The sequence below is a fragment of the Vitis riparia genome, chromosome 15, assembly GCF_004353265.1.
Source record: "Vitis riparia cultivar Riparia Gloire de Montpellier isolate 1030 chromosome 15, EGFV_Vit.rip_1.0, whole genome shotgun sequence".
In the NCBI taxonomy this organism is placed as follows: domain Eukaryota; kingdom Viridiplantae; phylum Streptophyta; class Magnoliopsida; order Vitales; family Vitaceae; genus Vitis; species Vitis riparia.
In genome coordinates, this window is record NC_048445.1 from 5,795,621 (window position 1) to 5,939,799 (window position 144,179).

A 144,179-nucleotide genomic window follows, 5' to 3' on the forward strand; every position below is an offset into this window, starting at 1 on the left:
AACCCCAAGGAAAACAAAAAAAATTGCTTTTTTTCCGCCCCCATTCGTTTTCCGTTTGATTTCCGAGAAAATCCATGCAAAACCCCAAGGAAAACAAAAAAAATTGCTTTTTTTTCCACCCCATTCATTTTCCGTTTGATTTCCGAGAAAATCCATACAAAACCCCAAGGAAAACAAAAAAAAATTGCTTTTTTTCTGACCCCCCATTTCGTTTTCCTGGAAAATTCGCCCTCGTTTGATTTCCGAGAAAATCCATGCAAAACCCCCAACTCAGAAATCAAACGAGGATGGAAACGGGGAGAGGGGGTTGAGCGGCAGAGGAGGGGGAGACACAGGAGAGAGGCCAAAAAAGAAAAGAGGGTAATTTCGGAAATAAGAATATAAACAGTAAATAGTGCATGTAACCAATAATATTTTTGTTATTAACATGTAAAACCCATATTTCATTATATGGGTTTCCAAATCTATATATTTTTTATATAAGGGCCTATAAACACAACTTTCCCAAGAAATTTGGATATAAAATTTCTCTACAAATTAGAAAAATTACGGAAAAAGTAAAAAGATGCTTATTAAATAATAATTGTTTAAGGTATAATAAAATTAAAATATTTGAAAATTGTGATTTTTTTAGCTTTTTAAAAGTAAAAATATTTTATAAGAAATATATAAATATTTTATAAAATCACTTTCAAACGTAATCTTAAAATGTGTTTGACAATCATTTTATAAAGTGTTTCTATCATTTTTCATACTTTAAAATTTTTATTTTTCAAGTATCAAAATATATTAGAGTGTGTTTAATAATAATTTTAGAAAATGTTTATTGTGTTTATAGTATTTCTAGTACTTGAAAAATAAAAATCTTAAAATATTATAAATATTAAAAGTATTTCATAAAATCAATAATAAACACAATCTTAGAAAGACTAGCTTGTCTTTGATACACTTAGAGTCATTAAATTTTTTCATACACTTAAACTTTTATAAAAATCATCATTTCTTAACCTTAATTTGATCATGTCTTTGTAAATTTGGACAATTTCTTATTTTTGATCCAACTAACTTCAACTATTTCAATGTATGTCTTAAATAATTTATATGACGTTAATGACGCTTTCTTGAAGATTCTCAACCTTGATCTAGATTGGTTTTTAGTAATTACAATGTAATTGATTGAGCTAACTATACTTTATTTGTCGAGGTGCATTTTGTGTATTTTAGACTTCAAATAACATTTTTTAATCAATTGACATATAGATTCCCAGTGATCACCTACATATGCATTTGATGTACAACAACTAATGAATCAATCAAACTATTTGCTTTGTTAGTCAAATCCAAATTGTCAATCCTTATATTTATTTGTCGTTTGCCTATATATTGACTTATTGCAGTTTTTAAGAACATTTATGATCGAGAGACAAAAATTTCAATTACTTACATACTCATTTTTCCCATTCAAAGTTCTTTCAAGTTTACTAAATTCTTAATTTGCAATGCACCTTCAAGTCAATCATAGTTTCTATTGTGAGCTTACCTTGCTTCATAAGGTTAAGTAGAGGGGGACAAAGGGGGCCATCGCCCCTCAACTTATGTATTTTTTTTATAGGTAATATTAAAATATATATATATACTTGGGCCCCCCAAAGTCTCATGTATATTATTATTTTTTCTTGTATATTCCATTTTCAATTACTAGGACTATCAGTAACCTATACATAAAAAAAGTGAAAAATATTGCCATTTCGTCTCTTTCTAATTGTAGACCCCTTTCTTTATTCTAAAAGAAAATAAGGTGATGTCAAGTAGGTTTTTTTTTTTTTTTTCTTTTTTTTTTTAAAAAAAAAACTCCTAAAAACTTATCCTACAAAGCTTCTAAAAATCCCTTTCCCAACCCCTTTCTCGACTTGCTCCTACCCACTACCCCCTTGTTGTTCCGATTGTCATCCATTGCCAATGAATTGTCAGATAACCTAATTAACATGTATCAAAGTTTAGATGTATAATCATAGTGAACAAAATAAGTATGACAAAAATAACATGCACTTACCAATTGCTCCCCAAACTTTAAATCATATGTTCACCACTAAGGTTGAGACTATTTATTTTATATATGTATAGATTACTTAAGGTGTTTGGTAAAAGTCCATTAGAACTTCGGAATCTAAACGTACTTATTGAAAGTTTGAAGTTAATAAAACCACCAATTTGATAGGAGTTTGAAGATAATGAATGCACCTAGATGGATTGTTGATACATTTATCCTTTATCATTTTTTTTTATATTTAATGAAATGACTATTTATAATATAATTATATTTAAATTAATAATTTTAATTATAAGAACAGTTAAAATATCACATAATTGAATAATAAGATTTTAAAAATACTCTAACAAATTTATAAAAATTTATAAAAAACAATTTAATTATTGATATTATTAATAAATATGAATATATATATTCCCACTTGTCATTTGGAAGTAGGCATTGGCTTATCATACTACCACAATTTTAGACCTTTTCTTCCTTCTATCACATCGACTGCTAAAACAGTTGATTAAAAATTTAAAACAACATATTTTCAAACAAATTCATCGGGGGACACCTAATGCTGCTATTGCTGCATGATAACCGTCATCGATGAACCGGGGACGTAACCGAAAGCAGAGACGACGTCGTCGGCATATAAACGACGTCGTTTAATAGCTGTGGGGGCATTATAAAAAAATGGAACTCTAAATACCTGAAATAGCACTATCATTTACAATTTCTTACTATTCTGCCATCTACCTTTAAAGTCATTGTCACTGTCAGTAGGCAGCATGGAACAGCCCTGAAATCAACATAACTCTAGACTTTGCCATTGCGCCAATGGATGAGGGCCTTTTGGTCATTTCACTATACAGAGTAAACTTGGACTTTTACAAGATCTAAATCTACAGCCCATTTTGTCGTCTCCACTCTGTTCTCTGAGTTTCTCCACTACAGCTCCGCGGGTTGGGAACACTGCAACGACGTCGTTTCGCTGGTTAGATACGGCATTGACGAGGCAGGTGAGCTCAGGAAATCAAATTCTCATTAATTTCGATTTCGGATCTGAAACCCTAGCTAGTTAATCTCGGGAATGGCTTCTTCGGAAGCCGATTCCCGCTTAGGACAAGTCATTTCTCCAGCCCTAGAGAAGATCATCAAGAACGGCTCCTGGCGCAAGCACTCGAAGCTCGTCAATGAGTGTAAATTCGTTCTCGAACGAATCACTACTCATGAGAAGTCCCTCACCGCCGACGGTGACTCCGATGATGCCGAAGCCTCCGTTCCCGGACCGCTTCATAGCGGCCCGTTTCAGTACTCACTCGCCGAGTCCGAATCCATTCTCAATCCGCTCATTGCCGCTGCCTCCTCTGGTGTCCTCAAGATCGCCGATCCGGCCCTCGACTGCTTTCAGAAGTTGATCGTGCACGGCTACGTACGTGGCGAGGCCGACCCTTCCGGCGGCCCCGAATCAAATCTCCTTGCGAAATTGATTGAATCAGTGTGTAAATGTCACGATTTGGGCGACGATGGAGTTGAGCTTTCGGTGTTGAAGACTCTGTTATCGGCGGTTACGTCCATGTCGCTGAGAATTCATGGAGATTGCTTGTTGCAGATTGTGAGGACTTGTTATGATATTTACTTGGGGAGCAAGAACGTTGTCAATCAAACTACGGCCAAGGCATCGTTGATTCAAATGCTGGTGATTGTGTTCAGGAGAATGGAGGCGGATTCGTCCACTGTTCCGATTCAACCAATCGTAGTGGCGGAGCTGATGGAACCAATAGAAAAATCGGATGCGGACAGCTCCATGACTCAGTTTGTACAGGGATTTATCACCAAGATTATGCAGGACATTGACGTGGTTTTGAATCCAGCGACACCAGGGAAGGGGGCAATGGGCGCCCATGATGGGGCGTTCGAGACTACGACAGTAGAGACGACGAATCCCGCTGATTTGTTGGATTCAACAGATAAGGATATGTTGGATGCTAAGTACTGGGAGATCAGTATGTATAAGACAGCATTGGAAGGGAGGAAAGGTGAGTTGGCAGACATTCAGGGGGAGAGAGATGATGAATTGGAAGTTCAGATTGGAAATAAGTTGCGGAGGGATGCTTTTTTGGTGTTTAGGGCGCTATGTAAGCTTTCCATGAAGACGCCTCCCAAGGAGGCCTTGGCAGATCCTCAATTGATGCGAGGGAAGATAGTGGCTTTGGAGTTATTAAAGATTTTGTTGGAGAATGCTGGTGCTATCTTTAGGACCAGTGAAAGGTTTGTTGGTCTTAACTATGGCTCTATCCTTTGAAAATTTCCGTGGCTTTTGCCCTTTATGCTTATAGATTGCATTTTAGGGTTTTTATTTAGCCTTCAATTCTCTAGTTGTGCGTGAATTTCCTCTGTTTGACAATACTCAATAGTTTATTGTTAAATTTGTGATGAGTGTGGTCCTTTAAACCATTGAGAAGCAGCAGCCTATGCTTCAATACTTTTTCTAGGAGTACATAATTGTATATGTATTCTCGCTCAACTTATAGCCTGCACATCAATATTTTTTATGAGTATGTAATTATATATGTATTATTGTTGATCTAATTCATCCTCTGGATGAAATAAATGTAGAGATTACATATGGGAAAATCTTGGCATAATCAAAAGTCCTCAATGTTTTGTTTGCGTTATTTAACATCAGCCATTTTAGGAATTAAATGGGAATCTTAAGATTTGAAGATTTGACCTGTTGTTTGTCAACCTTATTTGATTAGTATCCTTTGCATACTTCCTATGTACTTTGGTGTGCTTTCATTGTGTCTCTTTTTGTAAATCCTTTTTGTTTGTTTATATATATATCACGTGCTTATCAAAAAAAAAGAAAGAAAGAAAGAAAGAAAGAAAGAAAAAGATAATCCCGTCGTCTGTCAATGTACTAGCATACTCTCATTTCTGGGTTCTTGGGCATATATCAGTTTGTTCTGAAGTTATTTCTTTTGGTTAGCATGTTATCATGGGAGTGGGGAGATTGGGTTCAAGGGGAGCAAAAAGTTGCTGAGAGCAATCAACAATTTGGCTCTGAGGAGGTAAAGGTAAATGGTGGGCAGGTAGTGAAATGTAAGGATAAATTTATTGACCTTGTTCATGTAAAAAGTAGCCAAAGTTGCTAGGTGGAGTTAGATGCAATGGTGACAGATAACAGTGTGCTGTTTTGATCTAGAAATATCCTTGGTGCATTATGGCTCCATTTAGCAGTTAGCTTGTTTCTCTTTAGAGTAGATATGCACTAATGAATCCAACTTTATGATTATTGAATTATCTCACTGTGAATGAGAGGCTGCATGAACAGAGCTGCCTTTTGGTCAACTAAGAATAGTTAACATTTGTCTTTGACTTCTCAGTTAGATCTTTATCCTAGAGATTAGTTAATATTTGTCTTTGCACTTAGCATAAATCCTTATGCTACAAAGTTTGAAGGTTCTGTGTGCAGTCTTGAATTTCTCTTTCTCTGTGTTGTTCTGATTCTTTGGGAAACTTGCTATTTTGTAATCAAAGTTCCTGGCATGAACTTTCTTTTTCCCTTGAATTTGTTTATGAAATCCAAGGTTCATATACAGGGATAACATTTGGTTTAATCAGAGTTTCCATAGGAAGTGAACTTTTAATGAAATGCTCTAGAGAAATGAGAATTTACTAATGCCTTTCCCTCTGAATTTTGTGCTAGAAGTGCCTTTCCCTTTGCACTTTGTGCTAGAAGTCAAGTGAGCCAGGTTACAACCTCCTGAAATCTTTGATAATTGCCTTTTAGCCTATGCTATTTGGAAGAGTGCATTTTTTTAGCAGAAATTAAGTAGATAGTTCCCTTCCTTAAACTGATGTTCTACACTCCACCCAAAGAAAATAAGATGGTATTCTATTTTTCAGGAGGTGCTGGTAATTATGCATTTGGGTTGATAGAAGTAGAATTTTCACAAAGAAACTTGCAACAAGGTTTTGTATGGAAAAGATTTGTTTGTCTTTGAGGAATATTAAGGGAGACTGATGCCTGTTGGTTTACTGGAATGATCGGTAGTTTGTTAGTTAGAAATGAGGTCTTTTGGCGGATCTTGGTTATGTTAGGTTTATTGCTGTTTTTAGATGTCATATGTGGAAAATGTTCATTGATTTGTTTTAATCTTCATGTTGTAGAGAAGCTATTAAGGTGGAAAAATGAATCCTTTAGATATGTTCACAGACATGGAGAAGTCTTGGTTTGTTGAATCTTATCTTAAAGTCTTGCAAATCTACTATTGTAATCAACCTCTTTTATTGTTTGATTCAGTTGTAAGGAGTTGTTTTTTTGTGTATCCTTCTTCTTTTTTGGCCTTAGGCGCCTTGTATACACCGTGTATACTTTTGCGCACCCTTTGGTAGGCGCTTTTGATATGATTGCTTTTAGCTATAAAAATGCCTATTCTATAGGGCATGTAAATACATGATATATATATTTTTTTTGATAGGCAAAAGCACAAAGATATATTAGAGAAAGGGAGCTTGAAAGGCAACCCAGAGCATACAGGGAGTATACAAGAGACACCTAAAACAAGCAACAAAAACACAAGCACTCATCGGCCCTCAACAAGAACCCAACCAATCCACAAAGTTAAACAAAGATAAAGGGCCTACAACTATAAAAGAATTAGCCTAGGATAAGAGATTACAAACAAATGAGTTTTTCAATCTTTGAGTCGACAAAGCCTCGTTATGGAAGACTATCCTATTTCTTTCCTTCAAAATTGTCCAAAATAAACAGAGAGGAGCTGCCCGCCAAACCTTTCTATGATTCTTGTCCTTAAAAGAAACATACCAACTTAATAGAGTGTCTCTCACCGAAAACGGCAACACCCAATTGACCCCAAAAAGAGAAAACATAAGATCCCACAAAATCTTCGTCTTAGAACAATGAACAAGGATATGATTTATCGTTTCCTCTTCAACGCAACACAAGCAACATCTATTGGCTAGAATCCAGCCCCTCCTCTTAAGCTGATCTTGAGTAAGGACCTTCTCCCAAGAAGCTTCTCAAGCAAAAAAACTCACTTTTGAAGGAACATACGGACTCCAAATAATATTACCCGGAAACGAGACTGCACAGCTATGATCAAGAGACTTGTAGAGAGATTTTATAGTGAAAATCTCATTTTTCGTCCCTCTCCACAGCATCCTATCCTCCCCATCAGCATCCAACCTCTTCCCTCGAATGGACGATAGGAGTCTCTCCACCTCCTCCACCTCCCAATCGTTGAAAGGTCTAAGGAAAAGTGGAGTCTACCCTCCCACTTCCCCCATTGGGTCCCAATAGTCTGCAACCCACGCATCTTTAGAACCCGCTAAATCAAACAAGGAGGGAAAAGCCTCACAAAGGGGGGTGTTCCTGCACCAAATGTCTTTCCAAAACCTTACCCTTTTACCATCTCCCATCGAAAAAGATACAGTATTGAGCAGTAGCAAACCTTCCTTGTTGATTTCCTTCCAAAGCCCAACCCCATGGCCCTCCCTAGCCCCGCAAGTGCTCCACCCTCCTCTTTCAACCCCATACTTCGTACTAATAATAAGCTTCCAATATGAGTCTCTTTCAACCGCATAACGCCAACTCCATTTGCACAAGAGGGCTCTATTAAGAATGGAGAGATTTCTAATCCCCAATCCACCCATCTTTTTGTGAGTACAGACAACAGCCCACTTAACAAGATGGGGCCTCTTCTCCAATGCTCCCCCTCCCCAAAGAAAGTCCCTTTGAATTTTCTTAAGTCTTAATTTAACCACTCTTGGCATGCGCAATAATGACATAAGATAAGTTGGCATGCTCGCCAAAGTACTCCGGATGAGAGTGATTCTTCCTCCCTTAGAAATGAATTGCCTCTTCCACAAGGCAAGTTTCTTCCTCATCCGCTCTTCCACTCCGTCCCAAACCTTCACAGACTTATGTGAAGCTCCCAAAGGGAGCCCCAAATAGGTGGAAGGGAGAGATCCCACTTTGCAGCCAAGCTCAGCTGCCAGTAACTCAACATTCTCCACTCTACCAACGGCAAAATCTCACTTTTGTTCAAATTAATGCGCAATCCGGAAGTGGCTTCAAACCACATTAATAACCAACTTAGAAAAACCAATTGCTCTTGAGAGTCATCACAGAAGACCAAAGTATCATCAACAAACAACAGGTGCGTAACTTGGATCCCGACACCTTCCCTCCCCCCTATCCTGCAGCCTGAAAGAAAGCCCCCTCTCACTGCTCTGTTAATGAGACTACTTAAGGCCTCCATTCCTAAGACGAAAAGGTAAGGAGAGAGTGGGTCTCCTTGCCTTAACCCCCTGGAGCTACGGAAAAAACCGGTAGGAGAACCATTGACCAAAACCGAAAACGAGGCAGTGGATATGCACCATCTAATCCACCCAATTCATTTCTCCCCAAAACCCATTCTTTGCATCACTGATAGCAGAAAATCCCAATTAATCCGATCATAGGCCTTCTCTAAGTCCAATTTACACAAGGCCCCACTTTCCTTTCTTTTCAGCACGGAGTCTATGACCTCATTAGCAACTAATGCAGCATCAAGAATTTGCCTACCTTCAACAAAGGCATTTTGGGTTGAGGACACCACTTTTCCCACTACCTTTTTCAAGGCTAAGACCTTAGCAAGCAGCTTGTAGAGACCCCCCACCAAACTGATGGGTCTGAAATCACTCAAGTCTTCAGCCCCACACTTCTTTGGGATTAAAACTAAGAAGGTGGTGTTCAGGCTTCTTACGAATTTTCCCCTCTCATAAAAATCCTTGAAGAAACCCAAGACCTCATCTTTGACAAAATCCCAACAGAATTGCCAAAATGCAAGGGAGAACACGTCCGGACCAGGGGCCTTGTCCCCATTTAGATCTGATAGGGCCAAGAACACCTCATCCCCAGAAAAACTCTCCTCCAACCTGGCTGCCTCTTCATCCCCAATGCTGTCAAACTCAATATTGTTGCAGCAAGGACGCCATCCTCCAGGATCTGATAAAAGGTCCTTAAAGGCCCTCACCACTCCCCTTTGAATGTCATGATCATCTGAAAGCCAGGTGCCATTGACTTTAATTTTTTTCAAACAGTTCCTCCTTCAGTTCGAATTTGCCATCTTGTGGAAAAATCCCGTGTTCTTATCGCCTTCCTTCAGCCAAATTTCTCTCGATTTTTGTCTCCATGAAGTCTCCTCCATTAGAGCCCATTTCTTAAATTCCTCCCTAGCCTCCTTTCTTGCCTCTAGCTCCTGCTCATTTAAAGCTCTAATTTGCTCCTGATTATCCCAGTAGGATACTTTATCCAGAGCCAACCCTTTATTCACCCCCACTTTGCCAAAGACTTCCGAGTTCCATTCCTTCAGCTTAATTTTCAGGGCCTTTAATTTTTCTGTCAAGATGAAACTATAGGACCCACTATAATTAAATCCTTGCCACCAGCCCTTTAACAGCTCCTTAAACCCCTCCTCCTTCAATCACATATTCTTGAACTGAAATGGGATTGGACCTCTCCTCGTCCCACCCCCATCTAACAGGATTGGGAAGTGATCGGAAACCGGTCTTGGGAGAGAACACTGAATCGCTCCACTGAAATGATTCTCCCAATCCTCCGAAATCAGAAAACGGTCTAGTCTGGACCTTGAAAGACCATTCAGCCCTCCACTCCACGTGAATAGCCCCCTATGGAGAGGCAAATCTTTTAAAGCCAACTCCTCAATCACCTCCGAAAATCTTCTCATAGAACCAGTCAGTCTTCCTTCTCTACTGCGCTTACTAGGAAATCTGACCACGTTAAAGTCCTTGCCAATACACCAAGGGTCAGACCACATCCCTCGAATGGCTCCTAGCTCTTCCCAAAACAACTCTCTATGCCGTTTCATAGTGGGTCCATATACTCCCGTGAAGGTCCATAAGAAGCCATCTTCACAATTTTTAAAGCGACAGGAAACTGAGAAAAGACCCACCTCCATGCCCATCAACTCCAGAACCCTGTTATCCCAAAACACTACTACCCCACCGGCTGCCCCCTTTGCACTCATAGCACCCCAACCTAAGAATCTTCCCACTCTAAGACTGTGAACAATCCCTCTGGATATATCTTGAATTTTGGTCTCCTGTAGACACACTAAATCCGCTCTTTGCGACCTGATCAAAGCCTTAATAACTTTCCTTTTATCCCTATCATTGGCCCCTCTTATATTCCAAGATATGATCTTTATCTTCATCTAAGGTTCGAGATTCTGTCCCCTCCATCTCTAACCAGAGATTTCTCCTTCCTCGCCCCTTTGTAATTGATGGACCACTCTAATTTCTTCAATTCACGATCAAACTTAGTGGACCCCAAAATGTCTTTCTTAATATTCTGCTCCCTTCTTCTCTTGTTCCTTAGAAGCAAGTTCAGAATTTCTCCTTCAAATCCTTCCGTCGAAAAGCCCAGGAACTTGCTAAATCTCGCCAGGCAACTATCATCCCATCGACATCCTCTTCCTTCCAAGTCTTGTAATAATATCTCGAACTCATCCCCCCTTCCTTCACCACCCGAGGATCTCTCCCCCTCAGGGCTCATCCCCCCATTGTTGCCATCTGCCAGAATAATGCTGAGAGGGAGTTGCTCCTCTCCCTCAATCTCAGAAATCAAGCCCGACGAGACCCCCTCATGCGTCCCGGCCGATCGATCCCAGAAAAAAGAGAAGAAGGAGAAATTTCCCGACCCCCCACAGAAGGCGAAGTTAATCCGACATACCTAGAAGCTTCATCACGTAGCGCTTCATTAGTCAACGACCCATTTTTCGGCACCGCAAAGGCTTCCGACGGCGACGCAGCTCTCAAATTGTCGACGATAGGGTCCTCCACTATAAAAGCTTGACTCTCCGAGCTAAATATCTGAGCTGAAGGACGAGAGGCCGAAGGTGCTTCCCCACGGACAAGAAAGTCAGCATCTCCTGAGCCTTTCTCCACGCCTGGCGATTGTGCCCTAGCTCGAGGACTCGAGATTCCTTCCCCATTTAAATCTCCTCCTTCCGCTGCAATAGGCCCTATAGGCCCAAAACCCTTTCCTTTCTCCCCGTAAGTGACATTGGGCCTTAAGACACAACCCAATTCCTCCTGGGTTTCTTTAAAAGGCCCCTCTGCCTTATCCCACTTAAATGAGAAAGGCCCAGAGACACCTCATGGGCTGGCCCTTTTGGCCCGATACTTGGCCCAAGAGCTGGACTTTCCAGCTTATTCAAAAAGATCCCGTCTCCCTCTCTAACCCGTCCATCAGCTGACCCTACTCTACCCTCCACTGCATCCCCTGCCTCATAGAACACAACGGGACAGGGGGTAGAAACGCCTCCACAGGCTGACACGACACTCTCTCCCTGCTGCAACCTCAACTGCTCCACCTTCTCCCTTTGACTTCCACGACTGAGATCACGAACAGTTCCACCAGCCTCTTCTCCTTCCCTTGAGCTACCTTCCCCGCTGAAACATCCCGCCGGCACCACCTGCGTGAACCAGGGGGAAGACTCCCACCAAAGTTGAAGGGAATAACAACTCGACCCCACAACAATATGGGCAGTGCTGGGCATCTCCCTGTCCACTCACCTCACCAGTAACCGAGCCCATTGCATCTCATGCAAAGATGATTTATCCGCAGCTATGAAACAACCTCCACATTCATCTCCAATTCTTTTAAACACCTCCGAGCTTCTTAAATGAATGGGGAGTCCAATCACCCTTACCCAAACTTCTTTTGCCATGGGCTCCTTGCGAAGACACCCCACCTCAGGGTTCCATCTCTCCAAGACTAAAACATTCTCCTTGAAGATTCTCAGTCCTCTGGCTAAAACACGCTCAGCCTCGTCTGGTAACTCGAAGTCAAATAGCAATAATCCTCTACCTAACGTGGCCACCCTCAGATTCCCCTTCAAAGCCCAATGCTTCGGAGCCCAACTTCTAACGTACTCCATCTCAGGGCAAGGAGCTGAACTAGGTCCCCACTAGCCTACCAGACACTGACTCATTTGTTCTATTCTTCCACGCACTTCTCCTTCCCCCACCTCTATCCAAACTGATTGGCCTACCCTTCCCGGGCTTTTCCTTACAGCATCAGCATAGGTTTTCAGCTCCACCCCTTTCTCCCTCCACTGGACCTTCGAGCCCCCTTTCGTCCTCAACAAGTCCTCTGACCCTTTAGGACCCTGCAAGCCACCTAAGGGGATCACACCAAGATCTCTCAGCCTCTCAGCCAAGGAATTCCAACCAAAAGACTGACCCTTTCCCTCTGGGACAATAATGCTATACTTTTTTGAGTCAATGTCGCGAACTAAGCAGATGATGAACCTACCTGCCCCATTCGAACGACGCTCCAACCTATACTTTCTATTCCCCTCCTCCCAGCCAGTAGCCCAAGCACTATTGTTAACCTCTTTACAGCAAACTTCCACTCCATCTAGTAAACATCTTAAGCTAGCCTCCCCGAATCTAATCCATGAGGAGACCCCTTTGGTTCTCTCCCAAATGCAACCTCTCAGCTTGCCTCCCAACTCTTCAATCAAGATTTCGAAAGATTTGGCCTCCACCACGAAGCAACTTCTTCCCCCCCTTGAACCACCAGCTTCACCCCTTGCTCTCATGTTGAAGCAAACTGTTCAAGTTTACCCATAAAAGTGTAGGAGGCAAGGATTATTCTACCTAGGGGTTTTCTAAATGTGTCACTTATGTAAATACATGATATATTATGAAAGGTATTGAATCTATAAGCTTTTGATGGGTAGGTTTTTGTGGATCATCTTCAATACATTGATGGTAATATGAAGGTTGTGCATTGGCAAAAATGGGACCCTTTAGGTCTCTAAGGAGTTTTTTCCTTTATTTTTGTTTTGATTTTGATAGAAAATGAAAGCTCTTGAGAGCAATAAAAGAAACATAGCAGGTGAAAGATCAGGTTGTTGAAAGGGAAACAAACAAAATATACCACATTTCTGGATAAGACAGTGTAGGATCTTAAATTTGCATTAGAGAGAGTATGGAGAGCATGATGGTGATCATTACCAATTCTAAGTCCTTTGAGCTTCGTTCCAGATGGGTAAAGGGGCAAGTAGGGGTGCTGATGGTGGAAAGAGGTGAAGGCTATCAGAGATGGATGAAGATGAATAGAGGGGTATTAGGATGGCTTTGGGAGACCCTTGTTCTCTAGTGTAAGTGGAGGGGGAAAAGCTGATTAAGGGAGAAATGAAGGACTATGACAGATGGTTCAAGATTGAAATGCATCAAAAGGAAGCTGGTCGTTACTTGTTCTTAGTTATATTAGAGAATGATAGAAGATACTGTGGCCTGATTGGGAATGTTTTCAAAAACAGTTCTTTGATGTTTTCTAGATCAGAAATTTGTTTGGGAACTTTGAATGTTCTCAACCTGTTTTTTGTATTTCCAAATATTCTTAAAAATAACTTTTATTCGTGGTATTTTATTTTCAATCATTTTCCATATTTGTACAATCATATTTTAAAACAGTCCACTAGAAAACAAACGAAAACAAGTGAAAACAATTGAAAACAATTTATAAAAAAAAGAAAAGCAAAACAATTGAAAACAATTAAAATATGTTCTAAAAACGACTGCTTGTTTCAAAATAAGTTCTCAAAAATATGTTTCCTATCAAGAAATTACTAAATGTGTTTTTGAATCTAGATAAAATTTTTATGTTTTTAAGAGTAGAAAACTATTTTTAAAAACAATTTGCTTATTTTGGTATATTTGGAAATAATGTAATTGAAGGACTTCCAATGAGGAAGAGCTCGTAGATCAAAGAATGAAGAAGTTCTTAATTAAATTATTATTAGAGTGGCCTCATGCTCCATTAGAAATAAAGAACCCCTCTATTTGGATTTCTCAGATGCTCTTCCTTGTGGATAACTTGGCTTGTTTTTATAGGCTAACCTTGTATTTGTTTGGTGCATGTGTTGTGATGTTTTGTGTTTATAGCCTTTATACACCTCTTTTTGGTGCTTCTTAATACATGCTGTTATTGTTTATCAGGAAAAAAAAATCAATTTGTGAAGGTACAAGAAGTAGGGATTTTTTTTTTTTTTTTATAGGTAAATGATAGAATATATTAAAAAATGTTGACAAAATGGTGCAACAAAGTACACATGAAGTATACAAAAAAGGCCAAAAGGCTAGCTAGGGAGAAAAGGGAAGCAAGGGAAAAACGAAAACAAACCACCCTACCAACCTTTGATGAAAATATCGGTAATCACGGATATATTGATACTTTGATTTTACGGATATATCGGAGATATATCAATAGATATTTTGGAAAAAAATTTTGGTAAACCAAAAATTGATCAAAACTCATGAAAATGTAAGAAAAATATCATAACAATGTAATTGGAAGTATAATAGACATTTTAAAGTTGTTTTGTTAAAAAATTTGATATATGTATGATATACTTTATCATATTTGATAATAATATCGTATGCGTCGATAAAAAATATGAATTTTATAAAAGTACAGTTATTATTAAATTACATCAAATATTATTCCATAATAATATTGTGATATTTAATTATAATATGTCTAATTTTAAAATATATTTAATATTAAAATTATGATCTATTTAATTCAATTTTGTATTAAATGATATAAAATAAATGATAATATATGTATAATTTTTTTTGATATTTATATATCTTATATTTAATTAATATATAAGTGACATAAAAAAACAAGTTAAGACAATTATCACCATAATTTTTATATTTTTAGTGTTCAATTGAATTAAATTTAAAAATAAAATAATTAAAATTAATTTGTTTATTAAAATATTTTGTTTTTATCACGGTATTTGCATATGTTAATTCTAGTGCACATCGTGTCATAAATGGCAAGGTAGTCCAATGGTGAGTGGGGGTCTCTAAAGTCTTGTTTGGGCAGCTGGGTGAGGGTTTGAGTCATGTGCCCTGCAATTCAAAATTTGAATTTTGATTGCTTGAATTTTGACGGTCGATTTTTTCGAAAAAATCGGCGAAAATTTGGTGATTTTTTTGTAGTCGTTGGCGATTTTTTGAGAATTTCGCCGATTAATTGGACACAGCTGATATTTCAGTGATTTTTGCCGATTTTTTCCTATATTTCTTCATGCTGATTTTTTGTATCATTGGTCGCCAAAACACGAAATTTTACGAAATTTTGTCGATTTTTTCTGAAATTTTCATCCATGCTACCAACAACCAAACCACCCTACCAACAACTAAACCACTACACTCTAGAAAACTGAATTATCCCTGGCAGGAAAGACCGTAGAACAACCAAAACCAATACCAAAAGAAACATCTAAAGCCTAGGTAGGAATAGAAAACACCCTTGAGCCCTTTTGCAATGAAAACCCCTCAACCAAGCTAGGAGCAGAGAAGTGACCTCATATTGAAAGAGCTGGAAACCCACTGCTCCTCCCCCTTCCCTTGATTGAGAGAGGAGAGCACTTGTAATTAACCGAGCATTCTAGTTTTCGGATTTCCCAGTCCAAATGAGTAGACGAGAATATTTTCCTCTTTCCCCCTGTGACCTTAACCCTACAATCTTTTCTTGACTCCATCTTTCTTAGAAGGGTACTAATTTCCTTTTCAAAACTTGCCACTGGCAACTCCAAAAAGCTGTTGAGATTGGCAAACTTATTGGGAAGGCTAACAAAGCTAAGCTCCTTCCCCACCGAAATGCAACAAGCCTCCATGGCTTTAGAGGCCTCCATTGCCTCAGCCTTGACCACCAATTCCTTACCCAAAGGACCCCTTTGCAACAGTGCTCGTAAGATCCAACATCCTTCCATCTTGGAGTATCATTCTTCACGACCAAAAACCAAAAGCCAAAGGCCTTAGCTTTAACTAACATGCTAGTACGATGTTGAGATTGTGCGACCCAGTAGGAGAAAAAGGAGGAGAAAAGGGGGGCTGGTGTTGAAAACCAACCTTTGAAACCTAATTCTTCTGCCACGAGTGCTTCATCAACTCCCGAAACCCACTTTGTTCGACCTAAACATGTCACCTTTAGGAAGGGATTGACGAAAAGTACACCAAAGAGTTATTAGAAGCCCCACTAGCAGGAGATCTCAGAAACCTTTCTAGGGATTTCTTAACCATGGTCCCAAAAACATTGGGCCGACCCTCTAAAAGACTCAAGAGACACAACCTAGACTTGGAAAGCCCACCTTGGCTCCCAAGAAAGAGCCGATACAAGAAGCAGGGATGGACAACATACAGTGGAAAAAAAGATAAGAATGGATGATTGCAAGTGAAAAATCGTATTACAATTCCTACATGCTGAGAATAATGACCTCTTCCTTGCCAAAGAAATGCGGGGTTCTCATGGCCATATGAGGACTTGCTTGAAGCAATATAGGGGAAGATTCGAACTATAGATACTCTCATAAGGAGAGGATGAATGATGGTTAATAGATATAGCCTTTGTATGGTAAGTGAAGAATCAGCCAATCACATATATTTATCAAAAAAAAAAAAAAAAAGAAAAAGAATCACCTAATGACATTTTAATCCATTGTAATAAAACCAGAAAGTTGGGGAATTTATCATAAGCAATTTCTAAGATGTAGTGGACTTTTCCATTTTCTGTGGAAGATCTATTGGGCAGAAGCTTGGGGTTTTGGACAAGAGTTGAGAGGAGGTTTGGTGCATGGCCACCTTATGATTCTATTGATGATCGTGGAGATAATGTAATTGATGGATTTTCAATGCGGAAGAGCTGCATGATTTGAGATTGAAGTAGATCTGCATTAAATTCCTATTGGAATGATCTCATGCCTCAGTAGAAATGGAGAATTGTACATTGTTGGACATTTTTACAGGGCCTTAATTGTTGATCAGTGGGTTTTAATGGTGGCTGGCTTGTTTAGTTTAGTTTTCTTTTCTATTCATTTGCCTGTCGTATACCACCTGTGTACGTAGAGTGTGCTCCCTTTTTGTTAGGTGCTTCCTAGTATATTTCATTTTCCTGTCCAAAAAAAAAAACGAAAATAGAAGAAAAAAATTATTGTTGATTCAAGTGAGATTTATTTTGGAAAAAGTAGATTTGCCTTTTGATTTTTGGTATTCTATTAAAAAAAAATTAAAATATCTCTTTTTAAAGTTTTAATTGAGACTAAAAAGTAAATTTGGAGTTTTTTTTTTTCTGCTGAAAAAAGGGTTGAATTTTTGTTGTGTAATATTGAGAGAATGGTTTTGTTTTTTTATAACTCTGATAGATGTTAATATCCTCAGTCATGCGGAGTTGCATGCTGTTATAATCTTATTATTCTTTGCTATTCCTTTAACTTGCCATGCCTGGTTTTGCTTTATTTTTTGTGAAGATGTAGGTTCCCTGTCTTTCCCTAGTTGATTGATGCCTGGTAGAATCTATTTTTCATAGATTGGTTGGGTCATTGTTGAGGGAGGGAGCATTTTTTGTTTCCCCTCTTTTCTGTTTAGCATTTTGGTGCTCATTGTATACAACCTATGTACTTTTGTATGCTATTAACGCTAATTAATACACTCTCTTATTTATCAAAAAAAAAAAAAAGAAAAAAAAAAGAAAATTGATAGCTCAACTCAAAATAAGTTTTCAATCACCAGTAGTACCAGGGACCGAAAATTGTACAAATTTGTTTTTACTAAAATTTGTTTTAGTTGGTCAGCAATAGATTGGTTCGTGACGTTTCTTTTTTGAGTATGTCCATCTTATCATTTCATGTGCCTATAGTGAACAATAGCATGCATTTCGATATGACTTCTATATTTTATTTAATGCTATATTTCTTGAAAGTTCTTGCTCTTTAAATGTGCTCCTTATTGTTAGTTTAGCATTATTTTTCTATTAATGGAGTCCTCAAATTTTAATCATGGTCTCCTGGATATGCTGGTGGTGACACAGATTCTTAGGTGCCATTAAGCAGTATTTGTGTCTATCATTGTTGAAGAACAGCGCTTCGACTCTTATGATTGTTTTCCAGCTTTCTTGCTCCATTTTCATTAGTCTGGTGTCAAGATTTAGAGCTGGATTGAAGGCAGAAATTGGAGTATTTTTTCCTATGATTGTTCTAAGAGTTCTGGAAAATGTTGCTCAACCAAACTTTCAGCAGAAGATGATAGTGCTTCGGTTTCTAGAGAAACTCTGTGTTGATTCACAGATTTTAGTAGACATATTCATCAATTATGATTGTGATGTCAATTCATCAAACATATTCGAGAGGTATGTCCTGTTTGGTTTTTTTTTGTTGATATAAATATTCAATTAATCAAAAGCACTTCTGGTTGTAAAAAATTTCAGTTGGTGGCAAAGCTCTTTGTTACAATGTTTTTCTTCCATCCTAATAGTTTTGAGTATGGTTGAGTTGGCTAAGGTTTAAATTTTTATATGGGTTGGTGTCCTTCACTTCATTATTGTTACTTCCAGAATGGTCAATGGACTTCTTAAAACTGCTCAAGGTGTCCCTCCAGGCGTTGCCACTACACTGTTACCACCTCAAGAAGTGACCATGAAACTTGAAGCTATGAGATGCCTAGTTGCTATCTTGAAATCAATGGGAGACTGGATGAACAAACAGTTGCGCATTCCTGATCCTCATTCTACAAAGAAAATTGAAGCAGTTGAGAACAGCCCAGAACCTGGAAGTCTTCCTGTGGCAAATGGGAATGGGGATGAGCCTGCTGAAGGATCTGATTCTCATTCTGAAGCTTCAGGTGAAGTTTCTGATGTTTCAACAATTGAGCAACGACGGGCTTACAAGCTTGAACTTCAGGTAAATGCAAGGCAACCTTTTGGGTGCAAGCAGTACTATCTTCTGTTCTTTCAATTACCTAGTTCTCATGGAATCTAATGTAAAATTCCTGGCAGGAAGGTATAGCTCTTTTCAATCGGAAGCCTAAAAAAGGAATTGAGTTCCTTATTAATGCAAATAAGGTGGGAAACACACCAGAGGAGATAGCAGCTTTCCTTAAAAATGCATCTGATTTGAATAAGACTTTGATTGGTGATTATCTTGGGGAAAGGGAAGAGTTATCCTTGAAAGTGATGCATGCATATGTGGATTCCTTTGATTTTCAAAATATGGAGTTTGATGAGGCAATCAGAACCTTTCTACAGGGCTTTAGGTTGCCTGGTGAGGCACAGAAGATTGATAGAATTATGGAAAAATTTGCTGAACGCTATTGCAAATGTAATCCAAAGGTTTTCACTAGTGCAGACACAGCCTATGTCCTTGCTTATTCTGTTATTATGCTGAATACCGATGCTCATAACCCAATGGTTAAGAATAAGGTATACTCAAAAATTTAATTTGAAGTTATGAGATGTTTAATATCATAACTTGCTGAATTTCTGTTTATTATTAATTTTTTTTGGTCATTAAAATATGCAGATGTCACCTGATGATTTTATAAGAAACAATCGTGGCATAGATGACGGAAAAGATTTACCTGAGGACTATATGAGATCATTGTATGAACGGATATCAAGAAATGAGATTAAAATGAAAGAAGATGACTTGGCTCCTCAACAGAAGCAGTCTATGAATGCAAACAGAATTTTAGGCCTGGACAGTATTCTAAATATTGTGATCCGTAAGCGAGGGGAAGACAATCATATGGAGACCAGTGATGATCTTATTAGGCACATGCAAGAACAGTTCAAAGAGAAAGCTCGCAAATCTGAGTAAGATCAATAATGCATTATTGTGCTTCAGTTATAAATGCTTTGCCTGCTTATAAAAAAAAAAAAAAAAAACAAAATACAAATGCTTTTCGTGCCCTAGGATACCAGTGGAAAATTCTATTTTTAGCAGAGCTTAGAACTGAACTCAGCTTATTCTAGTTTATGAGGGACTGGCTATAGAAATTTTTTTTTTTTTGCTTTTCTGCTCCATGTATGATGGTAATACTGAGGCCATGAGTCCTTCCCTCTCTACTGCAAAAGAATACTTTTTGGTCACCTCTTATCTTTGCAGCATGGTGTAATTAAGCCAGGTCACTTAATCTTTTGTTTTACATGCCCTAAGTTGAGTTGTGTATGCTGGCTGTGTGAGCAACCTTTTGGATTTTCTTCTTGATGTTTACTTGCTTTGGAAAATTTGTAGGTCAGTTTATTATGCTGCAACAGATGTAGTGATCCTTAGATTCATGATTGAAGTATGCTGGGCTCCCATGTTGGCTGCCTTCAGTGTTCCGCTTGACCAAAGTGATGACGAAATAGTGATAGCCCAATGTCTTGAAGGCATTCGTTGTGCAATCCATGTTACTGCAGTAATGTCCATGAAGACTCATAGAGATGCTTTTGTGACTTCACTAGCAAAGTTTACCTCCCTCCACTCACCTGCTGATATCAAACAAAAAAACATAGATGCCATCAAGGTTAGTTTCTTGTTACATTCTATCTTAAATGCTGTAGAGGATGGGAATAAACTAAAATGGAATTAGTTAGCGGTCCTACTTGAGTTTTTCTGTTAAGAGGTTTGATTTATCATTGATTTCTTTTCATAGTAAATGAAAATTGCTTGTGTTGCATGGAAATAGAAGGTTATATTAATCTGAGCAAATTAAAAAAAAGAGGTAGAAAGTTATACATTCGCTACCATCTTCTCTCATACCAAAGTGTAGAATGTTAATATTGTTGTTGTAGTTTTTGTTAATTTTCATCTACCAGTTTGACCTAGAAGCTTAAGCTTTTAGGTAATGTTCTAATAATGTATATTAAGAACTTGTCATAAAGCCCTAACACCCTTACGGGCAGCCTGCCTTTGGCAAACAAGGTTGAGGTTTGAACTCATCAGCCCTTGAGGCTCAATGCTCTGATACTATGTTGAGCTACTAATTTGACCCAAAAGCCTAAGCTATTAGGTAATAGGATAACAATGTTTATTGAGCCAACTAGGCTTAAACCATCAATAGTCATTATTTTATTTGAGATATATTTGGTACAGAAGATCAGACATCAAGGTCTCCCCATTACTACTACTGCTATCGGAATTATTAATATTGGTTTTTTTTTTTGTGAGCCAGTTTTTTATATAATATATCATTTCTCTCTTAGTTTTCATCTGTTAATCTTATGATCCAGCCATAAAATTCCAAAAGCTTACATGGCCAAACTGAACCTTATGACAAGCTTACCGACTGCAACCTCCCCGCTCCCTCCTCAATCCCCTGTCATCTGAGCATGCCTTAGAAGAGTGGATTAGAGCCAATTTCTGTATATTCAGTAACATTGCTTCTGTTTTAACTTCACAATGCTTGAAAAGCTTACATGACTAAACTCCGCAGTCTGAAACCTATTTCATGCTCCCAACCCCTTACCACCTGTGCAGTTTTCAGTAAACTACTACTAAACATACAGTGAGTGCTGCTACTACTTAACATACTGCTGCTGTTTTTACTAAATATACTGCTGGTGCTACTTCTATTTCTTAACATACTGCTGCAACCACTGACCATACTTCTACTACCACTTAACATACTGCTATGAATACTAAACATACTACTATCATATCAACCTATAAGAATCTTGGCATCCTTTTTTCTTTTCCTATTCTGAAGTCGAGGCACACTTTAATGAATATTACTCTGTTCAGAATTGAGACCTGCTACAAAAAATCTGGACATCCTTTGTTCCATATTCTGAAGTTAATAAACACTACTTTGTTTGGATAGAGATGGATACAAAGGTGATAATAAACATTGGATTAATAGGATAAAAACTCTATAATTATGCTACATGTTATGGTTAATAACCATCTTGTTGATTCATCTTCACGATTAGGTCAGCTATCGACATCTAACAGGCTCCCTTTTGCTTTCTAGCAACATCTTTTGGAAAAGGCATTATTATGGGGTAGTGGCAAATCAATTTATTGGACTTCTGGAAATTGAATCATATTTGAATTTGTTCCCTCATAGAAAAGATTTGTTATCTTAAGGAAAAGAGTGTGCACTACTTCAGCTGAAATAGCATGCTATATTGTGCTGGAAGCAACTGATATAGTGAGAGACCAGGCTAAAAAGAAGAAAAAGGGAAAACCAACTGATACTTTAAGAACTTGAGAAAAGGGAGGGAATAGGATAGATTTGTATGATAGATGACAAATTGTGGAAGGAAATGAATTAATGTCCACGAATGAATGGGAACTGAACATGGCTAACACAAATCCTGGCCAGGTAATTGTTTTCTTCAATTGGCGTGCTTGAAAGTGCCAGTAGAGAGAGTTACTTATGTAGATAATAAATGTATTAAGACCCATGCCCTCAACATTTATAATGGAGAAAGAATTATTTCTTTATGATTTGTGTGAAGAGATCTTTAACAAGTGATGACATATATGCTATTTATAATTTGGTTTTACTATGGTGTGAGCGATAAATTCTTGAATTTTAAGCAAATGACCATTTTCTTTTAAATCTGAAGTTGTGATTGTGATTTGGCATTCTACTTTGTTTCTACAGGCAATAGTTACTATTGCAGATGAAGATGGGAACTACTTACAGGAGGCCTGGGAACATATTTTGACATGTGTGTCTCGGTTTGAGCATTTGCATCTCTTGGGAGAGGGTGCTCCCCCAGATGCTACTTTCTTTGCAATCCCTCAGAATGATTTAGAGAAATCAAAACAGGCCAAGTCAACCATCCTTCCAGTTCTAAAAAAGAAGGGACCTGGAAAGATTCAATATGCTGCCGCAGCTGTGAGAAGGGGTTCATACGATAGTGCTGGTATTGGTGGCAATGCTTCTGGGGTGGTTACATCTGAACAGATGAATAATTTGGTCTCCAACTTAAATATGTTGGAACAAGTTGGAAGCTCTGAAATGAATCGGATATTCACACGAAGTCAAAAATTAAATAGTGAGGCAATAATTGACTTTGTTAAGGCTCTCTGCAAGGTCTCTATAGAAGAATTGCGATCTGCATCTGATCCAAGAGTTTTTAGCCTTACAAAGATTGTTGAGATTGCGTATGAATCATTCTCAATTTGTCTTGTTCATGTTTTAGCACACCATATTAGTGCTTCATTTATTATTTATATTTGTCAGCTGCTATTAAAAATTTTGCTAAAATTCTAAGTGATTTGTTTTCTTTTACACAGGCACTATAACATGAACCGTATCAGGCTTGTGTGGTCAAGCATCTGGCATGTACTCTCAGATTTCTTTGTAACCATTGGCTGTTCAGAGAACCTTTCAATTGCCATTTTTGCAATGGACTCTTTACGCCAGTTATCAATGAAATTCCTAGAGAGGGAAGAGTTGGCAAATTATAATTTTCAGAATGAGTTTATGAAGCCTTTTGTCATTGTTATGCGTAAGAGTAGTGCTGTTGAAATCCGAGAATTAATCATCAGATGTGTCTCTCAAATGGTTTTATCCCGTGTCAATAACGTTAAATCAGGATGGAAGAGCATGTTCATGGTATTGAAATCTGTCCAATCTGTAGTTTTCTATTAAAGAATATGCAAGTGAGGGAGTGATTTTAGTTCTTCAATTTGATTTCATCATTGATTTTATTTGGTGAATGGCTATATTAACAGATTATTAATGTGTAAATATTTTTTTCAGGTCTTCACAACAGCAGCTTATGATGATCATAAAAACATCGTACTCCTGGCCTTTGAAATAATTGAGAAGATTGTGCGAGACTACTTCCCCTACATTACTGAAACTGAGACCACGACATTCACTGATTGTGTAAATTGCCTAATTGCATTCACTAATAGTAGATTCAACAAAGAGATTAGTCTGAATGCTATTGCTTTTCTTCGGTTCTGTGCGGCAAAACTTGCAGAAGGTGATCTTGGCTCCTCATCAAGGAACAGAGACAAGGAAGCTCCTGGGAAAATTACTCCATCTTCACCTCAAGCAGGAAAAGATCGGAAACATGACAATGGAGAGTTGACAGACAAGGATGATCATCTCTATTTTTGGTTCCCCCTGTTGGCTGGTAAAGAAAATGCATAAATTGGCATTTGCATGGTAGAAAGCATTTTTCTGTATAGCTCAAGTTTTCAAACTGGATTACTTGCTTAATACCTTTTAATGCACCCGTTCTTTGGACTTGAGTACACATGCTGTATGAAATCTTCAGTCATTTGCCTTTTTCTTTTTGTTCTTTATAATCAGATGCTTTCTGTCTTTTCTCTGTGCAGGGCTGTCAGAACTGAGCTTTGACCCAAGGCCTGAAATCAGAAAGAGTGCCCTACAAGTGCTGTTTGACACTTTACGCAACCATGGTCATCATTTCTCTCTTCCTCTGTGGGAAAGAGTGTTTGAATCAGTCCTTTTTCCAATATTTGACTATGTTCGGCATGCTATTGATCCTTCTGGGGGGAACATGTCTGGGCAGCTTGACGGTGACAGTGGTGAGCTTGATCAAGATGCATGGCTTTATGAGACATGCACATTGGCCCTCCAATTAGTTGTAGATCTTTTTGTTAAATTTTATGATACTGTCAATCCACTTTTGAGGAAAGTGATGATGCTGTTGGTTAGTTTCATCAAGCGTCCTCACCAAAGCCTTGCTGGTATTGGAATTGCTGCATTTGTCCGTTTGATGAGTAGTGCTGGGGATCTCTTTTCTGATGAAAAATGGCTAGAAGTGGTTTTGTCATTAAAAGAAGCAGCCAATGCAACACTTCCGGATTTCTCCTATATTGTTAATGGAGATGGCATGGTCCAGAATCTTGAAGAATCTTCAAGTAGGCAAAGTAATGGGGAGTCTGCTGGGTCTGGTACTACTGATGATGATTCAGAGGGTCTGAGGTCACACCGTCTTTATGCTGCTGTTTCTGATGCCAAGTGCCGAGCTGCTGTTCAGCTTTTACTGATTCAGGTAGGTTTCTTTTTTTGGATGTTATGTCCTTTTTCCTATGATGAATTTATAGCAAATATGTACGACATGTTTAGGGGTGGAAAAGTTTGATATGATTCACCAACATGACTTGAAGCCAACACATTTTTTGTGGGTTTGGGTTAAGTATAATCGTGTTTGGGTCAAATTCTTGTTGACCTATGTAACCTATATTATAAATAGGTTGTTTTTTGGATCAACCTATGTAGCATGAATTTGACCCGAATTTTTACCTATTTAATAATCACGTTGATTAGCTCATTATAATTCTAATCTATTTAATTCATATGTTACTCATTTAAAATTTGATTTTGAATAAATAGATCAATTGAGTAATAAACATGTCAAGTTGAGAGGTTAATCATATAAACTCATGAAAGACTTGACTTAATTATTAAATATGACTTGATTATTAAATGAGTTAAATGAGTTATATGACATGTTTCCTGTTAAATAATTAAACAGTACTTGAGTTTCTGTTTCTAACCTAATTATTATTCGTGTTGTGTTTGGGTTAATCTATTTAGTTAATTACTTGAACTTTAACACAACCCACCAACATGAATTGCCACCCCTAGGCATGTTCTGTTAGCTTGCCAATTATGTCTGAGCTTGCTAATTTTATGCTTTATTACCTAGTTAGAAGGTATACATATTGGCTTATTGAGGTAAGCCAAATGGTGTCAAGTTCATTGTAAGATATTTTTTATTCTGGAGTTAGATCCTTACAAACAAAGACAAGAATAATATCGATAGAACTCCTGGGCAAGATGCTTTTGATGAAATGAGTGAAGTGATAAGAAGCCTCCTGAATGAGAATGACAGGAATAAAGGTCTGACATTCATAATAAGTTGGTCTTTTTTAGCCTTATAAATATTTATTTGAATTTTGGAGAAACTTGTAATGATCCAAGGAGAGAATATCTTACTAGCTATACTATATATTTCAAATTTTACCACATTACGATTTATGTTACTGTTTCAATTTTCTCAACATGAATATAAACTCTCTAATTAAATTTGGCAGGCGGTTATGGAGATCTACAACATGTATAGGCCTCGACTTTCAGCAAAAAATACCATAGTCCTCTTCAATGCGATGCATGATGTGGCATCCCATGCTCACAAGATAAACAGCAATACCGTACTAAGATCAAAGCTACAGGAGCTAGGGTCCATGACACAGATGCAAGATCCCCCATTATTACGCCTTGAGAATGAGTCCTACCAGATTTGCCTCACACTCTTACAGAATCTTATACTGGACAGACCTCCGAGTTATGAAGAGGCTGAAGTGGAGTCCTACCTGGTTGACCTTTGCCATGAGGTCCTACAATTCTATGTTGAAACTGCACGCTCAGGACAGATACCCGAATCATCTCTAGGTGTGCAGCCCGGATGGCTGATCCCTTTGGGTTCTGGGAAACGAAGGGAATTGGCTACCCGTGCACCTCTTGTTGTGGCAACTCTCCAGGCTGTTTGTGGTTTGGGAGACACGTCATTTGAGAGGAACTTGGTTCAGTTCTTCCCACTACTTTCCAGTTTAATAGGCTGTGAACATGGGTCAAATGAGGTTCAGGTAGCCCTTAGTGAAATGCTGCGCTCGTCAGTGGGTCCTGTTTTGCTAAGGTCATGTTGATATTGGTTAGCAAGACCTGGCCCCCATTTTGATATGTATGATATTTCTATCCAAGTCTTGCAGTTTCTATTTTCTTCTCTCTCTCTCTCCTGCCTTATAATAATATTGTTATTGGAAATTTAGTTTGATAGCGTATGAAGAGTTACCATTGGTTTTGATTTGCCTAGTGCTTCTGAACCTTATGTAGTTATTCCGGGGGCATAGCTCATTCAGAATCCCAAGATTTTATCAGGCGTTTTGATGTTGTATTGCTAGTTGAGTGTTACAAAATGAGTTTCTAACAAAAATTTCATGTAAAAATTGCCTATTGAGCATAGAAGCAGAGATTTTCTCTGGTTATGCTGTGGTTTTCTTTTGCAGGCAAATGTTTTCTTTTTCTGACTTGGAAATGCACTTGGAGATGGAGGACAGTTCTTCATCTGGCAGACGCTGATAATGACTTCCAACATTTGTGTCCTGACTTATTCTCGAATGAGGTAGCTTGAGTAGGTGAAGTGTTTAAATTTCATCACCCAATTCTTGGTTTTTGAAATACTGATTGGTCATTAGCTTTGGGTGTCTTATTTTCCTTAACCATTTTTTAGCTTTGTATGAGTCAGATGCCTACATATTCATGGAATTTCTAGTTTACTAGACATCTGGAATTCTTGGGAAAGCCTTGCCCTGTTGCTCAATAAAATTCACCTAGGTGAAAATATGATATACTATTTAATAAGTTATTGAAATATTGAAATACGTATAAAGTATTGTTTTTGCTTATTTAAAAAGAGATCTCTCCACAACAAATACTAGTATTATTTCTAGGTCCAGCAATGTTAGGCATGTTTATCTTCTCAACTTGTATCATTCTTCTCATTCAGGTTTTACGGATCATGGGAATCCGGAGGGTAGTGGGATTTGGATATATGTTCCTGGGATTGTGGACGAGTTGGTAGAATTTGAATTTTAGTGCTTTAATATTATTATTTGGAATCTTCAAAGAAGCGGGCACGGTGTTTGAAACGAGAAAAAGGAAAGATCTTAGGTTGATGGGATTCAGGAGAATTTCTTTTTCCTTGTAAAAATTAGTTAATCGCCAGACCGTTATTGAGGAATTAAGGATTGAACATGGGGGTAGCTTATTTGAAATTGAAAGATACAATGACGTCTTTTTGGATAAGTGAGTAGACTGGACTGGACCATTCATTGGGAGAATAATCAAACACATCATAATGTTAGTAGTATAGAACAAAAGAAAGGTTTAGGCCATGATTAAACAAGCCAAAGGCGGCCTCAGTTGCGGAGTCTACATAGGTCGGAAAGAAAAATAAAGGGTACGTGAAAACAAAGTGCCGGCGCTTGTAATTTACAATTCGGCTGGCCTCCGCCCCACAAGGCTCCATCAGCACCAAGTTAAAGTCTTGACTACACGCCAAATCCCGCTTGTGCGTGGAGGGAGGAGAGAGAGAGAGAGAGTGGATTATTTCATTTGACTTCTAAGCTTCAAATGAAGATTATCGCAAAAGGTTTCTACCTTTTGTGCCCGTGAAAAAACCGGGCTGAGATTGATTGAATATGGTTGAAGGGGGAATGTCGTGTATTTGTGTGTAGGGCACCAATGGTCCTTGCAATTATTGCAAGGTGACAAAAGGCTTCCAAAGAGCTGTAACAAATGTAAACCCCACAATTTCTCTTCTCATTCAAGTGTCCAATTATTTGTTCTATTCTTCCAATCTTGTTAATAATCGTTTCTTACCCCCATCCATTTTTTCAGTCTGCCCACTGTTTCCACCATCATTTCCTCTCTTTCACACCATGTTGACTTGCTTCAAATGGCCTGTTGCTGCTGCTAGAACCGTTCTTCAGCAAGTCAGGGTCTTGGACAAGTTCCATCGATGCAAGCGAAGACAGCATAAGAGATTGTTTTCGGGTTTTGATTTGTTAGCCTCGTCTTTCACTGCTATGGAAGTGTCCAACCAGCTGAAACAAGTATTCAGGCTCCTTGACACGAATGGGGATGGCAAAATATCCTCCTTCGAGCTCAGTGAAGTACTCCTGTGGCTAGGACAGGAGAAGTCCACAGCCGTCGAGGAAGCTGAAGGCATGGTCAGAGAAGTGGACTGCAACGGGGATGGGTTCATCGACTTGGACGAGTTCATGCGCGTCATGAATACTGACTTCACAGTTGGTAGCAGCAGCACCTGTGATGATGGTCTGATGGATGCTTTTTTGATTTTCGATTCTGACAAGAATGGAGTGATATCCGCGGAAGAGTTGCAGCGTGTTCTAATCAGCCTTGGATGCGTTAAGTGCAGCCTCCAAGAGTGTAAACGTATGATTAAGGGAGTCGACAAAGATGGCGATGGGTTTGTTGATTTTGAAGAATTTAGATCAATGATGACAGGATGTGCTAGTACTAAAGCTATATGAGGCTGACCCTGGATTTCGATCATTCAACAAGCTTTGTAGGGAAGAAGAAGAAGAAGAAGAAGAAGAAGCATTTAAGTACCAGAAGTTCTTCTTTGCCTCTTGTAGATAAGTTTTCACCAAGGTAGGCAAGGAAGCTATGTGGGATTCATGCAGGAAGACTAGAATGACTGATTGTAGACATTGTTTCCCCTTTCAATTAGGTTTAGTTGAATTGTTTTTTCAATAAACTCAGTGCCTGCAATGCTTCTGATTTTGAAATATGTCACTAAATCCCTTGAGAAGCAATTAAGAAAAATTTGTAATGTTTTAAGAAGGATGCTACTCTCTACTCACAAGGCTAGCCCTCTCTTGTCTTCTTGCTTTCTCATGAATTCAGAGGCCAATATATCCAGAGATTGAGTTGATTTAAAAAGTAAACGATTTTTATTTTAAGTAAATGTCTTCGTATCTTTAGCTAAAAAACAGACACATGTTTAGCATGGAGCCCAGGATTGACAGAGATGTGTTATCAATGGTTTGTCCTGTTGTTTATGTGGATGAGTGGCTGTGAAAGGGCTAAACGATAAGATGTTCCTTATACAGCCAAAGGGATACTATGAACAAGCCATTGGAGATGCAAACAAGCATGACTTCATCATTTTCACCTCTCTATCATCTTCTCATTCATTTCTTTTTAGTGACTTAATTGTCAACTGAAAAGTCTCCTACACTCAACATCCGGATCCATCCTCTCTGATGAGACCTAAACCTTCCATTCCAACCCTGAATTGTAATTAAAAGCTTTGGATATGATTCAAGTTACCATTTTGCCCATCTTCTTGTACCTCAAGCCCCATCTGATAAAGCTTTAGGCTTTGTTTGAAAACAATTTTCTATTTTTTAGAAAAAAAAAAAGAACAAAGAAAAATATGTTTTACAATTAGAAAATTATAGGAAAGCCACACACTACCTAAAGTTCTAAGAAAGCTAAACACTCTCTTAAGGCACAAGTGCCCTAACCCCATCAGAAGGGAATAGGAAAAGACCGATCAGAAAAGACCGAGCAGAGAGGAGTTCAACAGGGACTGCCTTTACAGCTGCTACATAAGAGGTTTATTCTTGAAATTAATCATTTCAAAACAAAAAAGCGAATTTCCTTGCTCAGATTTGATGTGACTTTTGTAAAAAGTCGTTCCAACCAACTCTTCATAGTTTTATTCTAAAAATAAGCTAATTCAAGCATGAACAGACCTAACACCTAACTAACATAATTTACAATATAATATTAATGCTAAAATGTCAAGCTTGATGTGAATCGATAACTTTTCCGATTCAATGATCAATCTGATTATGAAAACATTGATATATATAACACTACCACATGAATATAGAGAAATTCTATAGAAGCAACACATTTGAGACAAAAACTATGTCATATAAAACTACAAAGCTCTATTAAAGTTTGAAATTTGCGTACAAGGGTTGTGGAAAAATTCATGTAAATGAAATTATAATAATCACAAACCTTTTTCCTCATTTCCCATTTCAAATTCAAATCATCTAACTACAACCATAGAGAAAACATAAGAGATTTATGAAAACCCCCAAAATATCTAAAGCTCTTTCAAAAACTTGTATTTCACTTCTCATATTTTACATGGATAAGAGGGGGAAATGGCTTGAGTGGAAAAACCTCATCTTTCACCTTTCATTTTTTGCAATGATTTAAAAATCGAATCAGATTGGCCGGTTCAACCAGTCAAACCGTCGATTAGATCCTGGTTCAGTTCGATTGAGCTTTTGAGTCGGAAAGGGCTTCGAACTGGCATTAAACTGGACTAACTGGTGGTTGAATTGCCAAATAGGATGGAACTGAGACAATTCGGTTCAATTAAGAATCTGGGTTTTTGGGTCAAAGTAGGCTTTAATTTACCAATGGTAAACACTCATTCATGACCCAACCCACCATAGCCAAGGTCACACACCCATACACACCCATGCACAACCCAATCCACCATAGCTAGCAGTCAATCAGGATACAAGCACCTGAATGAGGTTTTTAAAGGTATTTTTATGCTCTTGCTTTTCTGATGTGGGATAGGACAAGTCTAACAGAAAACAATTAACATTTATATATGCACTATGCACAATTTACGTGCCCTGGGTTTTGAACCTTGGACCAGGGGTTCAAGGTGAGCATGGTTGCACCAACTAATTGGTTTGTGCCCAGGGCTGTAAAAAACATATAATAAAATCATCTCAAATATCTAATATTTTTTTAAACACTTCCATTTTCCATATGTAATATTATATATGTTTTATTTAATAAACTTTAAAATATTAATATATTTATATAAAAGATGAAAAATTAAATATTATTGATTTTTAATTTAATATATATATATATATATATATATAATTATTTTTAATTTTAATAAAATATAAATTATATATTTATGACATCATCGGTTTGACTGCGGTTCAACCATCGGTTCGACTATTAAACCGTGAATCGGTAACTTTTTCAGTTCGCTGATCGATCCAGTTATGAAAACATCGCTTTTTTGCTTATACCTTAATCTTACATCTTCAAACCTTAGTTCCATATATCTGTACCTAAATCTCATTCTCATGCACCTTGGTCACAATAGTTTGTATTTAAGTCTCATTCCTTCATACCTTGGTCTCATTAACTTCTATGAAGTAATACTTAATGAACGTACAATGTAAACAATGTTTATAATCATGCAATGCATCTCATGGAGAGAGGACCTCCTAAGCATAATAATATCATCATGCAAACATGACAAATGAAGGTCGAGGGCATCTAGATGGTTATTTATAGCATCATAGGGGCAACATACATCTATTTGCGATAGATTGATCAATGTACAAAACAATTACATTGAATCTATATATAAGACACGTTCAATATCTATAATTGTGAAATACACCTACAAGCCTCTCAACCATGACCTAACCACCTCCCAAAAAGATGCAATAGAGGGGGAGAGAGGACAATCATTGGGAATGCCATTAAGACATGTACAATCCGCTTGCACATGCATACGATATAGTTGCACTGAATGTACAAGAAAATATATTCACATTTTGCAAGCATCATTTGGAGGGAATCTCCCAAAAGCATGGTCTGGCCACCTCCCAGACATATTCAGTACAAGAGAACAAGTACAATATTGTCATTTACGACACGATCAAGTTATGTACAAGCCAATTACTCTAAAGCTAGCCCATGTGCTATAACATGGAGAATTTTACCTTTGAAGGCAATTTTCAGTGGGTCGTCGAGGCAGACAAAAATTGATAAGGCCCTTCAAACCACTCATTCTCATTTTGTATTCCAAAAGCCCAATTCCCCCTAAATCATTTAGGCCCAAGACTTCCATATCCGTTCGTGGAAATTGGGCCATTGAGCATGGCCGGGCTCAGTTCACCCACCAAAAAACCCAAACCAAAGCCTGGAGAGGTGGGCTTACAGATACAACCCACCTTAAGCACAGAAATTTCTGTTTGTTGTAGAGGAGAAAAAATTGTAGTTTGCACACCAGGGAAAGGGTCTTAACTGCATGGGCCTCTCATGGAAAATAGCTCATCTATTGGGCCATTAGCCCACCAAGAATCCCAGGCACAACCAGTATACTAAGGTCAATTATTTAGTAATTTGAAACTAGGGTTTGTAGCCTTGTTGGCATCAAAGAACCAGCTCATTTTCATATGCTGCAACTGCTGATCATGAGTATGATTAAGAAAAAGCTTTCAAAATTAAAGTTGCTCAACTTTTTCGAAGCATCGTCGATATAATTATTCGAATAAAGAAACTAATTAACACATGATATATAAAAACAAAATGCCAGTTCACTAGCTTCAGTTTACCAAACAACACTCTTCTTCATGGTTGTTACATATCATACAAGCTTCAATCCAGTCACACAATTTTATTTATGCAAGTTGGCTAATGATATCATATAAAGAAGGAAAGCTTTAGCAATCTTGCTTGGTAATCTTAACCGATCGCCTTCTTAATATTATGTCTACAACAAAACATAATCCATTGGCATAGTTTTTTATTTCCCAAGTTGCTTGATCCATTGTTTAATGAGTTAACCTACAGTGAATGCACAAACCTAAGATTACTACACTTTCTGTAGAACATATTTTAGCAATAAAATTGTTGATTGCAATCATTTTGTTCTCTTTGCTGTTATTAAAGAAATGGTTTTCCTTAGTCATATCATATATCATGCCTGTCAATGGCAATTTTAGAGAAGGAAAAGAAAACAATTCTTTGAGTTCAAAGCTTTTGAGATGTTAAAGAAACCATATATTATTCCTCAAAGTTATCATTATATTTAGCACTTAGTCATAGGATGCAATTTATTTATCGATCGAGGCATCACACTGATGTCTGTTAGCAATCTTTCTTAGATTAATTAAACTTGTTAAAAATTACTTTTTGTTGGACAAATTAATTAGTTGTTACCATCGAAATCTTAAAATGGAAGCTTCCTACAAATAATCAACACTTCCAAATTGGTAGGAACATAATTTTTTATATGAATGCCATAGTACTAACAATTATTAGCTTATCTGTTGCATTAAAAACCTAATATAAAAAAAACCCCATTTGTTGATATGGATAATGTTCATGTCTCCATTTTGTTGGTTAAAGAGGATCCCAAGGAAGTTAAAAATATCATGCCCTGGATCATGTCATGAATATATTTTCTGGTACTATCTCATTGCAGGAAAATAAGAACCCTAGAGTTCCTAGAACTAGGGTTTGGATATCTTGTTCAATCAATCTGCTTTAAATGAAACTGTTTCAAAGTGGGTTGTGGTTTGTTTCTTCCCACATGATGTTTGCTTTAAGAAAAGTCCTCTTAGAAAGATGAGAAGATTGATCAAGGGCATAAACCAATGAAAGCATGCAATTAGGGTTAAAGGTGGGCAGTACAATTTAGGGTTAGACACAATGAAACCCTAGCAATGTGAAAAGAACTCGTTGACATAATGGTAGCTGGCCAATTGAGCTATTGTTTCATTTGAAAGAGGAGAACAAGCAGGTGAAGGGATGACTATAATGATTCCAAATAGATCGCTATCGATCACGTGGCGGCCTCAACTTGGTCGGCTGTTTAGTCCGTAAAATATTCGCAATGCTCGATGCAAATTTGATTAATTAATCCAAATTGAAAGCTTCCAATTGGTCTTCTTCAGAGGATAAGAAATGGTGTGCAAACAGTCTCAAGCCACTTTGAGAAAAAATGGCTTCTGAGAAAGTGAGAACATGCAACATTATGCTAGATTCGAAGCTATTGGTGCTCTTCACATGGAAGTAATAGTGTTTTCTTTAGTGGTCCACACCCTCCCTGTGGATTAGCTTTACTCAAATAATTGTTTATTTCAACAAGGTAATGGACTTGATTTGTTTACTAAAAAGGAGTTGATTAAGATAAGGATATCAAAATATTATTAATGTTGCCCTAGGACCACAGCTGCTTAAGATTTTTCTAAGCTTGCATCCCTTTCTTCTTCTCTCTATAGGGAAGACTATGTCCTCCTTGAAGACCCAACCTCTAATGTACTCACCAGACCAAACACATCAACATTTTTTAAGGGACGATGGTTATTTTGACCGACAGTGAGCCTTAATGTTGCTTGCAATTGGGTGCACAGGACTTGTGAGCCTGCAGAGATCAGTCTTGGTAATGGAACCAACTTGTGAATAACTCAAGGCATTGAAACAGCATTGATGAAGCCTAGCAAGACAATGGTGAAGTTGGAAAGGCAAATTCAATGAACTAGAAAAGACTTTTGTCATTAAGATAACATACTGTAAGATAGAGAAATAAATTAGGATACAAAATAGAAACTAAATTCTTCTTTCTCAAAGTCCCTTTCATCTAGGGCTTCCTGCAAATTAAAAAATTGCTTGCCAATTAGAAGAAGTAGTCCCTCCATGAAGTGGTAGTTTCTAGGAAAAACCCTACCTAACTCATTGAAGAAGGGGTCCAAATTTGGAGTTGTTCATGCATTTGCATGGAATTAATGAGGAAGGATCTCCGTACTAATGGATGCCAGTAGGTCCATATCGATCAAAGTTCAGCATGTGGATGTCATTAACCAATTGTGTTCAATTTGAATGGTGAACATTCCTAGCTGGTAGGCTACTAGTTATAATTCCAGACCATTCACTGGGCACCATGCAAAATAACCATTTAGAACCATAACAAAAATATATGATAAAAACAATCAAATTATTGGGTCACTTTCCTTTGTTTTTTTTTTTACCCATTTTAGGGCAAGGAAAAAGGATAAATAAACAATAAATAAATAAATAAACAGCAAGGTAGAAATGGGCCAAAAATGAAGAAATTGAATAGTGAGACTAAAAATGGAAAAAACAAAGAAGGAGATCTTAGAAGAGGCAATGGTGATGAAGAAGAAGAAGACTTGGATTTGGGGTACCTAGGAGGAGAGGGTAAAGGTGGGGGGAGCGTTGACCACCCTGGAAAACGATGGTTTTGTTGCATTACAACAATGCACTTGCATATTTTATGTATCTTGTTTGGTTGGTTGTTGAAAGCGACATGGTTTCTTTCTTTTTTATTTGGGGGGTGACCAAGACAGCCGGCTATATCCGATGAGACTTTGAGAGGGATGAAAGGAACGTGAAGTCCAGAAGAAGGCGGAGCGGTCTTCTCGGCGACAGCCCCAACTATTTGAATTTTAATTTTAGATTCTTCTTCTTCTCCATCCCCCTACACATACACCAACCCCCATTCTATCGTTTACTTTGATAGATGGTGAACATGCTTGATTCCTTATGGGGGATAATATAAACTTAAAGCAGATGCTAGCATCACGGCCGTGGCCATGGCCATGGTACAAGTAAGAAAATACGATTTGCAGGTCCATTAATACCATCTTGTATTAAGAATGGTGCAGTTCTTGGATTCTGTTCAACAGTACTTATATCTCTGAAAAATGCTTTTTTAGAATAATTGTAACTAGCTACTTAATCGATGTGTTAATTTGAATCATTGGGATAAACTTCTTTTAATTAAGCATTGTTGTCTAATTTTTATTTTTTTTATAAAAAAAAATGGTTTTTTAAATCTCAAATCTTTATGGAAAGTGGGCATTTAATAATTTTTTTTTAAAAAAATTCCATTTACTTTTAAAACTCTAAAACCATGTTTGGTTCCCAAAAAGGATCAAGAAAAAAAAAAAAAATTTCTCATATTTAGTTTTACTATAAAAAATAAAAAAATACATATATAATTAAAATTATTAAAAATTTTGTATATTTTAAAATTATTTAATTTATATATAAAAGAGTTAAATTTCTAAAAAAAAGTTTGTAGTGATATATAAAAACGATTTATTAACTTTAAATTTATTTTTTATTTTTTTTTATTTTAATTTTTCTCTTTATTTTTTTTTCTCTTACATTTTTTTTCAAACTTTCCGGAACCACACATAATCTAAGGAATCGTTTAAAACAATTATTAAAAAAATCAAGTTTATATATATTTTATTCATATCAAATGAAAACGTTACTAATCAAAGCATTACCGATCCAAAAGCTACAATTAAAAGCACTTTCATTGCAATCACTTTTAAACATATTTTTATAATGCACTCGATACTATTTATATATATAATCAAAATACTCTTAGTAAAAGTGTTTTTGTGAAAATTGCCAATCAATTATTTTTCCTAGAAAGCACTCCCATTTTCCTACTTAAAAGCATTTGTTAAATTTCACTAGATTTATTTTGTTTTCTAAAAAGAAAAAGCACTTTTTATGTTAAAAGTGCTCTCTAAAAGCATTAGCCGTGGGACTCTTAATATTCCATCATTTAGGCAAATTAATGTACTAATTAAACCCTACTTTATAGCCTATAATTACTTAAATTAATTAAAGACCCTTCCCATTGCCTAGCTTTAGGTAGTGGCCATCACTCATCAGTAGGCAACTTATAAATTAGTTGTAAAGTTGAAGTTCTCTCTCTTATCAGCTGATTGAATGGAGTCTGGTGAAAACCTAACGCGCACACACGCAAACCACTTATAAAAAAAAAAGAAAAAAAAAGAAAGGAAAACATAGGGAAGACCATCGTTTTTAATCTTAAAAATAGCCACACGTGCATGTAAGCAAGTATATGGGCACTTAGCAGATGCTCCACACAGTCCACAGTTACCTAAAATTGTTTTTGGAAGTAGTGTTTCTGCAGTCTCATCATCTTCCCTCTCTCTTCTCTTTGGTGCTGCCATCATGCTGAATTTGGTTTCCCACTTACACCCCCTCCCTTTTTCTTTTTTCTTTATATATATTTTATAATATTATGCTACTGTTCTGTTCTTTTGGCAAGATTTGAAGTTGGATTCTATGAATTTTTAGATTTAATCAAATAATTTTGTGCAATGTATGTGTTAAGTGTTAACCAAACAATACACGACTAGAAAATAAAGGAAATTAATATGATCCTTACCTTCATATAATATATCAATATTTAACAATCCACTAATCAAAATAAAAGAAAAAAAATTATAATGGTGAAACTCTTAAAAAATATCTTTTAATTACGATCGCATTCTATAAAAAACAAAACACTAAATATAAAAATATTAAATATATAATATGAGTAAACTCGTTAATTAACAAAAAAAATAAAAATCTCCAAGGGACGCTACCCCCTTCAACCCCCGTAAGTTGATTAAATAGCTCGATCCTTCCGAATTTACAAAAAGTTTGATCTCACACTGATATTTTGTTCAAAACACAATAAAACTGATTCAGACTTCACAATCCAACTGTATATCTAATTTAAATTTTTTAATTAAATTATTAATTTAATATAATATCATTAAATAGAGTTTGGATGAACATTCAAGTCTTTTAAAACACTCTAACATACATTAATTATTCAAATTAATAGTTTAACAAGGAATTTTATTTGTCATTATTATCCTCTTTGTGTCCTTCTTTTTAATTTTATATTGAGAAAAATATTGTATAAATAATTAAATATTTTAAATTCAGTGCTTAATACTGTCAATTAGCAGCCTTATGAATATAAACATAGGTGAATTTATGGAAAATAATGAGTAAATGAAGGGTGACAATGGCAGAAGTGTAAATAGTGGAGATATGATGGAGTGATTGAGTGGCGAGTGTGGGCTTGGTGAAAGTTGAATGAACACCACGGCGCATAGAAGCGTGGAGAGAAGAGGGTGATGCTAAACTGAGCCACGCTGTCACTGTCACTGTCAGCGCCACCCACGCTTCTCTTTCACGCTCCCAAATTACACTCTGGACGATGCAGTCAAACCATGTCGGTGTTTTATATTATCTTTCCCCATTTTACCCCTCTGCTTCAATTTCTATCCTTTATTTCCTTTTTCTTTTTTTTTTTTAACAAGAAATATTAACATAAAACCTATGAAATAATAATCTTGAGAGACTCCTAAAAGAAGAAATGAGATGTTAAAAGTTAATACTAAATATAATATTATGAAGTTTTATTCCCTTTTCTTTTTATATAGATTTAATCAATTATTAATTTATATTTTTTTAAGTCTTTGATGACTTAAAAAAATTATTATTTTATACCCGGATTTAACCGGAGTTAGAATAATATTATTTAATCAAGATTATTATTTTATTAGAGATTTATCATAAAGGTTTTATTGTCTTTATCTTTGTAATTTAAGAATTTTCCATCTTATTATTTAGCAGTTATATCAATCAATAAAAAGAATTTGATATTGAAAATCGACAAAATTTGGCATATATATATATATATATATATATATATATATATATATATATATATATATATATATTTTTTTTTTTTAAGAAGTTATACTTAAATCATATAATTTCCATGTGTAAGACTATTATAATTAGAAAAAAATTTATTTGAAAAAATTCATGCATTGAATCTTTTTATTTTAATTAATTTTTTGGATGTCAAAGGTTAAATATTAAATTTAATAAAAACATTCACATATTAATATGTGTTTGGATAGATTTAAGAAAGATTTTGATATTTAAAAATTATTTATAAGTTTATTTCATCATTCTTGTTTAATTTCACTTGCGTGTTTTATAAAGAAATTTAATGACTTAGAACATGTTTAATAAATCAATTTAATGAGTTAATGTGACTTAATAATTTAATTTAAGTCAATTAATAAATTAAGCATGTTATATAAAATAACTTAATATTATAACTTAAAGTTATTTTAACTTTAAATATTAAGTCAAAATAATTAACTAATTCTTAATATCAAATATCTTTTGCATTATTTATCCATACTAATGAGAATATATTTTAAAACTATGACTCATTTTTTATAATAAATATTTTATAATGATCACATGTATATACAATACTTTAAATATAGGTATTTTACAAATAAATTTATTATTTAAAATTAATAAAAATGAATATGAGTGAGAATAAATTTAAGTTAAGTTTACTAAATAACCTTAATATATATATATATATATAAGTAATAAGCTTTTAAGTCAATAATTTAATAATAATTTAACTTAAAATTAAGTTAAATCATTAAATAATAAATATTAAGTTTTATCACATACCTTTTAATATTAGTTAAATAACTTAATTTAATTTTTTAAACATATTAAATATATTTGATAAAATGACTTAATATTGTAATTTAAAATTTAAAAAGATGTTGATAAATTAATTTAATAACTTAATAATTAAGTCATTGAATATTAAGTTTGATTAAACACTTAAAATATTAAAAAAAAAATATATAACTATAAATACTAACCAAAGTCATGATGATTTAGTATTATTTTTAGTTTCTTTTTAAAAGAAACTGCAAGCCTATAATGATATTTGAATTAAAATCACTTTAAAATAAAATCTCAAAATTCTTTAAAAAAAAAAAAAAACCATCCACAATCTAACTAGAAAAAGTAGACATTTTTAAATATATATATATATATATATATATATATATATATATATATATATATATATATATATTATAACATGTGAAAATTAATGAAAGAGGAAATTGAAAGGGAAATGAAAAGGACGAATGAAATGACAAGAGAATATGCATGGGAGGGGAGTCACTTCAATTATGAGCTACGCCCCCCAACCCCCACCCCCGGCCCTTACAAACCGGAGGGGGGGAATCCGTACTTGAATGTAAAGCCAGACAGAGAGAGAGAGAGAGAGAGAGAGAGAGAGAGAGAGAGAGTGGGGGAGAGGGACGTATCATCACCCATAAGGGGAATATTCTGTCCTTCCTTTTGCATGGATGTGCGTGCTTCTCCTGCATGCACGTGCCCTCACTGCCCCCCTTCCCTCATCCTCATCTTCCTATTTGAGACCTTGTTCTTCATTTTTCATAATTTTTTTTTAATGAGAAATTGTATGAATATTGAGGGTTAAATATGCTTCCTCAACTTGATTATCATTATTTTTCATAATTTATTTTTTCATATTCAAAACCCAATAATTAATCCTCAAAGTTTGTTTGTCACATACCATATATTTTTTTAGAGGACAATTATTTTTCATAATAGAAAAACTTGTGTCTTAACTTGACTCAAGATTATATTTGAGTTTAAAAATTTTGAAAAAAAAATAAAAAGAAAGTAAGGACTTAATTTTCAGGAACATGTTCTCCAAAATTTTTTTTTTAAAAAATGTGCTTGGCAGTTAGAGATTTATTTTCTATTTTCTATCTTTAAAAAAAAATTAAAGTGTTTTTAAATAATAATTTTTAATTATTTTCACTTATTTGTTAAAAAAAAGTAATTATACAAATATTAAAAATAAATAAAAATAAAATATTAGATATAAAAATTAATTTTAAAACATATTTAAAAATATTAAAAATAAATTAAAATAATTTTCAAATTTTTAAATAGACTTTTGTTTTATAAAGCATCGAAATAACACTTTTCAAAATTGTTTTTGAAAACATTTATTAAATATGACTCCTATTTTTTCATATTATTTCAAAGTAAATTATCAAAAACCAAACATGATTAAAAATATAATAATCAATCAAAATATTAAATTTAGAGTAAGTATAGTCGATCCTACCAATAAAGTATTAAATTTTGAATGTAAAATATGATGATGCATGTAGATAGGACAAAGAGCGCACTTAATCAAATTTAAGATTCTGATCTTTTAAGCGTAAATTTAAGAGGTTAATAAATGAAGTGATTTTATTATATGATAAAAATATTGATGTCATTTTCCTTTAACCAAAGGTTACATGGATCAAACTCTAATCATCTTTTGCCAAAATCAATGTTGTGTAAGTGCATGATGTTGATATATTACCAATTTAATAAATAATGTAACATTAATTAGAAATTATAATAAAAATATTAATCAAATTGTACTAAATTAATTCTTCTTATAATAGTGTTACTAAATGGTCTTGTCTTTTCAATACCCAACACCATACAAATTCTCAATCGCAAACCTCTAACCCTCTTCTCTTTTTTATATAAAGATAAAGATGATGTGCTTTTAGGGCATAAATTCCATTCACATACCCGAATCCGAATCCGAATCCGAATCGGAATCCGAATTTCCCTACTTCGCCTATTTAAAATAAGGCGAAAGCACATCGGAGCGTGGATGGGAAGAGCGTGGGGGAGGGGTGACAGAGTCATAGGTGATAAGATAGAGTATGAAGGAGCAGGGAAGAGACACGTCTCATGAAGGAGCAGCTGGTGGGCCCCACAACCATTAACATGTAGAGAGAGCAAATAATTTATAGAGAGAGAGAGAGAGAGAGAGAGAGAGGGAGAGAAAGAGGCATGTGGGTCATGGGGAATTGGAGCGGACCCGAACTATGTGGGTCAGGACGCGTCTTAAGGGCGACTCGATTCTTGGGACACGCACATTGTTTCTGTTGCCCTTGTTGTTGGCTTTATTTACGGGACTGCCACTTCTCAGTCTCTCTGGCTTTGATGATGAGGAGGACCGTAACAGTAGTAACTGACCCCTCTCTGGGCTGTAACGTTTATTTCTTTGAGTAGCAAAGAACAAATCCATGGACGTCAAAGCTCTTCAGTTTCTGTTATTTTCTCCTGTCATTTTCCTCCTCACTAACTCAGCTCTCGCAGCCTTTCACCTCATTTTTGGATGTTAAAAATGTGAAGGAAGCTGGATCCCGACATGGGTTTTTCTAGGTCATCAACAGTATGCGGTTGTTTCTGATAATGCTGTGTTACTTTAATTTGAACTCTGAATCATTTCCCTATTGAAGAATCGCTGAAAAGATCAATGGGTTTTGGTTTTATGGAAAGGAAGAAGTAGAAGTAGAAGAAGAAGTCCTTCTTCATATGCATACACTTCCAATGGGTTATATGGTATGTGTTATTTGTTGTTTTAATGCGTGGAGGGTGATGGTTGATAGTATGAAACAGTAGTAGTGAAACAAGACAAACCCATTAAAGGAATTGTTATGAAGATGAATGGGTATTGAAGTTTTGACCTTTGTCCATGTTTTTTGTTGAGCATTTATGGAGAAGAAGAGTGCCTGTTAAAGTTTCTGTTTCGAGTGGATCATAGGGATAAACCAGAGAGGGGAATTCATGTAGAAAGGGTGTGGCGAAGAAGGGTAGGAGGAGAAGGAGAAAGAAGAGAGGTTTGAGAAAGGAAATGAAGGAGACAAGATGAACTTATAACGCAGAGAGAAAAAAAAAAGGTGAGAGAGAGAAAAAATGAGATGTGTAGTTGGGGACCCATTGGGCAATGGAGAGAGAAAAGAGTAGGGCCCATCCACCGCCCATGCGCACGCTGGCTTACCAAAAACCAAACCCCATCATCGATCCAATGCCTTGACCTAACCCTAACCCAACACTATATCCAAAACACATAACACCACCCAACCCCAGGACATCACTCACACCCTCTCCTTCTCTCTCTCTCTCTCTCTTTCTCTCTGTCTGTCTGTCTCTCTCTCTCTCTCTCTATCCCCCCCTTGTTCTTCATTTTCTCCCAAACCCTCACCAACAGCAAACAAAAGAGAGAAGCTCAACAGTTGAGGGGAAAAGAAAAACAACTCTCACATGAGGTTAGAGAGTAGAAAGATGGCTGATTCAGCTGTTTCAGCTGAAAATTTGGTGGGTGATGCTCAAAAGCCCTTTCTTCTCTCTTTTCTGGTGAAGGTTAGCGGCATTTGATTCATCAAAACACCCAGAAAGCCACCTCAGAAAGCCACAAAAGAAGCAAAGCAAAGACTGATCATACCCCAAGAAGCTCTCCCTCTTTGTCTCTCAATTTACTTCACCTGGGTATTTTTATGCCTTGAGGTAAATAGGGTTTCGGACAAAAAACAAAACAAAAGGAAAGAAATGGATCCAGTTACAGCCCATGGTCGTCCTCTTCCTCCTCCTTTCCACACCAGAGATCTTCAGCTGCACCACCACCACCAATATCAACACCACCCACAAGCCAATTCTGAAGATGAACAAAGTGGCAGCAGCAGCTTAAACCGAGCACAGAAGCGTGATCGCGATGAAAGTAACGCCACCAACAACACTAGTCCGATTGACGGCAAAGAATTCGGCACATCCAGTGGCGATGGAGAGATCACGAGAAGACCTAGAGGCAGACCAGCTGGCTCCAAGAACAAGCCCAAACCTCCCATCATTATAACACGAGACAGTGCCAACGCCCTCCGATCCCATGTCATGGAAATTGCCACCGGATGCGATATCATGGACAGTCTAAACACCTTTGCTCGGCGGCGACAGAGGGGGATTTGCATTTTAAGCGGTAGCGGAACTGTGACCAATGTCACTCTAAGGCAACCCGCTTCCCCCGGTGCAGTTGTGACCTTACACGGAAGATTTGAGATCTTATCGCTCTCCGGCTCTTTTCTACCCCCTCCAGCACCGCCCGCTGCGTCGGGGCTAACCATATACCTGGCCGGCGGACAGGGGCAGGTGGTGGGTGGTAGCGTGGTTGGGCCGCTACTAGCCTCGGGTCCAGTGGTAATCATGGCTGCTTCATTTGGTAATGCCGCATACGAGAGGCTTCCTCTGGAGGATGAAGAGCCGCAGGTTCCGATTCCCGGAAGCGGCCCTCTTGGATCTCCGGGAATGGTGGGACAACAGCCGCAACAGCAGCAGCAGCAGCAACAGCTTTTGCCAGATCCTAACGCATCTCTTTTTCAAGGGTTACCTCCAAATCTTCTCAATTCATGCCAATTACCTGCTGAGGCCTATTGGGGAACTGCTCGCCCACCCTATTAGCAACCAGAAAAAACAGAAACTATGTTTTATTTTTCTTTTCTTTTCTTCGCTCCTTTGTTTTCACTCTCCTGTCACCTTTTTCATTCTTCTTCTTTTATTAGTTATGTTTAAGATGATAATCCAGCGCGATATTCGTCTGCCTTTAATTGAAGAAGGATGTACAAATTCTTGAATTTTTGGTGGGTTTGATTTGATTTGATTTTATTTCATCAGAGTTGATCCTGCAATTCACCATTCATTGATCAGTGGTTATAACTAGATGAAGAAGATAGATGGCCACCCTCCTCTCCCTACTCATTTTTCTTCTCTGTTGCAATTCTGGTAACTTGTCTGAAAATTATTCAGAGTCATTCTTTGCAGAAAAGAAAAAAGGCCAACCATTTTTTAGGGGTTGTTCATTCTGGTAACTTGTCTCTCTTTTTCTTAATCGTGTGTGAAAACTCAAAGTTTCAAATTCTGGTACATCATCCAAACTCTTGAAGAACAATACTTAGAAAAAGAACTTAAATTATACATTTCCATTGAATGGATTTGAACTTTTAGCAGTTTCCTTAGTATTCACTCATTGAAACTACAAACATAACTCCAAAAACCATTCTTTTTTTTTTTTCTTTCTTTCTTCCAACGGCCATCATAATAAGCAGACAGCCCTCTTCACTTCACACACTCTCAGACATTATTGTTGTTATTATTATCTGTCAAAAGGCTAATGAAATCAAAGCAGGTTCATTCAATTTAGTGACTGTTTTTTCAAGATGAGTGGGGGAGGAGAGAGAGGTGGCAAAACCTGTACTTCATGCAAATGGGTGATGGATTGGGAGGTATGGGCATAGGGTTTTCTTGCTACCTTGTTTTCTTTTTATTTTATTTTATTTTTTGAATGTTTTAGGGTTTTATTATTATGGGAGAGCAGACATGAGCATTGGGTACTGGCTTACACGTGCGCTGCTCTGAACAAGCTCCTTTTCGAGGCAAACAATACTTGCATATAAAGGCAACAACCAAGACAAACAGACAGAGCTCAAGCGTTAAATGTACTCACTCTCTCTCTCTCTCTCTCTCTCTCTCTCTCTCGCTTTCTATCTCTTTCCGGGGTTAGAGAAGTAAAGGGTTGGAGATGACTGACAAAGTGAGGTAAGTTATATAGAAATCATTTTGTCTGGATTCAGGATTCATCTCCTCTAGCTACCTCAAAACCCTAGCAACCTCTGCTGCTCTGCACTCAACTCCACTCCAATACCTAATTTCTGAACTTCTTTTCCTCTGACTTGTGTTCTTACATGGTTTTTATACTCGTCCATATCATCTCTGGTTGGTTTTGGAGATCATTCTTGATGAATATTAGCAGGAAACTTCTCTACTTTTCTAGGGTTTGCTCAGACTTCTTTTGTTCTTTACCCCTCTCCTCCTTAAAAAGTGCTCAATTCTTGTCTAGGATAGCTAAATTAAGTTGGAAAGTTCTGAAATGGAAGTTACAGTCTATTCCTAATTAATTAAACACACCAACTTATATGGTTTCAGCTCTAAATTCGTTGTTTTTTTCCTATGCCCATCTTTTCATTCTTAAATTCATCTTTTTCCTAGAAAATCTTAGGACTTCTGTCATCCTATGATCCAATGTTATTGATTTGATTGCAGTCCAATAATTTCATACACATCTAGCCAGACATGTGGGCTTTTACTGTTTGTGATTGCAAACTTGAAATGGAAAAGGTTTTCATCCTAAAACAATATTATTAGTATCTATGACTTAGATATGGTAGTCCACCATGGTTGTAATTATTGAGCAGACAGTCTCCTGTGCTTGAGATAATTTTGTTTTGGCAGGTTTTGAATTTTTGCATGACTCTTTTCTAGTTCATCATCATGAACACCACTCAAAAAAAAAAATTTTGAACTTCAATCCTAGTGATAATGGGTGTATAAAATATTAAGATTCCAATCTTTTGCTTCCTTTTCCTTGTGGAAAAGAGCTGCCAAACTCTCACTTTTTAAGCTCAGTGCCCCCTCCATCCCATTGCATTCTAGTTTTGAACCAGTATTTCAAAATCGAAAACCAGGTTCTTTCACTTTCTTTGTCATGTGTGATTCAAGCTAGTAATTGTACAAGTCCTTGATCAGAATTTTCATGCCCTCATTCTTCATGGAACTGGCCCTTTAATTTAGTTTATTGGCTTCATGCATTGGTTTTTAACCAATTTTCATGTTTCATACGATATACTCATGATCTTATCCCCCGAGAAAAGACCCATAATTCACATCCAGACTTTGTTGAGTCACCCAGCTTACCTTTTAGAGCTATGTGCTGATAACTTGTTGAAATTGGGAATAGGAAAAAGGAATTTATTATAATCATGAAAACCAAAATGTATTCGTTTGCTCCCACCATAAGGGTGTATTTAGCATATGGAAATAAGAATGGGTGTGTTTAGTATATGGAAATTAGAATGGAAATAGAATACGAATGAGGATGAATAATAGTGAGAGTGATATTTAGTTTCGTTTTTACATGAATTTTTTATTCTAAAATACGATACAAAAAACACTAACAAATGATAATGAATTGATCTTTCTTATCGTATAATCATACAAAGGAAAAAATTCCTAGTACTATATATACAGGTAACGATTTCTTTTAATCATATAGATATATTTACAAAATAATATCAAAGACGATGTATATACGTATGAACTTCTGTTAATTATATAGAAGGTTTTTAAAATTGTTCATGTTAAGCTTTTATATAAGATCCTAATTTTTTAAAAAATAATAAATAAAATAAAATCAGATGATAAGACATGCTACGAACATTGGAGTCCAACGAAAAAGGAAAGGGCATCTTCCTACTCTTTAAACTGGAACAACGCACACTTATTGGTTGGTTCTTTGATTTTAGTGGCATTCAATTAATTGATTATTTCCAAAAGCCCCGCCACCCGGAGAAAATCTGAGAAGGAAAACAAGGAAAGTGGTGGGTGGAGAGGGGGCATGAACAATGTGCCCTACTTATTATTTTCTTCCATCTTTTTCTCCACTATAATACTACAATAATCTGGGATGTGAGGCCACATCAAAGCTGGCCCTACTTGAATTATATACACACACACACCTAAGCCTTCAACTTGGTATGTGATCTCAACTTGGTCTCTAATTTTCATCTTAATTATTATGCCTTTTTGTAGCTTCATTAGGTGGAATCCATAGAAACACTGGTGTGACGATTTCCTTTTCCTAACTGCATTGTGCTTCACATGGCAATATTAATTTGGAAACACATGTTGGTCATGTAAAATGTCACCCACAAGATAATCATATGTTAAAAGCGGGTATGATTTCTTCTAAAGAAATGGACTCGTTGTTTGGATGTCTCCCAAATTAAACACGTCTCCAGAGAATATCACATCAGCCTTTTGATTTTTTCAGTATTAGTTTTCCAACCAAATTTAATGCATTCATGGTGTCACGCATTGTCCATCTTTTTGATAAAAGAATGATAAATTTCATTGCTTTAATAAATCAATTTATACAAAAATGATACTAAGAAAGCTGAATAGGGGTTGAAGAATACATGGGACTGACTGATGATATTCGTTCAGCTACAAGACGAAGGAATTACAAACCCAAGCGCTGCATCCTTTACACAAACTTCCAAGAGGAATCCAGCCGATCAAATGATCAAACGCCCCCTTGATTCGACAAAAAATTTGATTGAAGTTTACCGCCTGCTGGAGACTGGAGAAATGATTCGAGGAAACCCATCAAGGATTGGATTAAAACTCTATTCGTAACCTGCGTAGTTCGGATCGGAAGGTGGGGCTGGAAGTTAGAGTCCGATGAGCAAGATTTCTAATATCCTCCCGAGAACAGTCCCGTGAGATACGAACTAGCTCCCAGAGGGCACCCCCACTGATCATGTCCTTTGCATTCACTTCTGCAGATTAAAAGATTCAAAGTTGTCTTCAGGAACATGTTGCCAGAAAATTTAGGCTTTCTCAGCAGGAAGGTTGAGGTCCACTTACCGTGTTGAGCCAAGTGGCAGAGTGCAAGCTCGATGTGGCGTCTTATTGGTGATGCTTCATTGTTGGCATTTTGTACAATCCATTGCAGTGCACCATCTTCTATCAGAAAAGATCTTCCAGTTTTTGTCCCTGTAGAAAGGGGTAGCAAATTAGTGGCCGGACCACAAAGATGTGACACCTATTTTGACATAAATGGTTCTCTCTCAAGATGTATACATGTATACTTCTGATGCAGTTGGGATACATGAACCAATGATCCTTTTTGGTAAAGATGTAATATTTTAATTAATATGATGTAAATATTATGAACAAGCGCCAAAGAAATAGTGTATCAAAGGCACACAGGAAGTAACATACAAAAGAGAGTCTAGGAACAACCAAGGCGGATTACAAGCACAAAAGTGCAATTCAAATATATTATTATAGTAGTGTGTTTAATTAAAATTGCAGAAACAAACATTTTCAAATTAAATATCCTAGATTAATAGTATTCAATGACACTGTGTAACTGAATGCTGATGAATTCATGAAACCATTCATTATATTTGAATCAAAAACCAACCCATTTACCAAGCAGTCCTAAAATGATAATTATAAAGCATGCATCAACATGCCAAGTTGCTTCAACAGTCAAATACCCAATATAAATATTTATTTGAAAGAGATGCTAACCTTGACTAGATGCTCGAGACTCGCATTTTGCAAAGTTCGCAATTCCACGTGCAACTTGAGAGAGAACATCTGGATGCCCACATCTCACTGTTCCTAGCAAAGCCTTGATACCACCTTCAGACCTCAGCTTCATCTGTAGCTTATCTGGAAAAGGTCAAGTGCTTTACATTAATACAAAGCGTCATTGAATTAAGAGACTAACATCCATGACAAGAATCATAAAGACTGAATTCTAACTGGTCTTGCTCTGAACTTGAAAAACAGGCCCAGAGGCAAAAAGACCTAACCAAGAAAATCCTAATGGATTCTTTCAAACTCTGTTGCTTTTGCTTAAAAGCTTCAGCAATTAAACTAAGAATAAGTTTTCAGTGAACAAAAATCTAGGAAAATGAAAATAATGAAATATATTTAGTAAAGTAACGATTATGCACTGGGATTTTAGCTAAAAATTTGAAGACCCAGAGAAAGCAATCAATCATTATAAACTGATTATCTAATAATGCTGAGGACATTATCTTCTCCTTCAATGCAACTTAACTTTATTCTGTTTAACATATTCCACATCCTGTTGGATGTCGAAGAATCCTTTCCGGTTCATTCAACACAAATAGCAACCTCCTCAGCAGCTTGATAATATGAGTAACAGAAAAATGACAATGAAACAGAGAAAGCAAAGTAGAGAATGCAGCATACCATTGCCACATAGATTAGCAATGGCCCCAGCAACCATGCGTAGAGTTTGAGGATCCTCAGCTTCAGCTGCCGTCATTGACAACAAACTAATTCCCCCTTCAACCATAATGAGTTCCTGATTGGCTTCTGCTAGGTCAGAAAAAGAAGTCACCACACAAAAATGATATTTATACTGGACACAAGATTGGATCCCAGAATAGAAAGAGAGGAATCCTAGGCCCTTCAAAGATTGATATACCCACGAGTATTTACCATTCATTGCAAGATTGGCAATTGCACCTGCTGCTACCCTGCGTACAGTTTCATCCTCAAACCTTCTAAGAAGCATCAGCAAGGAAGAGAGACCACCAGCTTCTACAATCTTTTCCTGATTGGCTTCTGCATATCACATGGCATGCACAACACCATTCTCAGAAAATGTTAAAAAAATAGTAGGCAATAGTTAGCCAAGCAATATTCCTTCCTAATATTCATGAACTTGATTGAAAGCTGGACCATGACTTCATAGAAGAAACCAAACATATACAGCCAATGAACCACTAAGACTTAAAGAGTTATTTTTCTATTTGAACTGATCACAGTTCAACTGACATTACCAGGCTACATGCATAGATTGGTTTTAATATAAGCATTATCATCCATTAAGTCAATGTTTTATACAGCTCTTTCAGCTCCCTAAAATATGATTGCCCTCAGTGTTTTCACATATATATCTCCACAATAACAATTAAGAATAATAACAGAAACACCACCACCACCACCACCAAGAAGAAGAAAAACGATACAAGCATATGAAGATGATCAAGATTTTGCTTGCAATACAGCAAGAAATACACAGTATGAAGGAGCAGATATCTAATCATAATCTCTCAAGGAAAGAATTAACTACCTTCAGCTGCTAGGTTCGCCACAACTTTTACAGCATGAATCCGTACATTAGCATCTTCTGACTCAAGCAGTGACAAGACCTTTTGCAATCCAACTGTCAGATTTATGGAGAGGAAAAAACTATGAGCAATGAATAGTATAAGTAAAATTAGTTCATGCAGAACATTTTAGTACCTTGTTCAGAGAGAGTTGCAATCGATGCCCTCTGTCCATTTCCTGCATCTTTAAGGTGCAAATGCCCAACTTGAGTCATAAGAGAATCAAGACCGGTAAAAGCATTTCCAGATCCTCCTCTCTCAAGACATCTTCTCATCTGTGAACATAAAATGAAAGTTAAATAGGGTTAACCTTTGCAAGTGTATTTATGCTTGTCTGGTGGGGGCTAAGAAGGGAAAGGTATAGTTGAACTCATGCCTATTTAAGTACTAGTAGTCTAGAAGGGAGAGGTACTGTTGACACCTCAAATACATGGGTAGGGGGAAAAAAGAAAAGAAAGAAATTGTAGGAGGGAAAGCAAGAGTCTGGGTAAATATAGGTGTCCTTTCCTGATATCTGCTCACATTTTTTGTCCTAGTTATTATGACTAACCTAACCCTAGATTTTTATTGGCCACTTTTCAGCCTGTGGTAAAAGAATGTGGAGTATCAGAAGCTCAAATACCATTTCAAAAGATACCATAGATTGTATGAATAACAAATAGAACTTGAAAAAAAATACCCGATCAGCTTCAAATGTTAATTGCAACAGCTGACTTTGTAGTATTGTTATTTCTTCTTCAAGCTTCTTTTTTTTGTGAGCCTCATCCTCAAGACTTTTGCGGAGCTTTAGAATCTCTGAATTTCCACCTGCCTAGTGCACCCAAAGAATCCTTATATACCAACTATTCTAAAAATTAAAAAAAAATTGTGGATACAAATATACTTCATAATTCATGTCAAAACTATACCTCTGGCTGTGTAAATTGTCCTAACCGATTCTTAAGATAGTCAACCTCCTCTTCAGCAGCTTTTCTTAGATGAATTTCATTTTGAAGCAACTTTTTTACCTCTGCAAGTTCCTCAGCACCAGACACCCCAGGGCCCTGCATACAGGAAGAAAAGAAATTTGGTCATTCTAGGAAATAGGCTAATTAGTAAATGGTTAAAAATTAAAATTTGAAGAATCATGGATGGTATCAATGTAATTAGAACATAAATATTTACAAATGAATGAATTACTGACAGCATATCAGTCATCATGATAGCATCCACCCATCATGATGTTATTGTGCTACATAATACGGCATAATTATTGTGAGACAAGTTTGAACAGAGCTGATACACAATTGGACCTTCCAACCAATTCAAGACAACTAGATCAAGAACTAAGAAGCATAGGATCATCAAGCACCAATAGCACATGAAGAAAAGGAGAGATGGAGGGAATAAAAGATGTTAAATTCTTTTCTTTAAGGCCTGATACCATGTAGAAGAAGAGAGATGGAAGGAATAAAAGGTATAAAATTCTTTTCCTTAATTTTCAACCTGTAAAGAGACCCACATATATACAAAAATTCCTAGCACCAAAAATTAGGAACTTTTCTAATCTAATTACACCAGATGCCTTTGATTACAGGATTGCCTAATTCTCTTCTCAATTACAAAATCATGGTTTTCCTAATTTCATTCTTCCACAGCACACACCATATATGTCTCTCTTAAAAGACTTGGGAAGAGTCAGTTTGGTTATTTTTGTATGATTGTCTACTTTTAGTAATCTTGAGAACAAACTTTCCATTAATTACAATTTAAATGAAGAATGTTTGAGGAATTCCTTTCAAATTTTATTTACATTCCTACCCCTCCCCTCCCCTCCCCTCCCCCAACCCCAACAAGAAGAAAAAAAAAAAAATCCAAAACGCAAACCAATTTCCACCATCCTGAGTTGTTATTGAGCATAGTGAAACCAAGATTTCTAAGAAACTCATCAAAGTTTTCTGGTGTCCTGCCTTTGCATAGTCTCAATCCACAATGGGAGGCTCCACACTGCCCTAAGCCTCATAGACGCAGTGGAAGTAAGAGATGATGTCCGTCCCATAGCAAATCTATATCCATTACAGACGCAACTCCATACCAACACCTTGCTCCTATTTAATTAATTAATTAACAGTAAGTGATTTCATAACCTGAGCTTTAGTTCTCTATTAACTGTGACCAAACACATGTATTATAATTTCAATTATGAACCGTCTTTATTTTAAAGCTTCAAGTTTATTACAAGGGTCTCAATCTAATACAGATTAGAGAATTGGTTGTGGGAAAAAAAAAAGACCTTTTCTTATAGCCAAATAGAATTTCATATAGAAAGCATCTATCAAAGTAGGGCACACCCCAAAGTAAACATCAGGTATTCAACAGGCACCAAAGAACACAACCCTCCATAAAACATCAACCCTATAATCTTTCATCCATAATTTAGGCTATCTATAAAGTCCAATGATGCACTATTAGCCAACATTAGCAGGATCCTAAACCACTCCAAAAGAGACATAATGAGGGTCTCCTTCCAATTTTGATTTGATTTCTTTTCCTCATCAAAAGTTTGGTCATTATGCCCTCTAAATGCACCAAAATTAAGCATTGGAGAGCCATTTGCCAAATATTCCTCTTCCACTTATCCAAGCTTCAGATCTTCCAACCCACCAAAAGCTCCCCCTATTTGACTATGGAAAAACCACTACAACCCGAAAATATTCAGCAACATTATCCAACGCTATCTGATCCTAGTGCAGCAAATCAAAATAAGACTTTCTAATTCCTCACTTTCTGTAAAGCTTGCACTTATTCATCATTGACCACCTTCCCCTCATGAGAAGGCTTATGGTTAAAATTTCCCCCCCACACAACCTCCCACATAAAAAAAAAAAAAGTTCCCATAGGAGCACTAATTCCCCACACCTCATGAGCAGAGAATGCAATTGTCTCCCCAGTACACAAGGAATCATAAAAGAATCACTTTAAAACTCCCTTTTTTGTCCATCCACCATAAGTTGTCCAGAAACTGACCTACTTCATTTCCTAATCCTGGAAATGCCTTCTGAACCACAAGGCACCATTCAAAAAGGAGGCCTTCTTGTGTCCTAAACAGGCAAAGCGAGGGCTATCCTTTCAAGGATAGGCTTTAAGGCCCAATCAAACTTAGTTAAATAGAATTTCATGCTCTACACCCAAGCCCTAATAGAGGTCTGGTCTGCAGTGAGCCTTTGTGTTAAGTTGGGTCAGGCTTTACCCTTTATCATGCAACTACCAAAGTCAGAGCGCATACCCTGGGCACCCTAATTTAATCAACTGGTTTCTCTTGTCATCAGCTCTGATCTGCTCAAGGGGAAAGAAGACAAAACAAACTTTTTTTTAAACATCAATGCCTCTTTCTTTCTCTGTTAGGATGAAAATCATAAGCTGTTGCATAGGGCTTCTCATTTCTGTAAAGCTAGGCAGAAAAGCTGAAATCTCTACTCTCAATATTTTATATTCTCTGAACGACCTTTCTGTCACATATTGGCTTCGTCAAAATCAATTTCATTGCCCTATCAGAGTGAAAGTCAACTTACCATGCATAACTCATTTTGGGAAACAAAAGAATTCCCAAGTTCAGAATGATGACCACCTCTATTCTTCTCCACTTCCCACATGTCTGCTACTCTAGCATCACTGGAAGAGGAAAGGCTAAACAGAATAGGGAAGGCATCTTTCAAAGGTTGATCCACAATTCCAGTTATCCTCTCAGAAATTAGTCCTCATCCCATTCTTGACCATAATAGAAGTTCTGGAACTGAACTATTCCCACCCCTTTTTAATATCTTTTCACAACCCTGCATCATAAGCCCATTTTACTTCTTACATGCACCAACCCCCTTCCACCTCTCTGAATTTACCACGGATAATCCTCCTGCACAAACCGTTGCACTCATGAGCATATTTCCACAGCCACTTGCCTAGAAGCCTTATTCAAATAATCCAAATTTCTAATTCCCAACCTTCCATACTTTGTGTCCTACAAACTGCTGCCCAATTCACAAGATGGATTTTTCTTCCTTCATGCTTTCCCCACAAAAACTCTCTTTGGCTTTCTTGAGTCTACTCTTCAACTTTTTGGGAATCACAAATGAAGACATATTAGATATAAGGCTTACCCAACATGTAACCTTTAGTTCCACCTTCCTTTTTTATATTTAATTTCTTTATGAACGAAAGTTAATATCATAAAGAGATTCCCATATTAGAATTTTCAAACTAATTTCAGAGTTGATCAAACATACAACACATTTGCAGTCCCTGCTTCAGAAGTTACAAAGAAAACTGAGAAAGTCCCTCTTCCATATGAATTCCCTGATCCTCCCTTAAGAAGAGAGATACAAGTTTCTCCTTTAAGTTCTTCTTTTTGTTCCAACAGAAAATATTTCCATGGATTTTCTGGAGAAATAAATAAATAGACAAGAGCAAGGAGAAATTCTCTGAAATATAACTGAACAAACAATTCCTCAAGCCTCATGGTAAAATATAAAGGCACACGGTCCCAGGATTTTTTTTCTGATGCTAGTTGAATGCCCCGGATTACCCACCACTAGTTGTGGGGAGAGTTTGAAGGGCTTAGCCACGAAAGGTTCTTCAGTTATCAGTAGAAAAAAAAAAAGAGGATGGGGGGGGAGGGTGTAAAATACCCATCAAGATAAATGGAGGCTTAAAGAAAAATCATTTTCCCAAGAACACCTTATGATCGAAGGGAGAGCTGTATCATATATGAATAAAGGAGATGATAAAAGATGAGCAATTATTGAAGCTTGAGATACTAGTGATTAGAGAAGTAACAACTGCCTTATATATGATAAGAAGGTCTATCCAAAGAACAAATGAGTCCAACTAATCTATAATTATAGACAGGTATATGAATATATTGGACTTCACCAATGTCATACAGTTTCATGTCCAAATGGCATTAATGAACAACCATTACAATAGTACCTGATATGGGAATTAACAAGATTGTGCATAACAATAGCGCAAGAAGCATGTTTCTATTATTGTAAACAAGTAGCATTGCGATATTAGCATCAACAAAGTATGTTATCTCATTGGCATCCATTAGAATCAAAACAATGAGGAACAGCCACTGTGGATTTCATACATTTTCTGTTGAATAATCAACAATCAGCCATGCAAAAATCCATAAAACTATTCTAATGACGACGATAAGCCAGGAGCTTAACCAGATGGGCACTAAGTGTTGCTGCATGATTAATCTCAAGATATTATAGAGCCTATAGTTTTAGTACCGTGCTACCAAGTAAGAAATAGAATACATGAAAAGTGGGGCCTAAAGACATGAACACAAGTGTCACATGTTGAAATGGCTATGGGGTGCTCAAAGTAGAAAAATACACAAAATAACGCTACAATAGTGTCGGAAATTTGCTTCATTAGAAATGCTACAACTAGCAGTGGTCACTAGAACAAACAAAGCAGGACTTGTCTTGACACATTAATGCACCATTCATTATCCATAATGAGGAAGAGGGGTAAAAGAAAAAACATTAGACATTCTTCCACAGATATCGGATGCAAGTTAAAGTGCACATATTTGTATGTTTACCAAACAGTTCTGATACATAATTAACAAGCATGTCATTCCAAAAGGTCCAACCAGAACTTGTACCAAAAGATAGCTACACAGAAAATACCTCTCCATTACAACACTTCTTTTGATTTGTCACTAATTTTTCCTCCAGCTGCTTAACTGATTCCATGTACTCCATCTGGCATTTCAATCTCTCTTTCTACAGAAAAAAATGTGAATCTTGAAAATTGGATATTAGCAAGAAAAATATTAAGCAAAAAACTAAGAATAAGAGCATCTAACAGAACAAGTAAAAGATGTAAGAGCTTCCTTCTCCATCAGTAATTACACCCTCAGCTCTGACATTGTTTGATGCATAAGTATTACAACAAATTCAAAATTAAGGAATAAACCAGTTCAAAGTTAGTGGAATCAATTTTATAGTCTGTAGGCAAGATATAACAGCTCAAACCAACCTCCAATGCGTCTGCATAGTTCCTTTCGACCTCAGAGACACGCTTTTGTGCTTCTAATGTTATTCTTTCAACTTCCTCCTCAAAAGCTTTCTGTTGTCTTTCATTTTCTGCAATGAGTTTGTCCAGTTGTATGTCAAGCCTTCTAGACAAACTTTTATAGTCAAATTCTTCCTTTATTTTCAACATATTCTCCACCTTCATAGCCTGAGGGAGATAAAGGAGCAACACACTCATTAATTGTGCAGACATTTTCCACCTTCTAAACAAAATTAGTATCAGTATCCACTCATTACTAAAAGGTTTCAACAAAGTTTTAAGCAAGCACACAAACACACGCACATTCGAAATAACTCAAGTTACATGGTTAAAAGACCAATGGAGTATCAAGATAGATGCCAATATATGGTGACAAACAAATTCAACCTGAAAAGAAAAGTTTTGAAGGCCCATAGAATAAACAACTACCAAATATGAGCTACAGAAAAATCTATATTCATTAATAGCAGGAAATGTATGGGTGGCATGAGATCACGAGTTTGTAAGCATCAGAAACAATCGATAGTTTGTAGATTCAATTTTAAGCCTCCTGAACAAAAGAACTCACCCTCTGTCCAAACAATATGGTACTTGCAGTCTCTCCTCTATGGCGTGGAGACGGGCCAATAGTCACGATTAATGAAGTTCTTGCCGTGCCTGTTATATGATAGAGATGAATGGGCAAAACACAGAAAATCCAAACAATGATGATGGCATTAGCTTCAAGACTTGGAAAAAATATGTTCAAGGAACCTCGTAGAGAATAAAGAAAAAGATAAGATTGACACCTAGTTCAGGAAGTCTCAAGTGTTAATATTTAAAGAAAACATTGAATCAATAGATCAGTAGATAAATGATTCAATGTGCATGTTAGAATAGTAACTAACATCTCATTGAACTGCCTTCACCAAGTCAAGTTAAAACCTGAGCACAAATGAACTTAAGCAATGAAAAGTGTCTCACCTCCAAATGAATCTCTAAGTAACCTTGTAAGTTTAGAATCACGAACCGGTACATGAGCACTGTTCTCTGCTAGTGCATTTATGCATTTCCCTAATGCACTCAGTGAAAGATTGATAGATTTTGCTTCTTCTAACGTGTGTCCCTCACTTCCTGTCAAAAAATAAAAGTGAGAAAATATCACCACATAAAGCCTTCATACAACCCTACACCTTTAGGCAGGAGAATTGGCATATAAAGATGATGACTAAATTAAGATTCTGGATGAAAAAAAATTTTACACTTGCAATTACAGTTCCATTTATCCACTTTGCAAATCAGGGGGCGGGGGGTTATTCAACCGGTAAGATGATTTTGATTAGCAAAACAGGCCTATGCAGGAGATTGTTTGCTGAATTATCATATAACCATATGCCAACAATACAAACATGAGTTACAACTTACTTAGAAAAAATTATGCTCATATCTTAGTGGAGCTGGTTTTGTAGTGTTGATGCCTAATCCTATCGCCTGTATATCACGGGCCGCTATTTTAGCACCCTCTTTTTAATATAATTACTTATTAAAAAAAATGCCTAATCCTATCACCAAACCTAGGTGATCATTGAAAAGGCTTTGTAAGTTGTCAAGAAAATTCATGCAGAAATTTTGAGAAATTTATCAACCACAAGAACCAAGGTGGATCCCCTCTTTCAAATATTTGAAAGATAAACAAGGGAACCTCTCTAAGGACTGATATGAGCATGGAGATATTTGTTAACTCATAAAACGTATCGTGTATTGTTTTTCTATTTTTTTGTATCATGTATCATAGGTTTTTTTTATATAGTAAAACATAAACAAAAAAATGCATATGCGTGCATATATTTGGAAGCATGAAATATAGAGTAATTTTTTTTTTTCTTGATAGGCCAAGAAAGATGTGTTTAATATAATAACAAAAAGGCACACTAAAGTATACAAGACGTATACAAAAGGCACCTAAAAGAAAGGCCTCAAAAGAGAAGCCACAAAAAACCACCCCCACTCTCAATGAGACCCCACCCAATCTATAAAATCGATCAAAAGCATGAAGTCTTCTCTTTTGCACATGCTAACCCAAGTTGAGAGATTGCAAAGTAACCAAAGTTTTAACTTTTGGTCAAGACTTTTCCTCGTTTTCAAATGCTCTTCGATTTCATTCCCGCTAACTTGTTCAAAAGTTGCAAAGAAGAGCGACTCTCCACACTTTCTTTCTTTTCCCTCCTACAAAGGAGTCATGCCAACTTAACATAGTTTTTTTCACGAAAAAGGGGATCACCCAAACCAAACCAAATAAGGAGAACAACAAATTCCATAGAATCCTTGCCTTGATACAATGAATTAGAATATGACCAATAGATTCCCCCTCAAATTTACAAAGAAAACATCTATTTGCTTTGGACGGGACCCACGGATTTCAAATGATGTCTATTGTAAAGGGGATTAACCTCCCGAGTTCCAAGACCCAATAGAAAGATTTAACTGAAAACACCCTTTCTAACATGAAATATAGAGTAATATATAACCAATTTCGTATAAGATAGAGGATTTTTAAGAGTTACTATATCATATCATATGAAAACATTGAATATTGGAGTTTTGAAAAGTTCAATTTAATAAAATGAGTTTAATATATAAGTTTATCCCAAAATCCACAAAAATAAACTTTTTAAATTTTTAGATATGATTTGTTGGTTTATGTATTGTTAATATATATGTCTTTATGTGTCATCTCCAAAGTTCCAACCTTTCATGTTTGTCATTATTCATTCTCTATCAAAAAATAAACTAAAAACTAATATATTGTGTAAGTGTGTTTAATCAGCAATCACTATCATTTTCAATGGCGATATTCAAACCATTCAAATGATTATATGAAAAAATTTTAATATTCATTTTTTTATAAGCAAATAATGTGAATATGTCAAAGAGCGCCAAGAGGACAGTGCATAATTGTATACAGTACATATACAATGAGTGCCTAAAAGCGCAACCAAAAAGAGAGAACATAAAAAACAACTCCCTCTCTAAGCAAAAACCCAACCAATTTACAAAATCAAATATTTATTGTAAGAATAAATTTACTTAACTTCCAATATGGCCTTTGAAACAAAATCAAAACTTCTTATGTAGGATTATTTTACCTCTCTCTTCCTTTTATGATCAATTTCTGACCTTTTTGCACATTCTAAACTATTAATATAATAATTCTTTTGATTTTTCTTAAAAATTATGAAAAATTGGTGAAGGTGTAATTATCGTTGTATCATGTATCGTACCATATATCGTATATGTATCATAAGCTGTGCTAGATACAAATTGTGATATGTCTCTATTTCTGTAAAAAAAAAAAAAAAAAATGTATAGCTGCCATTGCATCGCATACTGTAAGGTTTTAAAAACCATAATTAAGGGTAATTCTTTTCTCACTTGATCAAGAATACAAAACACTTAGAAGGGTAAAGCTTTAGGATCATCTTGTCACTGTAACTGACTTATAGCGGAATTTTTATTGCACTGGGAAACATGCAAGACCCTCACTGAAAAAGAAAAGGCACGAAGCACATTGTCCACTCGGTTGTTGAAAAAAACCACTAAGATATTCAGGAATTTTGAAATCCCCGTGGTATTAAATTTCTAAAAAATAAATCAATCCTAATAAAACCAAGGCATTAAAAGCACTACTATCAAATATTGTTCCTAGAAATAATAGGAACATGTCCCCTACACACAACATGCTTGTGTGAAGATGCAACTCTAGAATAACCAATCTATGAGAAAAACGATTAAAACTAAATAATAAATAAGCTTGTAAAGATGGATGGACCTGACTTCTGAATACGCTCTGAACCTGCGAGATCCACCACAACTAGCTTGCCCTTCCGAACAAGGGGCTTAAAAGGTTTGACCAAGTGAGAGGAGTTGTCATCTTCACTTGAAAGTGCAGCTTCTCTTCCCATGACAGACCTCTTAACATTAACCTGCAGAAAAGGGGTTAAATCTATCAAATATTCCATTTGACTAATGTACCACAATATATAGAACTACAATCAAGATATCATGAAATGTTGAATCATGGAATATGTGGAGAGGGAGGGAAGAGAGAGAGTAAATGGATAGCTAACTCATTCACCATTAGAAGAGCATGACTGCGAGAGGATTCAGTATTCAACTTGGTATTGGCAGCGATCCTATGAGTTTCCCCTATACGTAGTAGCTCCATAAAACTCTGCTGGTCCCTAACTTCTACAACAGTTGCCCCTGGCAGTGAGACATCACCAGTTCTTGGATCTTCTACAATGGGAATATTATCATTTGCTGGATCAAGGAGGTCTTGGATGGTTTCCATATAAAGCTGCATATATTGATAACAAGGAGTGTTAGAGAATTTCTGAAGATGGAAAAGGCCTAGATTGATATAAATAGAGTCAATACTCTAAAATTCAAAATAAAAAATTATTACTGAAAGGCAACAACAAGAGCTAATGAAACGAGTGAAAATAATACAACAACAATGAACTCTAAAACAAGTATCCAACAACCTGCAAATATGAAACCGATACAGAATCAGTCTCTGGAGAGAGATCTGCTAGAATGTCCTCCATTGAACGGACCATTATTCCACGAGCAGAAGTATCTTCCTCTCCCAGTCGTCCAAGAGTAAAAGTTTTTCCTGTACCAGTCTGACCATAAGCCATCACTGTCCCATTGTAACCATCCAGAACACTCTACAAAAAAAAATAAGGCACATCAATAGCTTGTTGCATAAAACTCCTTGCATGATAGGAAAAAAATATAACATTGGTTTAAAGTTATATCTACAGGCAACTTCAACATCAAATCATTCACATATTAAATAGTAACATAGCAAAATGTCTCCAAAAAGGTACCTATAATAAAACAATTATGAAAAATTGAAGAGCATATAGCCATCTGTGGTAAGGACATTTTGCCTTCTAAAAGAGGTCCAGTGTTTGAACCTGCAAGATTTTGTTTTTATTTCTCTCCTCCTCCAACCCAACATGGATCTCACCTAACCACAACGAATGGCATCCAAAACAGAGCAAGAAAACATAAACAATAATTGATAAAACACCACCAGAGAATAAAATAATTTTTTTTCCAACTTGCACATTTTCCTTTTTTGGTAGGAAAGCTGCTACACTACACGATGCATGGGACTAGCAAATTCAAGACCATTCTCATTGATCCAATTATCAATGGTTGTCAATGGGACTTTCCACTCACCTGCAAAGCAACTAATGGCCCCAAGGTACCCCACACATTGTCTTCATGGTGATTTACAGGACTTCCATGGTTTGAAAGTTGAAACAGTTTCCAGAACAAGTTCGTCAAATTTGTCTTGGCGGGTGGCTATGCATGCTCTAAAAAGGATCTCTCCAAATATTCAATGTTCCACCAAGCTCATAACAGGGTCTCATCATTCACACAATATTCAATGGAAGAGAACATGATGATATCAATCATTTGAATCTCAATTGTCAGGAGGGTTTGCATCTCAGTTAATCAAGGAACTTGCAACAAATTACACTGAGGTGATAAGACAGCGTCTCCAAGTGCAGTAAGCCTAATGCTTTCAGTGTATGCTAAAATTTGGACTTAAATTCATAAGGAGCTCCAAAGATACCAAAACACTCCTGATTTACCAAACTAATTGGTCATATACTCATATTACATATAGTGATAATTTCCTTTAATTGTTCCCATGTATAATTTATTTTATTTGCAATTATACATATTTTTTATTTTCACAGCCTATTCATTAACAATGAGTTCCATCACTGGTACCAAGTTATAGTGATTCTATCAATACTTTTATAAATGCACTAATAGACATGTAGGATAGTTTCTTTCTTGTTAAAATATAAAGATAAACATGAAGGGAAAAACCATGTGCAATTTGAGATGATCCTAGGTATAATCAAGATAAACATACATAAGAATCATTTTTTTAATAACTAAATATATACCTTGTGTGATTGACATTATTGATGCAACAATTCCCAATGGCTCTCCAAACAATGTCAAGTCTAGATCATCTAGCTTGGAAATAGTTTCTTTGGCAACAAACGAAGTTTAACCTATATAATATTCTCTCCATTAAAGTTTGCATAACATTCTCCATTATAAGAACCAGATGAGATAATGTATTTGTGGAGGGTTAGGAAGTACCACCCCCTCTATGTCCCCACTTCAATATAGAATGTTAGAACAATAACTCTAGAGAGTGAAAATCAAACATAGGCTTCAATAAATAATGATAGTCACATATTCCTCAAGCAGCAAAGTAATATGTGATTCTTGGTTGGAATAGATTAGGAATCAAATTAAGATTGTGCTGAAAATATCAATTGTATACGCATATAGGCTCTGTCCAGGAAACCAATCAATTAAAAAACCTGTACAAGTTAAGAAATAAACTAAATATAACATACCTCCACAACAGGCTTAGCAACAACTTCATAAACACGCTTCTGTGATGCAAACTCTGTGAGGACCTCATCAAATTCATAGGTGTCTGAATCCCAATTGTTTTTTCGAAGTTTCAACCTCTTAAGCTGAGGTAGAACAAAACCCACATGAATTATGGAATAAATACTAGTTACAAGCCACCACAAAAACCCAAGAAACCTCTAAGCAAGGCATGGAAGTTCAATTTTGGAAATTGACATGCAGAGACTACAAAAATGTAAAGGCAGGGGAGTTGACAACACCTCTGGCTGCAATTCTACACAATCAGCAAAATCTGCATCTGCCACCAACTCCTCTGCATTTCGGGGCCGCAATCTGACTGCTACTCGAACTCTGCCAGGAACTGTCCAGAAACAGAAAACAACAGGAATAACAACACAAATTACTATTTGGAGTTGGGCAAAAAACAAGCAATAAGTAGAGAATTTGATGTAGCAATAAAGCAACATCATGAACAAGATAATTGACAGCAATTTAGCATTGGAAAAAAAAACAATAAAATATTTTTAGGCCTAAAATATAGCATGGAGATCAGGAAAGATGATCAAGATTGCTAATTTACAAACAGAAAGTGGACAAACCTCTATAGGTATACAGCCTAGTAAACTATTAGAACCCAATTGGAAGGAACCAAAACAGAGTAAAGCATACAACAAGGATAACAACAACAACGATGCTGATGATGATGGTGATCTCAAATTCCTTAGTGCTCGTGTGTGGGGGTTGGAAACATGAATATTTAGTCTCATTATCAAAAGGCATGTATTGATTTAAGAAAGAGATTTTGAATCTCCTTTTGCATGCCAATTTTAGCCTCTTGTTGTGATGCCTTCAGCAAGAATTCACAACTTTGAAGCAGCTTCTTCATTAGTTTTCCTTGAAAATTCTTGAATCACTCTTGTTACATAACCTCAACTCCATTAAACATTACCCCCATGCAGTCCACTTTAAACATATCTGTTGACCTAAAATCTTGCCCCAAAAAAATGGTTTAGCCCAAGCAAAACTTGTAGTTCTACCATTGCCATGTCCTCTGTTTGGTTGCCAAAACATTGATAAAAATACTGGAAGACAAATTTTCAATTCTTATGTTATTTCCAAACATCAGGCCAAATGGTACAATTAGGCTTCTTCTTTCTTTTTCTTTTTCTTTTTCATTTTTATGGAGCTCGGAGGAATCGGAATAAATAGTCAAAGTTGAGTGGGTTTGTTCACTCGGATTACCAAATAATTAAAGTTCCAAGATTCCCGACTTTAATTCTCAATCCAACATCATTTCAGCAAGCAAAAGGTATTCAACCAAATTTCAACAACCTGTATGCAAAATGTTCACACTTCTTACTACAACTGTTTTCTTGCCTAAGTGAATAAATCAAAATAACAAGTCGCCAATGTCGCATTTCCAAATCAAACCCTGTCAAAGGGTTTCAAATTGATTCAAAAATATTATGTGAATATTCTTGATTATAGCATATATGTGCCTGTAAACCAGCAACACTGGTGTTGATTAAACTCATTTCGACTAAACTTTCCTTTTTTCAAGGTCTACTTCAATGTAGTTCATGGAAATTGATCGCAATTCCATAACTATCCCATTAGGATCCCATGAAGTAAAGGAAGAAGATTCTAGATCACACTGTGGGATCAGCATAAACATGAACTATGGCAAGGACAAAAAGAAAGCCTAACAGGCTGTGACTCCTTTTGCAATAACAGACAAAACAAATTCCTGTAAATGGACCAAAACGTAAGGTCAAACCAATCGATCCTAATTTTCGAATTTTTGCATTAGCTTCCAAGTTGTGTGTCGTTGCTTTTTGCATCAACGCAACGAACAGCAAAGATCGTTTGGCACGGAACTTACCTCCTCCGTCGTCCTTAAGACTTCCAGAAGCGGCGCCCAGTGAAGCGGAACTGCTCCGGCGAAAACCAGATCCCGGAGCGGCTACCGGCGGATGCTTCGATTTGAAGGAAGAGGATTTGAAGTTCGAGGCTGCAGGGGCACCTTTATGTACGCCGTTTCTGTATGCACCTGAAGCCATGCCTTTTTCACCGTCTTCTTCTTCAAATGGCCTCCGCCATTAAAACACTGAAAAATTGCAGAAGAGAGTGTAGAGAGAAAGTTGAATGAAATGTAGAAAAAGAAAGTAGCGAAAGTATTAAGAGATGTACTGAAAGAAATAAGAGATACGACATCCAGTATCTACTGAGTTTTTACGGTGACAGACAAACCAAATACTGACACAACAACACCAAAGGAATTTACCAGAAATTTGAGTGCAAAATTTCATCTGTTTCGGGAAGTGTGATTTGTTGTTATGAAAGGAAGAAATGACAGACGGTGATGATAGACGGACTCGCTAGACTGAGTTGATTACGGCGGGGCCCACACAGCGTTCTTCGGAGTGCGAGAGGAGGGAAGAGACAGAGATGGTCGCAGGGTTCTGGGTCCCGACCAATTCAAAAATATTACCATTACTCGACTGTGATGATTTGTCAGCGTCTCCATCGTTGATCTGAAATAAAATCGAGCACCGGGGTCTCGTTGAAGGCTATGATTCGTGGTTTTATTCAAGATCAACGGTGATGAAGTTGGCTGTGATGTAAGTGCCGGCTGTGACGACTGTTTCCCTAGCTCCAAGGAAAAACTACTGTGTGTAGACCGCCCTCGTGGGCAACTTCAATTACGCCGACCGGTCGGGTGGGTGCGCTAGTGCGGCCCCTGAAAAGACTAAAATACCCCTCCATTCACCCGACCAACCATCCAAAAACCGTGCATCCGTGCTCTCTTCTGGTAAATTCGGACCGATTGATATTATCTTACTTGCGTAAAAAGTTTAACCAATATTTTCATTTAAAAATAATTAGATTAAATTCTTATTTGCTTCGCTTCCAAATTTGGGCAGATATATGTGCATTAAAAATCAAGGCACATAATACAAGATCAATTATGGTTCTAGTCATAGCATCATCGATGAAAACAAAATCGACTAATTGATTGAATTTAGAATGAATGTGAGCCACTAATAAAAGAAATTGGAAAATAAATTATACCATCCATTCAATTTTATTTTTATCAGCTATAGTTTTGTTATCATCTGACTATAGTCATAGAAAATATCGAATGAAAAATAAAATGTGCCCTATTTAATCACTTTCATATCTCTGTGAAAGTTTAAAACTTTTTCAAGTTTAATAAGAGCGGGACTTAACGAGAGTTAAGTTGAATTTAAGTTAAATTATACTTAATTTATTAACTTAAAACTTATTACTTAATTTTTATTTTAGATATTAAGGTTGTTTAATAAATTTAACTTAAAATTTATTCAAAAATATCAATTTGGCATATTTATTCTCATAAATTATAGAAATATTTGGTTAAAAGGGATGAAATAATCCCCAAAATCGGAAATCCAACCATTCCTATGTTTTTTTCTAGAAAAGTAATCCATTTTTTATATAAATGTCATTTTCTATTGTAAGTATTTACATGTAGGTTTTAAAAGAAATTATTATTTTTACAATAAAATAATGAGGATATTTTTATCCAAATTATGCCAAAAAATGGTGGGAGGTTAAATTTCAAAAATTAGGTTTTAAGAGACCCTTTTAATCAAATAACCCTAAATTATAATTGTGATAAAAAAGTCAAGTAACAATGAAGATGTAGAGTGATAAAAAAGATTGTAGAGTTACTTGTGAAAAATTGGGATAACAAGGTAAATTGAAGAAGTGGACTTAAAAATAAGTTAATTATTTTTACTTATTATTTATAGTTGTTTTTTATTTTAAGTTATTTTACTAAATATATTTAATTTACTCAATGACTTATGTAGGACCTCAAGCATTTCCAACTCTCCTAAAAGCAATTGTTGTCAAGAAATGCACATACCCTAATCTTATAGTGCATTCATTCAAGCGCCTACGACATTTGAATACAAAGAGAGTTGATGGGCGCAACCAATCCTCCGATCTGCCAACAATCTCCTCCCTAACAACACCCCTGGGGTTTGAACCCGTAACCTCAACTCTGATTCCACTTATAAGACCTCAAACGCTTATAACTCTCCTAAAAACAATTAGTATCAGAGTTATGCCTTTTGTTTAAGACTTAATCGTCTAAAAGGTAATGATTAATCCATCAAGTTCATCTCACATTAAAAGTTTTTCAACCACCCAACCTTCATTCATCACGGGAATCAATTATTCCTATTATAAAGCAAAAATGTCTTGGTTTTTAAAATCTATTAATCCTGATATATGGGATGTCATTGAAGATGGTCCTCACATTCCTTCATAATTAGAAAATGGAATGATGGTTTCAAAACATAAGCAAGAATGGGATGAGCTTGATAAAAATAAAGTTTAATTAAATGTCAAAGTCATTTATATCTTACATTGTGTTATTGAAATAAATGAATTTAATTATATTTTGGCAACGTAAGTCGGCTAAAGAAATTTGAAGACTATTAAAAATCACTTATGAAGGAACGAACCAAGTTAAAAAGTCTAGAGTCAACATTCTTGTACATGATTGTGAATTATTTTTTATGAAGGATTTTGAATCTATTGTAGAGATGTTTTCCATGTTCATGGTGATTGTGAATGAACTTGAAGCTTTGGGAAAGACCCACATCGAAGTAAAGAAAGTTGTGAAGATCTTAAGGTCTCTACCAAAGAAATGGGAAATAAAAGTGACGACTATTCAAAAAGCAAATGATCTCACCAAACTCCCACTTGAAGAACTCATTGGGTCACTCATGACTCATGAGATAGAATTGACATCAAGGAGTTGAAAAAAATGAGAAAAGTATAGCATTTAAGATCTTAACAAATGATAATGAAAAGGAAGAAAGTGAAAATGAAGACCTTGATCTCATCACCAAGTAATTCATGAAGTCCATCAAGCTTGAGAAAATCAAGGAAATAAGAAAATCTCATTTAAGAGAAGAATCTTCAAGTTTCAAAAAGACTAAGAAAGTCATGGTGACAACATGAAGTGAAAGTGAAAGTGATGAATACTCCATGGAAGAAGAATTCACAAATGAGGATGCCAACATGTGCTTCATGGCTTTGGAGGAACATGGAGATGAGATAAAATCAAATTCTAACTATAATGAGTTTCAAGATGTACTTCAAGAATTATATTGTGATATTGAAAAACTTGGGTTCAAAATATCTCTCTCAATAAAAGATTTATTATCTTTAAAATGAGCTTAAGGAAAAACTTGAAAATATTGAGAAAACAAAAATCTATTTTGAAAAGGAAAATGAAAAGTTGAAAAAGAAAAATGAACGGTTAATATTCTCTCTACAAAAGTTCTCAAACGGTCAAAAAAACTTTTGATATGATTTTGACAAGTCAAAATTGCATTTTTGATAAAAAAAAAAAAGAGGCTAGGCTACAAGCCTTTCAAAAATAAAAAATATTTTAAGAATTATTTTGTAAATTAAGTCTCTAGTTTTTCACATTCAACTATTTACAATCTTTGTAAAAGAAAATGTCACATTAGTGATAGTTATCCCTTAAAAAAATCCCCTCGTGTTCTTCAAAACTTTAAATTATCTTGGATTCCAAAAGGAAAAAAAAGAATAACCTTATAGGACCCAAAAAGATATAGGTATTAAAAGTTACTTAATTTGTTTTGTAGGGATCCATGCAAAAAAGAAGGATATGCTTATATTGGAAATAATGCATTGATAATATTGGTAATGGTATCCATTCTAAAGTTTAATTTGCAATATCATTTTATCATTTTGCTAACACTTGATTTAATTTTTGTTAATAATATAACTTTTGGTCTAACATTGATAAAATTGGTATAATTGTTAAGCCAATGTTTGGATTAAAAATAAGATTTTTTTTATTTATATCTAGGTAAAATTAAATGATCATATGCTTGCATGCTCTAATAGTGTTATCCAATGCATGTTTTATATTTTTAAATCCATATGTTCTCTCATTTATCTTTCCAAATCATGCTTTAAATTGAGAATGCTCTAAGATTGAACAATTTTTTTATTTGGAAAATGTTCTTAAATGAAAAAGGGGAAGATTCATTTCCATGAGAAATTATATTATGCTTATTGTTTATTTTTAACTTTTGATATTATGTGATTCCTCTTATATGCTTTATTGAGACTTTTTGTTGATGACAAAAAAAAAAAATGAAATGTAATGGTAGGTTGCTAACTTGGGAAGAAATGTTAATATTGTTTTAGCAATCCTATCCATATTGATGTTATATGCTTTATTGGTCATAATTGTTTACATCATATTTAATAACAATATCTTGTCAGTTGCCAAATTGCTCTTTATATTATTTATGTTTGATTATATCATTTTGAGCACCTTTAATATACTCTTTGAAGTTTCTAAACTTAAATATTTTTTTAAATTCAAATGAGCACATATTGAGGGGGAGTTTTTTAGTAACCTTGGTTTTGTCATCATAAAAAAATGGGAGATTGTGAAACCGAAGTTTGGTTAATCTCGGTTTTGATGATAACAAAACAAGGTTTGGAACTAATGATTATATTTCAAGTGTGATTTGACAAGAAGATTTCCAAAGTGACAATCACAAAGACAAAATCAAGTTAAAGAGAAATCAATAAGAAAAAGAAGACTTCAAAGATAAGTGTTTTTCAAGACTTAAAGTTTTATAAGATCTCTTTGTAAGGTTTGTGCACTAGGTTTTTCATGTTTTATATTATTAATTTATGCACAAAAATCATTCAAAAGTAATTTTGTTTTAAATCCTTTAAAATTTGATGATTTTATGTTCTCAACTAAAACCTTGTGTCAAATATTTTCCAAGTTTGTTTAAAAGGTTTTAAGTTAAAAATGATAATTGTTGAGCCAACAACGGCTTAACCGGTTGTACCGGATGAAGAACTGGTCAACTTATTCAGCTCAACCAGTCGAATGGTGCAAAAACCTTATCTCTCTTCCATTTTAAGAGAACTTATAAAATATGAATTTAACCAAAAAAAAACTTGTTAGGAATTTAGACCTAAGGTAATCAACATAAAAGAGGGATTGAATAAGACAATAGTCTCTTTTTGCAAATTTAAATTACGTAAATAAAATAAATAATTATATGAAAAAATATAATAAATTAAAAATAATTGCATATAAAATAAAGAGAAAATGTAAATACTCATTTTTATAGAGGTTCGATGCAATCCGACTTACATTTACTCTCTTCAAACTCTTAACCAAGTGAGAGTTTCACTATTCTATTATAACTTAAGTTTTTAAGTTTTATCATTAGATTATATCTCCAATCAACCCTTTTAAACTTATAGCTTCAAATATTATTTGCAATCTGCAAACACATATATCACTCTTTAACAATCCCTCAAATGATACCGTTATATGAATCTTTAACTGATATCTTATACTTAAATTTTTATCTCTAAAAAATTTACAATAAATAATAGGAAATATTTTTGCAAAATCATAGTATAAAATTTAATATTAAATAATATAAGATAAATTAGGTTGAATATATGTTATTGAAAGAGAGGGAGGATATTAAAGTGAGTTACATGTGTTACATATTTTAACTTTAATGACAAAAATAGGAGACACCAAAGGCCCGAGATTAATAGGAATAACTTTTATTTTTAATACTTTTGACCACCATTTCACATTATCTTAACATAAAGTAAGATTGTGGATTGTAATCCACCACGTGACATCCACGTGACGGTGAGGTTGCCTTGTTAAGGCATCTTGTTTTATAGGAATACTGTTGGCAAATTCCAATTTTCAATTATTTAAATTTAGACCCAATTATGAAGAACCAACATTTAATTTTGAAATTATTCAAAATGTTCATTTCATTATTTTTTTTTCACAAATTAATAAAACCAATTCAAATGGCTATTAGTCCAAATTCATGTTAAAAAGATTGAAAATCATTTTAAATAAAACATTTTTAATCTTTTGAAAAATAACTAATCCAATTGTTATTTAGAAATTAATATTTTTATTATTATTTTTATTGCATTGAGGATTAAAATACTAAAACACATATATATATATTTTTTTTGAACGGATGTTTGGTAAAATAACTTAATAAATTAAAATGACTCAATAACATAATTTAAGTTATTAAATAAATTAAATATATTTAGTAAAATAACTTAAATGATATAATTTAAAGTAAAAAATAATTTTAAATAATAAGTAAAAACAATTAATCAATTTTTAAGTTTACATGTTCGTTTTATCTTTTTACCTTTATTTACCTTCATATAAAATTTAAAGAGTGCAAAAATTTGAGAGTTCAAAAATTTAACTCTTGTAATTTTCTTATTTCAGTCTATTGTATTCTTCAACCTGAGTCATCCTTCTACTTTCAACCAGCCTATAATCATCAACTCTCTGTAATCAAGGTATATTTTCAATAAACAAAATTTTCAGATTCAAATATCTGCGTTATTATTTCTGTAATAAATTAGACAAAATTAGACATTAAATATTTCCGTTTTTATGCTTGGAGATCATTAGACAGAATTAATTATTACGTGCATGAACAATTAATCAATTTTTAAGTTTACATGTTCGTTTTATCTTTATTTACCTTCACAGTATTTTCTGTTACTCTATATCCTCTATTATTGTTCAACTTTCTTTGTTCTATTATAATATATAAAAATAAATATGTCAATTAAATGATTTAAAATAAATTTTAAATTGATTATATCAACTGGTCTCAATTCTTAAAAGTAATAATTAAATAATAAATTTTAAATTAATTGCTTAAATATAATTTAACTTAAAATTAATTTAAATTATTAAATAATAAGTGTTAAATTTTTTTCCCACAAATTATGAATTTATTTTTTAAAGCCCACAAGTCAAAAAGAATGGCTAGACTTTCTACTTTTTTTTTTTTTTTTTTTTATTCATTTTTTAAATTATTAGTATTTACTTGACTACTTGTCTTGACCAATTCCCTTCATTTCAAAATCGAATTGTTTTTTCAAAATAGGTGGGCTACTAATAATTTACATTTAAAATATGATAAAAATAATTAAGAGGTAATATTCGAATGACAATGTTTTAGACCTAGCTTTGACTGTCTGATTTGAAAATCAATCCATATCATGGGAGGCAGGTTAAATCCTTCATAATTTAAATTAAGAAAATACTACTTATTTCTTTTAATAAAATATTATATTTCACTACCCCTAATTATATTTTAAAACAATTTAATAAATAATAAAATAAAATTATATATATAATTGCAATTTTAATAAAACAAACTAAAAAAAAAAGTGTCAACACTATTCATTTTTTTTTAAATTCAACAAATATAAAATTAAATATTAGGAATGAATTGTTTTTAAAACAAACTTTATAATGTAAGCAACATTTTAAAAAAAATATTTATTGTCTTAAAATTTAGTTTTTTTTATTTATCAATTGGTTTACACAAAATATATAAAAAAATAAAATTTTATTAGAAAAGTATCTTTTCATACACTCATATAATATTAATCAAAAAATAAATTTTTTTAAAAAATAAGTCAAATTTCCTGTACTCATTGATGAAAGACAGTACTTAATAGTCAAATGTAATACTTATATAATTAAAATATAATATTTGAATAATTTACGATAATATATTTAATTTTAGAAATATATGAAATATTAATCATTTTTAAATAATTATTTGAAATTTGTATTATGTAAAATTAAGTTTCTATTTTATGATTTTTTACTTAAAACAAATATTTTTTGAATTATCCGATAAAATTCAAAATTGAGATTTTTCTTTTTAATTGAATTTATTATAAAATTAAAATTCATTAAAATTCTAAAATTTAATATTTTCATTTCAAAGTAAATAATCAAAGCCAATATAACTCTTTTAAAAATAATAAAGAAATCATTACATCATAAAAACGATTGGTTAATTTTTTATTATTCCAAGGTCACGAAAATGGTTGGAAAATATATTTAATATTATTTTAAAAGAAAAATATGTTTTTCATGTACTTACCTGACAAAAAAAACATAAAATAAGAATTAAAATTTATAAAATATAAATTTTAATTATTTACCTAAAAATAATTAATATTTAATCCATTTTTCTATGAAAGATATCTTTTTTTATTATATTAGATATATACTATCTTTTATCGATAAATAAATAAAATTTTAATTATTTTTAGAAAATATATGTTTTGTAATTATTTTTATAAAAGTGTGTTGGAATATAATTTTTTTTTAAAAGTAAAAAAAAAATTCCATTTTATTTGTCTTGTCTTTCATTATCTTCCTTTCAATAAATATATTTAATCTTCCTGCAAGCCATACAGTTCACATCAGTACCGAATAAAAAACCCTACCCTCACACCTCCGCCGCCTCGCTTTCTCGCCACCTGTCTTCCTGCTGTCGCCTGACGCCATGCTCCGCCGTGCCGACCGAAGCTCCGCCCACCTCTGCTGCGCCCTTCGCCGCACCATCTGCTCTACGATTATTACGATTTTAACTACTCATACCACCATTATTTGCTGAATTCTGATTTCCACTCTCCCATTCCTCTGCCGAAACACTGCACATCTGAGCTTCACTTCACTACTATTTCTAATATCCTTTTTCGAACGGGCTTTATCGGCTTGGACCAGATGGCGATGTTGAAGAACTATGGTGCTTGCTTGAAAGACTCAACTCTCCAGTTTCCGCGTCCTAACTGCGGCGATATCAACAAGAGGTTAATCTGAATTTTTATACTTGTTAATTTATTTTTACCATTAAACAATACATATTTTTTAGTTTAATTTATTTAATTTACGTGTTTGTTTCCCGCGAATTTGAAAAAGAAAATTTTGAGAAAAGTAGGTAATTTTTTTCCCTAGGTGACATTCGCGTACTGTTTGCTTCGCGGAAGCTTTGAAATGAAGGTGCTTTTTTTTTTTTTTTTTTTTTTTGTGAATTTAAACAGAGCCTTAGGCCATGGTGTAGGAAGATTAAAAATCAGTCTATAACGAGCATTGACAAGCATTATTCTTTTTTGGTGTGAACACCTGAGGTTGTTTGCGTCAATCATGGCAATGGCATGATACATGTAAAATAAAGAAACGAAAGTGGCGATTTTCAGAATAAACTAGGCTTTGATTTCGGAAGCATTCTTCTTACTATATGCATACGTAAGTGGCTTAAAATCGATTTTCAGAATAAAAACGAGAGTGGCTTAAAATGATGCTTTCTCAAATAACAACGTTACCAAACTGGCATATTTGACATTAAAATGGTTATTTTCCTCTATTTTTGAAGTGGTTTGGCATGCTTCAGTGCTGGGCAAGAGGCTGAAAAAAGCTTGGAGAGTGCCCCTTGTGTTTGTTTTGGACTCTAGAGAAAGAAACAGAAGGGCAATTAATGAAGAGCAGTTGAATCAAGCGATCAAATCTGATTTTATATCCATACTTTTGGGTTGGGTTAGGATGTACATGGAGGAGCAGGACATTCTTTGGCTATGACTGATTTTTTAGAGTGCTTCAAGCAAGGAGAGAGAATTTTGTTGCCTTTGCTTTCCTTGCTTAGCCTAAGCAGTTATTGTAGAGTTTGCCGCAAGACTAATCTTTTTTGTTCAAAAAAAAAAAAATCTAAATCTAGAATATTTTTGAAAATATTTACCGAACTAGTCTTCCGGTTACTCCAGCATCCACTTTAGTATTTTGTTTTTAATTTTTTTTCTTGTGTTAAAACCATAGTCGGTCATTGTGGTTTTGACATGAAAAAAAAAAAATAATAATATATAGATGTTGATGTGGCAATGACTCACTAGTTTGGTGAATATTTTCAAGAGTAATCTAAATTGAGATTTTTTTTAGAAGGGTTACGTTTTTTTTTTTTTTGATAGGAAACAACAAAGGAATATATTGATAAAAAGGAGGTACAATAGAAGGATGAGGAATCCTCCCACCAAAGAAAAACAAGACTACAAGTAATCAAATATAAGAAAATACAAAGAGAGAACAAGCAAACACTCTAGTTACACACCGCTAACCAATCAAGTTGTAACACGTTAAGAGGTATCCCCTTAAAAACCTTAGAACAAAAAGCCCAAAGAGAAACAAGAAAACGAATAGAATCCCAAAGATACTCTGAATTCCTTACTTTATCCTCAAAAGTCCTTGCATTTCTTTCCTGCCACACCACCCACATTAACGCGATGCACGTGTCTTGCCATAAAACAAACTCGCTATTGTATACCTTGTGTGTACTTTGGTGCACCTCCTTTTAAGTGTCTTTAGATATACAATCTTTATTGCCTATAAAAAAAGCGTTTTTTTTTCTTTTTATCTTTTTATTAGGGCTCGTAGTGAAATGATGTTTCTGAAAATAATGAGTATTGCTTTGAATTATTAATATGCTTGTACTTTTTAAAACACAAAAACGACACTTTAATGTTTTCTAAATAATCCGTTTGAAGGAAATTTCTCCAAAAACACTTTTTGAGAAGTTGACAAAGACTATGTTTTCTGTGTTATGTTACTGTTTCTGCCTCCCAGACAAGTATTATTCTATGATGTTGGATTTATTACTATACCATTCTAGCATCATTCTATGTATCCACTTTATGAAAGCTGAATTGATGCCAATTTTCAAAATGCCTGTACATTGTGATGTTCATGCAAGAAACTGAGAATGGTGTGCCTTAACTCTTAACATGGTGTTTCTTTATTTCCAGCATTCTTATTTTGGTATAATCACTCAATCATGTTTTAATCAGTTTCATAATCATAGTGAAAGATGGTTTACTTTTCTAGTTGATAGTGATAATAGTCGTTAGGAAGGCAAAATTGGGGAATCCTATGAATTTCTAGATTGGGATCTCTTCTTCATTCTCAACAGGAATGCATCAACACAACTGCCCTTCCATATAGATCGTTGTGGCCTGGATCCTAGAGGGGAATCTCAGGAGAAGATTTAATAAACGGTGCTCTCACTACATGCAATGGTTCGTCAGGAGCGAAGAGTTAGTCCGTTTAAAGTCTTTCACTGTGAAAAGTAGCTCTCTCCTTGCTTCTGGCAAAGCTTCTAGCATGCGTTGATTCAGTCTGTGACTCAATCAATCCCAGTACTGACTGAGATTGGACTGGATTGATACCTGCCAAATAATGCATACAGTTTGGACTGACACTAGCTCACACCTGTTTATTTTCATCTTGGAGTCATTTAGTCATTGTTGCATGAATTTGAGTATGTTTGTGCGAAGTTCCTGACCTCCCACTGAAGCAAAAGGCTGGCTAAATGCCACCAATTATAAAGCAGATGAATATGATCTGTATTCCTGCAATCATCCTGGGTTGCTATACTAATGTATTCTATTCTTTGCCACTAAGCAGGAGGAATGCCAAATGGAAGTCTGCACAAGCAGCTGTAATTCCTAATTTCCATCTCCCAATGCGTAGTTTTGAAGTTAAAAATAGGTAAGCTATTATTTATATGCCCAAAATGATGCATTTTTAGATAGAATATCTGCATTATGCTTTTTTTTTTTTTAATAATTGGTTTAGGAATACATGTCTTGGCATGCTAATTTGTAAAGACAAATTGCGGCTTTACTTTGATTCAGCTTTGTGGAAAATGTCTCGTTATAAATGTTGACTAATTCAGAGAAAATAATTCCTTCTGAAATGAAGGTGAACGCTCACTGCACTGATTAGAGAAAATTCTTGAGTTTTTACCCTGAATGTGTTTTTTATATCCTTTTAGGGCCCATCTGTATGTCCCATAAAAATGGAATCATTCCATTGCTTATATATAGCATCTGAATTCTGTCTATGTTTGCATAATGTAAGGCATGCATCTAATGCTGTGTACAAAGGTCATTTTTGTGAAAAGATGTAGTCGCAACCATTTTCTTTGTCATGATGACTCTGTTCTGGAATATGGTGTTGGGTACTCAAATTCCATGCAAAACCAAATGGAAGTACCTATGATAGATGTTGGATGGTTTGCCCTGGCAGTTGCTGTTCCCACATATATTTGGAATTCTGTAACACTTAGAATAATATCACCTTTATTTACTTTAAGCATATGCAGAAGGAAATATGAAATAATTATTTGACACTCCATTTTTTTTTGTCTCCAAGGGGTTTTTCCCCTAATACACATAAAACTCACATTTTCTTGTTTAATATAGTAAATTCATTGATCTTGAAAATTGCTACATGTATATCAGTTTCTCCTTGTATAGTTTTTAGAGAGCTGTTTTGTTCAGTGATTTCATTCTGTGCATATGAAACATTTTGTTTCCAGGGAAGGCCTAAATGCGTACTCATAATCTAGACTATATTGACTTAATTGAACTTCTCCGTTTGGATGCAATGTGATATCAAGTTTTGTTCAAACCAATTAAGTAAATTTTAAAGACAAACATATGTATGAAGAAAGAAGAGTTAGTGTTTGATTTATTGACTTTACAATTGTGCATTTGAGTGACACATGGCATGCTTGTTGTGTCTGCCTACATAATCCGTCAAATTGGAAGATGGATAAACCCTTTTAACAAATACCCATAAAAAAAAAAGGATGGATAAACCCTTTTAACAAAGTTCATGACAAATGCGTCAGAAACCTTAGTTTGAGCAATGTTTTTTTCAATTATTTTAATTATTTATATATTTTTAATTTAAAAAAGACAATGAAAAAATTAAATCAATTATAGGTGAAGGTCTTTGTTATACAATATAAAATCAATTTGGAAATTTACCTTTTCATCCAATGGGTCCAGCTATGAGAAGGCAATACTGTTCACCTGTCCAGTTTGTTGACTAGTCTGGTTTTTGTAATACTGGCACAGATGGGAAGGGATTGTTAAGCAAAGGTCTCCAGTTCAGTATTGTCTGGCGAGTGGAGCTAACAAATCTCAACCCTGACCCACGAAACCACTCAAAATAACCTGTCACCTGACCTGATTATAAACAGGTTGAGTCCCAGTGGAGTCTCTAGAGCCTGTCAAATCAACTTTAATCAGTTAGTTCAGAAGTGTTTTAATAGATTCACAAAGAATTGATGTTATATATTATATATATTCTTTTGATGTAATTTATTTTTAAAAAGTATTTATCAATTTAAATCTCTGGTTGAGGGCCCAACCAGATCTCAAAGGCTGGCTTCAGGTTTGGCTTGTATCCACCTGAACTCGAATGGTTGCCACCTCCAGTGGTGACCGTTTCAAACTGTTAAGGAACCGTATATCAAGTGGTGTGTTCTGATTAAGTTTTGAAAAAGTTTTTTTGTAGAGTTATATGATTGTACTTGCACACAATTATCAGAAAACATTTCATGGAAGTGCATGTGCACATCTGCACATGTTTGCTGCATGCTACGTGCATATGTGCTGGTTAATCATCTGAGAACAATGAGCAGTCTGACCAAAGCCTGAAAAACACTTTTTCTAGCAATCCTTTTTTGTGGGTTAAGTTCAATGTAGATGAAGGTTCTATATCATTAATTGAATTTGTTGATTGGTTGGGTTCTAACCGAGGGATGGATTAGTTTTTGCGTTTTCCTCGTTTTTGGTTGTGCCTTTTAGTGTCCATTATATACTTCCTTTGTACTTTGGTGCACTGTTTCTTTTGGCGTTTTTTATATTTTATACCTACTTTATTTGCCTATCTCTATGAAGCTGACTTTCTTCTCAGCAGAAAAGGAGGTGAGTTTGATGTCCAGGAGAAAAAAATAAAAAAGAAATGGGAAATGGATTATAACCTAATGTTCCTCTCATGCTTGCAGGACATCAGTAGATGATATCAAGTCTCTTAGGTTGATCACAGCCATCAAAACTCCATATCTTCCGGATGGCAGGTTTGATCTGGAAGCATATGATGCTTTGGTGAACATGCAGATTGTAGATGGAGCTGAAGGTGTGATTGTAGGTGGCACAACCGGTGAAGGCCAGTTGATGAGCTGGGATGAACACATAATGCTTATTGGCCACACAGTCAATTGTTTTGGTGGATCAATCAAGGTAATTGGAAACACTGGAAGCAACTCCACAAGGGAAGCAATTCATGCCACCGAGCAAGGCTTTGCTGTTGGAATGCATGCTGCACTTCATATCAATCCTTACTATGGAAAAACTTCCTTGGAGGGTTTGGTTTCTCACTTTGAGAGTGTGCTCCCCATGGGTCCTACTGTTATTTACAATGTACCATCAAGAACTGGCCAAGACATTCCCCCAGGGGTTATTCACACCGTGGCACAGAGTGCTAACTTGGCTGGTGTTAAAGAGTGTGTGGGAAATGATAGGATAAAACAGTACACCGATAACAGAATTGTGGTGTGGAGTGGGAACGATGATCAATGCCATGACGCGAGGTGGGACTATGGAGCTACTGGAGTGATATCCGTTACTAGCAACTTGATTCCTGGTCTAATGCGACAACTCTTGTTTAAAGGGAAGAACCCTTCTCTCAATGCGAAGATCATGCCTCTAGTTAACTGGCTTTTTGAAGAGCCAAACCCCATTGGCTTAAACACAGCTTTGGCTCAACTTGGTGTGGTGAGGCCGGTTTTCAGGCTACCCTACGTACCTCTTCCTTTGGCAAAGAGAGTAGAGTTCGTGAATATAGTGAAGGAAATCGGGCGAGAGAATTTTGTCGGTGAAAAAGATGTTAAGGTTCTTGATGATGATGATTTTATCTTGGTGGGTCGATATTAGTCTCTATTCTCTACTCTTGTTCCAGTTACCATGCTGTCTTGGTTTCCAGTTCATGTTTCAACTCTTTTTTGGGGAAATAAATTTATATAATTTATCCATACATTGTTACTTAGGTGTCGGTCATAGATCTGTAGTAAAACATGTAGCTATCAAATGGTGTATGCTGGACGCTTGGAATAATTTTGCCTTTATAGCTGTGGAACCCAGTTTGCATATGAAGCTAATGGGCAGCTTTTATTCCCTTTTTTTCTTTTCCCTTGTATTCACTTCTGGCCCAGCATGGCTGTTTGGAAAGGGATTCCCTTTGGTCTCTGCTGCCGACAGATAACCCTGCCTCCAAAGTTAGGCATAAGCTTTGTGATATATCATTTGTATATTGCATAGCAAAACGCATCTGATATGGATGTCATATCATGTCATTTGCTTCTACAAACACATCCTGAAGTTGAATAGGTTTGATAATTTTTTATTCATCCTATCTCAAGTTCGTTTTAGACTTTTGACACAAAAGAACACAAAAGAACAATGACTGGCAATGGAAAAAAGTACAATATGTAAAGCACCTTCACCAATTCCCCCCCTTGATTTTCCACGCAATTTCCTTGCTCTAGTTTCTACATGTGAGTTCTGGTTTCTGTCTCCCGAAGTTGCTAACACACCTAATCTGCCTACCTAACTTAGACCTTGGAATCCTCTCTGTAGTCTGTGCATGAATGTGATGTAAAAATGTTAAAAGAGAGGATGCTGCCTGTCTGCCTTTTGAAATGGTCAAAATCAAGCCACTTTATAATTTTACCTTATGGTCTCTGATCACTAAGCCAAAATTCTGTTAAACATAGATGACTTTTCAAAACCCAAAAAAAAGTGATGACACCCACAACCATAGGATCAGTCAATGTCTTGCCTTTTACTAAGAACAATGTTCCAGATCTTCTAACATATACTATTCAAACTTAGTGATTCCTCTAGCCATTAGTTAATCAAGCCTGCATGGGACATATTATATTAATGTCATATGGGTATAGATTACAAAATCATGTGACTCCTTCTGGAGTTGTATTCTAGCATTAAATATTGTGAAACATTTAGGGCAAAAAAAAAGGAAAAAAACAATCTGGACTTTGTTTTACATGTGTTTGGATTTGTCAAAAAATTTGGGAGATCATTATTGTCAGAGTGCAGAATATAGGAGTAGGAAGAGGATGGAAACAAAGGCAAAGACACAGAGGTCCCCATCTCAAAAGATCTATCTCTGAGACCCAACAATTTATGATCATGAATATTTGTTTATTTCATTCTAGGTTAAATTTCTATTACTAGAAATGATCAGAAGAACAAGACACTTATTCATCCCCTCAGTAAGTTATTGGAAAAAAAAAAAAAAAAAAAACTTATTAGAAAGAACAACTGGCTAGAAAATACAAACAAATATTAAAAGCTAGTCCCCCTCCTTTAACTAACTATTCTTCCTTCTGCTGCTGCTGCTGCTGCTGCTGCTGATGATGATGATGATGATGATGATCTATGTGGAATTAGTGATTGTTGTTGTGAGGAGAGGTTTTGAACTTATTTTGAAGCTGAGATAGCAAGGCTTGGTTTTCTTGATGAAGAAGAAGAGCTTTCATTCTCAGCTTTTCATTCTCTTGTATGATGCTTTGGTTCAACATGTAGAGCTTCCAGTTCTTTATCTCCATCTCTGACTTCACCCCCACCACAATCATGGCCTTGTCTTTTGATTCTTTTCTGGTTCTTCTAGATCTCATCCTGTTTCATTAACAACTTCATTAGAGAAAGAGACAGAGAAGGGGGGTGGAGGGTGGGGAGAGATGGAGAGAGATTGTGAGGGAAAGAACCTGTTTAGCCTGCGAACTTGAACATTGAATCTCTTTAATCTTCTTCCCCGGAAAACAGTAGAACACCTGGGAAGGGATTGAAGCAATTCTGGGCACATGCACATCTTGTTTCACTCTTTTCTTCAGTTCCTATATATCTTTTGGTTATTTTCAGACGGAGAGAAGGAGAGAAGAAGAGAGAGAGAGAGTAGGAGAGGGAGAGCTGGGTGAGGAAGATGGAGAGGCAGAGGTGCTTTGTGGGTTAAGAATGGGATGAAGGAATGAATGTAAACTGAGAAAAAAAAGTGAAGATATATAGCTGGGTATTGTGTCTGTATCTCCATTCTCATATGATATAGAGAGAGAGAGAGAGGGAGAGAGACTTTTGGAAGCAATGATGGCAAGAGGGAATGATGATTACACAAAGGGCATAGGAGGTGAAGAAGATGATCATGAAGAAAGGGTTTTTTCTCACACCTTTTTTCTTTGGCCTTTTTGATTACCGTCTCAGCAGTCCATAGAGCTGCCCTTGTGTGGGGTTGGTGTTTGGGCACACAGAAAAAGGACAGAATGCAGCCTCCGACTTTAGTATTCTCCCTAATTCAATTTTGGAACTTTCCCTTTCAGTTTCACCATAATTACCATTCCTCTGATTCCTTCTATCACTGCACATCAACATAAATGCTCTCTCAACTCCCAATTATCCTCATATCACGCCAACTCCATTTGATTTTCTATCCCCCCAAACAAAAGTAAATAAAAAGGACCCTCTTCACTACCAGTTCCATCCTTTTCAGTACATGTGGGATATATTGGTTTTTTTTTTGTTTTTTTTTTCTTTTGGATTATTATTATTATTATTAACAATATAATAATTGATGGGCTTCAGCATTTGGTTGTATTAGAAGACAACACTCCCACAATGTATGTACAATAAAAATGATGAATTTTACTTTTAGTACAAGACCACTTCTATAAAAAATTAAAATATTAATAATATTCAACTAATAAAAAAATTAATAAATAACTATACATATTATATATATATATATATATATATATCGATAAAAATAGCCCAGGTAATAAGAATGAATAATGGAAAGTGTGATGTTAGTAAGTGACATTCTTGATTTGAATCTTTTTATCGATGATACCTCAAATTTACTCGGTATTAGTTATTACGAAGCGATCAACACCCTAAGTAACTCTTGAGAGTCTAGGGGCTTAAAAAAAAAGAAGAAAATTATCTATATTATATATATTATTTATCTAAAAAAATAAATATACATGTTTCTTGTCACAGTATATGACACATGAAAATAAAGCACATGATAAATATGTTAAAAATCATGTGATTAGAGGGTTCTCAAGGCCCAACTCAAAAGGAAGAATAGGATTAAAGGCTATGTTTGATAAAAGATAAACATTGAGTTGAAATTGTGTTTGTTTGTTAGGTTGAGAAATTAGATAGGATATGGTCAAAAAGATGATATTTGTTTCATATTATATTTTTTGTGGGTTTCATATGGTAAAAAATTCGATTTTATGATGTGATTATTATAATAATTAATTTTGATTAATTAAATTTTATTTTTTAATTAATTAGGTAGAAAAATGTGAATGCCAAGGGAGTTTGTTTGAAAAATAGATACTATTTTTTCAATCATTTTGCTCTTTGACAATTTTATTTATTTTTAATGAAAAATCCTCAAATTTCAAACAATGTGAGTAAACAAATTTTATTTCCTCCAAGTTATTATGGTTAATCATGTGCATTTATATAGAAAATGAAAAGCTATGTTGACTATGACACAACATAAGTTAAAAAATTAGTTAAAAATTTGGTCACGTAATTACTATTTAATTCACATGAATAAGAAGTAAGCCACTAAAAAAAGGTCACTTGGCATAATGTGTTACACTTAATTTAAATTATTTTATTTTATTTTTGTGAGATTAAAAATTCAACTTTTTAATCATACAACTATTGAAAGTCGAAATTCTTGTTAAGCTTATCAAGGGACACCTTATTGTCAGACATTGATCGATCAACTTTATCTAATTTGTTCATTAAAATAAAGAGAATATTATTTTTATCAAACAATATTAATTATTAATTGAGAAAATGAGTATGTGATAAGAATTAAGTAGATCAGAAAGATCATATGAGAAACATGTGAAGGAATTTAGTTTTCATATTTGACCAAATTCTTTTGGATTCTAATTAAAATGATTGATAAATAAGATCAGGTTATTTGATTAAAAAAATGTAAATTTAAAAAAGTAACATCGATCAATTTTTTTAAATATTTTGAATAAAAGTACCCTTCAATAATTTTTTAATCTCGGTCTCGTATTCTATATATATATGTAGGTAAAAACATCAAAATAAGGCTATATATAGAATGTTCAATACATAGAAATTATTATGTCGTTCCATTTAATAGAACATTTTATAAAGATTTCACCGACCATTAGCAAACCCTTATCCTAGACTAGCAAGTCAAATATATGAAAGGAAGAATCTGAGATGGTCACAACACATGGGTTCCCACATGCAGAGCACATGCAGTGGAATAGGGGAAATGAATGTGGGAGTGTGGGAAGGGAAAGGAAGATGAGTGGAAGGAAGGAAAGGATGGAGGAGGAGGAGGGAGTTGTCTAAGGATACACATATAATTAATGAAAAGAGGGAGAAGGAAGAGTCAAATGGAGAGGGGTTAGGTTTCTTTCTCTTTTGTCCCTTTTCTTCATGCAATTGAGTACAAAGCCATGCTCATTTATTTGGAAAATGAACCCCCATTTTGGCTTCTTCTTCTTCTTCACCATCATCACCACACTTCTCTCTCTCTCTCTCTCTCTCTCTCTCTCTCTCTCTATCTCTCTGGTATCATCATGATGATGATGGGAGTATATTTTGTCCAATTTCATCTGCACCACTTCACATGCCTCCTTAAATATTGGCTTGGTTGGACTCTTAGCATGCTATATAGATTGCCCACTATATTATTCAAAAAAAAAAAGAAAAAAAAAAAGAAATTAAATATACACACACCCATTAGAGTTTTAGGGTTTAGGGAAGGAATATTGCAATATGACATAGTGGATATAAACCCCAGAAGAGGATGGTCACTAGACACCCACTACATAAATGGTCCAATCCAATGCACTCAATTCAATTTTCCCATTGTTTTTTTCTTTCTCTTTTGTCTTTCAAGAAAGTTAGGGTTTAGGGTTTTATAATTTCATGCACATGGTCATCCCTTGATTGTGATTAGTAGTTCCAACCAAATGATAGATTAGTGGGCATATCAATTTGAAAAGGTTTGTGTGTGTGAGTGTATGGGGGGGTGGGTGTTGGGGGTGTGCTTACTTCATCTCAATGGATTGAAATTTTTCATAGGCCTTAAAGTGGATGGTAGATTCTTTACGCCAAACACAACGTCATGCTAGTTTTGAGAGAGATTTTTTGAACTTTGAAGAATTTTCTTCAATATATGTTTTGAAAAGATTAGGTTTGGTAATGATAAAAATAACCACTCTTGAAAGTAATATAAAATTTGACATGATAGGTGTCTTGACCTTTTGGAGTGAATATTATTGACTTTACTGTATAATCTATTCGTATACCATGTCTTAACTCATACTTCCAATTTAATTCAATATAGGTTGAAATAAAATAATAATAATAATAATAATAATAATAAAAAGAAATCTTCAATTCTTTGTTGGTAAAATTAATTTGAGAAATATACAACCTCTTTTTCAACTTTTTAGATTAATAAAAAGAAAAAAAAAACAAAACATAAGACAAAAGAGAAATAGTTAATATTGTTATATGATTAGGGTTGCAAATTGGGTGTATCCAATTGGTCTAGCCTAGTGTTTGGGTTGGCGTGTAATCTATAAAGTTTGAAAGGATTGGAGTTAAGTTTGATTAAGAAAATATCAACTTAAGGTTGATTGAACATACGAGCAACTTGACAAAAGACGATTTCACATAAATATATGTATAAAAGAAAAAGTTATATTATTGTTTTACTTTTTAATTATATTAGACTAATTAATTTATCCTTTCATTTAATTTTTAAAATACTTTTGATAATTAAAGTCTGAATTTATGAGTAATTGTTTATATTAAATTAATAAGTAATACTTTATTTTATGATTTCAAATATTTGACATTTAATCTCTTATTTTAAAATATGATTTAGATTTTACAGAGTCTAAAATAATTGTTTTCTTTTATATCATCGTGGGAATGTGAATTTCTCAAAAACTTGATATGGGTTGAAAATTCTGAATCTAATTTTGAGTTGAGTTTGACATGAGTTAATTTTCTATCTCACTTATATTATAGCCCAGTATATCATTAAATTTATACTTTGGATCAATGTTTTTATTAAAATTAATAAATTGCTTTGATAATTTTAAAAAATATTTTTATATATATTTAAAAGAAAAGGAGAGTATGTGGGTATGTACATTGAATGTACATAATAATGTAGCTAAGAGATAGGGGAATAGAATAGAGGGAGTCCTCACTCATCATACCCATTTGAAGATAGAGGGTTGAGGCATTTGATATGGACTAGGACCACTTGAGAGTCTTCACTTATTTCTTCTTCTCACAAAGTACTCAACACTACTATCTCCCTTAGTCAACAAACAAATCAAACTCTCTTCCCTATCTTCAAAATCTTTTTATTGCTCTCTATTTGGACTTTTCAATCCCACTTTGATTTATTTTCCCTTGTTTTTTTCTCTTTTGTTCTCATTTTGATTCCCAATTTATTGACACTCATTTAAATTTCATTTACAATAATTAACATTAATATGAAGTAATTTTAGTAAAAATAAAAATAAAAATCAATATATAATATATTTCTATAAAAAAAATCTTATTAAAAATTAGTTAATATTTTAATAAATTTAGATTTTTAAAACTTAAATAAATACTTAATTTTTGTTAAATATATATATATATATACTTTCAAATATTAAAAAAGAAAAAAGAAAATTGCTCCCAATATCACATCCTCTTGATTTGACTAAATCTTATGGTTTATGGTTACATTGAGTGAAAGCATCTTTACCATATAAAAACAAAAGTATATTCTATCCCATGTTGTAGAAGTAGCATCTTCTATGCAGCTTCATAGGATAACTTATATGAATGGCTTTTTTCCTAATAAATATTCTCAAAATTGACTATTTTTAATTAGAGAAAAAAAATATAAAATATATATATATATATATATATATATATATATCCCATATGATTATCTTTATAGAAAAAGTGAGGTTGAGGAGCATCTTCTAAGCAGCTTCATTCACCAGATTCTTTTGTATGGCCTTTTTCAAATTAGAGGCATAACCCAAATATCTTTGGTTGTACAAAAAAAAAAAACATGTTAAAAAAGAAAAAAAATAAGAAACCAATCTTGAAAGGGAAAATTGAAGAAAATGAATTCATTCACATGCCCCATGGAGAAGGGCATTGATGATGATGATGAGTGTGTGTGGATGTGGTCCACATCATCATCATCATCATAACCATATCCACCTCCAAAAAAATTCAACTTAGAAATCCATGCTATCTGCCACTCAATTATACATGCAATGCAATTGATTGCCCTTAAGATTACTGCACCATTTCCTCATCATATACCAATATTTCTATTATTATTATTATTATTATTATTATTATTATTATTATTATTGTTAAATACGACCTGATTATAATACTGAATCGATACATATTAAAAAGTAAGACCAATCACAACATGCCATCGGTCTTCCATTTATTTTATATTTTCATCTCATTTACTTATATTCGATGTCATTTATTTGTATCTTAATTTCATATATTTGTATATTCATCCAACTATCTATATTTTATCTTATATTTTCAACGATCGAGATGTAGGGGTAGTGGATATATATCGTAACATAAAGATAGTGGATACATATCGTAACATTTTTGATACATAAACATATCTATCTATATAATAATAACAAGTAGGAATTTTAAAGTATGGAGGAACAATGGTGGGAGAAAACTTAGCATAAGAAAACAAAGAGGAAGTGGCATTTTCCTGCTGGCCATCCTCTCAACTATGTGGGGATTTAGATTCTTTTGCTTTTATTTTCTTTGATGTATTTGGGATTCATTCAGAAAAATCTGAAGGTTGCAGAAGGATACGATAAACCACTGTTGATGAATCTCTCATAACTATCCTTTCGAAACATATTTTAAAATAATTTTTTGAAAAATTCAAATTTGGCCTCTGCTTTATGGATGCAGTGTGACCAAGCCTTATCCTACCCATTTTTATTTTTATTTTTTTGAAAAATTGAACTTGAAGCTCTTAAGTCAAACATGGGATTGGGAAAATGAAAGAAGTTTTAAATTTGATTATAGGATGGGAAAATTTCGGGTATGTTTGGTTTTAGAAAATCCCAAAGAAAATAAGAAGGAAAGGAAATAAAGATGAAAAACAGAAAAAAAATAAATAAATAAAATAAAAAAAGATTTAAAATCAATCACTTATTTTTATATATTACTTTAAATTCATTTTTTATTTTTTATGTAAAGATGAAATAATTTACAAATTTATAAACTTTTAATTATTTTTATTTCTTAAATATTTTTTATAATGAAATACATGAAAAAAAATCAAATTTTTAATATTAATTTTCTTTTTCTTAATACTTTCCAGGACCAAATATAGCCTTAGGATTCATATTCATCTCGACCTTACTAAATTTGAACTGTTTAATAAAACTACAAAAAGAAAAAAAAAAGGATGGCCTAGACAACAAACAAATAGAAATGTGGTAGACCAATTTTTGATTGAGGGTGCATATGATTTAACTTTTTGGAACCATAGGAAAAACCAAAAAAGTATGGGAGAGGCCCAATTTAGAGGTAGGACTAAGCCCAATTGCCTTAATTCAGCCTAATTTAATTGGGTTTATTGCATGTTTATAACTTCATTATATGTGTATTTGTGATTTCTTATGTTAGTAAACAACACTTTATTTAAATTCTTAATTTTAATTTAATTTCCTTTCATTCCATGGCATTCTTATTTTCATTCCTTTTTTCTAGTAACTTAATAAATATCACATTAAAGCATTATTCAAAACTATTGAATTCATAAAGGTCCTATTTTGTAACCGTTTTTTCAAAATAGGTTTTAGAAACAATTTTTTAAAAAATGATATCCGCATTGTTAGCAAGTATTTATTTTTTACTTTAAATTTTTATTATTATTTAATCCATAATAATTTTTGCATTGAATTCGCAAATGCTTATATTTTTGAACTATATATAGAATGTTAGAACTTTTTAATTCACTACCATTTGCTAGTTCACTTATTGAACTCCTATATTCACTGTTAGTTCTACTTTGACAATAAATGTAATTGTCACTGTAATTGTTATTTGTTACTACTACTTAAAAACTCACATAATTGGTTTAGTCCTAAATATAGTTTTTTCTCTTGACAAGATACCTAATATTTACAATGCACTAGTAGTTAAGAGTCGAGATACTATCGATCAACGAATTAATATAACTTGTGAGATATAACAATTATTAGGAAATAATCGAGTTAGATTTATGACTATGAGTGTTACAAATACTCTAACGAGAGGAATGGAACGAACAACTATCTATTTGGAAACTTATTTTTAATAATTTTTCATATTTGCATAAGTATCTTTTAAAATATTCATCCAAAAATAATTGAAAACAATTAAAATATATTATCTAAAAACACTAAATTTTTTATTTTTAAGAATAAAAAATCGTTTTTATTTTTTTTTTGACAGATGTGTTTTCATATATATATATATATTTTAATTTGGAATGAGAGAATTATTTTAAAAAATATTTACTAAATAGGGTCACAATCACTTCTAGCTTTTCATATATAATTGGAAACTTGGAAATTGGAATAAAGAAAGGCAAGACAAGAGTGAAGTCCAAGAAGCAATAGAAATGTGGGGATAAATTCAAACCGACTTGGTTGACAATTAAAAACAAAAATAAGAAAGAAAGAAAAGGAAAGAAAACAGCTCATATATCGGCTGGCACTCAAGACTTTTCGTTGTTTTTATGATTCATTATTTAACTTTCACCTTTTCCTCATGCGTTTGTCACGTGGATGTCAGCTGCCATTCTATTTGTCACGTTGAAATTTATTTCAGAATATCTTTCACAAAAATCAATTTATGGGTATTCCCTATTCACTTAATTCTTCAAATAATATAAATCATATTTTTGAAAAATAATTTTAGAATGATAATTTAAACCATACAAACAAAACAAGCATATCTTTTAATCAAAGCTCACACTTTCGGAAATTCTAGGGTATCAAATTAGTACCTACCAAATTTTTAAATTTAAATTGTTGGATAATAATATAAATATACGTTATCAAGATATATAAGAATGACACTAAGCTCAATTTATTATGAGCTTGTTCAAGGTTTTGTGTAACATGAACAACCCGAATTTGACCAATATAATTTGAGCATCCTAAGTTAAACGAGTCTAACTTAAACTTGACTGAAATTTAGATATGGGGTTGAATTAGGTTCGTTCAATCGAACTTGCAACCCTATCAAACATGTTATAGTTATTAGCTATATAAGACACTTACAAGGCTTCTTGATTGAATGAATTCTCAAATTTCCTATTTCAAACACTTAAAACTATATTTGGTTTCAAAAAATTTGAGGAAAAATAGAAAGGAAATACAAAGAAAAAATAGAAGAAAAGAAAAAAAATGAAAAAAAATAAAAAATAAATTATTTGCACATGCTACTTCAAACTCATTTTATTTATTTTAACTCATTAATATGAAAATTAAATAATTTAAAAATATGTAAAATTTTAACTAATTTTAATTATATTTTATTTTCTTTAATATTTTTTATAGGACAACCAAATTTAAGAAAATTATTTTTCTTTACATTTTTTTTCTTTATTTAATATATTCCGAGAACCAAACATAAACATAACCTTAAGAAGGTGCTCTCCTGATTCAGATTTCATTCCAACATTTCAAATTTCCTGATAGAGTAAGATTAAGAACAGCCCAGTCCACACTCAAAACTTAAATACAAGGAGAGAGGTACTGAGCCAAAAAGGAAAAGGAAATAAAATTCAACTACATCGCGCATGTACAACCTAATCCTCCTAGAAGGCCAAACAATGAACCCTCTGCACATTCATTTACATGTCAGCTTATCCCAAAGAACCTTCTTGAGTAGCTTCATCATCTTCCTCCATTGCGTCGTTGCGGTTTTCATCTTCATCAGCTTGATCACCACCTTCAGTTTCTGCATCTGAAATTGATCCATCTTTAGCATGGACTCTTACATAATCATCATCGCTGCTGTCGGTGCAATTCTCAGTATCTGAGTTGGAAGTACAACCCCCCTTTTCCCTCCCTCCGTCATAATCATCATCCCCAGCACCACCAAACTGCTCCTTCAAATCAGGAGCAACGATTCCAATCATCTCACTTAGTGCTTGCCGTTCACGACTCAATCTGTTAGTAGCAACCACAGAAGATGGGTTAGTTTGACTCTCAGCTACTTGACCATTGGCATCATGTAGGGCCACAGGATGATTTTGATCATGGTCTCTACTTTTTGGAGATTCATTCTCTCCATGGACAGAAGGTGCTGTGCTGCACGCCCAGCTACCAGCAACTTCTGAAGCCAAGAGGTCTGCGGTTCTGATTGTTCCTCCAGCTTCTGTATCTTCCATAGATTTCAAATTCTCAAATCCGCTATTTGATTGGGAGTGATGAGAACCCTCCCCACAATTGATTCGACCTGGCTCTTCAGTTTCACGTATATGGGCTTCATCGTCAAGCTGCATTGTGTCCCCAGCTAGATCAATGCACTTGTTTAAATCAATGTTCTTTTCACCATTGATGCCAGGGCTTTCAGTTTCCATAACTCTCTCAGTTTCGATGGGGTCCCCTTCCAAAGCAGGTGCTGTGCCAACACCATCAATGTCAGAACCGAATCCACCCTTTACAAGACAATCAGCACTTGTGAATTCTGCCTCTTGCGTGTTTTCTTGGGTTCTGATGTCGCAGTCATGCTTCTCGGTAACACTGGCTTCATTGCTGGAAGTTTCAGCTAAATTTCTGCCAAACCTCTGGGCTGAAGTAGCAGAGCCTGTCTTAGCAACAATACTGCTCCTAAACCCGATTACTTCTTTTTCTCTGATGACAGTTCCATTTATGAATCCATCTGTTGGATTAAGGTCGATATCAACCGATGTGTTCTCATAATTATCCTCATCTTCCAGGGTCCTCTGCATTGCCTTCAGCTGTTCCTGCTGCTTTGCAAACAGATTTGAAATCTCCTCAGTTGTGGAATAAAATGCCCGCAGTTGTGTTTCCCTGCATATAAACTGCATTTCAGTAAACCATTGCACATAGGACTACTTAAAATACATCTATAAATCAGGAAAAAAAAATTAAGCTTCCAAACTCATGTGAGATAATATATGTATAACACTAAACCGATTAGCCTCAAAAAAAAAAAACAGCACCTTTTACACTATGTAAGCACAATTGGTTTAGTTATAGCACTCTTAAGATGCCTTGGTGCAGTGAAAAATTGACAACCAAGAATAGAATATTTATCCTGATTATCTACCTACATATTCATGTGAAACAGAAAGCTGGCAGTGTCCACTCATAGCATCAACTCACAGATTATATTTTTAAAAACCCATTGCATATCTGAAAGCAGCTGGCTCAAGAACAGAGAGTATTTAAACCAACTTCCTTCCACCAACTCCCAAGGCCATTTTGCTACTTCAAATCAAATAGTGATCATTCCATCTTACAAATTCACCATGATAAATGACAATTGTTGCTTAACTGCTTGTCCACAATACTCAAACCTCAAGCTATACTAAAATTAATGGTTCAAGGATAGCCAGTTCCTCTCATATATAGACTTCCCAGGGATAATGCCTTTGTGAGATTTTTTCCATCTATGAAATCAGATGAGACATATACAGGCTCAGTAGAATGCGTATGAAGAGCTAAATCGAAATACAATACCTCATAACTGTACAAGTTGCACTCAAATATTAATCTAGTATTGGCATAAATTTCACTCTTCGGTCAAATTTGATTAGAGATCTTTAAATTCTTTACTGTATCAAAAATTTTGTTCAAAGACTTGCTGCTGGTTTCATTTTGAGATGCCAAAATTTTAATCTCACAGATTCACAAAAGCACAAGAAAATTCTAGAAGTAGGAAATTATATTGACATGGAACCTTGATTATCCAAATGGCACATCTCTTGCATTCCATACAACTCAATAGGCTGGTTCTACTTTTAGCCAATAGCAGCTTCCCATTGATTTTTTGATAAGCAAGCTAAAAAGATATGCTAACATCACCTATGAAAAACGGCACACCAGAGTAAATGAATTGTATACAAGGGTGCCAAAAGGCAAGAACAAAACAAAGAAAGCAATATACAAAAAACAATAACCCCTCCCCTTACACAGCACCCATCCAATTGACTAGGTCTACCATGGATATTGTTGTTTCATTTAAGCCCAACCTCACCCAATCCAGAAATAGATGTAAAAAGGACTATTTTCGCATTTGATCTGTCTCTTCCGCATCCTCAAAAGATCCAAACAATGCATGAAGGGACAACCCTCCATGCTTTCTTTCTTCTTTTCCCGACAAATGATCCATGTCAACTTAAGAGGGTCCCTTTAACTGAAGTTGGCATTAACCATTCTATCTGGAACAAAGAGAAGACTAGCTGCCACAAGATTCTTGTTCTGGTACAATGAACAAAAAGGTGGCTTGTCAATTCTTCCTCATCTTCACACAAGGAACATTTGTTCACCATGGTCCAACCCCACTTTTTCAGCTGATCTATGGTGATGATCCCATCCCAAGTTGTTTCCCATGTAAAGAATCCCAATTTTGCTAGCACCTAAGGTTTAAGTTATATCTTTCGAAAAGTGGTCATCTCTCCTCAGCATCAAAAAGGTGTACAGAGATTTATTGAAAACATACCACTTTTCGTTTTCAACCAAACTACCCTATCCCCATCATTCCTACTTTCCACTTTGTTTGTTACCTTAAGAGAAATTCCTCCATTCTTTCAAGTTCCCAGTCATGTAACTGTCTTACAAAACAGCGGTTCTAGCATCCCCTTTCCCCTTACTGCTCCCACACAGCCACTACCTAAGAGGCCTTTGCAGTGGCTATAGCAAAAAGAGAGGAAAAGGAATCTCTCAAAGTTGACTCATCACACCACCTATCCTTCCATCTCCCACTATGAAACAAGCTTTTGACAACATCCCATCCTTGCCTAATTGCCTTCCATAGGCCCACTCCATGATTATCCCTTACATCACAAATATCTCCATCTCCGTGCTTCTCCCCAAATTTCCCTATTATAACCCATTCCAATAGAGCTTCCCTTTTTATTGTGAACCTCCAATTCCATTTGCCAATCAGGACCTTATTGAGTTCTTGATACCAAGACCTCCACTTTTCTTATCCACATTGCGAATCTCCAATTCCATTTGTCGATCAAGACCTTATTGAGCATAGCTAGATTCCTAATACCAGGACCTCCACTTTTCTTCTCCATGCAAACAATTGACCAATTAAACAAGATGGGGTTTGTTTTCTGACGATCCCCCCTCCCCCCCGAAAAAAGTCTCTTTGTATCTTCTCGGGTTTCAAAATCACTGTTCTTGGAATGATTAAGGACGTGTAGTAAATTGATAGGCTTGAGTTGCTTGACAAGCAAATTTAATCAGGGTGTATTGTCTTTTCCATCCGGCAAGTCTTCTTTGGAATCTTTCTTCCCCATCCCACACTAAGGTTGATTTAAAAGAGGCACCTAAAATCAATCCCAAATACGTTGTGGGAAGTGCCCCCACCCTACAGCCCAACACCAAAACTAGCTCCTCCACATTCAATGCCCCTCCTATTGGGATTGGCTTGCTTTTTTCTAAATTAATTTTTAGCCCATAAACTACCCCAAACCATATTAGAGTCCAGCAGCTTCTGATGGATTGCTGGTCAGCTGAAGCTCCATCATTCAAAACAACTTATTTTTAAATCCAAAAGAACAGTAACTTCTTAGGAAACATTTCATCAGTTTGTTAGCTAATAGTGGCCTCCCATGCAGATTTTGAGATATGTCTCATATTTATCTTTCGGGAACAACCTTATAACTTGGGGTATTCTCATCTCTAGAGGAGAAAATTGTGCCTCTAAAATTTTTTTTCTCCTTGAAAAGAACAGAATCTGAATTCCACCTTATAATAATAGGGTCCATTGTATTGAGGGAAGTTTATGCTAAGGTGGTGGGTTAAAAATCCCATTGCTTCAAGGCAACATACGTCTCACTTGAACCTATCTTCATATGGGTATGATGCTCCAGCCTTTTCAAATGATTGGTTACTACAAAACCCAAGACCATGTACTTTTGGAACATAATTTTATATATATATATGTGTGTGTGTATAAATTAATAATAGGAAAAAGTACACAAAAATACATAGGATGTACAAGGAGCACTTAAGGGAAGGCCTCAAAAGAGAGAGGACACAAAAAAACCACCTTAACTCTCAACAAGACCCACCCGATCTACAAAATCAAACAAAGGCATTGAGCATTCACTTATGTACATGCTAACCCAAGCTAAAAAATTAAAAAAAAAAAAAAAAGAATGTTTTATCTTTTGATCAGTCCATTTCTGATTTTCAAAAACTCTTTGATTTTGTTCCCACCAAATTGTCCAAAATATGCAAAGAGGGGCGGCCTTTCACCCCTTCCTAATAGCTTTCCAAACACCAACCATAAGCATCTCTAACTTCACAAGGGTGCCAACCTGCTCCTTCCTTCCTATACTTCTCCTCCATAATTTGCTTCCAAAAACCTTCCCCCATCAGAAACATATCTCCAGCTCCACTTACCAAGGAGGGCCCAATTCAAAAGAGAGACTTCTAATGCCCAAACCCCCCCCCCCCCCCCCCCCCCCCCCTTCCCTCTTTTTCTTATCCGAGAAAACAATTGACCAACTAACCAAATAAGGCTTTTGGCTTTTTCTTTAAAGTCTCACCTCCCCAAAGGAAGTTCTTTTGAATCTTCTCTAACCTCAATCTAACCTTTCTAGGGATTACAAACAAAGACATGTAATAGGTTGACAAGCTCAACAAAGTCTTCTAATCAACATAAGCCTCACCCTTTAGAAATATATTATCTTTTCCACATCAATAGCCTTCTAGAAAACCTCTCTTCCACTGTGTCCCAAATTGCTGCCAATCTGAAAAGGGCTCCCAGAGGCAAAACTAGGTAAGAAGATAGAATTCCCTCCACCTTGAAACCCAACCCCATTGCCAAATCTTCTACATCTGTAACCCCTTAAATTGGAACCAATTCACTTTTATCTAGGTTCATTTTAAGCCCTACTAATGCTTCAACAGGTTCAAAATGATTGAAGGGCCTGATTTAGGCCCAGACTTTATGGTCATGGCCAGCAACACTGTCAAAGCTTGTGTTGCAACCCTTTTGTCTCCAATGATAGGGCAGCCTAACAATCATGTTGATGAACAACTCTCCACAATTGATCACCTATTTTTTTAATCACGTCATTGAAAACTGGCTACCAGCATAGCCAAAATGCATTTGTTTCTATTCCTATACTAGAAAGAATTTCACAGAAGGAAATATTTGGGTTCTTTCATTTTCAGAAGGTGAATTGAGGTTCTATATAATAGAATCAAGGTTGTTGTAAATGATTACAAGTCCCAATAGCTTCTGTAGGAACCACAATTAGGAACAGAACTAACACCTGGGTTAGAAGTTTCCTGCAACTGAGATCCAATATGGTCCATAATATAGCTGCTATTTGAAATCTTGTTCAATTTTTCCCCAAAGTGAATCCAAATTTCTCAATATGACCTTAACTAATTCCACCTCTGAGATAAGGAGCTTCTGCTAATTCCACCCCATGCATGCATCATAATAGAATCCAAGTATTGGAAAACCATTTGGCACCAGAAATATGCCAAAATTCAGGAGTCAACTTTAAAGTGTCAAAAACTCTGGAAGAAGTTAACAATGAAATTTGGCAATATACATTTTGATTATAAAAAATGAAGGAAAAGACAAGAAAAAAGAGGTTGAGGGAAATATAACTAAAGAGAAATGTATGTTTTCACATACAATTACACAAAATAATACAGGATTTTTTTTTAGCAATAAAGGAATATATGTCGAAGGCAAGAATTCCATAATTCATAATTAATGAATTAAGATAGGTTCTTCTCTATTCATCCAAGCCTATGGTGCGTCCATGCACATAACACATGCACAATTCAGTAATTAAGCAGGACAGAAAAAATTGATCGAGCAATGCTAAAGAAGGAAAAAAATGAACAAAAATAATCAACATTAAGTTTAAGAAAAAAGGAAGCAGAATAAAAAAAACAATTGGCGCACACTGTAATTGAAATATGTGGATGCTAAATGGTCAGTATGATGCAATTTCAGTAGCAGGTATCAAATATCATAAATTATATCTATGGCTTATATGTTCGTACCGAAGCATAATTCTTTCCCTAGCACCTTTTAACCTCCGCCTCTCAAAATCAAGATCCCGCATTGCAGCATTTATCTCAAGTTCCAGCATAGAAACCTTAGCCCATGCTTCTTCTCGTGCTGCCTGCTATCCAACAGCAAGGGAAAACCTCAGCTTAAAATCAAAGGAACTTTGTACTCAGGTGCTCTTATAGATCATTTCCAAACTCAAAACACAGTGCTAAACTGATTTTAAATGTAATAAGCAATCCCACTGGAATGAGCAAACAGCAGTTACGAAAATCATGATAACCTAACAAAAAGATTCATCATCTGCAAGGATAAACACCATATTATTGTCTAAAACGAAATTGAAACACTTCCACACTTCTTAATTCATGGCAGGTGTAGTATCAAACTTGTGTTCACCAAGTTTTAAAGCCAATAACATGCTACACTGTAATAGATCAATGACATTTTATGACAAGTTGTACTAATCACCTTCCATGAAATTTATATATCAGCCAACCACACATGCATGTGCACAGACAGGAGAGGGAGAGAGGGAGATAAAAAGTGCATTACTTTCAAGGAAATTGAATTAGAAATTAGTTAAAATCTTTATGTTCAATTCTCTATGCCTTTGAATTTTGCATGCATAACCTACAAAAATTGATAATAGACGAATCTGACTCGTGGATGTCAGAGTGACAGGATCATGAACATTTTAAGGTGTGAGAATCTGGAGGGCAAAATATAGCAGGATGTGGCTATGAAGGCTTTCAAATTGAATAAAAAATGACACCAAGGAAGCATAGTGGAAATTTGTCATCTCTACCTTTTCACTCTCAAGCTCCTTCCTCAATCTCTTCATCTCATGCTGGAGTTCTTCTGCTCTCTGCTCCAACATACACAGTAGAACAATGAATGTTAGCTTCTATTTGTATATAGGTATGCAAGACAATGGAAGATAGCAATAGATTATTAAGTTTATTGAAACCTAAGTAGACACTAGCAGACGTGCATACTTTTCTTCCATCTGCAGAGGCTAGTTGCTCTTCACAAACTTGGGTTTCTAGCTGGCGAACTTTATTGTCAGAAATAACCAACTTTTGTCTAGTGTCTTCCTGTTGCAGACAAAGTTGAAAGGAAACACAAATCCCTAATGATTTGGTTGATATATGAAAATTCTTTAATTGATTCAGAAGATACGGGTGGGATGATGATGTTTACCAGTTTAGATCTCAAAGTTTCTACCAGTAAACACCTTTCTTTCTCCGACTCCTGAGAATGCAAATGACAAAGACTTCAATCTTCTATTATTTTAAGATAAACTACACAATGAAAATACATACTAATAGAAAAATCAGAGAGCTCTCAGACCTGAAGTCTATTAATTACTTCTTGCAGCTCTCTTTCTCGTCTTAAGGCCACTTCAGACAGTCGTTTTATTTCCTCTTGAGCCTCTGACTGAGCTCTATGTATTGCCGCTTTTAGATCAGCTGTAGCCTTTTCTCGTTCTTCCATTCTCTGATCTTGCTCTTCATCTAATCGTGCCTCAAGTTTAGATATAGATGCCTTCTGACTAAAAACAAAAGACATAGCTCACACATTACTTGGAAAAAGAAAAAAAAACTTGTAGGTGGAGTATCACCCAGCCAAAAGCATTATTCTCCTCTAGGACTTAAAATAAGCTCACCAATGGAGCATAACTAAACCACAGCAGGCAAAGCATTGTTATCATTTAGTGAGAAATGAACTAGTATTATAGAATTCCTGGGGGAAAGATCTTCCTAAAGGATAGGAAAAAGATAAAAAAAAAAAAAAGCTCAAGTAACCATAGAAATAAATATCTTTAACAGAACAAAAATACTGCCAATACAGTTGCTAATCTCCCTGGTAGGTAAAAAAATAAGTATTGTTGTGATGCAGTATGTGATAACACTAAAATCCACAACCAATTTCTTAGTGTGAATTACTGCCTTAAGTCTAAAAACACCGCACTAAGAATTACCTTCACATTTCTATAAGCACAACTTTGGGAAACATATTAAGAGTTATAGATTGATGAGAATATCCACTCAGAATGCCATCTTGTATTGATCATTTATCATGTGCAACACAAGCTATACAACAAGAGCAAATGCAATGAAAACCAGAAGGCAACTAGTTGCACAGAACTAAATGGAAGAGAAGAAAAGCTTCTCATTCTGTAGTAATAACCAAAAAGAAAAAGGATTACCTGGTCATTATTTCATTTGCTTCAGCACATGACTGCATAGATGCACTAAGTCTTTCATTAAGGTCACTCATAGCATGTTTTTGTTCGGCCAATATTCTATTGACCTCTACCAATTCCTTCTGTTTAACCTCCAAAAAGTGGTGCAGCTCTTGCAATTGATCAACATATGGTTTGGACACTAATTCTTTCAGCTCCTTCATTTCCTGCAGAATTAAATACATTAGAACATGAGCTGAGATAAGGTTTTGCTAAGTTGCGTAATAGGACTAGTATAAACCAAACTCAGAATTATAAGATTGTTTGCAGCATTAGAATAGAAACCATACTGATAAATGGTAAAACAAGGAACAAGTGATCAGAAATAAAATTAAAGAAATGGTGATGCAGGACAATTTTACATGTTTTCAATTTTGTACAAAATCAAAATGTTTTAAAATTTCAAGCAGAATAGTGTTTTGGTTTGCTTTTGATAGGCTAGTAAACAAAACTTCAATGAAATTAAGCAATCAAATTTGGGAAGACATACCATCTTGTATGTCTTCTCTTCTCCTGCAATTAGAGTTCAGAGTTTCAACCCTGGACATAATTATTTTTATTTTCAAAGCTATAAAAAAAAATAAACAAAGTAGTAGCATCATCCATCCCATTCATTCAGAGACAAACAATAGGATGGTTAGGGTCAGCTGTCAGAGGAGGGTAGGTTGTGTATGCACATGCAAGCAATGTCGTGCACATGCATAAAAATATAGTTGTTATAGGTGCAAGGTGGTGCAATGAGCTGCAATGCTCAGATCTAGCACCCTGGTTTGTCTTGGGTGAGGCACCCTCATTCAAGCGCTGCCTTAGATGCAAGGCATGCACCTTGCCCAGGAAACAAAGGCACATTAAAGGCATGAGTCTTAGGACACTTTAATATGGAAGGAGGATAGGAGGGGAAAATTCAGTGTCAAGTCATTTTATAATTCTCTAATGGCTGAGAATTTAATATTCCCAGCTAAAGAGATTTGGGGATCCGATGCTCCTCTTAAATCTCATTTTTTTGCTTGGGAAGCTATTTGGGGGAAGATCTTAACCGATAGACACGTTAGTGAGGAGGGGATGGTCTACGGTTAACATATGTAGCCTTTGTAAAGTTAGTGATGAATCAGCTGCTCACATTTTGATTCATTGTAATAAGACAAGAGAGCTTTGGACCTTCTTGTTAGCAATCTTCGGTCTGACTTGGGTGTTCCCGACTTCAATGAGAAATCTTCTCCTATAATGGAAACTTAAGGGGCTAGGGAAGAAGAGAAGAGCAGTTTGGCAATCGGCTCCGATTTGCCTATTTTGGTGCATTTGGAGAGAGCGCAACCGAGGGACATTCAAAGATGAAGAGTTGTCAGATCAAAATTTGAAGGATCTCTTCTTTCGGTCGCTTTTAGAGTGGTCCCATGGAGTCCTTGGTTATGGAGAATCCCTCTGTTTTGAACTTTTTACATGCTCTTTATTGTGGCTAGATTAGCACTTTTTAAGTTTTGTTTTATTTGGTGCTTGCTTTGGCTTTTTCTATGTATACTGCCCGTATACATAGAGTGGGCACCCTCTTTTTGGCGTTTCTTAATACATGCCTTGTTTGTCTACCAAAAAAATTAAAGGCATGAGTCTTCTAACCTTATTGTAATTGCCCCTCCTTTAACTGAACAAAGCAAAACAAACTCATTTTGCATTATGTTTTTAAGAACACTACAATACAGTGTTCTTATTGTTCCTGAATCTTCAATAAAAAACCCCAACCCACACTACAAGTATCTCTTTTGCTGCTGCTTCTGAAATAATATTGTTTCACTTCTAATTCTAGTCAATCCTGAAAAAATGAACATAATTTATTTTTATTTTTTTGATAAGGAAAAAATGAACATGATACACTGAATTGGAATTCAAATTTTGGATCATACTTTGGTGATATATGACCATATTCGCACTTTAGATTTTATATAATTGTCTTGTTTTTGTTTGATGCTTTTTATAAAGGCTTGAAACCTTCAATGCTATAATGCCAAGATCTTTTTGTTGCTTGGATTGGAATTCGGAATCCTATTATCAAATTTAAGATAAATGTGTGTATGTTCAGATATGCAATATTTTATAAAATTGCCCATGAATTAGGTTGCTCCTTACTTCTCTTGGGCACACCCCCTGGGCCTAGGCTTCATGAGACTTGTATGCCTTCGGTGACTATGGTTGCATGTGTGTGAGCACCTACATGTGTCTTAGAGAGAGAGAGAGAGAGAGAGAGAGAGAGTAGTTAAAGGGGAGACAATTGGGGAGAAGGAACACAATACATGGGCTGATGGTTGTATAAAATTCCTAAACACAATGGAATAGTTAAAGAGGAGACAACATTAGACTGGGTTGGGATTTACCAATCCAAGTCCCATCTATTAAATGTTTAATCAATCCTAAGTTAAGGTTAATCCAAGCATAACCTCCATGACCTACATCCTTCGACTTTTTTGAACTCTTGAACCCTGCCAAGCTAAAAGAAGCTCCCCACTGGTCTTCTGAAAAACCTACTGATAACAAAATAAAGCCAACACAAGGTCCCAAAGCACATGGGCTTTCACACAATGAATAAGGATGTGGCAAGCTGATTCCTCCTTGCTCCTATACCAATAACATCTATTAGCCAGCTGCCATCCCCTCTTCATCAGCTGATCAATGGTTAAAATCTTCTCTCAAGCAGCTTCCCTAGCAAAAAGTGCACCCACAGGGCCACAACAGGGCTCCAATATTCCAAATCACATTAGCTAGAAACTTAGCAGAGATATCAACACAGATGGAAGAATAATAAGGCTTAACAGAAAGCACCCACCCTTCATTCCCTTCCACACCAATCTATCCTCCACAGAACCTCAAACAATCAATAACTGAATGAATTCATGGAACCTGTTTACCTCCTCCAATTCTCAATCATGAAAGCAATTATGAGAACAATGGTTCCAAAAATCCCCTACCCTAGCATTATTATTAGAAAGTGATTACTTAGATGAGGAACTAATTCCAACTTTGGTTGAACTTTAGCACAGACTCATTGCTACACCTATAGAACCAGAACTTGATTTTTAATCCGGTTACTAACAGAGACACTAGTCCTAAGCCAGAAATCATTCCACCCTCTCCTAAATGGCTTTCCAAAGTGGCAAAACCCTACTCCAAAAGGCTCTCCAACCTTTTTGGAACTCTAACCATCATCACTCTCCCCAAACTTGCCAACAATAACCTACTTTGAATAAACAATTGTCCTCCACCTCAAACCTTGACAGACACTTACCATGAAGGGCTTTGTTAAGAGTTTCCAGCCTTCTTAAACCAAGCCTTCCTAGATTCTTGCCGTTAGGAACAATGCCCCACTTCACAAGATGCATCTTTTTGCCAAAAGGCTTTCCCCCCAAAGGAAGTCTCTTCGAATTTTCTGCAACCAATTCTTCCCTGTTTCAGAAGGAAAAGCGCCAGACATATGCTAGATTAATAGGATGGAAAGGGTGCTCTTAATAGGGGTGAGACTTCCACCTTTGGACAGATACTGTTTTCATCCGAAAGGTCATTCTCCTTTAGAAACACTCCTCCACCACATTGAGATTAGAAACGAGCTCCCAAGGGCAAGCCTAGATAAGATGTGGGCAGACCGCCCACCTCTCGATATCAGCCTCTCCCACTGGAATAAGCGCCTGTTTTTTTTTTTGTTTTTGCAAAATAACTTTCAATCTGGAGATCATGCCAAAACAAAGAAGCACCCACCTTAATTGGACTAGCTAGCCATTTTCTCCACAAAAGTTGAGAGTTTCAACTGCCAAGAGGAGATGAGAGACTTCTATACCCACTTCCCCCTCCTCCTCCTTTAAGTTGCCCCTGAGACTAGGCAAACTAAAAGCTTCCATGACCACCAAAAATAGACAAGGGGATGATAGGGGATAGGGGCTCCTCTTGTTTTAACTCTCTAGAACCTCAAAAGAAGCCTACCAGCATCCCATTAACCAAAACAGAGAAGCACACAAAAGAAATGCAAGATCTCATCCATGTCAACTATTTTTGGCCAAAACCCATGTTTTCCATAACTACTAACAGGAATATCCCAATTGACATAGAAATATTTATTTGTTTCAGTGCCACCTTTTTTCAAACTGAAATATTGCCAAAGACCTATTTATTCCATTTCTTCAGGTCCTCTTTCAGAGCTTTTGATTTACTAACCAACACAAAGTTGTAGGAATCCATGAAAACATAACTTTGGCTCCACTTCCTAACCCAGTCATAGAAGCCCTCCCCTTTGAGCCACATTTTCTCATACCTAAATGGAGATTTGCCCCTTCTCAGCCCACCATAATCCAGAAGAATAGGGAAATGATCTAAGGTAGGTCTTGGGAGGAGCATCAAGTACTATTACAATAGAGGTTAAATTATTAACCATTTTCCAGCAATTGATCATTGATTTTTTTTGATAGGTAAAAGAGATTCTATTAAAGAAAGAGACACCAAGAAGGCGGCTCAAAATATACAAACCTATACACCCTCCTTCAAGAAAATGCTAAAAGAACAAAAAGCCCCAAAATACAACCCTAATTAGAGCCCATCCAATCTATGAAATTAGCTATAGTTAGAGGGCAATCAACTATGAACAATTTTGTTTCAGCCCAAAGAGAAAGAATAAAAGAGTATTTCAATCTTTGAATTGACAACATATCATCCTTGAAAGCCAAACAATTCCTCGCCTTCCAAACCGTCCAAAAAATGTGCAGAGGAGCCGCTCTCCACACCTTCTTACGCTTTTTGCCCACAAAAGAACCATGCCAGCTTAGAAGTGTTTCTTTAACAGAAGAAGGCAACACCCAAGATACCCCAAAAACAGTAAAAAGAAGATCCCATAAAACCTTTGTTCTTGAGCAATGAAGAAGGAGATGGTCTATGGTCTCCTCATTCTCAAGACACAAAAAACATCTATTTGCCAAAGCCCATCCTCTTTTCTGCACCTTGTCCAAGGTTAGTGCTTTGGCCCACGTAGCCTCCCATGCAAAAAAACTAATCTTGGGCTGCACATTCTCATTCCAAATAAGGCTTGAGGGAAACCGAGCCGAACCCCCCGCTTCAAGGGCCAAGTATAGAGAGTTAACCGAGAATTTACCACTCTTAGTTTCAGTCCAGGATACCCTGCCCTCCACATCCTCAATAACTCTGTTACGATGTAACCGCTCCATAAAACTTGACGCTTCCTCTACCTCCCAATCATTGAAAGCTCTTAAAAAGCATGGATTCCAACCCCCCCTTCCCCCCTCCGCCAAGGAATCCCAAACATCTGCCACACTTTCTTCCTTATCAACAGTCAAAGCAAATAGAGACGGGAAGGACGAACACAAAGGAGAATCCCCACACCACTTATCCCTCCAAAACCTCACCCTCCTTCCATTACCAACAATGAAGACCAACCTATTGCTCACTAATTCCCAATCCATCCTTATCCCTTTCCACAACCCCAAGCCATGAGCCTCTCTCACTTCCTGAGAGGACCAACCCCCTCTCTCTTCTCCATATTTCCCTCTAATCACTTGATTCCATAAAGCTTCTCTCTCATTAGCAAACCGCCAATTCCATTTAGCAAGAAGAGCCTTGTTGAGAATAGATAGGTTTTTTACCCCTAAGCCCCCTTTCTTCTTACTCAAGCACACCACCTCCCATCTCACTAGATGAGGCTTTCGCTCCAAATTTATTTATTTTTTGATAGACAAAGAAGAAAATTGATTAAAACACGCCTAAAAGGGGGCGCTCCCCATGTACACAGGCAGTATACAAAGAAAGCCAAACCCAAGGCCACAAAAACAACAACATACTAAAAGGAAACAGCTAAACTTCAACCCCATCACCCAAAAAAATCAGAAAGGAGAGATAGTCCAAGTCCAGCTAAAAGGCTTTCGCTCCAAATTATCCCCACCCCAAAGGAAGTCCCTTTGAATATCTTGCTCAATTGCTTTGACTTTTGTGAGGTAAAGGGGAAAGCCTTAATCAAGCATATCTAGTGAAGTTTTTCTGCATAACAAAAGAAAAGTATAATTCTAGCAACCTTATCAGCCTTGAACATACTCTACCCAATCACAAGGTCCATAAATGCCAATGTGGATAATTGGGCTACATTGAGTTTTTGACACATCTTTTATTCAGTCGAAATTGAATGTTAATAAAGCCTAAACTATTTCCAAGTTCCTCTTAAAGTTATTTTTTTACACCTTTCATTTTCATTTTCTATCTTGTGTCCTGTTTAGTTCCCTCTTCAATATAACCATTTAGGAAAGGTCCTTGGGTAGTACATGGTATCAGCATTAGCACATAAAGCATGCAAACAACATGGAAAACACAAAATTTATTATCATACAAGCACCAAAATTTCATTGACTTATCGAGATCCTATGTCAAAAGTTTCAGAACAGCCATTATGAAAATAAATCATTATCACACAAGAAAAGAACAGTACTTGTTTCTGATCAAGAAATTAATAAATAAAATAGTACAACAAAGATTGATCTATATCATCATAATGTCCATTATGAGGATGCAGTTGCACTTCATAGAAACAGGATGCAGATCACTATCATGTGCTCTAAAAGACCAAAAATTTTGAAATTCTTGCCATCACCAATCAAGGATTACGTGTAAACAAAAATGTGCCTGAATGACTTGTGAAGCAAACTAAGATGAAGTTCAACCAGGAAAATAAAGATAAAAATAAAAATCCTATCACAAATGAGTGGGGAAGGAGAGAGCTATGATGCACCAGCAGAACACACATTTTCATGACGCTCAATAGCAGCACGGTTCTCATTTTGCAATGTATCAATGGTAAGGACTTGGTTTTCTAACTGCTTCCTCAATTCCTGCGTGTATGCAAACATTTGAGATATAAGAATTGTGCAAAATAAAATTGAGTGCACTTTAATAGAAGACTCCATATGATCAACCTCAGAAGTTTAATAATCAAAATGAAGATACCGTGTTTGACCGCTGAAGGCTTCTAAAATCATCAAGAGAAATAGGTCCTTCAGGAGCACCAATGCCAATACCTTTTATTCTCTTGTTTTCAATACGAAGCTCCTCTACCATAGAAAACACACACACCAAAACAAACAAACAAACAAACAAACGACAATTTATCAATAATAGACAAATCTAAACCTCAAAGCAACTAACGTCACACTCACATTCAAAAGCAAACATTGTAAGTTGGATCTCAAAGTAATAGAATCCAAAATATGTTTTATCCTTAATCTGTTAATTGCTTCACCTAAAATATGTTAGATCAGAACACGTAAACGATACATATTGCAAGGAGTAAAAAATCCAGAATGTAGATGCAGTTTTCCAGTTCATAATTAACAGACGGCTAAAAGGCACCTTAAGTGGACACACAAAGAATACACATCACAAGAAGTAAAAAATTCCGGAACATAAACGCAGTTTTCAAGTTTATAGTTAATTAATGGACAACTAAAGGCACCTTAAAATGGCAAAGAATACAATCCAAACCATTAAAGAGAAGAAATATGATTTTCTTTCCTATAAAGATACCTGCTTTTCTTTTTGGAACTGCCACATTCAAGGGAGAGGACTTAAGAACATCTCGATATACAAATGTAAATGCAATCTCTGCAACCATGCAACACATGAAAAAGGTTAATAACACAATTTGAAGTTGTCTTATATTTTAACTAAGATGATGGATTCTAAAACAACACATTATAGGAATAAAAAACTTTAGAAAAATACTTGAACGCAATAATCATAGCAAATTAGTGAACCAATTCATTCTTTTCTTTTTATGAATAATAGGAAAATGAGAAAACTGATGACCTCGTTGATCCTTCCTATAATTATACTTTGCTTAAACAACCTATGAAACAGATAAAATTAAAACAAGTTCAGTACAGAGGCCTCCTAAAAAATTCCAACAACAATTAGTTATAAAAGAAATTGATAAACATAACTGATTCACCAGGTTCTCTCCATCAATAGTATGAGAGAATGAATGAAGACATACAGTAAAATATAAATAAATTTTTGAATAAGAAATACATGCAACGGAAAAAGCAACAGAAAAATGAAGGCTTCATTAGGTTAATGGAGAAGGCAGCATAAACAAAAGAATGGATGAGGAGATTTTTTTTTTTAAAAAAAAAAAAAGAAACCAATTCCTTTCCCATGCTTGGTTGAGAGGACAAAACGAGAGAAGGAAAAAACTGGAGTGGTTCTAAGGGGGAAAATAACTAGGGAAGGGATAGAGTATGCAGCTTCAAAAGCAAAGCATGGACTGTGATGGTGGAAGGAAGGTGGTTGTAAGGGGGAACAAACTAGGGAGGGGATAACGCATGCAGCTTCAAATGCAAAGCATCACTATTACCAAGATGAGGAGATAACGCCTGCAGCTTCAAACTTAAAGCATCATTATTACCATGATGAGGAGGTGCAAAGCATCAGCGTTACCATGACGGTGGTGGAGAGGTGGTTCTAGGGGTGACGGGATAAAGCATGCAGCTATAAAAGAAAAACATTACCATAACATGACAAGCAGATAACGCACAGAGCTTCAAATGCAAAGCATCACCATATCCATGATGATAATGTGGTGATGCTGCTACTGCTGCAGGTGATGCTGTGGTGGTGGTGATTCTTAGTGAGAACAAGTAGTCATGGAATAATGCAAAAGCAAAGCATCAGTGTTACCATGATCAGGAGGAGCAGCAAATGATATAATATCTCCATGATGTAGCATAGATTCAGGGCTATTCTTCTTCAACTTCTCCCAGTTGAGATATGTCCCATTTGTGCTGCAAATGGTGCAATCCAGTCATTTACACAAATTAACACATCAGAAAAACTCCATAAACAATATTCAACCTAGTATCTTTCAAAAATGCAGAGGGATGATCCTCGTCTTCATAAGCAACCATCTTCCTATAAATTTTGCAATGATTTGCACTAACTGCAGCTGATTCAATCTGGAAACGTGTGTCCTCTGCCAAACGTCCAATGCAGTGCTCATTAGCAGTCAAGAGCACATTTATACCCTGTTTTATAATTTTTTCATCAGGAAGACTCATAATCATACATAAAAACAAAATTAATAAGTGCTTCAACACTGTATTTCAGAGTAGGCAGGCACTGAACTACAGGCTAATTCAGCAGTTAACTTCTTTAACATAGATCTGAAACCAGAAAAGCATAAACTCAACTAAAGCTCCATGAAGTCAAAACTATTATTTTAAGCAATCAGGGTGCAATCGGACTAGCAGATGATGAATCTTAAAGCTGAAATATAACATGGAAATTCAATTCTCTTAGGATGATGCACCTTTGATGTAAAGGTTAGACAGGCTAACCCTCTTATTCAACCAAGTCCTAACTAATCAAATGTAACTTAATACTATTAATATTACATATAAATATGTAATACCAATAACAATAAGATGATAATAATACTAATAATAATAATTAAAATGATAGCAGTCACAATATAAGAACAATCTTCCCAAAATATCCATGTTCCTTCTCCCATCTCACTTAACAAAGTAAAGAAACAATATACATTTCAAATCAGACAAAATTATTCACCACTCCCACTACTGGTTCACCACCAATTTCTCTGAAATAAGCAAGTCACTAAACCAATGAAAAAAGGCAAAGACAACAAGGTAAGGAACCACCTTTCTGGTAATAAAGATCTTGTTGTTGGCCATAGCTTTACTATCTCCCAACCATTTTATTATGAGATTCTATATTCACCCATGATGCCTATGGCACTTACTTGCATTTAAAATGTCAAAGGCAAAATAGTTTTCTCTCGATGGGATAAAAAAAATAATTTCAAAGAATTTAGACTTTGCCACTCATCCACCACTCCCTTGGTTTAAATCCTCTGCAGTATATAACTTCCATGAGCTAATGATAAATAGATTACAGGTTAGCACCACCCATGTCTAGTAAGAACAATAAAGCCCTACAGCAAGCAGTTTTTGCATCAAACTACACAGTTGCATTGTTCATTGTGTATGGTTCTTGAAAGTACATAACCCAGAAACATCTATTTCACTATTTAAACAAAGTCTCATTCCTCCATTATGCACAAGCTATTAAACTAAGGCTCCCATTCACATTCTGAAAAATATCTTCCATTTTCAAAACTAAAAAAGAACATAAAACAAATTAATGATGTGTGTGGTTCTCAAAATTTGTTTTCTGAACAATTCCCCAGAAACAGCCGTCCCCGTAAACATAAAAATTTAAGATATAAGAAAAAAAAAATTCCCAAATATTCAAAATCACAGGCTCGTGCACAGCGGAAAAGAACCATTTTGAAAATTTCTTCAACCGTAAAACACCTACATTCCGAAAATTATTTTAAAAACACACACACACTCAACAACAACATTTTGAGCTTCTAAGAAAGAAATCTTTTCAAAATATCCTTGGTACACATTTCTGCCACTTTCCACTGTGTTTGGTGTGAGGGAAAAGGAAGAGGAATAGAATGGAACTGGAGGTGAATCACAACACCATGAAGAAGAGAGAAATTTAAAAATAAAATAAATAAATAAAAATTCCTAATGAGAGTAGGATTTGGTTTCATACTAACAAATTTTTTATTCTCATCCTCGTTCTAAAAACCAGCCCAAACACATTAACTCTATTCCAGCTTTCCAAACGTGACCATGTCATCGAACCAAGCACAGCAAAAATTCAAGAGAACTGAGGTTATTACAGGTGGAGGTTGGCACCTGGCGGCGTTTACGGGCGCAATTGGAGATGGCAGTGAGAACGCCCCAGACTTCAGGATCGAAGTTCTGCAGAGGCTGAGAAGAGATTTTCGTGGCGACGGAGATGATAAAGTCTTTGGAACTCTGAGGCTTCGTAGCCGATGCAGTGACGTCATCTTGAGCCGGATCATGAGGCTGAGAAGAGCCAGTGTCTGAGACAATGGGACCTCCGTCCCTAGGTCTTGGCACTATTGGAGTCACAGGGCTAGGGTTAGGGTTTTCATCTTCAATCGCCATTGAAGGGAAGTTAGGGATGCCAGCGTCTCACTCCACTCCCTACTCAATTCCTCAGTCCAAAAATAATAATTAACCTAATTTTGAGATAAAATATTTTTTATATATGAGTTATAACATTATATATAGCTCAAGAATAATCAATTTTTGAAGAAAATTGCTTTAATTATTTATTTATGTCTCATTGCTCGCAATTTCAAAATTTATTAATAAAATGATTAAATTTTGATATTTCGAAAATTCAAATGATTAGGTTATGTTCGGTAACGTTTTCAAAATGGGTTCTGAAAAATAATATTTTTAAAACAAAAGTATGTTTAAAAATTTAAAATATTTTAAACTTATTCTTAAATATATTTTTAAAATAATTTTTATATATAATATTTTATTTTTAATTATTCTATATATTTGCATAAGTATTTTTCAAAACAGTTTTTAGAAAATAAGTGAAAACAATTAAAAGATATTCTTTAAAAATACTTTATTTTCTATTCTTAAAAACATAAAATAAAAAACATTTTTTTATTATCAAATGTGTTTTCCTGGTTTTTTATTTTGAATAATAGAAAATTGTTATTGAAAACCGTTATCAAACAAACCTTAATGGAGACAGGCTTTGGACCAATATTTTTTTTATATTATTTGAATTTTTAATTTTTACTTGTTGAGAAAATGGATAAAGTATAAATTAAGGAAATTATTTAAAAATACGTTATTAAAATGAACAAAAAGAATAACGCTTCAGTATGAAAATCAATAAGAACTTTGAAGAAATCTCCAATTTAAATCTGGAGGAGTCACAATTGTCTCGCTTAAAATTCAAATAACTTTGACAGAGCTTCTAGAAAGTAGGGCTTTCAAATAAGTTTTTTTGATGCACAGTAAAAACTTAATACACAGTTGAATTTGAAATCTGAAATTTCATTCAAAAGATAAAAATTTACAATAACTTTGAATAAAATAAAACTTACAATATTTGAAATAAGCTTTACAATAGAACTTTGAGAACTTCGAGCTTTCTCAATACAAGGTTTTTTCTCAAAGGGAAATCTTTATTTTCTCTCACTATAATTCTCTCTAAAACTTCTGATGCCTTACAAAGAGAAGTGGAGTCCTTTTATAGACTCTTTGAACGAATTTGAAGACCTTTGAAATCCGCGGATCTGAAATATTTCGAATCTACCGAAAATTATTTGTCTTCATGTGCAGTTGGCTTTGAAGGAGGAGCGATTTTGAAGTCCACCGAATTGATCCATTGTTTTGAAAAAACGGTTTGAAATGTGGATTTGAATGGTTCAGTAAAATGCCTCTTTCACTCACCATCATCATCCCACCCGGACTTGAAGAATTTGGAAGCCGCAAACAGTTGACATAATTGGAAGTAGATGAAGTTCGTAAACAGTTCATTCCACGTGCTTTGAGATATTTGAGGACGCGGAGATCATTTAAAAGACTTGGGGTGAGAGTAACCCATGCCACGAGCAAGGTCATCATAAGCCAGATCATGAAGAGAGCTTTTGACAGGTAAACCGAGTTGTTGCTTTTAAAGAGCTTTGAAGAGGGAGTTTGAAGGCATCTTGGATGCATCAACCCAAGGGTGTGTATGGGAGTCCATAGCACATGTCTTCGTTGACATCCCCTAAGAAAGCATAGGATGCAATATCACCATCGTGCCAGAGTTAGAAAACTGAGACAAGGTTTTCGAAGCCTTTTTCTTGAGGAGTTTGAGATGCCTTTTGTATTCTTTATTTGAATGAAAAAAAAGTTCTTAAAAAAAGAATAACATCAAGAGAAATTGGCAATGAAACCTTTGAAGAATAGGGTTTTGAAGAAGAATTTCTTGAAGATATCCACTGAAGGATAGAAAGAATTTGACGAGCATTAGAAGGAACAAAGTTTGACCACCATTTAACTTTGAATTCATTTTCCAAATGCATGGGAAAATGAGCTGAAATCATCTGTGAGATAACAAAGTCCCAACAAAGAATCCAGGGAATTTGAGATCTTAAAAGGAAAAATAATACTTTTGAACAATGAGTCGGAACCAAATGACCACCATGATCATCAAAGTATTGATATCCTTCAAGAATTTGAGGACATAAAATGTCCTTAATGGAGCCAAAAAATAGCCACCATTCTTGGAACCAATTTGGAAAATTATTTTGAGTTTTTGTTTCATCACCCCAATGGAAAAACCAAAAGTGATCAAAGGGGCGAAAGAAAAAAGTAATGTACCAAGCATCCATGTAATCATAATAATCAAAGGACTTTGGCCTAAATTTTTTTGAAAACATTTTGAGTATCAAGAAACTGACCCCACGCTTTTTGAGTAAGAACTTTGCAAATTTTGCATTTTGAATAATAAATGTCTATAGATGATTCATTTTGAATGTGGGAAATTTCTACAGAATATGTGTCAGCCAGAATAAACTCATAAAACTTACGAGTTTTTTTTCTAAGTTGTTTTGAAGAAAATATTTTCCGTTTGAAAAGATTTTTGAAATATTTGATTTTCTAGAGTTTGAAATTTGAAAAGGTTCAAGAACCTATAACTTCAACACATGGGTCTTAGCCACATATTGCTAACTTTGACTTGACGAGGCCTTTTGAGCAAAAGTTTGTTTGGGCTGGTTTGAAGACATATTTCCAAGAACTTGGAATCTGTTCTGGTTTTGAGTTTTGGGCTTTTCTTGTTGGACTTGGGGCATTGCATAAAAGGTTTTTGTGGTTTTTGAGACTTTTAGCTTTTGAAAGCTCATTTTCCTTGTAGAAATTCACGTGACAGAAAATCAAGAAAAGAATTGAATCATCTTTGATGAATTCAATTTCAAAATAAAAAACTGACAAGATAGCTTGCCATCTTGCAAATATTTGTTTTGAAACAATGTTTTGAACATCCTTTTGAAGAATTTCTTTTTCACTTTTGCAATCAACACGAAGAATAATTTTTTTTGTTGAAAACATCTTCTTGAAATTTTTGAATGCATAAAATAATTGCTAAAATTTATTTTTCGATGGTTGAATAATTTCCCTAGGGTCCACTCCATATTCCATAATGAAAACGGATAATGGAGATTTGATTTTGTTTTGTTTGAGTATACCACCATATCCTATATTAGAGGCATCTGTCTTTATGATAGGAAATACATCTGGGTTAAGAATTCCTAAACAAGGAAGACTCTTAACTTGTCTTTTGACCAGTTTGACTATATTTGTGTGTTCCTGTGTCCAAGGCTTTGGATTTTGTTTAAGCCTAGCAAACAAAGGTTTGATAGTGGTTCTAAGGTTAGGATAGAAGTCTAACACATAGTTTAAGCTTCCTAAAAACCTTTGAAGTTGAGTTTTATCCTTAATTTCATCATGAAATTTGCTAAAAAACTCTATTGACCTTTGAATAGGTTTGATAGTACCTTGGTAGATTTCAAATCCTATAAATCTAATCCTAGTTTGAAATAGTTTAATCTTAGGGACAGAGACAACTAAACCATTTTCCCTAACAATTTTTTGAAAAAATTCTAAGTGTTTGAAGTGATGTTCAAGAGAATTTGACAATATTAGGACATCATCAATATATACTAAGGAGAAGTTAGTATCGGGATTGAAAATGTCATTCATTATATTTTGAAATTCTAAATATGCATTCTTCAAACCGAAAAGCATCACATTCCATTCATAATGCCCGAATGGAACAATGAATGCAGTTTTATACTTATCTTTTTCTTGAAGTTGAATTTGCCAAAATTCAGACTTCATATCAAATTTTGAGAAAATTGAAACATTATGAAGGTGTCCTATAAGGTCTTTCTTGTTAGGTATAGGATACCTTATCCATTTGAGAACCTTATTCAAAGGCTTGTAATTAATGACAAGTCTTGGAGCACCTTTTTCAATTTTCGAAGGTTTTTTAACATAGAAAGCAGAACAACTCCAAGGAGATTGACTTTTTCTAATAAGATTTTTATCTAATGAATCTTTTATCTCCTCTTTGCAATACTCAAGTAATTGAGCATTCATTTGTATTGGTCTTGCCTTAGTAGAAATTTGACTTTCATCAAATTTATCAACATAGGGTAAGGAAACTTTATGTTTCTTTCTATTCCAAAAAGCATTGGGAACAAAAGAACATAAATCTTTCTCAATTTGATTTTTAATTTTTTTGACTATTGTTTGAATATCCTTTTGTAGAAGATTTTCTTCTATTATTTTGTAACGTATTTATTTACCTAAAAATTTTATTTGTTGTTTTTTCTTTTGAATTAAATTTACTTGGTTATCCAGAGCATTCAATTCTTTTATTTTTGGATAACTAATAAATTTAAAACAAATTTCTTGTTGGTCAAAACCAGTTTTAATATCTTATTTGTCTACTCTAAAATGATAGAGAAGAGCAAGGAAGGGGGCTCCTAAAATTATTTATTTGTTCGTGTCTTTTACAAGTAAAAGTGAAATCTTGTAACAAACTTTTTTATTACAGACATGAACATTTGAGATTTTGTATTTTATTGCTAAAGGTTGTTTGTTTGCACCAACATCACTTTGAAAAGTTTGTTCAAAATATCCAACAGGAATTAGTCATTCTTGGACACAATTTATATCATCACCAGAATCAACTAATGCGATAAATTCTTTTGAAAAATCAGGTTTGATAAAAAGTTTTACCTGGATGTGCCATTTTTGAGTTATCATTTTTGTTATAGTATTTACAAACAGCTGAGAAGATTCTTCTTCTTCCAATTGTACATCTTCAATGTTTTCCAAGGTTTGAATTTTCCCTTTCTCAAATGCTTTTAATCTTGTTTCTAAATCTTGATTTTGAGTTATCATTATATTAATTTGAAGTTTTATTTTACTTATCTCATTTTGATGGTCTTGAATTCCTACAGACTTAGGTTGACTAGAAAACTGATCTAACACAGTTTTAAGACTGCATTGGTTCATGTTTTCTAAACCATTTTCATTACTTTGTTTTTGAATTTCTAAATATTTTTTAAATTATTCTTTTTGAAGGTTTGGGTCAATAATATTTTCTATAATTTCTATGAGAATGTTTTGATCACTAGTTATCATATTAACTTGTTTGATATGACAAAGACAGTTTTCTACACAGTCATAAAATGATTGGGAAAAGGTCCTATCAGACTCACTAGAAAAGCTTTCTCCAATCAGAAGAAATTGATTGTCACTATACGAATCTATTGAAGACTGGCTAGATGACTCAGACCCTATTTTGATAAGGTTTATCATTTGCTTTTTTAGGCGTTTCCCTATATCTAAATCCAAAATTATTTCCTTGACTTTGCAATATGAGGCAATATGTCCCTTTTTGCCACATTTGAAACATTTAATATCTACTTTCTCTTTATTTCTATATGAAAAACTTTGATATTTTTTATTTGAATGTTTCTTGTGTTTAGGTTTCCTATAACAGGGTTTTTCTTTGAAATTTGAATATTTTTTATTTAATTTTTTCTTCTTAGATCTATTAAAATTTTCTTGTTTGGTTGAAGGAGGTAGAGGATTATCATACCCATATTGGGCACAAAGTGATCCTAACTCTTTATTTTCTGATCTAAGATCCTTTTTTAGGGTAGCATTAACTTTGATCAAGGAACAAAGATTTAATACTTCTTGGCTAACAAAGTTTGCTAGATGTCCATTTGTCAAGGAATCATAAGGGATTATACCATTGTATATCTCTTTGATCCTCATTTGAACTCTTTGACTAAAGACTTTGGGTAACCCATTAATAAATTTTTCTTTCCAATAGGGTTGGTTACAGTCTATTATTGAGTGTACTTTAGCAAAGTATACCTCTTTATACCATCTATAGTCACTCAATTTTCTACATCTAAGGTTTTGAAGTATTTCTGAATTTCGGGCTTGGAAAGAGATTGGATCTCCAATAAAGTGTTTGGTTATAGCATAGATTAAAGTATAAACCGAATTATGGTTTCCTTTTTCATCTACACTAGATATAATGAAGGCCTTTTCTTCTTCAGTGAGAGCATTGTCCCACCATCCTTTGAGTTGACCTATAAAACCTGCTACCAGGTGTGTACGTATTGATTGGTCAAGATTTCCTCTGGATTTGTAGGTCGTAGAAGCCATGATCATTTCTTGGAGAATGTTTAAGACCTGATGGTCACTAACACCATTTATGTTCCATTCATAGATGTCATCTCCATTGTATTTTGATTGAACTATTTGATTCATTTCTTCATACTGAAGATCAGGAGGAGTTGGTCTAGGATAATAGTTCCTAGTCTTGGTTTTCTGTTTGAACTTATGGGCAATCATATTTATTTGAGGGTCATGTTCCTCAAACATAGCCTGTATTTGATTTACCATTTCATGAGTGATTTTTGTTATAACATTAATAGACTTTGTATTTGAAGTTGACGATTTGTTTGAAAGATCCAATTGTTCAATATTTTTTGTTAAAATTTCTACTAAATCATTTGAATTGTTTGAGAATTTTAGTGTTTGATTCCCTACTTCCGCAGGTTTGAAAATTGGATGGTTTTTATCTAGATTTCTATCAAGAAAGTGTGGAGTAACAATTTGACTGGTTATTTGACGATCTTGTAGTTTGTCTTCCATCCTATCAAGCTGAGATGATGGAGTACCTAGAATTTGATTGGTAAAATTGTTTTGTTGTTGAAGGTTTTTACAGTCTTTTAAAGTTACTGTTATTCCTTCATTATCTTTAGGGTTTATTATTTAGAAAGGAGAAACTATTACTTCTATATTTTGAACATTCATAGTAACTTCTTCTAAAGAATAATGATTTGAAACTATGGTTTTATTGGACGCAGTTTTCCAAACTTGTCCTTTTTTAATAGTATTGACTTCTAAGAAATGATAGTCAATATTGTTATTTGAAGCATATATCTCTAGGTAGGTGAACATAGGAATATCTATCCTATTTCTTTCCATACACTTATACCACTCATCTCTAAACTCATGTCTGGTTTGCGTGGTGAGTTTGGTAGAAAAAAAGCATTGTCTCTTATTATTATGCTTTGGAATGTGTAACTATTTGCTAAAATACTCCTTATCTATTTGAAATGGTTTAGTGCTATCAATAACCATCAACCGATGAGGTTCACTAGGGGGTAGCATCTGAGAAGGTGTTGGAGAAGTTAGAGGAGACTCCTTCATAACATACCTAGGTTGAGGGATGTTAGGTGTAAAGTCTACATTATCTAATTTGACTGAAGTTCTTTGAGAATTTACCTCGAAAAATTGTCTTAGAGGAGAGAAAGTTCTACTTCCTTGGACAAAGATCCTACTACTCTGTGCCTCTTCTCTTTTTGGGAATTGGATGGTAACATTCCCTTTATCGTCTTGAGTAATAAAGAGAGGTTTCCTATTTTGAATAGGTTTTGGAATAGCTAATTGGGTAAAATTGCAGGTATTTGAACGAGTGAGGCTTTCCCAGGGGATCTCTACAGGTGTCATGATTGAGGAATGTTCCTCATTGGCTTGGAACAAAAGGGTTTTTCCTTTTGTAGGTTTTAGTAAACACTTTGCATTTATTGAAGTAGTCATGGCCTTATAGTATATCCGATATACTATAAGAATATTTTTGGCTTGAGGGTCCATATCATAACCCTTAGTTTGAACATTAAGAGTTAAGGCTTTGTGTATAGACATATCATCTATACAACTTAACTCTAGGTCTAGAAAACAATTGAAATAAACAGGTCCATGTGCCATGTTTGACTCCATGACTCCTAGTAAGGAATCATCAAAGTTATTATGTCTTGCATCTCTAAGGCAAACACAAATTGGTTTGTTTAACCCTATCCAGGTTAGAGGTTTGACGACTACTTGGATAGCCCCTATATGAAGGATTTTAAATTTTTGATCTCTTAAAGTTTTGATGTTTATAGGATTGAGGAGTTCTACTGTCTCGGTATCTGATCCTATAGAATGTGTGTTTTTAGACACTTTGATTTTATATGTTGATTTGAATCTGAAACTTCATATTTGATAAATATCTTTGATATCTTGTTTTGACATTTCCCAAATTTTGATGTATTGTTCAATAGTAACAATTGAATTTCAAATTTTGAAGTATTTTCTTCTAACATTTTGAGATCATTTTCCATCCAGTCAATACTACTATTTGAACCACTTCTAGAAAACTTTCCAAACAAATTTGACATTTAAAAATATGTTATTAAATCTTTTGCATTGATGTAACACAAAATAAAATATAGTAATTGATATTAATTTTAATAAATTACTATAATATCCTTATTTTTATAATGGTATTAGTTTAGACCAAAAAATAACTATGTTAATTTCAAAGGGAATTTTTTTTTTTTTAAAAAAATTGTTATTATATATGATCAACTTGCCAAATTTTGAGAGAATTATTATAAAAGAAAATTGTCTTTAAAAAATAAATATAATATAAAACAATATTTTGAAAATAGGATCAGAACGATGGATCAAGTTCAATTTTTTTAGCCTTTCAAGCATTAAAGTGGTATTGAACTAATCAACCACTTGAATTCAATTGTTCAAATTTGTAAAGCATCCCTTTCTACATCTTAATGATTTTGTTAAATAAATTTTTAATTTTTAATAATATGTAAAATTTTAATAGTAATAATTATTTATTAATAGCACCACTTGTTGGTCTTTTTGACTATGATTTAATTGTCGGTTTAACCGATAAATTATGAATTAATGACTTTTTTAGTTCAATGATCAATTCGTATATAAGAACAATGCTACAAATGTTATATTTGTGTTGAGTTCAATATATAATGTAAAATTCATCTTTTAATGATTTTAAGCTTACATCGATCTGTGTTTGAATTGAATTTATTTTTTTTAAAAAATAACTTTTCGTGTAAATATTAGGTTCGAGTTTGGAAACATTTTCTGGTATAGCAATATTTTTATTTTTTATTTTTTTATTTTTTGAGAAAACATAATTTTTTTTAGCTGGTATACTTGTGCAAAAAGGTATATTTTATGGGCAAAAGGGCATTCTGACTTGACCCCCAAACTCTTTAAGAAGGCATGAATTGGTTGCCTCCATTGACGTCTAGGAGAGAAAATTCCACATTAGATAAGGGGCATCCAATTACGATGGTGGAAAAAGGGTCCTTGAAGGTGCCATCAAGGCATCAACCGCCGTTCAACCAACAAAGCCCAACCCACCAATGGCCATCCAACCACACTAACCATTAACTCTGCTTTTCAAAAACCTCCCTGATTATTATATTAATATGAAATATTTGACTAAAAAGGATGAAATAAGCCCTAAAATCTAGCTCATCCCATTTTTTTTTTTTAAAAAATAATCAATTTTTTATATAAATGTCATTTTCTATTTCAAGTATTTACATGTAGATTTTAAAAAAATGACTATTTTTACAATAATATAACGAGAACATTTTTGTCCAAATAATGCCAAAAAAGTGGAATGTTAAATTTTAAAAATTGGGTTTTGAGATGCCATTTTAATCAAATAACCCTGTTAATATTTGGTAACCTTATGCTCTTGTCATTGAAAAATACATTTTTTATAACCATATTTGATTAAAAAGATCATCCAAAATTGAGTTTTAAAAATTTAACCCTATATAAATGTCCTTATTAATTTATTTTATTTTTAAATAACCCTTTATTTTAAAACCCACTTTTAAATACTTGAAATAATAAATAATATTTATGTCGAAATTTATTTATTTTTCTTTGATGATGTGTTTACTTAAACCACGTAGACACTGATATTTAGAAAGTAAAAAATTCAATTTGAACTTAGTTTTGACTTATATTAAAAAATTCTTTTATATTTAATACAATTTTACTATAACAATATTTGTTTTAAAAATTATAACTTTGGCTTTGATTTCAATGATATGATTCTAAGTATTTATTCGACTTTTCATTCATTCAAGAGTAGGAAAAGGAGAGTCATTCTCCTTTTCATAATTATGGGTATTTATTCCATACATAGAGTCAACATTGATTCGGTCTTACATATTTTTTAGAAAACCATTCATTGAAAATGGAGGATGATTTGCCCCTTAAAAATTCCATTATTTTCCTTTGGGGAATTGTCATTTGACTTTTTTGCCCTTATCATATTGTTTTTATGTTTTATGGATTAATAATATACAAATATTATCTTCATTATGATCATCATAAATTACTTAGTTAAATTAGCAAAAAAATATTATCTTTATAATATAAAAGAAATACTTCTTAAATAGGATGACAATAGGACGGTTCAGGATGGGTCACCCCTATTTTAATGTTGTCCTGTTTATTCAAAATAATTTTCATTCACGTCTCATTAACTCGCCCTATTTTATTTTTATTTTTAAATTTATTTTATTACATTAAAATAAATATATTTTATAAATAACTAAATTATTATATTTTTTATAACTTATTTTATTGAAAAAAATATTTTTATTATTGTATATATATTAAAAATAAAAAAATTAAAATTAAAATAAATTAATTTTAGTCAAGGTAATACCCGAACCCATTAGGGGTTTAAAAAACATTTATTTAAATTTTAAGTTTGTCCCGTTATATGTGGGGGTAGGGTAGGTTTCCTAAAAAACTTATCTCATTATCATCCTTATTCTTAGACCATAAAAAAAAATTACGTAAAAAATTATTCTTTTAGACTAAAATTAAAATAACAAGCAAAATAAATTTTATTTTCTTTTTTCTTCTTATCATATAAAATATTTTGAAAAATAACTAATAATTTAAATATCTTAAAATTTATAATAATCGCAGATTAAAAAAATCATAATTATTTACTTGCTTATTTTTAATTAGAAAATATTTATTAGCCTAAATTTGTTTTAATGGGCAAAATTTCTCCTTATAAGTTGATTTAAAAAAATGAATATAATATTTTAGTTGTCAAATATTTCAATAAATTTTTATGTTGTTAATAAAATTAATTAATAAAAATAAAGAAATAATTTAGTTTTATTGGCAGTGGATATTATAAAATAAGTATAATTTTTTTCATCTAAAATCTATTTAATCATACAAAATTATTTTTTCATCTAAAATCTATTCAAAATAATTTTACTTTTAATTAGATAAAATTCTTTTTATATAATCTATTTAACAAGTTTTTTTTCTCTATAACGATGATATTTAAAATTTTTGTATAAGGGTATTATTGTAAAATCATATATTTCATTTTGTTTTCTTCCATTATTAATAAATATTTAAAAGCCCATTTTGGTTTATAGATAAAATGTAATTGAAATAAAATGGAGAGAGAAAACTATAATAAAAGAAAAAAATGATAAAAAATAAAAAATAAATTAAAAGTCAATAAGTTATTTTTACACGCTTATTCAAACTCATTTTATTTATTTATTTTTTCACTATAATAATTAAAATAAATTAAAGTATAAAATTTTAAGTAATTTTAATAATATTTGATTTTTTATTTTTTATTTTTTCTATGATAAAACTAACTATAAGAAAACCATTATTCATATCATTTTTTTCTCTTAGTATTTTTCGACAATCAAATATAGCCAAAATGTCACTCTTAAGTACGTCAATCGAAGACAATATTTAATATATAAATTGATAAATAAATATTAAATTATATTTTTTAATAGAATATTCCAAAATAAAATTATTATATCGACAAGGTCCCTTGACCTTGTGCATTTGTATTTTATGAACATATAATATATGCAATATATTGACTTGGTCCATCCTACAATAAGTTGAAGGGTAGTTTTGGATTATGCTTGGTTTGGTCAATCATGCTTTGAGAATTTTTGAAAAAGATATTTTTGTTGCAAATGTTTTAAAATAATTAAAATTAAAATCGGGTTATTTTTCATTAAAAAAATTATTCTCAATTTTCTAAATTATAATTAATTGTGGAAATTAATATAATGAAAATGACCAAAATGGCACAATCCTTGCAATAAGCCAATAAGTAAGTTGAGGGTATATATTATTGAAAAATGCAAAGTTGGGGGTGTATTCGAATTTCTCACAAAGTGGAGGGATGAAATTATAAAAAGTCTTAAATACAAATCAGAAGACCTTCTAGATTGAAGGCCGGACTGAGAATATTAAATATTAATTAAAATAATTTTTAATTGAAGTTTCCTACAACTTTCCATTTATTACACTTTGACCCCATTCATTTCACATCTCTCACATCCCTGCACTTCTCTCTCCCCCCCTCTCCCTATGGATTCCATACCGTAAGCCCACCTAATCCGTAAACCCTAGAATCCATATATCCTCGAAGGTCTCCGGCAAATCAACGGAGAGCGAAAACACGAAAAAAAATTTGAATTTTCCGAAAAATTTGTGTATTGTTTTTGGAATTTAATTTTTGGGGCGTCGAGTATGCATAGATCCGGAGCTGTGATGGCTTGGAACGTTTTCAAGTTCTGCACGGCCTTGAGGGGCCTTGGCTCGATCATGATCCTCTTGGTCCTTGGCGTCGTGGGTGTAACCTATTACGCCGTTGTTTTGACCAGCTACGGCCCGGCTTTGTACGACGGGGGTCTTGCTTCCGTTATAGCTGTTGCGGTGTTGATCTTGTTTCATGGTTTGGTGAGTTTCCCAATTTCATAATAATTTATGGGTTTGTGGGGGTTTTTGTTGTGTCTTCTGGGTTTTGAATCGTTTGGCTTTTGTTTGGTTTAAAAGGTGGGTTTGTGGTAGTTTTTGGCATTTTTTTCTCCTTGGAAATTATGCTAATGTTGCTTTTTTTTTTTTTTTTTTTCCTGCATTTCTTTGTTTCATCTGAAGGTTATCATTATTTATTTATTTATACGGGCTAATTGTGATTCAATGGGAGAAGAGTTCTGCGGGTGCATTTTTTATTTTTACTTTTGAATTTTACTCAAGCTGCTCTTGTTTTGCCGATGTTGTTTCATTGTTTGGTGGGATTTCTCAATTTTGTAATTGTTGTGCCAATAATTTCTTGGTCGGTGGGGATTTTTCTTGTACTTTTTCTGGGTTTTGAATCTTTGGGATTTTGGTTGAATGAAAAGCCGGTTATTGGAGTTTCTGGCAATTTCTCCTTAGAACTTAGAAGTCACAGAAATGTTAATTTTTCTTGCATTTCGTTTTTAAGTTTGAAGATTTATGTGTTTGTTTATTTATTGATTTGTTTAGGGCTAGTTGAGATTCAAACGAGAAAAAGAGTTCTGGGATTATGTTTTTTAGATTCTATTTAAATTTTAGCTCAAAAGATTGTAAACTTCAGTGGATCATTTTTTGGTTTTAATTATTGGTTGTCTGGCTTTCATAATAATAATAATAATAATTCTTTTTGGTGTTAATTATTGGTTGCCTGGCTTTCTTGGATCTTTATGGGTTTCAATTACTGAATATTCACACCGGTTTTCATTAAATTATCTTCTTAAGTAATTTTAGGAAATCTGGATCTCTAGAACTTATAAAATGGTAATTTTTGTCCCTTTTTTCCCCTCAAATTTTAAGGCCCCTGTCCTGTTCAGTTCAGATTTAAATGATAAAAGGGGCTGGCATAGAGATAAAATTTATGCCAAAATTTATTATGGAATGCAGTTGGGTTTCAATTACTGAATATTCACACTGGTTTTGATTAAATTATCTTCTTAAGTAATTTTAGGAAATCTAGGTCTCTAGAACTTATAAAATGGCCATTTTTGTCCCTTTTTTCCCCTCAAATTTTAAGGCCCTCGTTCTGTTCAGTTCAGATTTAAATGACAAAAGGGGCTGGCATAGAGATAAAATTTATGCTAAATGTTGGAATTTTATGTTGGAATGTAGTTGGTCATGCTATTATGGAGTTACTTTTCTGTTGTTTTAACGGATCCGGGTGGTGTGCCTCCAAATTGGAGGCCTATTATGGATGAGGAGAGAGGGGAGGGTGATCCTTTGACTGGGTCAGATTTTGGTGTTTCGCCAGCTGAGGCTTCAAAGCAGAGGGTTCGGTATTGTCGAAAGTGCAGCCAGATGAAACCGCCTCGCTGCCACCATTGTTCTGTTTGTGAGTTTTGTGATAATTGCTCTTGTGTATTCGTTTATGTAAATTTCATGGAAAACTAAGTGCATTTGTTTCTTCTTTTTGTTTTTATTTTTTTCCAGGTGGGAGATGTATACTGAAGATGGACCATCATTGTGTTTGGGTTGTGAATTGTGTTGGGGCTTTGAACTACAAATATTTCCTTCTTTTCTTGGTAATAAATTTACTTCTTAATCACTGTAATCAAATACTTGGATATCTAGCTATCTTTGTAGCAAACCTAAAGGCATTGTGTAATCTTATAAATTTTGTAAAATTCCATTTCTGATAGTTTTTGCTTTCAGCTTCTTCTTAATGCATTTATTCATTTGTTTGTAGTAGATATCTCTTGCTATAAAGGTATGTTGCACCTGAATGTCAAATTTTCCCAAAAACACTGTAATCTTGAATTTTGAAACATTTTGGAAAAGAATCAATGATTTATAGAAGAACATTGCCTTCACAACGTAAAATAGAGAGTAAAATAAAGTACAGACACTGGACCACCATTCAAAAATATTTCCTCACATTTGAAGGCAATGGTTTGACTGAGCTAAAAAGAACAGAGCCTGATCAAATATGAAAGGAAGATGGTGAGGGGATGCGCTAGGCACTGGTTCAAATATTTAGAAAGGAAACATATTAATATGATGATTTTTTGCTGGACAGCTACTTATGTTATAATTTAATGAAGGCATCTTATCATGGAAAGTGGTCCTTTCAATTCTATTCATTATCACTTGAGGGAAATTTGTGTTCGTAAAAACTTGCTTTATTGAAAATTTCAATGGAGTCAATGTATGTCTAGGCACATCCAGTGGCAAGTTAACTCATTTTCAATTTGTTTTCTGCTTCTTAGGCTTGAGTCAGATGGCAGAAGGTTGGGTCCACAACAGTAGGTTCCTGGTTAATCCCTAAAAATAAATAAATAAATAAAGAATTTTCAATTCATTTACTTGCTTGTTACTGTTGGGTGTAGAGACTTTGTTTGAACTTTTGTTAAACCTTTCGTTTCTTATAAAATATCTGAATCTAGATGACATTTTAAAAAAGAAGACGCCATTGCAGTAAACTGCTTGAATTTTAATGCTTATGAATGTTCTTCACTTCATTTTTTGGAATTGTTAACTAGTAGCACCACTAAAGGTTTGAAATTTCAAAAAATGTTTTAGAAATTTCCTGGAGGGGATTGTTGTTCTGCCTTCCAGTTAAATGTTTTAGATAGACCTTGGATATTTTAAAACTGGATTTGGTGTTGGACTAAGTAATAGTTCAACTGGTGGTTTAATTGGTTCAGACAACTTTAATTTAGTTAGAAAGTAAAGAAAAACTTTTGAAGTATGGATGATCAAGGATTAAAATGATGGATTTATGTCTGAGGCTTCAAGCTCTATATAGGCTTGTTTGTAGGGTTCTTTTAAAATGTGAATTTTTTTTTTCATCGTAAAAGCTCAACCAGTATATCCCTTAACCAGAACACTGCCTAATCTGCTGTAATCACGGTTTGAATGGATGGTGTATCGATTGATTGTGAATCCTTGCAAGAAGTGCTTTAGAATAGTTGTGTACACCTGTTGGAGATGAAAGTTGGGTTGCATGGTTAGGTGGGCTTCTTTGCAATTTATGAAAAACAAAAAGGATGTAAAGCTACTGGGCTTACCATTTTTATTTTAGTTTTACCAAATAGAAAAAAACAGAAACTCTCTCTCACCCAATGGATTGTTTTGTACGATAAATATTGCATGCATTCTCATTGGATCTCCTGATTCTTGGCACTACAGGAGCTCACCCTGGATTTTAAGACAACTACAAATGATCAGATTCAGCTGTTTGACTCTTTATCCCCAACATGACCATCTGATTTTACATCATTTTTTGCACACACTGTTATACCTTACTTATCAGAATTCAGAAGTAAGAAAAATATTCTGCTGTCCCCCAATTATCAACCACTTAATGTTGTGATTTGGCCTCTTGCTTTTTTCCCCTTCTGTTGTTATTGATGGATATAAATTTCACTTGGTTCTCTAAATTGATTCACTGTTGGAAGAGACTTAATTCATGTCTCTTGCCAGGAAGCTCAAATAAAAGAAAAAGAGAAGAAATGGTTGCTAGATTCAGTAGGGCCTACATTAATTCTCCATTTTCTCATTCTGTGACAGAATAAATTGTTATCTTACTATACATTTCCTAGTCTTTCCATGTAACCATCTCAACAGCCTATACACCTATCCTGTTGTTGTTCTCTCCATAAAGCATGGTGGCTTATGCTCCTTTCATTGTTTTACAGACTTTCCTTGGGATCTAGCTTACCTGTAGTGCCCCCTGGGCATAAATCAGAGGTCCCAAGTTCAAGCCTCCTTAGTATAGTGTAGAAGAGTAGGTCTGTATTACTCCGGGCTTGCTTCGCTGGCAGTTGGGATAAACCTAGCTGTCAAGGTGGTAACAATGCAAAGAAAATAAAATTACAAAAGGTCAGTAGTGATAAATCATACTATGACCTTCGCAAATAGATATTGTTTATGTGTGCTCTGCCCCTGTTCATGCACCTGTAGACAATTATTTAGACATTGGTTTTTTTGTTTTCCTTTTTATGATAATTAAAAAAATTTGAAAATTTATTAAATTGTAAAAAAAATAAAATAAAATAGTACAGTGTGTTACCAGGAGGTTAATCATCAATTTTTACTCTATCTATGTGATCCTTTTATTTGATTTATTCTTGATTGGTGTTTTTGGATATATTATATGGATGGGTAGTGTGAAGTTTCTTCAAATTTTTGTGGAAGTAAGCTAATTGATGTATTAAATGCTTGAACTAATATTTCTTAAATCTTAATGCAGTTTTACACGTTTCTTGAAACAAGTCTTGTGACTTTATCATTACTACCACATTTTATAGCATTCTTTACTGAGGGAGAAATACCTGGATCACCTGGCACCCTTGCAACCACTTTTCTTGCCTTTGGTATGGTCTAATTTCCTAATTTTGTACTCTTTTTTCTTTGTTGCTCTCATTTATTTATTTACGTTTTAAACTCTTATTGGTTCTTCTTCCTCAGTCTTGAACCTAGCGTTTGCATTGAGCGTGATGGGATTCCTGATTATGCACATATCAATGGTGGCTGCTAATACCACAACCATTGAGGTATTTGTTTACCTCTTATTATTCATTTAACTTGTAATGAAATTTGGTCTTGGCTATATTTGCTTTCGTTTCTGTTCCACTCTGCTTCGTAGTTGTACCATTATAAAGTTTGGGCTGAATAAACTCTTCTATGTAAAAATTAGATGGCAACTGGCTGTACATGCTTTAGCTAAATCCTGTTTGATCTGAGGGACTTTCCTCAAATTGCATTTCATGAAGTTCCCAATTTTGGTATTGTTCAATTCAAAGCTTTTATTGTTCCTTTATCTTTATATCATGGAAACCCTAAGGAATTTTTTAAAATATCTAAACTGATCCCTTCATTTTTTAAGTGAGAATTTCTTAATATGCTTCTTCATTGTTTGCCTATCAAAAAATATTTAGGTGGGCATTTCTTAATTAATTAGCATTTAGTTGCCACCCTCCATTTCATCTACAAACTGGTGGAATATAAAATTTTCCCCAAAAATTGGTGAACCAAAGACCAATTTCAATATCAAATGATTTCATTAAAGCCATTCTGTGAAGGTACTTTACTACAAGGCCCATATGTAGGAAGGTGCATAAGATGTAGACTCAGTAGTTGATGGACTGATTGACTTGTGTTTCAGGCATATGAGAAAAAGACCACCCTGAAATGGCGGTATGACCTCGGTCGAAAGAAGAATTTTGAACAGGTGTTTAGTATATTTTGCAACATATTACCTCTTCAGTTTGTTTCTTTTCTTGGGAGTTCTGCACGAGTCTAATCAATGTGACATGCTTTAAATGTGAGAAGATATTCTTCAAATTATTCAAACCTGCATTCCAGTAAGTGCTTTTAAGGATCTAAAGCAGAAGCACTGATATTCTCTGTTAATAATGATAATAGAGGGATTACTATTTCCTGAACAGGTTTGAATCAGAACTGGCCAAATATCAGGAAACTTAAGAGAGGGAGGGGGGGGAGTTCTTGACAATATTGCTTACATTCTGGGAGACTCATAACCTATATGGTTTCTATGTATGATTGAGACTAATTACCATTTCATTGAAGATCAGCAAGTGTGATAATAAAAGCTGCCTCTGGCAGATGATGACATTGACATCTTGTCAATAATCTACTCATTAGAAATTGGATACAAGGTTTGGCATTGATGATTGTACAATTTTTTTTCAACAGTGTGATGATAAATTATTATCTCCCTATATTTGGACCTTGTCTGAATGAACTTGGTTTAAACTGAGAACCTGAAATATAGTTTGTTAAACTGAGAGCCCTGAGTCATACGTTTTATAATTTGGACAGTTTAAGTTGATTTGTCCAAATTGGGAGATCTGAAAAGACTGCTGTTTCACAGTTGGATCTGCATCTTTCTAGAAGAAATCTGTTTAAGCCCTGTTTAATCTGGGTTGGACACCAGTCAGTGGTTTGGAGAGAACATTCTTTCATCCGTAAGGTCATGTTTGGAATGCTGGAATAGAGAATGAAAATGTGAAATCATTTCCATTTCCATTCATTAATGTGTTTAGATTGTCTTTTAGAATGTGAGTAGGAAAAAAAATGCATTAGTATGGAAACCAAATTCCTCTCATTAGGATTTTGAGTCCTTTCTTTTGCGTGGTACTGTAATTCACCTTCACTCCCATCCTATTTCCATTCCTATCCTCACATAGCAAATGCAGCCTAAGTGTGATGAAGCACTAGGCTTGTTACTGCCTCGTATCATTGTTTTATAACCTGCAAGAAGACCTGAGATGATAAATGTGCATCCATTTCTCTGCATGCAAATGCTTGTGTTGATTTGCAAAATGAGAAAATCTTGACCTAGTCACTGGTTTCCAGTTTCAATCGGCACTGTAATTTGGGTGGGGTATGATTGGGTTGAAAAGCCATCTCAAGCGCAACCAGATAAATGTCTTTACTCTTTCGCCAAAATCCCAACCCCACCTGGCCTCTAACCAAAGCATCCAAACCCAAGCTCAACCTAAATTTAATTTTATGACCTCAGCTTGTGTTGTGTTAATCAGACTGATTTGGAGTCAGTAGATTTTGCATGAACATCATCAGTAAATAAAATGTCAAATAGTTGCTGGATTTCAAATAATGAATTTTTTTTATGAGAAACAGGCAATTTTTTGCACTTGCACCCACATTTATGAAACTTTGTGATGGGAATATGCTTCGTCTCTCTGTATCCGGTTGTTGAGATCGCATAACCTAGACAATTTAGGGATTGTGCTCATCACTTTCCTTTGGATAACATGGACAAGTAGAATGCTCCTAAAATGTCCTTGAGGATGTTTGCAGTTATTTTAATAAGTAGAATTTTGACTTGGCTTATTGTAAATGGTTTGCTCTGAATTCGCTGCCTTGGTGTGTGCAAGGCAGGTGAAGTCCGTTCTCTATTTCTTTTGTGTTATGTAAAGTAAATCTTGACAGCTTGTTCATCATCCTTTTCTGAATAATAAGCAAATGGAGTCCCCCTATTAAAAAATTTTGCCTGTTTTTGTACAGGTGTTTGGTACAGACAAGCTATACTGGTTCATCCCTGCATACACAGAAGAAGATCTACGGCGGATGCCAGTGCTTCAGGGTCTTGAATTTCCATCAAAGCCTGATTTGGATGCCCAAGAGTTCTAACTTATTCATGTACGAAAAATTTCAGGTTTTCCCTTGTAACGATAGATTCAGAGCCTCCCACGAAACATTCCCTTAACTATTAACTGATCAAACAGGTTGCAACTAATTTGGACTCAGATCCATCTATTCCCAGAGCCATCTTGTTGAAATAACACGCACGCGAGAGAGAGAGAGAGAGAGAGAGAGAGAGAACATTGGATGTGGGGGGCTGCAGCTCAATCAGAGCAACACACCTGGCTTGTAGAGGAGTGGGAATGGTATGGTTGGCTGGTATTGATGTCATGTCTTAACTATCTATTCTGGGAAATCTGGAAAATTGTAATATAAGAAATGCAATTGTCTCGAGTCTTGACATGTCTGGAATTGGAATTTGGAAAATGTAGAATCAGTCTGTGCCCCTAGCCCAGTTGTATGCTGCTTGTATGTTCTTGTCAATGATATTTGGCTTTGGGAACTGTTGAGCAGAGGGATATGTAGAATGGCTTGAAATTTGGCTGCTTCAATACCATGAAGAAACGTTTTTCATAGCAGGCCCTCATGGCATGCATTCTGTTGGTATGATTCATGGCCTTAACCCAGAAATTTCCGTAATTATTTCTTAGTCATTCTCTTGAACGCTGTTATGATCTTCAACAGCTCTTCCTTCGGTTCAATGGGGGTCTGTTAAATGAATTTCTGGGTCTCAGAGTCAAAGAGAATATTGTTATGGATGTCGCGTCAAAAAAGAGAAAAACCCACAAAAATGCAAAACGATCCCATTCTGTAGTTTTGGCACGGTAACGGAAGAACTAAAACGATGGCCAACGGGGAAACTCTGATGGCTCCATGTCATTGAACGGAGGAACGAGACCCACCCTGTTATTAAGAAGCATGAAAACACAATGAATTTTCTTTGAATTTGAGATGAGTAGAGGGACCATGGGGTTATTTGATAAACTGATAAGGACACATACAGATGTATCATCAATTATTTCTTAGTTATTCTCTTGAACGCTGTTATGATCTTCAACAGCTCTTCCTTCAGTTCAATGGCGGTCTGTTAAATGAATTTCTGGGTCTCTGAGTCAAAAGGGAATGTTGTTATGGATGTCGCGTCAAAAAAGAGAAAAACCCACAAAAATGCAAAACGATCCCATTCTGTAGTTTTGGCACGGTAACGGAAAAACTAAAACGATGGCATTTCGACGGGGAAACTCTGATGACTCCATGTCATTGAACAGAGGAACGAGACCCACCCTGTTATTAAGAAGCATGAAATCAGAATGAATTTTCTTTGAATTTGAGATGAGTAGAGGGACCATGGGGTTATTTGATAAACTGATAAGGACACACATACGGACGTATCATCAATTTCCAACCAAAAGCTACTACTATTAGTATATGGTCTTTTTCCTAAGAGTTGAAACAATTGATGGCTACTTTGTTTATGTGGTGTGTCTGAAACCTCAATCCCTGATCTGAGTCAACCCTAACGATAATGTCATCTATTTGAGTATACAAGTTTGAAGAATCACCATAGCTGATCATCTTCCTTAGAGTAGTACGTAGCTCTCTGATAGAGAGACTTTGGACCATATGAAGCGTATTGGAAATTGTGTATGACCTTGAAGATAAGACAACAAGCTGGAAGTCGGCAATTCACATGTTTAAAGAAATAATGGCTGAGGATTGAGCTGGTGGATCTTTCAGTAGAGGCTACCGAGAAGGAAAGCGAGGGATTGATATCTCTGAATTCTTATTCTTCTATGTTCACATGTTCTCCATCAACAGAGGGCTCTAAGTTCTTACCCCAGACAACGCATTCATCTCAACCTTACATATACATTATCAGAAGTCAAGCTAAGCTAATAGTCTCTTTGTTGTTTGATATCACATTCATGCACATTTATCCCGGGACTAGCCCAAGTATAGAGACGAAATAGGGCTAGACCCCATCCTACGCTCGGGACCTTGATTCATCCGGAGGCAAGATCTAACCATATTCTTCAACCTTACACACTCATCCTGAAGTCATGTTCCCAAGGAGCTACTCTATTACACGTCTAACATCTAAGTTCACCGAGCTAATTATTCTAGAGGTACCCACTGGTTATACAATATTCTCTTATGGGTACAATCTGAATGGGAAATACGTGGGTGTGAAGAAGTCGTTGGTCGTACAGATTGAAGTTGCAGGAAAGGTAATGTGTAGGGTTCAACCCCACAGCCTAGAAGCTTTGCAACACCTTACGGACACTACTGTTTCTGTTCTTCACTCATCTCTCATCAGAAAGTTAAGCTGAGGTTCATTCATGTCTTGGTCAGTACTGCTACATCTGTCTCTATTATGTTGGCTTCGTCGTGTGATGAATGAACATTAAAGCTTTTCCCCATTTCCATCCAGTCTCTTAAGATGATGAATCTTTGAACATATCGATGAACAAGGTTGTAGACTTGGGAAGGAGATGGTTTTTTCAAGGGTGGGCAGAGTTTACTTTTAAGTTGAGAATCATGACATGTTTTAATTAAAATAAATAATTTAAAATGAAAAATTAAATATTTAGTTAAATTTAGAAAATATTTTTAAAAGACTGAAAAATCATTAATATTGGCCATTTTTTCACAAACATTTTTTAAAACACATTTCCATTAAAACACATTTTATTTTATCTTAAATTAATGCAATAAAATCTACAATTTTTGAAAGATCCAATTTGATTGGATTTGGTTCGGTTGGATTTGATCGATTTGTCGTGTTTATCAGCCACCCTAAAAAAGGTTACTTTATTTGATCTATTGTAGATTTTTGTTAGTGTACATTAGAAAAGTGACTCAACGCTCAAACCATGGCTACTTGATTATTGATATTAAGGTTGTGTTTGGTTTCTAAAAAATTTAAGAAAAAATATACGAAAAAGAAAAGTATATTTAAAGTTAAAAATTATTTTTATATGCTATTTAAAACTTATTTAACTTTTTGATATAAAGATTAAATGATTTGAAAATATACAAATTTTTAATTAATTTTAATTTTATTTATTTATTTTTATATTTTTAATAATACAATTGATAATAAAAAATTCATTATTCTTAATATTTTATTTTCTTAATACTTTAAAGAACAAAAAAAAAAAAGATGTTATCAAAGAATAAAAAATAACTATTTCATTATACATAAGAATGATATTCTTCATAAATTTTTGAGTTTCATGATTTTGTAGCTTAGTATGCTTCGGTTTTATTTGTTTATACTTTTATTTAATAATCTAAATTTGATTACAAATATTCCACTGATGTTATCGATTAGGTAATTTAGAATTTTCTTTTAATAAAATATAAAACTTAAAATTTAATAAATATTAGATTGGCACATTTATGACATGAATTTTGACACATAAACTTCTAGTCAAACACTTTGCTTCAAATGAAGTTAAAGTTATTGAAGGATTTTTTTGACTATTTTTTCTTAAATTCCATCAAATTTGAAAGACAAATTATGATGATCCAAGTCCAACACAGAGGTAGGAAGTCCAAATTCCCAAAATTATTGGGAAATTTTAGGATTATGAACTAAGAGGTGCCATTGATTGAACAAAGCTCTTAAAGCAGTCATTTCTATCAAAAATTTCGATGATTTTTATTGGAAAACGCAACCATTTGTACAACAAATACCCCGTCTCAGCGGGGAATGTCACCCTCGGATCAAGTGCTCCTCTCCCGATTTCTCATCAATATGTCTGATCCAACGGCTGGGACCCTTCCTCGAGCTCGCCACTCCACCGCTGCTCCCTATGTGCGCAATATCCAATCCCTTGCCCACAGGGAGATACACTGTTCTCACGACACGTGTCCCGCGATGGAGAACCCCATGCCACCTGAACCCAGAAACGCTTCTTTGGTTCACGTTCTTACGCACCAAGACTGCGCCCCTCTGGCTTATTTTAGCAAACCTCAGTACTTTCCCGAAGTCCCTGCGGCGGCAGTCCACCACCAGAAAATCCACTTCGGGCAGCGTCGCCGCTGCGTCCTCCGCCTCTCCGACTATTACTTCAGCTGACGTCACGCCGGCGTCGTGCATGGCTTTGATGTACGCGAGCTTCGATCGTTCGTCGGGGACTATGCACACGTGTCGGCCGCACGTGTGGCTAGCGGCGATGGCGAGGCCCGCGCTGGTGGTGACTACGCCACCGTGCGACCACGTCTCCACTATCATCTTCGCGTTCCAGCCGCCGGCCATGGCAGCTATCAGTTCCGCTACGCCGGATTGTTTGAAAAGCTTACACTGCACATCAGATTGAATCATATCAGCATACATACACATACGTAAATGGAGGAATTGCGGCAAAATAATAATTGGGTTTGTGAATCCAGAGCGATACTCACTGATTTTACAGTGTCTATGTAAGCTTTTGAAGCTATCTCCGGTGACCATACCAGCTTCATCTCTCTCCCAACAATTGATTTCTCCCTCTCTAGAACTTTCTCTCTCTTCTCTGTTGGTTTTGATTTCCGCTAGGGTTTGAGTTGAGGGTGAATGGTGGTCTGCTTTTAAACGGATTCTGGGAGAGAGAAGTGTTGTCGTTTTCTCTCGCAACCGTTGACATTTGCCCGCGAAACCACAACGTGTGAGTCCTGAACCCTGAGGTTACATCCCAACCGTACACGTCAGCACTTAGACCCACATAAATGTGTCCAGGTGTCATGTACGGTCCAGGTGTTACTGTGGTCTATGGGTCTGGGAAGAGTGGAGAGCCGACAGCATCCTATTCACAAACTTTCAAAAACATCAGGCTGATTAGCAACGTCTTTTTAAAACATAAATAAAAATCTGGTCTTTTAAAATAGTTATTAAAAATATTTTATTTAAGTTTTTTAATATAAAAAATAAATTTATACACATAAAATTATTTTATTAACCCCTATTATTCTATAAAACTAATTAAAAAATTTTAAAAATCTAACCTTATGCTTTTTTATGGAAAAAATCCATTTTGAATAAAAATATCCTCACTTTTTTTTTATAAAAATAATATCTTTATTATATAGAAGGGTATTTATGTAAAAAATAAATAAATTATTTTTTAAATTAAAAAAATAAGAGATATTTGTTTTACATATTTGAGATATTTTCATCCTATTTAATTAATTAATTAAATAATTTATTATGTCCTTATCTCTTTAGCCAAAGCTCGAATGTGTGATGACATGTGCTTCAATGATTCAAAAAATTGACAACAATTGAGAGAAGTTGAGCAAGTCAAAGGAGTGGAATATGAATTTCATTGAATGACTAGGATTTTTGTCCACCCCCTTAATCTTGTAAATTAAAATGTGATTAGGTCACATTGTTTGATTATACTTTATATAAGTGGCAAGTTGCATAATAGTGGGGACACAACATCCACATCAATTGGTGCAAAATCATTAAAGTAACAAAATTGAGTACTAATATAAAGTTTATCCATGCATCAATCCACAAATTTCCCATATTAAAAATTGTCAAATTGAGAATTTTCCATGAAATTTTAGAGCATGGTGCCACTTGCATTCAGTGACCCTCCCTTCTTGGGTCAACTATGAAATAGGTGAGGTGGGTTGGGAACCTAGGGTTTAAAAAAAATCTTTTTCATATTTTTAAAATGATAGTAAAAAATATGTTTCTTTATTTATATTTTTAGTATTTTTTTTATAAATTAATTATTCTAAAACCCTAGATGTGTATACATGTTGCAGTAAATAAATCAAACTTGAAAACTAAGTAACAACTCTCTGTCTCAGTGTGAGGAGACCATCATGTAAATATGAAGGAGGAGACTATAGGCCACTTGAGCTGCAAATGGGCTGTTCACTCCCCTTCAATTTACCCTCAAATTTGCTCCAATATTTTGTTGTTTAGACCATGGGTGTGTTAGCTATTTTTAAATTCCTATTTAGAGTCGATTTGAAAATGATTTTAGGAAATATTTTTAATTTTTGAAAAAATATTAAACATTTCACAAAATCTAGGAAACATTTTTAAAAATATAAAAATTCACTTATGAACTTATATGATAAATATTTGATAGGTGATTTTCAGAATTTGTTTGAAAATGTTTTCAAAAATAATTTTTAAAAATAATTTTATAATATTTTTAAAGTAAAAAATTTATTTGAAAACTTAAAATGTATTTTATGCATCCAAATATTTTTTTAAATAGTTTTTATTTATAAGATTGTATTTTCAATCATTTTATATCTATATATTTATTTTTTAAAACATGAAGATAATTTAAAATATGTTATAAAAAATAGTAGGTTCTCAAAAAAGTGTTTTCTATACAAAAAAAAATACCAACATATTTTTTAGTTTAAAATTTATTTATTTATTTTTAAAAACAATTTCCCAACAACCTCATCTTGAAAATGATAGGAAATAATAAAATAAAGTAATTGTGAATCACCATTTATATTTTACTTCTTTATGGTACCCTTTCCTTTTCAATCTTGGAATTTTTTTTTTATTTTTCTTAAAAAAAACAATCATCATAAGACAAAAATTAATTAATATTTTCCTTTGTTTCTATTCGATTAGAATATGATATATTATATGATATTATATGGTGATGTTCATAGTGGGCGGCCGTACCTTGTACCACCTTGTACCTTAAAAACAATCAAGTTGTTGGACGACTTGTTAATGAAAGAAAGGACTAAGTTGTGGCTTTCAAGTTTGAAAGCGTTGAGTATAAACTATAAAGTTAGAGATAAGTACGAGTGTTTTTGATCATTCAGAGCGTACGACACCAAATCCAAGACAAGTATGATGAGAGCATTTAGGTGATAACTGATAACAATTTTTTTCTTCTTTAATGGTATTAATTTTTAAATATCACAACTTGGTTCCTTTGCTTGTTCTTGGCTGCTTCGTTACTACCACCTTCTCCCTCTTTTAAGTCAATGCCTTTCTCTTTCAAAGGATGTGATGTAAATGAAAATCCAATGTGTTTTTTTTTTCTTTTTTATTTATTATGAGTGTTAAATTACTTATTTAAAAATATAAATAAGAATAAGAAATGTAGGAATAAAAAAATTGTTTTGGAAAGTTCAACTTTTAGTTTTAGTAACTCCGATTAAATCTTTTATGTTTTAATCTAATTCGTATTATTTTAAGTAGTTCTTGAAAACCAAGGTAGAATGGGTGAATGGATGCGATTAAGAATTAATAATCCAATTTAAATAGGGAATAACATTTTTAATCTAATTTAATCTACTAGGATCAACATAATATCCAAAATGTTAAAAAAGGTAAATAAGTAATACGGATATACAAATTTTTACTCGAAGTTAAGATTGAAGAAAGTGAAAAAAAAAAATAATTCTTTGGTTTATATCCAAATATTGACCGATTCTCCATAAAAACTAACTAGAGAGTAAGAAGTTTGAGTTTCTTCCTACAACTTTTTTTTATGCGTATAATATTATTTATATGATATTTCATGAGATAAGAAGGAAAATGTTTCTAATTCCATAAGATAAGAAGGAAAATGTTTCTAATTCCATATATACAATGAATTACGTTTAACTACATATTAAGGGTCTAAGGAAAATTGAAAAAATTAACAAACTGGTCAAAACCAACAAAAACCGATTATATTAGTTTAATTTTCAATAATAAAAATGTTGGTTCAGTTTAAGAATTTTGAAACCGACCCTGTTGGTTTGGTTTTTGATTTTTTTTGTCTCTTTATCGATAAAAACTGAAGCAAACCGATATTCTAAAACTTATACATAATTGTTAAATATTAGATAAATTTTTTTATATTATGTTTTATTAAAGTAATTCATTGTTTTTATATTATGATCAAATTATTTCTAATTGTATTTAATTTTTTTTTTAATATCAAATCCAAGTTAGTTTCAAATAATTTTTAAAAACAAATTAGACATAGGGCCTAATATAAACTCAAATTAATGAGTTTTGTATTCAAAACAAACAAATTTATGACTAGGTTTAGTACTTAAAAAAGACCATTAAGTTTGATCAAATCTGAACCAAATCAACCTCAAAAAGTTTGATTTGATTCGGTTTTTCACTCAAAATCTAATTGGTTTAGTTTTTATCAAATATAAAACCGATTATATCAATTATGTTAATTTTTTTTTTTTACCAAAAAATGGACCGAACCAACTTTATTTACACCCTACATATGTTTTTAAGCTGTGACGATCCATTGATCCAAAATAAATATTATCTACATAAGAGAAAACAAAACAGATCATTATTAATGATATATCAAAATCGATTTTTAAACTCCATGTGAGTCCATTAAACAAAAGTCGGACAATATCTATCCATATCGGAGACAATCGAAGGACCTATTAAGTTTAGAATAAACAATATTTAAAATTAGATGATCTTTAGTTAGATACGATCAATTGACCATTCAGAAAATTTTGCACTCCAATGAGGAGATGGGACAATGCAAATTCCAATTCTCAATCAATATGTTGAGGGGCCGCAGAAGTCTTTTACAAAGTTTAATCAAGGGAATCAATGGAGAATATTAGGTGGAGCCCCTGCGACCTCATTATAAAAGCAGCTCAGCTTATCAACATAAAAGAAAACCTAGCATTTATGTGGAATAAACAAAGCTAAAATTGATAAGCCGTTGCCCTCAGTGGCTAGCATCACCATTGAGAAAAGACAAATTGGAAGTCTCTTTCCCTGGTTGGTTTTTTACTATGGAAGACTGAACCCTAAAAAAAGCATGACATCAATTGGAAAGGATCAATACCAAATATTTGATTCTGACCAATTTGTTTTTTATTAGTGGAGAAATCCAGTCAAATTCGTTTCATTGATAAGACAAAAATTTGTAAATATTTTTAATAGGCTTGATCGGATATACTTGCTTTTGTGTGCGAATGTCCTACCCGACCCGATCAACAAACTTCTGCTTTTTACTCGATGTTTGATAAATCGATTTAATAATTTAAAAGTGATTTAATAACTTAATTATATTATTATGTAAATTAAATATATTTTATAAAATAATTTAGTAGTATGACTTAAAGTTAAAAATAATTTTAAGTAATAAATTAAAATAACTAATTTATTTTGAAGTCTACGAGTGTTTGTTTTTTTATTGAATAAAAAAAATTAAAATATTTAACTTTTTTTATTCATTTAAAAGTAACATACTGACATCATTCAATATAACTAAATTGAACATATTAATAACAAGTTCAAATTAATTATGTTGGATGATGCCAACAAGTTACTTTTATCTGAATATAAAAAACCAAATATTTTGATTTTTTCTATTTAGCTAAAAAACAAACACCACCTAATATCTTTTTATATTCATCTACTCTAATTACCTTCACGATCTTCTTTTCTACTCCACTACTTGTAGTGTTACTCAACCTCCTTTTTACTCTAATTATAATTTATGATGATAAATATATTAATTTAATGATTTAAAATATGTTTTAAGTTAATTTTATCAAACAATATCGATACTTAAAGTAATAATTAAGTAATAAATTTTAAGTTAGTAACTAAAGTATAATTTAACTTAAAGTTAACTTAAGTTGTTAAATAATAAATATCAAGTTTTACCAAACACCCCCTTAAATAACTAACTATAATATATGGAATGAGTAATTAGATTTCTTTTCTACCATAACTCATTTGATTACTTTGTACCTTAATATAATTTTCTTATACATTGATCTTATTATTTGTATTATTATTAAACGACCTAAATTTCATTGTATACTTTTAATAGTTAAGACTACGACCTTAATACATATCGATTCGATATTCTAGTATTTTCTTAAAAATAAAGATAAATTTACATATATTTTATTTAATCGTATGTATAAGCAGAACATGGGCGGATTGGAGCAATGGCCAAACAAATCCGATTTGGAAAAAGATTTTAATTAAAATATAATATAAAATATTTATTTTATTGTGCCTACGCTTTTCCATGGTTGAGGAAAACGTTGAAGTATGAAAGGAAGTGGTATTTTTTGAAAGAGAGGAAATTTCATCTACAGCTGAGATGATTCGTCTTTATCATGTTTTCTATTTGGATTTTCTTGACAACCAAACAAGTAGTTTGACTTGTGCTCCGTGGAATTATAAGATGCAAAGTATAAAACAACCTTGTATCATCAATCAGAGAACCTGTACGACGTCGTTTTAGCAGATGGCGAATGGACCATTGGATCAGGCGGTGCAACGACGTCGTTTTAAGAAGCGAAAAACAGTCGTGGAAATCCATGATAAGAAACGACGGCGTTTAAGTGGCCAACTTGGTCGTGCATTAAGTCTACTTCCTAATTATAAGCATAAACTAGTCCTAGTAGCCGTTAAAAAAACCGTTGAAAAACTGAACACAGTACACAAAGTTCTCACCTTCAGGAGCTGATTGAAGAAACCTCACAAGCTTAAAGTTGATGTTAGTCTCAGCAACTTCAAACCAGCCATGGAACTCAACACACCCGACTCTCATTCTTCTCCCAAAATCCAAAACACTTCACGATGTGAATCAAATTCATTCTCGTTTGATCACGACTGGGTTCATCAACAACCCTTCTTTAACCACCAGGATCATTCTAAATTTCTCATCTTCTTCCCACAAGCCCCTTGTTGAATTTGCTCGCTACCTCTTCATGTCGCGGCATTTCGGCCGAAAATATCGAAAGCAAGACAACCCTTTTCTTTGGAACGCGATAATCAAATCTTTCTCACATGGGGAAGACCCAAGAGAGGCTTTTGTTATATTTAATCTAATGCTTGAAAATGGGGTTTGTGTAGATAAGTTCTCCTTTTCACTTGTGCTTAAGGCGTGTTCGCGGTTGGGCTTGATTAAGGAAGGAATGCAGATTCATGGGTTGTTGGGGAAGATGGAAATTGGGTCGGATGTGTTTCTGCAGAATTGTTTGATGTGTTTGTATTTGCGATGTGGATGTCTTGGAATTGCCCGCCAGCTGTTTGATAGAATGATGAAGAGAGACTCGGTATCTTTTAATTCGATGATTGATGGGTATGTGAAGCATGGGATGGTGAAATCAGCACGGGAGTTATTTGATGTTATGCCAATGGAACAGAAAAATTTGATTTCTTGGAATTCAATGATCAGTGGGTATGCACGATCGGAAGAAGGGCTCAGGGTTGCTTGGGAGTTGTTTGAGGAAATGCCTAAGAGAGATTTGATTTCTTGGAACTCTATGATTGATGGGTGTGTCAAGTGTGGGAAAATGGAAAATGCTCACCACTTGTTTAATCAGATGCCAAAAAGAGATGTGGTCAGTTGGGCCAATATGGTTGATGGGTATGCAAAATTAGGTGAAATAGATATTGCCAGGGGTTTGTTTGATGAAATGCCAGAGAGGGATGTGATTTCTTGCAATGCAATGATGGCTGGATATGTTCAAAATGGGCATCTTATGGAAGCATTAAATTTTTTTCATGATATGCTAAGCAGGAAAGAGTTGTTTCCTGATAATGCCACTTTGTTGATCACTCTTTCTGCAATTGCCCAATTGGGACACTTTGATGAAGGGGTAGCACTACATTGCTATATAGAAGACAACGGATTTTCTTTGAGTGAAAAACTTGGTGTTGCCCTCATAGACATGTATGCCAAGTGTGGCAGCATTGACAATGCTCTGTCAGTATTTGAGGATATAGACGATAAAAGTATTGATCATTGGAATGCTATAATTGGTGGTTTGGCCATTCATGGCTTGGGCGAAGTGGCTTTTGAATTGTTCATGGAGATGGAGAAACTTTTTGTAAAACCAGATGATATCACATTCATTGGAGTGTTAAATGCTTGTAACCATGCTGGCTTGGTGAAGGAAGGTCTGATGTGTTTTGAGCTTATGAGAAGAGTTCACAAAGTGGAGCCAAAACTCCAACATTATGGATGCATGGTTGACATCCTAGGCCGAGCAGGCCATGTGGAAGAAGCCAAGAAATTTGTAGAAAAAATGCCCATTGAGCCAAATGATGTGGTTTGGAGGACTTTGCTTAGTGCTTGTAGGAATCATGAAAATTTCACAATTGGAGAACCAGTAGCTAAGCATTTAATTAGTGTGGATTCTTATAATCCAAGTTCTTATGTGCTCCTGTCTAACATATATGCTGGTTTTGGCATGTGGAATGATGTTTACCGGATTAGGATGATGATGAAACAAAGGGATCTAAAGAAAATTCCAGGTTGCAGTCAGATTGAACTCGAGGGGAATGTTCACGAGTTCTTTGTCAGAGATAAATCCCATCCTCAGGTTAGAGAGATCTATTCCATGTTGGACAGTTTGTCTGCTCTCAATTCAGAGGTTGCCTATTGTAAACATTAGTGCTGAGTTGGGCACTGATGATCAGAAGCTGACAAGTCATCGACGGATTAAAATGTCTTATTGTGGCCAGTGGTAGATGGACAATCCAATTACCAACTCAGCAAGCTGCCATCTTCATAATGTATCTATACTTTGATTGCATTGAGATACAAATCAGTGTCTGATTCAAAGAAAAATGTAAGTATCTTATTATTATAATATATTTTTTTGTGCTAAAATTTTCTCTGGTGATATTAAGCACTCTCACCAAAAATATTAATAATAATATTAAATAAATAAAAATTCTTTAGCTATCTTCTCTCTGGTGATATTAAGTGCTCTCAGCTGAATTATAGGCTATATATGATATATATGACTTTGCCCATCTCCCTGCATGTCATATTGATTTTAATCAGGAACCTGCAAGTTTGGTATTTTTCCATGTACCTCTCTAGGTCTTAATGAACAAAGAACAGTAATTCAATTTCTTTATATCTAGTAATATTTTCTTTTAAGCAAACACTTTAACATGACCACTTATATGCATGTCCCAGAGATCACCATTCTGGATTATGCATAATATTACCATTAACCATAATTTTGATGAATAGGCCCCATGCTTTTCGTTTTTCCTTTTTCTTTTTCCCTCAGTGGGGATTTTTAGTTGGAGAGTGAGAGTGAATGTAGTTCTCATATATGGCTCAGAATTTTTAGAAGGTTTTCAAGTGAACCTTAATGATTCATAGATCCATCTTGACCCACAAAATAATGGCTCTCTCTTAAAGTACTTCAAGTCTTTGAAAGATCAATTTGATTGTATGATTCTATCATTTGATTCAGGAAATTAGACCATTTCTTTTGAGTGTGATGATACTGTTATGCAATGTTTTGGAAAACAAAAAGAATGTTATTATTAGGCATTGCACTCTTGAAATGGCAATGGAAATGTCACTAAGAAACCTCTTAAATCTCCAACAGGCACATTGTGCATGCATAACCATTCTGAAGCTGCAGCAGATGATTGCCTCTTTGTCATTCACTTCAATAGAAAATCTCAATTTTGTAATGTATGCAAATAAAAGTTTCCAAATAGATAAGTTGGCTAACTCTCTGCCGGAAGCATAGAACCCCACCACAATTGCTCTCCTAAAGAAATGGCTGTATCTAATGCATTTATTCCTGTTCTGTAATTAAGTTCAAGTAGCACTTGCATGCAGCCATGTAAACACATTATGACTCATCTGATTCCTTTCAGATCATATTAATTATATATATGAATAAAAAAGGTCTATCATTCTTGAAGGGCCATTGAGGAGACCTTGTACATGGGTAGTTCATATCTCATGTGTCAAGAAGTGGTAATTTCTCTGTGTACTTTCTTTGAAAGGTATTTGTTTCTAAATAAATGATCAAACTGCTCATTCTTATCTATACTTCAGTAAGTTGGTGTCTTTACAGTCTTACATGGATGATGAAGAAGTTGAAGATATCATGGAATTTTTTCCTCTCAGATGGTG

General features: G+C 34.4%; 9 protein-coding genes across 11 annotated transcripts in view; 6 read left to right on the plus strand and 3 right to left on the minus strand.

Moving 5' to 3' along the window:
- Positions 1-2,951: 2,951 nt before the first annotated feature.
- LOC117932163 (brefeldin A-inhibited guanine nucleotide-exchange protein 2-like) lies at positions 2,952-26,725 on the plus strand. Its single transcript, XM_034853261.1, has 11 exons — positions 2,952-4,309; positions 17,967-18,284; positions 18,489-18,834; positions 18,930-19,352; positions 19,453-19,745; positions 20,167-20,440; positions 22,526-23,031; positions 23,164-23,485; positions 23,633-24,014; positions 24,220-24,902; positions 25,948-26,725. Exons 1-11 carry the CDS (start codon positions 3,129-3,131, stop codon positions 26,557-26,559), a joined length of 5,340 nt encoding a protein of 1,779 aa, XP_034709152.1. The 5' UTR covers positions 2,952-3,128; the 3' UTR covers positions 26,560-26,725.
- Positions 26,726-26,944: 219 nt separating this feature from the next.
- Positions 26,945-29,298, plus strand: LOC117932164 (probable calcium-binding protein CML23). The gene is made up of 2 exons (XM_034853262.1): positions 26,945-28,212; positions 28,313-29,298. Exon 2 carries the CDS (start codon positions 28,354-28,356, stop codon positions 28,966-28,968), a length of 615 nt encoding a protein of 204 aa, XP_034709153.1. The 5' UTR covers positions 26,945-28,212; positions 28,313-28,353; the 3' UTR covers positions 28,969-29,298.
- Positions 29,299-42,859: 13,561 nt separating this feature from the next.
- Positions 42,860-44,460, plus strand: LOC117931774 (AT-hook motif nuclear-localized protein 22). The gene has a single exon (XM_034852839.1). It carries the CDS (start codon positions 43,349-43,351, stop codon positions 44,249-44,251), a length of 903 nt encoding a protein of 300 aa, XP_034708730.1. The 5' UTR covers positions 42,860-43,348; the 3' UTR covers positions 44,252-44,460.
- Positions 44,461-47,728: 3,268 nt separating this feature from the next.
- LOC117932157 (kinesin-like protein KIN-UB) lies at positions 47,729-65,240 on the minus strand. The gene is made up of 19 exons (XM_034853250.1): positions 64,967-65,240; positions 63,345-63,445; positions 63,066-63,188; positions 61,152-61,337; positions 60,743-60,964; positions 60,437-60,590; positions 57,592-57,741; positions 57,197-57,285; positions 56,593-56,796; positions 56,241-56,336; positions 51,471-51,605; positions 51,242-51,373; positions 50,699-50,837; positions 50,526-50,618; positions 49,889-50,014; positions 49,637-49,762; positions 48,944-49,087; positions 48,272-48,400; positions 47,729-48,183 (listed from the first exon to the last, which is right to left on the minus strand). The coding sequence occupies exons 1-19, from the start codon at positions 65,142-65,144 to the stop codon at positions 48,023-48,025; spliced, it is 2,688 nt and encodes an 895-aa protein (XP_034709141.1). The 5' UTR covers positions 65,145-65,240; the 3' UTR covers positions 47,729-48,022.
- Positions 65,241-73,442: 8,202 nt separating this feature from the next.
- Positions 73,443-80,049, plus strand: LOC117932363 (4-hydroxy-tetrahydrodipicolinate synthase, chloroplastic-like). Its single transcript, XM_034853593.1, has 3 exons — positions 73,443-73,833; positions 76,472-76,555; positions 78,867-80,049. The coding sequence occupies exons 1-3, from the start codon at positions 73,748-73,750 to the stop codon at positions 79,792-79,794; spliced, it is 1,098 nt and encodes a 365-aa protein (XP_034709484.1). The 5' UTR covers positions 73,443-73,747; the 3' UTR covers positions 79,795-80,049.
- Positions 80,050-90,657: 10,608 nt separating this feature from the next.
- LOC117932224 lies at positions 90,658-110,595 on the minus strand. Of its 2 annotated transcripts, none has more exons than XM_034853351.1 (13): positions 110,275-110,595; positions 108,398-108,567; positions 108,224-108,327; positions 107,072-107,149; positions 106,496-106,599; positions 106,294-106,380; positions 99,482-99,684; positions 98,623-98,824; positions 98,473-98,523; positions 98,268-98,366; positions 98,078-98,137; positions 97,263-97,384; positions 90,658-92,060 (listed from the first exon to the last, which is right to left on the minus strand). In XM_034853351.1, the coding sequence occupies exons 1-13, from the start codon at positions 110,548-110,550 to the stop codon at positions 90,887-90,889; spliced, it is 2,730 nt and encodes a 909-aa protein (XP_034709242.1). In that variant the 5' UTR covers positions 110,551-110,595; the 3' UTR covers positions 90,658-90,886. The 2 variants fall into 2 exon arrangements, with proteins under 2 accessions (XP_034709242.1, XP_034709241.1); XM_034853350.1 differs by having other exon boundaries at positions 97,263-97,387.
- Positions 110,596-122,720: 12,125 nt separating this feature from the next.
- On the plus strand, positions 122,721-130,877 carry LOC117932352 (probable protein S-acyltransferase 14). 2 transcript variants are annotated; one of them, XM_034853574.1, is made up of 8 exons: positions 122,721-123,138; positions 124,345-124,564; positions 124,663-124,754; positions 127,424-127,547; positions 127,642-127,727; positions 128,339-128,404; positions 130,225-130,359; positions 130,446-130,877. In XM_034853574.1, exons 1-7 carry the CDS (start codon positions 122,929-122,931, stop codon positions 130,348-130,350), a joined length of 924 nt encoding a protein of 307 aa, XP_034709465.1. In that variant the 5' UTR covers positions 122,721-122,928; the 3' UTR covers positions 130,351-130,359; positions 130,446-130,877. The 2 variants fall into 2 exon arrangements, with proteins under 2 accessions (XP_034709465.1, XP_034709464.1); XM_034853573.1 differs by having other exon boundaries at positions 122,722-123,138; positions 130,225-130,877.
- Positions 130,878-133,941: 3,064 nt separating this feature from the next.
- LOC117932436 lies at positions 133,942-134,840 on the minus strand. The gene is made up of 2 exons (XM_034853687.1): positions 134,713-134,840; positions 133,942-134,611 (listed from the first exon to the last, which is right to left on the minus strand). Exons 1-2 carry the CDS (start codon positions 134,770-134,772, stop codon positions 134,021-134,023), a joined length of 651 nt encoding a protein of 216 aa, XP_034709578.1. The 5' UTR covers positions 134,773-134,840; the 3' UTR covers positions 133,942-134,020.
- A 5,857-nt stretch (positions 134,841-140,697) lies between these two features.
- Positions 140,698-144,179, plus strand: part of LOC117932765 (pentatricopeptide repeat-containing protein At2g45350, chloroplastic) — a 19,680-nt gene continuing 16,198 nt past the window's right edge. The window contains exons 1-2 of the mRNA XM_034854091.1: positions 140,698-142,860; positions 144,174-144,179. The exon at positions 144,174-144,179 is cut by the window's right edge and continues 61 nt beyond it. Of these exons, the coding sequence (XP_034709982.1) occupies positions 140,776-142,683 (1,908 nt within the window). The 5' untranslated portion in view covers positions 140,698-140,775 and the 3' untranslated portion in view covers positions 142,684-142,860; positions 144,174-144,179. The remainder of the gene's footprint in view (positions 142,861-144,173) is intronic.

Coding starts and splice junctions, on each gene's coding strand:
- LOC117932157 (XM_034853250.1), bottom strand. CDS start 65,144: ATGGCTTCAGGTGCATACAGAAACGGCGTACATAAAGGTGCCCCTGCA. Junction 50,619..50,698: donor TGCAACTCTCTCTGAACAAG/GTACTAAAATGT, acceptor TAAATCTGACAG/TTGGATTGCAAAAGGTCTTG. Junction 48,184..48,271: donor CTGCCACTTGGCTCAACACG/GTAAGTGGACCT, acceptor TTTAATCTGCAG/AAGTGAATGCAAAGGACATG.
- LOC117932224 (XM_034853350.1), bottom strand. CDS start 110,550: ATGGCGATTGAAGATGAAAACCCTAACCCTAGCCCTGTGACTCCAATA. Junction 107,150..108,223: donor TGCTGCTCCTCCTGATCATG/GTAACACTGATG, acceptor GCATGGTTGCAG/AGATTGCATTTACATTTGTA. Junction 98,825..99,481: donor GCAAATGAAATAATGACCAG/GTAATCCTTTTT, acceptor TTTTGTTTTTAG/TCAGAAGGCATCTATATCTA.
- LOC117932352 (XM_034853574.1), top strand. CDS start 122,929: ATGCATAGATCCGGAGCTGTGATGGCTTGGAACGTTTTCAAGTTCTGC. Junction 124,565..124,662: donor CTGCCACCATTGTTCTGTTT/GTGAGTTTTGTG, acceptor ATTTTTTTCCAG/GTGGGAGATGTATACTGAAG. Junction 128,405..130,224: donor GAAAGAAGAATTTTGAACAG/GTGTTTAGTATA, acceptor GTTTTTGTACAG/GTGTTTGGTACAGACAAGCT.
- LOC117932363 (XM_034853593.1), top strand. CDS start 73,748: ATGGCGATGTTGAAGAACTATGGTGCTTGCTTGAAAGACTCAACTCTC. Junction 73,834..76,471: donor TGCGGCGATATCAACAAGAG/GTTAATCTGAAT, acceptor GCCACTAAGCAG/GAGGAATGCCAAATGGAAGT. Junction 76,556..78,866: donor AGTTTTGAAGTTAAAAATAG/GTAAGCTATTAT, acceptor TCATGCTTGCAG/GACATCAGTAGATGATATCA.
- LOC117932164 (XM_034853262.1), top strand. CDS start 28,354: ATGTTGACTTGCTTCAAATGGCCTGTTGCTGCTGCTAGAACCGTTCTT.
- LOC117932436 (XM_034853687.1), bottom strand. CDS start 134,772: ATGAAGCTGGTATGGTCACCGGAGATAGCTTCAAAAGCTTACATAGAC. Junction 134,612..134,712: donor ACATAGACACTGTAAAATCA/GTGAGTATCGCT, acceptor TCTGATGTGCAG/TGTAAGCTTTTCAAACAATC.
- LOC117932163 (XM_034853261.1), top strand. CDS start 3,129: ATGGCTTCTTCGGAAGCCGATTCCCGCTTAGGACAAGTCATTTCTCCA. Junction 4,310..17,966: donor ATCTTTAGGACCAGTGAAAG/GTTTGTTGGTCT, acceptor GTGGTGACACAG/ATTCTTAGGTGCCATTAAGC. Junction 24,903..25,947: donor TTCAGCTTTTACTGATTCAG/GTAGGTTTCTTT, acceptor TAAATTTGGCAG/GCGGTTATGGAGATCTACAA.
- LOC117931774 (XM_034852839.1), top strand. CDS start 43,349: ATGGATCCAGTTACAGCCCATGGTCGTCCTCTTCCTCCTCCTTTCCAC.